The following is a 144,179-nucleotide window of genomic DNA, read 5'->3' as shown; positions in this document are numbered from 1 at the left end:
ATCTTTCCCAGATCAAGAAGGTTATTTGGATTAAGAAACATCACTGAATTGAAACCATATAAACATGATTAAGCACATTTCCCTGTTTGAATACAGTTACTTACCCATTTTCTGTAAAGCATTTTATCAGCAAAGATTTTTACTGGGTGTGTCAAATAGCAACTACCACTCATCCTACAGACCCTGGAAAAGTTCCAGATCTCTGAGACAATGTTTTTATATTTTTATTGTCACTATTGAATATTAAATTTGGAGACATCTTCTTTACTTGCAAGGGGCAAGTTTAAACATGCACCCAAAGAGGTGACAAACATTTATTACTTTCTGTTTGTATTGTTGAATATGGGACATACTTGCACCAAATATAAAAGACAATGTAAAAATTGTTGTGCAAGACCCATCATTTTGTTACTATTTTCTTAAGCATAAGATTTGTGTACAATTTTCTACAGCTAATCAGATGTTCACCAAGTTTGATGTTTGTGTTATGTTGTGACCAATTTAAGTGTCCAATTTTAGTATTAATATGTTCTTGTACTATCTTGACTGTCTCAATGGGAGACAAGTTTTTTAAATATTTTCTTTTTTTTAAAATGCATATTATATTCATACATGTGACTTCTCTAGTGTTTGTATTTATATATCATGTCCATACTTCTAATTATGTTTTTTGTTTTCATTTCCTTTATGTGGCTCAAAAAGAGCAGACAGTTGCAATATTTTCCTATGGACATCTGACCTGTCCATCTATGTAATATATTTATGTTCCTTCTATTATCTTGATTATTCTGTGACTCAATGAGAGCTGGCTTTGAAATAATTTACATATATTTTTTTATATATCTTAAGATCGCATGTGATATATTTGTGTCTGTTTTTGATCATTTTCCATGTGGCTCACTGGGAGCAAAGATTAAGTTTTTTTTTACTTTCATATATTACTAAATATTTTTATTATGCTGTCGTACTGAGAGCCATAACACAAAGTGCATTTGAAAGAACATAACTAAAATATTTGCAGGAAAAAGTCATTTTGAAACGGTGTAACGGTCATGGTATACATACACATTATGCATAGTAAAACAAAAAAAAAATTATTAAAGTAGTACTTTTCCAAATTTTAAGCATTTGACACATTTGTCCTAGTCGGCTAATATCATTAACATTCTGTAAATGATATTACCCGAGGGGGGTATTGTAATAGAACATATTAAAGGCTTTACTTTACCGAAGTATGTGATACCCTCCAAATTCAACCAGTTTAACGAGTATTTATGATTATAGAAAAGTTATTGTGTATGTTAACAATGATTGCACAACATGTCTCCATAAACAGTCAACCCATTAAATCATACTGAATAACTGACCCACACAAAAGTTAATATCACTTGATCACTGATACAGCAAATGTCATCATGTAAAAACACTAAGTTTATCTTAAATAATTAATATGAAGTACGAAAAATAGTAGCCAACTTAGGTATTTTGGATCTCCTTAAATAAAAATCACCCAGTGAAACCTATTTGTTCACTAGGAGTGTTTTCACTCAGTATTCACGTAATCAATCCTATTTTAGACGAAAACCAATGTAATTCTTAATAATTCATGTTAATTACTTATTTATGCAAATTAGAGAAGTCAATTGACAAACTTCTAAAAAACGGCCTTTTTGTAACAAAGAATTATTCTGTCAAGTCTACAAATCTGTCTGTCATTTTAATAACATGTTAAATTATGTCACTCGATGCAAATTAATAACTTTTCTGCACAAATTATGATAACAGATGTACATGTGACTTGTAAACTATATCTCTTTTTAGTAGTTCTTTGACAATGTTATAAATACAAGCAGCAAGAACGGTCGGGAGGCAGTCGGAATGTCACTCTGGTAAAGTGTGTTTGTGTGTTATTGTTTGAGGTGGATAAACAATGCAAAGATCATGTAATGGAAGTACTACTTTGTGTTGTGTCATGGTCTTTGGTAGACAGTGGAATTAAGATGGCCACCATAATAAATATTTGAAGGTTACATATTTGTTGGTTTCGCTCGTTCTTTATCATCAAAAGCACATAAAAAACACGGGACCTCATGTTTTTAACCCTAGACAACCAGATTTAGAGCCAACATCAGCATCGAGACACAGCAGCGATCCAGCAAGCAGCAGCGATTACTACAACGCATTTTAATGGTGCCAACCTAACATCAAGTGCTAACAAGCTCCGTAAATGGGAGTGAAATAGTGCGATTACAGCAATTAGCTATATCAACGACTAGGCGACCATTACAACGGGAAACTTTTATGTCAATGGCATGAGCGTCGTACTGTATGTCTAGTCATAAGGAATCAAACGCATCCAGGCCGAAGATATTTGGACTCTTGCGTGAGCGAACTACAGTGAAAGTTACTTCCTTAGTTGTGTTTTTGTATTTGGCAGTTAAATGGCACATTCCAAGCACTGAAATGCTGTCGCTGCTGTAGGTGGTTGCAAAAAAATGGTTCAAATGGTTCTGAGCAGTATGCGACTTAACTTCTGAGGTCATCAGTCGCCTAGAACTTAGAACTAATTAAACCTAACTAACCTAAGGACATCACATACATCCATGCCCGAGGCAAGATTCGAACCTGCGACCGTAGCGGTCGCTCGGTTCCAGACTGTAGCACCTAGAACCGCACGGCCACTCCGGCCAGCAAGGTGGTTGCAGACTTGATATTTGCAAAGGCGGTTCGCCAATTTTTCATGTGTATCTTAGATGAGCAATGTGACAGAAACTCCATTATCTTGTTCCAAAGGCACTGACTAATTATAAATTTGCACTGTAACCCAGAGTTCTCTGAATACAATAGTATATTCTATGTTGTAAAAAACTGTTCTGTTTCCACCTGCGCACTAGGGCGCCTTTATAATTTTCGAGATAGGGAGAGCCTCTTTGATGTGTGTGATATCTGCATTAAGCGCGTGTGTGTGGGTTTTCTGTAACTTCATATTGTGTCTGCCCACTCGTCTAATATAGGGTGCCTAGGAAGCTGTCTTCTCGGATCGCTAGACAACAATTCAAGCAAATCGTTTTAATGTAGTTTATTACAGTAAGTTAAATCGGCAATACTTAACTTTGTGTAGTCACAAAGGTGTGTCGCAAGCAAATGGCAACACGCAAATAACCGATGTCCTCCGGTATATACAATTTTATTGCAAGCAAAACAATACAGTTCACAAGTCACTGATATAGCGTTTGTATGGCGACTCATCTTCCACTCCCGTCTTGGTGTCGTCCTACAAAAGGGGTTCGTCAGCGACGTCACCTCACAGCCCCCTCTGCTTTTCAGTTCTTGATCGTCATGCCGGCGTCACGCCGGAGCATTCCTGCCCCCCACCCCAAAGCGACGGACCGACGTCGTGTAGGAAGCGCGACAACGGCGGGGGAGGCAGGAGTATGGACGCTTCACTGGACCGGGAAGCTGTGGCTTCAGGGAAAGTCAAGCTTCTGGACGTACCTGCCATCCGGCCTTCGCTCTGGCGGAAAACGACCAGAAGGGTACGCGTAAACCTCCTGAGACCAATAACCAGATGTAGAAAGCGTCGGCCCACAGAGAATAAAAACGAGTAACAGAATAGATCACAGACGCTTTTAAGTCCTTGTGCAGATCATTTTTGTTCCTGGTATTGTATGTATGAACTGAGTTGTTTGTTGGAAAAAGAGATATATTATTTACGACAAATTTCATTACGAAGTAAATATACTGAGAGGCAGTAGTTAGTATACCCAGTTCTTTGAAGAGGTTTCTGCAGGAGGTCCGTGAATTTACTCCACAAATAATACATATTACACGCTTTTGGACCTTGAAAACTTGTTTGACTTCAAGATTTACCCCAAAATATTATCCCATATGACATTATGGAATGAAAGTATGCAAGCTTTTTCATTTTTATGTTTCCTATGTCTGCTAACACTCGAATTGCAAATATAGATTTGTTAAGGCCTTTCTGCAGTTCTGTGGTGTGCTCCTCCCAACTTAATTTATTATCGAGTTGTAATCCCAGGACTTTTAAGACTGTCAACCTCGTATGTAAGGTTCCATTTTTTCCCCCACTTCTTTTCCGCATGTGCACACAATGCAGTTGGAGTATGTAGAACTGCTGCGGTTGTAACAAGTTGTTGTCAGCCATCTTGAACTTTGACGAAAAATTTGATGACAGTGTAATACCCCCTCTAGCGCTACGTCAAAGATCTTTGTCAAATATATTGGACGGAATATTGGATCACATCATGGAACCAAATCTTTGACAAAGAAATTTGATAGTGTAATACCGGCCTAAGCCACATGCAGACAGCGGCCAATAGCCGCTCCCTCCGGTTTGGTATATAGGGACCCGCTCTGCCCTAGTCGAGCAGCCGACCCGAGTGGAATGCTGCTCTCTGCACCTGGCGTAGCTGCCCGCTGATAGCTCCTCGGAGTGGTCTCTAATAAGCTGCAACTGGCGTAGCTGCCAGTGACGCTCTACTGAGCGGCACGAACCCGCGCAAGCCGCTTAACGCTTTCGGGCGCTAAGTGGCAAGAGCTTCGGCTCAACTTCCTGCAACTTCGGTTGCAAATCTCCCCAGCGGGGCTCTCCCGTTCTTTGGTAGGGTAATCTCAGTGTCAGGGGCCCGTTCACGTTGGATAACCCCGCGCGCTGTAGGCCGCTCTCTTCAACCCGCGCTCTCTTGCGCCGCACATTGCACTCCGCGCAGATAGGTCGTAGGGACACCCCTCTTCTGTAGGAACACGATACACAGCGCTTTCGCTAAAAAGCAAATATTGTCGCTTCATGAAAAGAGCAAAATTGTCGTGCACCCATCCTTCCCTATCCAAATAAATACTCCCGAAACAGCAAAGATGTCCGATCTTTCCTGTGCTTCCCCACCACTCACCCGCAGCAAAGCTGCAGCACAAGAGCCGGTAATGCCGGCTACTCCTGCCATCATTTCCGTCGCACTGTCCACCTTCCAAGAGCAGGTTGCCTTGAAGGACAAACAGATCGCGGATCAGCTGGAGCTGATCGCAGAGCTGATGGGCAGTGAAAACACACAGACAGAAACACCCACACCATACACACAGGCACCTGCTGAACAACAGAAGGACATGCCCCCTATTTCACCTCTGGCGGCCCAGGCACCGACGGAACCGGATCCAGAGCCGACAGAGGACACAACAAACACAGATGAAGACGGGCCGTGGCAGCAGGTCGGCCCAAGGCGCAAACAGCAGCCAAATACGCAAACAAGTGAGTCCACAAACTCACGAGGCAACGGCCGAGCGCTGTTGCCAACACCATCTACATCGTGAACAAACAACAAAAACAACACAGGGACCAACACAAACAACCCTGCGTCTGCAGCAAACACAAATATACAAGCAGCTACGCAGAACACAAACAACACCGCGACTGGCTTCCCACCGGTCATCATTCACAACTACGGAGTCCTAAGTCTCCTAAACAAGGAATTTAACAATCAGCACAGCCCCACAACATACTACTCTAAGCTCACCGGGGAACACGCCGCACTGTACGTGGCGAACAAGGCAGACTACACAAATCTACTGGACTTTCTCAAAGAAAGGAAGGTAGAACACTTCACGTACAGGACAGTCCTGGAAAAAACACAGCAGTACGTGATAAAGGGGATAGACTCACGAACCCCGACCGACACAGTACACAATGAACTCTCTGTTCTCGGGTGGGAGTGCATTTGGGTAAACCGAATGTCAGAGTTCGGCACAGCAAGACCGTCTCATAACTACATGGCGGAATTGGCCGACACGGCCAAGTCCCGCGACCTGCTGAAGTTAAAGCTATTTCTTCACATGGTCGTCAATGTAGAGGTTTACAACATGCCGCGCACCCCCCAACAATGCCACAACTGCCAGCGCTTTGTGCACGCGGGTATCAGATGCGGTCTCGCACCCCGCTGCCGCATTTGCGCTGGCGGTCACACGACCCAACGCTGCAAACTCCCCCATACAGCACCTCGCAAGTGCGCCAACTGTGGTGCTGCCCATCCAGCAAACTACAGAGGGTGCATTGCTTACAAAGCAGCTCTGAGGCGCAAAATCGCGAATTATGCGAAACCTACCGCCATCACAGTTCCAAAACCGCCCCGGCGCCCAGTAAGAAGTGGAATATCCTTCGCTGGAGTGGTCGCTGGCAGCCCCAGCAGCGCGGGACGGTCAGAGGAGCCCCAGAGCTCAGAACACGCTCGGCAAACACCGCCAGCAACAGACACACAACAGACAAACACAACACCTGACACCAAACCCGCACCGGGCACACCACACGAAACCAGCAACAACACCACCCTTCCCCCTGAGATCGCGAACTGCAGCCCACCACAGGCTACAGAAAACGCACCTACACAGGGACGACCGCAGCGCCAGAGGAGGAGGAGAAGGAGAAACAGCCGCAGCACGAGGAACTCGACAAACACCACAACAAGTACACAGACAACAGGACACCAACACTCACGGATACAACCTGGACACCAACTCAACAACCCACATAACACACCCACTCACCACAGAGAATACACAGGCGCCCACAACTGCCACACGAACAGCCGACTCTCAGGCCAGCCCTCACCAAACGCCAACACTGGAACAAGCGGCCGCTAACACGACCAATAACTCGCAGGCCGACATGACCAACATTGCGACAACATTCCAGAGAATAATGGAAACATTATTCCCTGGACGCACGACCACCGAAATAGTCACGAAGATTATGGGGTGTGTCTCACAACATTTCATGCAGTTCATGTCGGGTACGCTCAACTGGACTAGCTTCCAAGCCACTATCACACCGCTTTTTACACTACTACATGGATAATACACCACACCAGTCCCGAAACGCAGACTTAAACACAATATCACAGATCCTGTTTTGGAATGCCAACGGGATCGCAAGCAAAAAAGCCGAGATGGCCGCGTTCATGGAGCGAAAGGGTATCCGAATCGCTCTTGTGAACGAAACACTGCTTACGCCTCGCAAACAACTAAACTTCCCAGGGTATTGTGTCTATCGTACCGACCGAGCGGATGGCAGGAGGGGGGGGGGCGGCACGGCAATTATCATACACAGAGACATAGAACACACGAACATAGAGCTCCCAGCACTTGAAAGACTAGAGGCTACGGCCGTCAGGGTCAAATTCAACGGGGCCAACACCACACTGGTATCACTATACAACCCTCCTAAAAACATAGTAACACGTGATATCAGCACAGTACTCAACATAGCACTGCGGGTAATAGCCGCTGGAGACCTCAACGCAAAACACCCTGATTGGAACTCACGAATACGAACCTCCAACGGCAAGAAACTGTACGAACACGCACTAGGCCGAAACTACATTATACTTGGGCCGGACGTTCCCACATTCGTGCCTACACAGGCTCGACATAGGCCAGACGTGTTAGACATAGCCCTCATAAAGGGCATCACATGCACACTTAACCTAACGGTTGAAAACGATCTGGACTCGGACCACATGCCTGTAATACTGCACATGGAAGAGACACTGCAGGACATCGAACCACGCAGGATGCTTAACTACAAGCGTGCGAATTGGACACTGTTCAAGGAAACGCTTGATAGTCGCATTCCTGACACTCGCGAAATTAACAACATACAGCAAATCGATGAGGCTGTGGAGGCTCTCACAACTGCCGTCCAAGACGCAATGAATGACGCCATTCCATTTACAACACCAAGACAACACTCGACGGCCCTGCCCCAGGAAATCCTGGGCCTTATCTCAATGAGGAACCGCCTCAGGAGATATTGGCAGCGTACCAGGCGCCCGTTCTATAAACTGCACGTCAACAGACTCCAGGGCATAATACGGAATAAAATACAAACATTCAGAAACGAGCAATTGGGACAGAAACTCGCTGGGCTGGATACCACACGTCCTGGCGTGTGGCAGCTGGCCAGACACTTCACCAGGGAGAAACATTACATTCCCACGTTACAAGGACCAGACGGCCCGGCCTACTCCGCGACGGAAAAGGCAGAGCTTATGGCCACAACACTTGCAGCGTCCTTCATGCCGAATCTGGTTCCTTCAGACCCAGCATTCACACTTGAAACGGACCAGGAGGTTACACGACTTGTAGACCAGCCCTCGCGCAATGAAATAAGACGTACTAGCACAAATGAAATCACATGGGCTATCAAGCACACCAACGCTAGAAAAGCCCCTGGGCCTGATGGCATTCAAAACCGTGTCCTCCAGGAGTTCACGGATAAAGCCGTAGAATACCTCACACACTTAACGAATGCTATCCTGACACACCAACACTTCCCTGACTTTTGGAAGGCGGCCAAGGTCCTGATGTTCAGGAAGCCAGGGAAAGACCACTCCCTCCCACAAAATTACCGACCCATCAGTCTGCTGTGTTCGCTCAGCAAGATTGATGAGAAGGTAATACTGAAACGTATCACTAGGCATTGCATCACCAACGACACCCTAAGACCAGAGCAATTCGGCTTTAGGAATCACCACTCGACAACACAACAACTCCTCCGCGTAGTCGAACATATAACACACGGCTACAACATGAACAAAGCCACAGGGGCCGTGTTCCTAGACATCGAAAAGGCTTTCGATCGTCTCTGGCACAACGGACTCATACGCAAACTAAGCGAAGCTGGTTTCCCAGACGGACTCGTACGTCTCATACACTCATATCTCACGAACAGATGTTTCAACACTAACGTGCAGGATAAACAATCAACACAACACAGTATCCAAGCTGGAGTACCCCAAGGGAGCATCCTAGGGCCCATCTTGTTTAACCTGTACATTAATGACTTCCCAGCGACACAAAACACGACGTTAGCCGTCTACGCGGATGACACAGCCATCCTCGCGCAAGACTGGAAACCGTCGAACATCAATTCACGAATACAGACAGCACTCAGAACAGCTGAGCCTTGGTTGGAGCGATGGCGTATTAAAGTAAACGTCGACAAGTGCGAAGCAGTTCTGTTCACACGCAGACCGAAACTACTGCGCAAACACCATCACTGTAGACCAATAACACTACATACACGCCCAATACGTTTCCGAGAGAAAGTCAGGTACCTTGGTGTCTGGCTGGACCGGAAACTTACATGGGGGATCCACATCGAATACGTTGCCAACCGAGCGCACGCGAGGCTCAAACAGCTCTACCCAATGCTCAACAGGGAAAGCACACTGAATAGGAGGGTGTCGAGGTCCTTATACATGACACTGATTAGACCTCTGATGACGTACGCAGCTCCCGTCTGGGGATATGCAGCTCCCACACGACTGCGCCGCCTGCAGATCATACAGAACAAGGTGCTACGAATCATCAGCAATGCTCCACGCTACACACGCACCGTGGATCTTCACCATGAATACCGCCTTGATACCCTCAAGGAAGTATTCAAAAAACACGCCACACGACTATACAAGAACTCGAGACACTCGAACAATCCTTTCATCCTCACTCTGGGAAACTACGATCACAACCACAGGTGGAAACACAAGCGGCCAAAGACACTGCTAGCTAGGGCATAGTCACCTATGGTTAACTAAGATACGCAAACAGCGACAAACGTCGGCAAGCCCCTGCATATCAGCAACACTGACTGGCAACTACCAGCTGCTATTAGTGCCGACCAACAGGCCACAGCAGGGACACCGACGAGCTCGCACACAGATGCACGAACAATCTGCCAACACTCCCTCACACTGTGCCTCCGGTATATGACCTATCGGACACAAGACCGATAACAAACCTAACTGTTGCAGGTTGCAGGACGCTGAACGAGGACTCTGTACCAGCACCCAGCGCCAGCCGCCGAGCAGCACAAACGCACAACGTCAAGGTATCGACATGCATGATACCCACTACTAACAAAGCCTATCCTTACATAACCTGTGGCTGGCAGCAAGACAACCGCTACTGCTCTTGCCGCCCGACCTAACTTTCGCAGAGGTTTTTTTCCCTTGGCTCTTGCCTTGGCACTTTTTTTTCCTCTGCCCTTCAAACCGCTACCCTTCGTCAGATTTCGACCAATCTATCTCCAGATGAGCGTGTATTAATGGTTAATCCTAACCAGACGTACGCAAACATCGCAGTACCCACATCCTGCGACACCTCACTTTAGTGAATACTAATCCTTATGCAGAGATGGCAGTAGACTTTTTGTGTTGGCCATCATGCCGGTGTGGGCGTGGAGGGGCTCCACCTCTTAGAAAAAAAAAAAAAAATAGTCCAACCAGTCTGGTACTCGCTCTGGATTTCGTTTCTATCTCGGCGGTACTGCGTGTTGGTCGTTGTTGACGTTTGCCTGGCTCTGGTTCCGAGTGGATTTACGTTTGGTGTTGTGGTTTCCACAAGCCTCCGTTGTTTATGTCTTCCTTGTTGTGTCGCTCATAGTCGGTCGGCGTCGGTTGTTGTCAGTTGTCGTTGGTCTGTCGTCCGACTCGTCCTGTGTTTACCCGGTGGTGCGTGCTCCACCGCCGGCGGTTTCCCCGCCTGGCAGCTCCGATCCGCAGCCCAAGGCGTTCCCGCTGTTGGTTGTGGTTACTACAGCCATGAAGCATTTCCGCCGGCGATGGTCCATCTCGTGGATGCGAACGATAGGAGGCAGTTGCAATGCTTGATGCATGGCGTGTGCAGAGTGAAGTTTAGCCATCTGCTGCTTGAAGGTTCTGACAAAACGTTCCTCTTCGCTGTTTGGCTGTGGGTGGAACGGCGCACTAGTTAGACGCTGTATGCCATTGCATCCACAGAATGTTTCAAATTAATTTGAGGTGAACACTATGACTTCATGTAAATCTTTGAGGTAAAAAATAGAGAACAACACCTGCATTGTGCTACGTGACGTCGAGTTCATTGGCACAGCAAATGGAAACTTGCTGTACGAGTCAACCGCAATCAACAAACGAGTGTTCTGAAAAGGTCCTGCAGAGTCTATGTGCACACATTGATATAGTGATTGCGATTTAGGCCACGCAGAGAATTTCTGTGGAGGGGCGGACTGAATTTCCGCACGTGCATGACACTGTGACTTCATCTGTTCTATTTGGGTGTTCATACCCTGCCAAATACAGTGTCGACGCGCTAACTGTTTCGTACGAACAATCCCTCAGTGTCCTTGGAGAAGTAACGGCAACGTAACGGCAACACTTCTTTTTGCAAAGCTTTAGGGACCAACACACGTGACTGCGTACTGTTATTTTGAACAAAAATCACATCTTTCTGTATAGCGAGGTTACGTCGATGTGCAAAATATCGACGCACTACAGAGTTCTTTATGCTATGCAAGGAACAAAGCAAAGATGTGCGAATGTATTTTAGCAAAATGTTCATCTGAATAATTTTCCGTGGCCTGTGCAATTTTCCTATAGTGCAGCGAAAAAGATTGAAGCAATTCTGAATCCTGAGGATCGATGTGACAACAAGATGCAACAGAAGCGTCAGAGTCTGTATCAGGGCCAATGCGAAGACATGAAAGTGTGTGCACATTACCATGTTGAGCTGTCAGATGATACACAATCTCGTACTGGTATTGAGACAACAAGAAAGCCCATCTTTGCAATTTTTAGGCACTTCGTACAGGAATCGGCTTCATCAGATGAAACAAGCACTGCAAAGGCTTGTGATCTTTTACTAAGCAGAATTTTCTGCCACACAGATAGTGGTGGAATTTGGTGACACCATACACAACAGCCAAAGCTTCTGTCTCAATTTGTGAATAGTTACACTGGGCTTTGGATAACACTTTCGATCGAAAGCGATAGGCCTGTCTTTATCACCAATTCTGCCCGAAAGCACTGCACCAATTCCGTAAGACGAAGTGTCAACTTACAATACAACTGGTTTGTCAGGGTCAAAGTGAACTAAGCATCGATCACTGATCAATGCATCTTTAAGTTTTTGAAAGACTACTTGGCACTCATCTGTCCAAACAAAGGGGACATTTTTGCAATGCAAGCGATGCAATGGAACTACGATTTGTGCAGCATTTGGTATGAACTGAATATAATAGTTCATTTTCCCTAGGATGGACTGCAATTCTGTGACATTGCGAAGTACTGGCAGGTCTTGTATGACTAACAAATGCTACTGAAGACGCTGTACACCTTGACTGTTTATGACATGACCAACATACTGCACTCAGGTTTACAAAGATCGCACAAGTCCAGTGTACACTTTAGTCCTGCATCAGATAGCACACGAAACACAGCACACAAATTTGCAAAGTGTTCTTCAGCTGTACAACCTGCTATGACAATATCGTACAAATAGTTTGGACAGTTTGGTACTTGAGCAGTCAGCTGTTCCAAAAACCGTTGGAAAATGGCGGGTGTGGAGGCACTGCCAAAAGGCAGATGCAAATATTTCAACAAGCCCAAATGAGTGTTCACAGCACACACAGTTTGAGATCGTGTCATTGAGTGGTTTCTGAGGACAATCATCGCGCAAATCAATTTTTGAAAAGGAGCAACCATCTGTCCATGAGATCCTTTGGGTGTGGCAATGGATAAGTGTCAACGGGTTGACTGTAGACTTAAGAGTCAACACAGAGGTGAATGCGGCCTGAACGTTTGGGGAGCGGAACCAGTGGACTTGCCAATTAACTAGCTTGTATGCGTGCAATAGCTCCGCTATCTTGCAATTCTTTAAGTTTTTGCAACCATTTTGCACCATAATGCAATGGGAACAGTTCTGGCCCGGCAAAATTTTGGCTGAGCATTGTCTTCATAGTAATATGTGCAACCAAATTGTTAACCTTGCTTAAACCTTCAAAAAAGAGTTCACAGAATTCTTTCAGCAACTGAGCTAGCTACACTGTTGTTGGCATTGAATGCAGTCATTGACAACACATTATCCTGAATTTGAAAGCCAAACAGATCACACGAATCAAGGTCAAATACGTTCTCACAATCATGTGATTGTAGCACAGTGAAAGTGACAGTTTGTGTATGCAATCGATACATGGCAGGCAAAGTGCGTTTTCCGAGAACGGGAATGTCTTGTCGATTATAAGCTGTCGGGTGCGTTCAAGTTTTAGACAGGCACGGTGAGCCTAACATTTTATATGTGTGACGATTCAGCAATGTAGCAGAGGCACCCGTGTCCAACTGAAATTTCACACGTTCTCACAAAACGGCAAATGAACAAAAATTTTGTTGGACTGGCGTAGCACTGAAGAAACTGCTTGCTAGTTTTGCTAATGCCTGTAGCAGATTTTGAATATACAGCATTAATGACATGGGCCTTGCGACTAGATGTTTATGACTGGGCCGAATTATTATGTTTGTTCCGTTGCAAACATACGGATTGTACATGTGCTTTCTTGCCACAAGCTTAACACTGTGCTTGTTGGGAGGGGCATTGTTGGTGTTTGTGCCGTGAATAACACCGAGGACAAGACTTAATTCTGTTCGCCTGTTTAGTGAGCTGCTTATATGACATGGAGAGTTGTTTATACACTGTTGCGAACGCGAGCTGCCGCTGCCTAATGGACCAGTCGCAAACAACGGACTCACCCAACAAATTGCTGGCTGCTCAGATTTATCAGCCGACAGCCCACCTGAATTGTACTGAGCTAGTATTTGCACTACTTGCTGAAATAATGGATTGGACTGTTTCAGAATCTGTTCTCTGAGTTCGACATCTGTGACATTGTATAGGATTGCATCATGCAACATAACATCTGAATATAAAGCACCAAAAGCACATTTGAATTTGCATTTCCTCGTCATACCTTGCAAATTTGTTACCCACTCGCGATAAGTTTGTTCTGGCCGTTTTTTATGGTGAAAGAATTGATACCTAGCAGCTACTACATTCACTTGTTGGTCATAATAGTTAGTTAGCGAATCTACAGCCTAGTCATAGGAAAGCTCACTCAGAGTGGCGTTAGGAAATAACTTCTGAGCGAGTCTGAACAACGCACTTCCTTCTGTGGACAATAAAGAGGAGAGTTTCACAGTTTCTGGCAGCCTACATTGTGAGCAATTACGTGGGCTTCAAACTGTTGTAACTACTCGAGCCATTCCTCATTTTATTCATGAAACTGGCGAAAATGCTGTGTAGCTCTTGGAGCTGCTGTAGGTGTTGCTTCCACTGCATTAGCAGTTTGATTCACAGGAACTACAGTACCGTGTTTAGCAGAGAGGATATTTGCTAGATCTGAAACTGAAACATCTGCATTAGCTGCATTGCATCTAACGCTGGCAGCTGTGGCGTCTGAGTAGAGGGTAGGATGGGTGGGGTGGGCATGTTGGAAGAGAAAAATACAAGAAACAGATGAGGCAAGCAAGAGAAATAAGTAGAAAAGCAAATGAACACCCATCTGAAAATACTTATTAGCAAATACATAAGAGACTGTTAAAGCAAATAAACGCCCCTGCAAAGAAAAGACAAGAGAGAATTAAGGCGCCAGCAAAACACAAAAGAAAATTCCGTGGCAGCGAAGTGCGGGGTTTCTTTTTTTGAATCGTCAATATTGCGTCTGCCTGTCCACTCGTCTAATATAGGGTGCCTAGGAAGCTGTCTTCTCAGATCGCTAGACAATAATTCAAGCAAATCGTGTTAATAGAGTTTATTAGCGTAAGTTAAATTGACAATAAGTTGCGTATTCACAAAGATATGTCACAAGCAAATGGCGACATGCAAGTAATCAATGTCCTTCAGTATATACAATTTCAATGCAAGCAAAACAATACAGTTCACAAGTCACTGATATAGCGTTTGTATGACGGCTCGCCTTCCACTACCATCTTGGTGTCGTTTTAGAGAGTGATCTGTCAGCATACTATTGGCTGACGTCTTCTCACAGCCTTCTCTGCTCTTCTGTTCTTGATCGTCATGCCGGCGCTTGTCGTTACGCCGGAATACTTCACTTATCTGACTTTTGAGCAGGAGGAGGGGAAGAATCTGAACATGAAATCACATTGATTTCCATTCGTTCTTGTTTTGTATTATTTCCGCATGAAACAGAGAAGGGCTTCCTAGTCTTCCACAGGCAGACCGTTTTGTATGTCCAGTGTGATGACAAAAAATTACATTAAGCTTGTCTGATGAAGCAGTTCTTCCGATAATGGGTAACAGCATATCACACTTGGCCTTGCTTTGCACAGAGCTGTAGCATTGAGCCGATGCGGCAAATGCTGTGTGTCCAGCCTTATTTACATGGTGTTGACTTCTGAGTGCCACAGCCAGGGCTGTGGTCGGGGCACGTGTTGCTCGCCTCAAGTGAAGCGATTACTGATAGACAGAAATCTGGCTTGAACTTCGCATGCACCGATTACTTTAAGCACTTGGGTGAGGCTAGGATTGCGATGCTTTAGAATTTCGCCCTCAGTCTCCGACCTGATAGATCCTGGATAATAGCATCATCAAGCATTCCATCCTGACACAGGGTGACGATTATTGAACTACATGAAAATGACGTAAATTAGGTACAAACTATGGTGTTCGCACACTTTATTCAACATGTACATGTCACTACAGATACAATGTGGTGCAGACGAATAGCGAAATTCTGCACGATCTGCTGAAGTATCAGAACACTGATGCTGTCGGGGACCACCTGAGTGGCTGTTTTTAGCTCAGAAGTGGTTTTGGGGTTATTGCTCTACACCTTGTCTTTAATGTAGCCCAACAAAAAGGAATAGCATGTGTTCATATCCGGAGGATTTGGCGGCCAGTCGACGCCCGTGCCAGTGGCCTCTGGTTACCCCAGAGCCAGAATGCGCTTCCCAAAGTGCTCCTCCAGGGCATCAAACACTCAAGAAAACCATCGATACCGCAGCGTTACGAAGAAAGGTAGATCACTTCCAAGACAGTGACCAGTAAGCACTGGAAGCTTTGTTACTACAGTTTGTGGATTTATTTAACATGAAGATTCCTTTACCAGCAAATCAGTTACCTAGCACCATATACATATAGGTATTGGAAGCCGTGCTGCTTAATGAGGGGTCTTCTACATATAATGGAGGAATTCATTGATAAGCAGTTAGTGGAAGGTGTTATAGGGTACACTGATAACACATGGGGCACACATTTTGTCATTTTGCCAAAAACGTCAACAGATAGTGCCAGGAGGCACAGATTCAGTTGTGATTAGAACTACCTAAATGCAAAGGCAATGATGGATACATATCTGATCTCCAGTATTATGGAAACATTAGACAACTAAGGACAGTGCCAGTATTTTACAACGGATCTGAGAAGCCGGTACCACCTGCTGGAGGTTGTCCTGGAGAATAAACCAAAGACCGCTTTCATGGCCTCAGGGGTACATATTATTGGATGCCTTTTCGTCTGAAAAACACGCCAGCGACGTACAAAATGTTACTGGACGGAGTTCTGTGTGGATTAAAGCCGAAAACTTGACTGGTATATTTGGACGATATCATTGAACTTTTGAAGGATATGCCAGAGCTTGTGGAACGCTTCGAAGGCGTATTTAGCAGGCTGCAATCTGCACATCTGATGCTTAGCATAGACAAGTGCCACTTTACACAAGCACAGGTAAATTACCTTGGGCTTGTGATTGGAGGGAAATGTGTTTAAACTGATCCTCATTTAACAGAGACAATCTGGAACTTTGCAGCGCCACAAATAACAAAACAACTAAAGTCGTTCCTGGGTTTATGCAGTTATTATTGCATATTTGTAAAGCATTTTGTGTACATCGATTGTTGAGGGAGGTCATTAAATTTCACTGGCCATTAGAATGTCAAGCAGTGTTTGAGGCACTGAATGCAGCATTAGCGTCTGCTCTGGTATTAGTCTTTCCCTATTTTGAGAAGGAATTTATCCTCTTCTATGATGCCAGGAATGGGCAGTTGGTTGTATCTTGAGCCAGAGAATCGATGACTAGGAACATCCAGTACATATGTGTCAATGCAACTGAACAAAGTGGAGTGTAACTACGCCACTACAGAAAAGGAGTTATTGGCAGTGATATACAGTACAGTGTACTTTCGTTGCTATGTATACAGGCGGAAGTTTCAGGTTGTCATAGGCCACACTTCATTAAAATGGTTGTTTGGTCAAAAGACCCATCACATAGGTTAACAACACGAGCACTCAAATTCAGTGAGTTTGATTATGAGGTGGTCCACTAACTGGGGAAGAAGCACGCAAATGTAGATACACTAAGAAGCAAAGTTTCAGTGCTACATGCACTAGGCAAAATTTAATGGGGTGGCAGAGTGTACAAGCAGCCATCAAAGACTGTCACACATTCAAGTCACAACCGCAGTTTGTGACACATGAGGGCTTACTTGTAGACTGACGAAATGCAGACCGAGCATAGCGATTCTGGTGACTTTCAAGACTGAGGTGCGACATATAGTGCATGATCATGCGTTGTCACATCATGTAGGACGCTGTGCAATAGAGATGTAGTGGAGAGATCCTGGTGGCAAGATGGCAAAGAAGGAAATGTGGTGCTGAATAATACATAAAGGACTGCATGCCTTGTACACAAAGGGCTAATCTTAGCCATCAGAAAATCCCTTTGCAAAGACTACTAGAGGCTTTTAAAACCTTTTAAATTATAGGACTCGATATTTTAGGACCTTTACTGGGATGTCCATAGGGAATAAATGTATACTGACAATCATCACTTTTGAGGTTCTTAGCAATGGTGGCGATTCCTGATTAACAGTCTAGAACAGCAACACAGGCTATGGTTTACAACTGAATACCTTAGTTATGGATCATGGCACAAATTTTGTGTCAGACTTGATGAAACAATTATATCATATACTTCACACCCAGAAATTATGAACAAGCCCATTCCATCCACAGACTAATGGCAGAACTGAACAAGTGCATAAGACAAGCTATAAAGTAAGGGCAGAAGCTGAAGCAAAATTTGTGCCCCTCCCCTGCTGGGACTTGAATCCAGGTCTCCTGTTGCTAAGCACTACAATACCATAGCACTGTGGATACCATAGCTACATGGACTACCCTAATTCAATGCTCTCCCTAAGGAGGGGAAAATTGGCTTTCCAAATTTTATTATTAAACTGTGGAGGGTCTTTCCCATCCTTAATCCTCTTACTTGGCACATATTTGTTCAGAGCGCGGTTTACAATCTGTTTAAGCTTTGCCAATAAGTCCTCTATGTCTACTAAATTGAACTAAATGACGTTGATTCTTTGTCTATGGGTGCTGCTAACGACTGCTTGTCTGCTCTTCCTAGCAAAAATACTCTCCTAACCTTCTTGATTGGTTTGTTAGCTTTAGTAACCATAGTCACTATGATGACATCATGATCACTAATCCCTTTCTCCGCACTGTCGCTGCCGATAAAGTCAGACTGTCTGTGGGCTGTCAAACTAACTGCTTAAGATTACGTTCGGAAAACGTGAACAAAAGTGCTCCATAAGAGTTGGTTCTTTGGTGGAAAATTCTTATGGGACAAAACTGCTGATGTCATCGGTCCCTAGGCTTACACACTACTTAATCTAACTTAAGCTAACTTACACTAAGGACAACACACACACCCATGTCCGAGGGAGGACTCGAGCCTCCAACGGGAAGAGCCACGCGAACCGTGGCAAGGCGCCCAAGGCCTCGTGGCTCCTCCTCTTGGCTCGACAAGACTGCCTCTCCTTACCATCTGTAATGACACCATAGATGTCTTAGTCTATAAGTGGTAGATTAAAGTCATCTTCAACTAATATTACATGACCTGTGTGTTTTTATGTGTGTTATCATTCTTTGAATGATTTTAAACTGTCAAGGCAGAATCAGGTGACTAGTAAAAACACCTGATAACCTAGATCTGTTACATGTGTCCAGATAACTTCACAGGCAGTCTGAATTTTGGCCTCGAGAGACACAAGATTTTTTTCGTCTTAAACAAATACTCCCCTTTCTATGTCATCTAATCTGTGCTTTCGATATACATTCCATGCCTCGCTAAATATTTCATAGCTTTTCTGTTTAGGATTTCAGCCAGTTCTTGCTTTCTAGACCAATTTGAGCGCAGTAACTTTCCTGGAAGGCAATAAGCTCGGGTATTTGGATACGAACACTTTGACAATTTGACTGTTAAAATTTCGACAGTTGAAGTGTATTTACTTTGTACGCAGTCTGTTTTCACCCTCTGATATCAGCCTGAAAGTATTCATCAGATGATCTCAAAACTACCACATAGCCTAAAAAACTTGTGCATAAAAAGTATTCTGCTGCCTGAGTAGTTGTCCCGACTGTCCAGTGGACCCCAGACATATCAAGGAGGGCGTTGGAAACCTATATGGCAAACACGCTTAATCAAACGGAGCACAGTGCAAGGGCCTACACGGCCAGCATAGACATGTCGCCTCGCAACCTGGCCAGATGGCAACAGCTCAGTCTGAACCTGGCACGCCGGCCGGAATGGCCAGGCGGTTCTAGGCACTACAGTCTGAAACTGCGTGACCGCTACAGTCGCAGGTTCGAATCCTGCCTCGGACATGGATGTGTGTAATGTCCTTAGGTTGGTTAGGTTTAAGTAGTTCTATGTTCTAGGGGACTGATGACCCATGAAGTTAAGTCCCATAGTGCTCAGAGCCATTTGAACCATTTTTTTTTTAACCTGGCGTGCCAGGTCCTCACTTATGTTTTCTTGCTTATTTCCGCTCGCCTATGAGGTTGTTTTTGGATATGTTCTATAGTTATGAGACTTTGTACTGTTCTATACTTCATTCAGTGTCAGATGATCTCTTCATGTGGAAGCAGAATGAAACTCTGTGGTGTCACTTCTGATATTGTGTCTGTACAACATTACAACATCCTTGGTGATGAGTGCACTATTCTCCACCATATGTTCCTTTTTCGGTTCGATATACAGCCAACACATCAGTGTTGAACAACAGTGAGCTCTCATCGACCAGCAGCAGGCTCTCTCCATGGCACTAAGCAATTTGGCAGCACCAGGTTCCAATGCTGTTGAAGTAAGCTTGACCACTTCCTCTGTGTGATGATTCTATGGAAGATTGGAACACACATGAAAAACCCCTACAGCAACATTTTCAAGCTTTTGGAGTCGCAGATCCCAGTCTGCCTAGGCTTCATTTTTGTTAAAGATTTCTACTCGTGTTTATCAACTTTTGTGTCAGCTAGCTTCTCTTCAGTAACCAGCCAGTCTTTCCTTTGATGACATGTGTCATGTGCTCTCTAAATATCATCACAAATATACTCATGTTATGGCTGCTCATGCTGAGTTCTACCACTGTCAAAAGTGGCCGCCAGAGTAGCACAGAGCTCGGGCAGAGGAACTTCAGGGGCTTAGCTCTGATTGCCAGATTGTTACTGAGTCCCACCAGGGCTCATATTATGAGAATTCGATGCCTGGCCCCAAAAATAGAAGTTCATGAACGTGCTTTACAATGTGAAAATCCCTCTCTCACAGATGTTCTGAACATTTCTCAGACTTCTGAAGTATCTAGGGCAGCAGGAAATCAGAAGCATGGAGTGAAGCAGCTGCTGTTGCTTCCTCTTCTCCTCAGCCACCATCAGTTAGCTCTTGGGCAGGAAATGACATTGTAGCCTTGCAACTGTGGCCTCCACACTGCATGGGGCAGTGCCATGCTAAGCAGCAGCACCATTATCCGTAGGGCAAAAAGAGAATCAGGACAATTTGTTAGTGCAGGTTGCCTACATTCAAGAGCAAGTATATATTCAGGTGCAAACCTATTGGTCTCGTTTGATTGACAGGTCTTTTGCCTATTGTTCTGCTAAGAGCATTATGACCCCTGGGAATAATTCATCCTTTCGATTGCCAGGTGGTTAACCTATTGTTCCCCACCCATCCCCTTCCCCCCCCTCCTCCTCCTCCACCATCATTCTGGGAACTCCACTCATCGAAAGAAGTATACTTCTGACATCAATTTGATTGGCTAATTAAATTGAGCAATCAATTAAATCCCCTCTCTGGGAAACCCCCAGCCCTCCCCCACCCTTCCCCACCCGAAAAGTGGCAAGAAAGAGTTGATCGGCTATTTGGAGGGAAATTGATTGCAGTGCATGGAATATTGTTTAAACAGACAATCTAGTTTTTTATGTATTTAAAGAGTTTGGTGGGAAGTCGATTGCAGTGTTTGAAATATTGTTTCAACAATTTAGACAACGTCGCTAATATTGTTTATTTAAACAATTTATGGAATATGAGGCCATGTATGGAACATTGCGTATTTAAAGAATTTGCCAGGACATCGATTGCAGTGTGCGGGATATTTAAACAATTGCGGCGTTTTTTCACCCCGATCCCATAAGGTAACTTATAATAACACTGTTACAGATCGCTTAAACATACCTAAGAAACTTCTCGCATTACGCTGCCCATACAGGCGCCTCGGCCGCACACCCCAGGGCCCGAGTTGGCTGCCGGGCTGTGTCACAATGGCGAGAGCCTGAGAAAAAGAGGCACGCTCAGGCTTATGCGCCAGAGCCTTGGAACCACCAGTGTCCATGCTGGCTGCTACAAGTAACAGCGAGCTAAGCCCTCCACGAGCAAAAACACACTTCCTGTCGGCGTCCACCGCCATCTCAAGTTTGTCTGTATGCATGAACCAACCTGCTGAATACTGGCACATGTGAGAGACACTTTCCTTCCAAAGCAAATGCCTGACTGGGAATCAATTCAGAAATACTGCTGAAGTTAACAAACAATTAATTCTCAGTCACATGGTTGTGATGTAGGCGATATAAGGCAGACGCAGTAGCTATTTCACACACACAAAGTGACTATGTTACAAAGCTGGTAGCAGGCTGACTCGAAATACAATTTTAAAAAAGATTATTGCATGCAAAGAGAGAAAGAGATGTAGTTTGCTTTGTAGATGTCATAGGAACTAGTATGGGATGTTTCATTCCGCTACAGGCTCTAAGCTGGCCCAGCCTACCTATTGCACTTTCTTGTGCTGTATTTCACGAAATTCTTCAGGCGTTATTAAATCTGGTGCAGAGTATCAAATCTTGAAGATGTCGGAAATGTTGCTCAGGAGACTTGTCACGAGAAATATTAATTAAATCGTTAATGCAGCATTAAAACTATTTGCTTCACAACGTTTAAAACTACTTGAAATAAGAAAAGATCGACACTGCGGAATATTTTGCATGCATAAACAATAGTGTTATGTTTTTGATGAGAAATTTCATTAAATAATCCAAACCTGTTTTATTGGACATCACGATTGGAAGTGGTGATGTATGAAATGATAGTTGGAATTTCAAATTTCGATGTGAATTTATACCATCACGGTTATAGGGTTCCTGACTACTACAGGTCTACTAAGTGTATTTTCTTCTTGAAAGAGCTATAGAATTCCTAAGCACTAAACATTCAGAAGCACAAAACATGAGACACACTTAAACCACAACCCTGTCTGAAGTGGTACTTGCCACAGTTATATGTCAGAGATCACCGAAACACTCACACATCCCGTGCACTTACCTACAAGATGTCCAAAAACAGCATGCCCATACCCTCATACATCGCCAGCCCTGACGTTCAGAGGTCGGTGAAAACTACCACCAAGGCCATAGCCGCAGTTTTGGACACTCGTGTATGCCAGAGTGCACCACACCTGGCCATGGAGGGCATCCGAGGATGATTGGAGTGGTAGGAATCTGGATGTTATCAAATTGTTCGGTTCAAACGTCCATCATTTTGAATCTTCTCTGATGCAGCCCTCACTGCCATTGGTAAGATCAGACAGGTCAGCTCATTCTTTGTACTCAGCCCATGCTGAGCTAATTCTGCTATTTCCAGTTATTGACTCCTCGTGACCACAGCTACAACCAGACGTGGTATACTGCAAAACAACCAGCTGCAGCTTGGATGCATACAGTAGTTCTAAACAATTCCACACCAACATAGACCCACCACTTTAAAAATACAGTTTACCAAATCAGAGGTGGTGATTTTGTTGACCATACACTTCGAATTTCTCATGTGAGATGTAGATTCCTCTCGTTCATACGAGTTATTTTCGAAGGTAGAAGAAATCAGACAATGCATGCACTTTCACATTGCTTAACTATCATTAATTGTTGTGCATATCCTGTACAGGACTATGGCATAGGCTGTATTCCCTCTGAGTATTCATTCATCAGGTAGAAAAATTCTTTGCTGATGTGTCAAGTCTTGCATCACAGGACCAGAATATTAAAACCATTTTTGGCTCATGATGGAGTGCTAAGACCTGCCGCTGTCACAGGATGCCTCCACACTTTTGGACTCTCTCTTAAGGTAACAGCAAAGAGAAGTTGTAAATATAAGGTTTATACTATGTATCACTTTATAGATTTGGTAATATACCTGGTTTTATTACGATGGTCGTCTCTCCCTGTGTAGATGAGAGATGCTAATATCGTTAAAAGACATCGCCGCAACGAAGAAAACGCCAAGCCACGTAAATATCCATAGTGCCCTAGCCATCACCTCCACCCCTCTTACTGATATCAAATTGGTAGGCTAAGTAATTAAATTGATGATGAGAGACACTTTGCATGGTGAATGATTTCCCTTTTCCAGTAGTTAGATTTTACTCACCAGATCGTTCCAATTTGAATCCCTTGAGTGGAGAAGATGCTCTTTTCAAGGAACAGTATTGAGAACCGACATTTGGAGGTGACCACTGAAGGACTCTACCACTAGCAACATGCATTTGCATAAGGACCGCACTATTTAAACACAATCATAGTGACTCTGTTACCATCACCCTGCATAAAATAGGGTCTTGGTTCTACAGGCACACACAAGAGTCACTGACAGTGTTACGCTTTTTGGTAGAAATGGTGTCTGTGATTTGGAATCAAGTCTATCCAGTGAATCACATACTCGCGTTGGATCCTATGGAGACGTCTTTGAACGATTACAGCCACTGATGAATCATATTCATACGACTCTCATATCTCGAATAGAGTCACCCTTTTCGAACCTACCTGTTATAGCAAAGCTCCAACGTGGCTTTAGACAATCCCTCTGCATCTTATAACTATCCTCAGTCTCTGCCCCACCTCCCTACAGCTTTGTTCATGTGATCATACCAATTTAAGTCGTAACTGAACAGAAGTCAGAGAGCGCTATATCTACCAGTTTCTGCACCCCATGGAGAAACAGGTTGAGCTGAGTTAATGCGACAGGACCGTCTTTTTTGAATATTTAGTGGAAATACGGACATTTTGTCATAGCTCCACCATTGGTGTAGATGTGTAAGGCCAGCACCAAAATGAAGCTTTCTCCGGCAACACAACGTAGTATAAAAGACAGTAAAGGCACTGAAAGAAGGACGAGGATTTCTACTGCATTGCTGTGCATCCCCAAACTATATATGGGTGCTACAGTCTGAAGGAGATATGGCTCCCCTAGGATGCATTCACGTCTGTCACCCAAACATTCTCTCTCTTATCGTTATTTTGTGCCATCCAACAGAAAAAAGCTACAAACTATAAAAGCTCAGCTAAGTTCATCCAACAGAGAACTCGATAATATTTTACCACATCTCTCTCTTCCAACATATCGAAAACAAATATCGTGTGAGTGTTGGCCTCGAGTAAATTTGGCGATCCTATTAAATACACAGGTATTGATCCACTGGAGCAGGTGACCACTGATCGCAGTTGCTTCCACAGACGAGTGTAAAGTTTCATCATCTGTACTGTAGGAGGGCCATATCCCATAGACTATCAGACGCAAGAGGAGGTCCCTGTTTTGTTGCCTGATAAATTGTGTTTTCTGCTGTAATGCATCCGAGCAGTGTAATATTGCAGCTTTGTACACTATCATAAATTTTGTTTTTTCCACCACGACTTCGAGAACTGTGTCAGATTCTAATCTGACATTAACATGTTTCAGTCCGTTGGCTCTCACAGAAAACTGGGCATCGCACAGTGTAAATCATGTTGCTGCTGCTCCCACAACAGACATACACTGGATGATTGAAATAAAAGACAGTCACAAGATAAGGAAACTGGAAGAGTTTTGCACCATTGTGGAGCATTTCCAAACAGGTGTTCGAATTTGGTTGATGACCTTTACATTTAAACTCATTTTTCACAAAACGCGGGAGCAGATGGCTTGGTGTTCCATTTCGATTGATTCCTCATATTGCAATCTCGTACACAATCACTTTTTGGTATTGGCCATCCTTGGAGGGTGTTGTTACCACCAAGATTATCTCTCCATCTCAAACAAGTGATGTCAATCAGTCAGTATGTGGTAACCAACAGCATACCTGTGGACGGATGGGATGGAAAATACATCATCGATATACTGTAATAAGCACCACAATTGATAGTGCGATCAATTTTAGGAGTTTTACCAACTTTTTTCTATAATTTCAACGCCGACCAGTGACACAGGAACGTGCTACCCAGTTTCTGTATCATCGCTAAACTGCCCCTCCACTACTTTGCAAGTACCACTGCTAATGTAGATAGATGACTGTGCATTATGTCCATTCATTGTTAATTCTCGAACATATACACCAATGTATACCAGACAGCGACCAACATATTTCTAGCACTTAAAACATAGGGCATAATTTACAATTACGATTGCCCATCTTTCCCTACATGGATGGCAGTCAAGGAGCATTCTCGCATTCTTAGAGTAGAGTTAGAGATTGAAAGATCTGCTCGCATTGTCTTTGGCCAACGCTCCCTGCAGCACTGTCGCCAATTTACTTTGCAGCTGACCAGAAGCAGACAGCTACATTCTCTATCTTGTAAAGGAACAGAGTGAACCAAGTACATAACTGCTGTTCAGTGAACACTGTTCCACACTAATCATACTCACAGCACCCATCCAACTGCACAAGTGCTCTTCAGATACGCGCATGTCGAGGAGGTTAGCACCCCCTATCGGTGTGTAGTAGCTGTCAGAGTGCTGTGGTGATATAACAGACGGTGGAGGCTTTCCCAGCGTATGTGTTGTTTCCAGCGCTCTTGGGTGTCCAGCCGGATGCGATCGTTGAAGTCCCACGATATTTCGGCGAATAATCTTTCCACCATCATCAGGTGGTTCTGATGGAACTCTGTAGCTATTCTGGACGTGGAAGGTGTCGCGTTGTCCTGCTGGAATTGTCCAAGTCCGTCGGAACGCACAATGGACATGAATGGAAGCAGGTGATCAGACAGGATGCTTACCTATGTGTCACCTATCAGAGTCATATATAGTCGTATAAGATTTGCCATATCACTCCAACTGCACACGGCCCACACCATTTTGAACAGTCCCCTGCTTACATGCAGGGTCCATGGATTCGTGAGGATGTCTCCATATCTGTACACGTTCCTCCGCTCGATAGATTATGAAATGAGACTTGTCTGAGAAGGCAACATGTTTCCAGTCATCAACAGTACAATGTCAGTGTTGATGGGCCCAGGCGAGGCGTAAAGCTGTGTGTTGTGCAGTCATCAAGGTTACACGAGCGGGCCTTTGGCTCTGAAAGCCCATATCGCTGATGATTCATTGAATGGTTTGCACGCTGACACTTGCTGATGGCCCAACATTGATATTTGCAGAAATTTGCAGGAGGGTTGCACTTCTGTCACGTTGGACGATTCTCTTCAGTCGTCGTTGGTCCTTTCTTGCAGGATCTTTTTCCGGCCACAGCGATGTCGGAGATTTGATGTTTTACCGGATTCCTGATATTCTCGGTACACTAGTGAAATGGTCATATGGAAAAATCCCCACTTTACTTCTACCTCGGAGATACTGTGTCCCATCGCTCTTGCGCCGACTATAACACCACATTCGAACTCACTTAAAAAACTTCATAACCTGCCATTGTCGCAGCAATAACCGATCTAACAACTGTAGCAGACACTTGTTGTCTTATATAGGCGTTGCCGATGCAGCGCCGTATTCTGCCTATTTACATATCTCTATATTTGAATACGAATATCTACACCAGTTCCTTTAGTGCTTCAGTGTATAAATTTGTTTCTCTACATTTGATAGTCATCCACGTTAAGCCTTCTATTCTAACCGCCTTATCGTTGTCAACGAAAAATGACTGTTTCCCTGGTTGTCAGTGCGTCGATGTCAATGTTTACTCGTATTGCTCTTCCTTTCGCATACTTGTTCCCATGTTCAAGAGTAGTCCTGCACCAATCAGAAAATACTCAAGTTCTCCCTCAATATCCCGCATTTCGACATATTATCCCCCAATTTATACGTATTTTCCGTCATGTTTTGTCATTTTATCGATTTTGTGTTAGTTTTAGCTATGCGACCATGACATCATTTCTTGTTCTGTATTCTAAAATTTCTCGTAAGTGTAGTATTGTTGCGCTACGGTCGCAGGTTCGAATCCTGCCTCGGGCATGAATGTGTGTGATGTCCTTAGGTTAGTTAGGCTTAAGTAGTTCTAAGTTCTAGGGGACTGATGACCTCAGAAGTTAAGTCCCATAGTGCTCAGAGCCATTTGAACCATTTTGTAGTATAATTGCCAACACCTTGCGCAAATGCACTACTTTTCTGGTCCGACTGCACTCTGTACTCGAATGCATCCAGTCACCTCCAACCACGTATTATACAGCTGCAGTGTGTTTGCTCTGTTTTCTGTATATCTGTGTCTGTACATGTGTCGTGGACGGCTCCCATGACCTGGTCTTCCCACCGGTGGATATGACTTCGAATATAGAACACATCTTCGGATGTAACGCGCTGTTGGTCCACCTTTGAGCCCTATCCCAGATGTGATGTGTTGTGGATTCGTCTCTGAACATTACTTTAGATATAACACACAGCAGATCTATCTTCAAACCCTATCCCAAATGTGGTATATCTCAACACTGTTCCAGATATTATGCATGGGGAATCCACCTTCAAATCCTATCCTGGACAATGGATATTGTGGATCTCCACCCCAACATTGCTCCAGGTATAACATGTGACGGATCCACACTCAAACACTAACTCAGGTCTACTCTGTGGTCTCAGACAATCACAATCTTGTCATGTCAGCTAAAAAACAATTTCTGTATGACAACATTCTGCTGTATTTCATTGAGGTAATAGTGACACACACAAGATGACTGCTGTCTTTGATGCTTTCCTGGAAAAAAGAGCCATCTGCCTCTATGTTCACAGGCATCTGCATTAAAGGAGGATAGGAAGTCAGTGGAGTGATCAGATGAGAGAGAGGGAGAGGTTGCTGCAGGTGATTTATCATGCGTCTAACGATATTTTTTTTTTGGTTCTAACATCAAACCGTGACTTCCGTGTGCAAGAAGGAGGTTATCAGGAGTGGTGGTAAACTGCCGTAAGACTGTTACATCTCCTCTGGCTGCTGATCGCAGTGTTTATTTCCTCGTAAGATGTCATTTTTTCTTGGTATGCATTTTCGGCTGTCGACGATCATTTTATAGGGTTGTTGTGAACATATCATAATTTCCGAACCGTAAACAGAAGGTGTCATACACCTTTGGAAACCTATTAGTGTTTATGTTACAAAAATATTAATGTTTTCTTCGGTGTGCAAGATAGTAGTTTTATCACTTTACAGTTTGTCACCATAGTTTACCGTAGAGAAACGTGCATGGAGAATGTATGCTATGCACTGGGAATGTGTTTGCTTACATTGGAATATTAAGAGCGTTGCATTCTGAATGACTAATAGGTCGGATACCACATCGCTCTGGTGTTATATATTGTTTTAAGTGCAGAACCGTATAGCCTTAAGAAATGCATGTGTTTATGTTATACAATCATTTGTCTCTTACCATTGCCTTCTTGGTACTGACTTCAGAGACTAGAACAATACTTCTGAATTGATAGCACGGTTGATTTACGTAAGATGCTTGAAAGTACGTCTGTCTGGAGCTCCACTTTGAATAAACCATACGATTCTTCTTCATAACCGTCTGTTATATCACCACAACACTCTCATATCTGCTATACACCGATAAGGGGTGTTAATCTCCTCGACATGGGCGCATCTGAAGAGTTCTTGTGCAGCTGGATGGGTGCTGTGAGTAAGACTGGTGTGGAACACTGTTTGCTGAACAGCAGTTATGGACTGACTCACTCTGTTCCTTCACGAGATGTGGAATATAGCAGTCTACCTCTGGTCAACTGCAAATTAAATCGGCGACAGTGTTGCAGGGAGCGTTGGCCAAATGCAATGCGAGCAGCTATTTCAATCTCTAACTCAATTCTAAGAATGCGAGAATGCTCTGTGACTGCCATCCATGTAGGGAAAGATGGCCAATCGTAAATTACGCCTTATGATCGAAGTGTTAGAAATATGTAGATCGCTGTCTGGTATACTTTGGTGTATAAGTTCCAGAGTTAACAATGAATGGACGTACTGCATAGTCATCTATCTACATTCACATTGGTACTCGAAAATTAGTGGAGGGGCGATTTAGCGATGATACAGGAAGTGGGAAGAATGTTGCCATGTCATTGGTCGGCAATGAAATTACAGGAAACACTGGAAAAAGCCCTAAAATTGATCGCACTCTCAACTGTGGTGTATATTACAGCACAATGTCGGTGTCATTTCCATCCCATCTGTCGACTGGTATGCTATTGATTACCACATAATGACTGATTGACGTCACTTGTTTGAGATGGAGAGAGAGTCTTAGTGGAAACAACACCTTCCGGGCATGGCCAGCACCAAAACAGTGATCGCATACATGACTGCAATATGAGGAATCAACGAAACAGAACACTGAGGCATCTATTACCCTGTCTCTGTGAAAGATGAGTTTAAATGTAAATGTCATCAACCCCCTTCTCACAGCTGTTTGGAAACTCTCCACATTGCCGCAAAGCTCTTCCAGATTACAAAGAATGCACTGACCTGTCTGATCTGGTCCACAGCAGCAAGGGCTTCCAAAGTGACCAGTGTGCTGGGTAAGCTTGACAGAGGTGAATGTGTGTGTGTGTGTGTGTGTGTGTGTGTGTGTGTGTGTGTGTGTGTGTTGTGTCAGAGAAGATACAAAATGATGGCTGTTTGCACCAGACATATTGATAAAATCCGAATTCCTATCACTCCAAGCATCCCTGGATGCTCTTCATGGTCAGGGCTGGTGCAGTCTGGCATACACACATGTCCATGACTGTGACTGCAGCCACGTCGGTAGTTTTCACGGACCTTTGAACGGTGGCACTCACAGTGGACGAAGGGATGTGTACGCTGTTTGTGGACGTCTGGTAGATGAGTGCGCGGGATTTGGGAGTGTTTCAGCGATCTCTGACATCTACCCATGGCAACTACTGCTACGGACTGGACTGTGGTTTAAGTTTGTCATGTTTAGTGCTTCTAAATACATCCAGTGGATTCTGTCTTGCAATGGTATTTGCTGTTGTCTCTATCCTATCACACAGAAGAGCTTTCCTTCTTCCGAATGTAGCAGAGAGAACCAATTTAGGAATTGTACAGTGCTTTAAAACCTTGTTCACGACGTCGTACTCAAGACTGATAGCAATTTCTGACATCTAGCCATGACAGCTTATTACTGCGCATTAGATTGCAGTTTGAGTGTGTCTCGTGTTTGGTGCTTCTGAATACGTCACAGTGGACTTGTCTTGGATAGGTATTTGTTGTTGTTGCTACTATCCCTCGCGTGGTAGACCCTTGCCTCCCTCCTTTTTGTCCTGGTGTAGCGGTGAGAACAAGTCAACTTAGGAATTCTATAGCTCTTTAAAAAAGAAAATATCCTTAGCAGATCTGTAGTGGTCGGGAACTCATAACCTAGACAGCATAAATCCATGTCGGTAACATAGTCAATTTGTGTGTGTGAAATAGCTACTGCGTCTGCCTTATATCACCTACATCACAACCATGTGACTGAGAATTAATTGTTTGTTAACTACAGCAGTATTTCTGAATTGATTCCCAGTCAGGCATTTGCTTTGGATGGAAAGTGTCTCTCACATGTGCCAGTATTCAGCAGGTTGGTTCATGCATACAGACAAACTTGAGATGGCGGTGGACGCCGACAGAAAGTGTGTTTTTGCTCGTGGAGGGCTTAGCTCGCTGTTACTTGTAGCAGCCAGCATGGACACTAGTGGTTACAAGGCTCTGGCGCATAAGCCTGAGCGCGCCGCTTTTTCTCAGGCTCTGGCCATTGTGGCACAGCTCGACAGCCAACTTGGGCCCTGGGGTGCACAGCCGAGGCGCCTGCATGAGCGGCGTAATTCGAGAAGTTTTTTTAGGTATATTTAAGCGATCTGTAACAGTATAATTATATGTTTCCTTACGGGATTGGAATGAAAAAAACGCCGCAATTGTTTAAATATCCCGCAGACTGCAATCGATGTCCTGACAAATTCTTTAAGTACATAATGTTCCATACATGGCCTCATATCCCATAACTTGTTTAAATAAGCAATATTACACACATTGTCTAAATTGTTTTCAACATTATTCCATTATGTGCATTCCATTTCCTCCCAAATGGCCGATCGTCTAGTACTTTTCCGCCAAAGGAAGGATGAGGGCTGCGCGTTTCCCAGATGGGGGATTTAATTAACTGATCGACTTAGTTCCCAGAAAAATAGGGGCGGGGGAGAGGTAGGAGGAGAGGGAGGATGGGAGTCAGGAGGAGGGGGAGGAGGATGGGTGGGGTAACAATGGGTTGAGGACCTGTCAATCAAAAGGATAGATTATGCCCAGGGGTTCATAATCCTCTTAGTAGAGCAGTAGGCTTAGTACCTGTCAATCAAAAGAGGGCAACAGATTTTCCCATGAATGTAGGCAACCTGCAGTAACGAATTGTCCTGATTCTCTCTTTGCCTTAGTACCAGCATTAGCCATCACAACAGCAGTCACATGCTCCTCACCCATAATGCCCTTATTGTTCAACATGAGCAGGCTGTAAGTCCAAAGCACTGTGCAACATGGCAACCATCATAAAAGAAAGGGATGTATTGCTTCTTTGTGGAACTCTCAATCTCCTGTACAAAACATGAACATGATGGATGTGAACAGCGCTTTGCAAGTGATGGTATCCACAAAAAAACTTTACACTGAAATACATGTGATGGAGCAGATGTTAAAACTGCAAATGGACACTGATGCAGCAGTGACTTTGTTAAGTTCTGAAACCTATGTGGATTTTGGATGACTGGCGTTCTCCCCTGTATCTCGTTGGTTGGTAAGTTATGACAAACAACGAACACCCATATTGAGACAGTTTTCTTCTTCTGCAGTGTACAAGGCAGCTGTTTGACCTTTGACCTTTCTAGTAGTGGATGATGCCAATTCCGAAAACTTATTTGGGTAGACGCCTTCAGAATTTTTCGCTTCTCTATTTCTGATGAAGTGCATCTGGCATCTGTAACTTTACACATATCCAGTTAAGCTAATCAGCCGCCTAAATTTGCTATGAGGAAAGGTGAATTTGAAGGTAGTGGGCCCAGGGCTTAGAGAGCGCTGTGGCTATCCCAGGTAGTTGAAAGTTTCTGCCCAGTGAGGTGTAGAGATAATGAGCGCATTGGCAGAAATGGGCAAATCCCAGCACTGGGAATTTCGACAGCATTGTCTTTGTACAGAAAATGCTTCAGGAAATAGTGGAGTCTCAAACACTCTTAAAGATGGCAAAGTTACAGCTCTTTGAGATTCGAAATAACTCACATCAAATATTAATGGAAATCTAAATACATTTGCGATTTCATGGAAATGAGATGCATCCAATGACACAAAAATACCTCAATATTTTTAGAGCTGCAGAAGTTAGTTCTCACAGCGAATAAACATTTCCAAAATAACCCTCTGAATTAACAGCTTTTATTGGCCTCATGCAGTTTTCAAGGAACGTTATTTCAATTGGTAGCAGTGCATTATAGTTATCATTCCTGGAAGCTATGTATCTGCATCTATTCTATTTATGGATTTACGATGTCTTATAAATCTTTTTCATTATGCAAATGTTTGTCAGAACATTGTATTCTCCACATTTACACAACAGATGAATGCAGCATGAATACCTCATATTTTGTCATACTTGTGTCTTTATTTAATGACTAGTTTGATATTTTGCCATTAGCTTCATTTAAATGTTGATTGCAAATGCTATTAAAAAACTGTACTCATTTAAAAGTGATCAGGCACCATCTTTGTAAAAGAATGCCAAAAGACGCTTCTGACAAGTAGTCCTAGAAAATTGTTTAAATTATATTTAAAGACAATTCGTTGCCATTCAACATGGATGCAATTGCAAAAAAAATGTTGGCTTATTTATATGTGAAAAAAACAATTATTTATATTTATTGTAAATGCTCTGAATGTAACCGAATTTTTATAACATTTCTTTTATTAAAATATTGTTATAACATATTAGTTTAGGGCAGGAAAGCGGCCAAGTGAGTCACGTCATGTCTGTAGATCTTGAGAACAACGTATGTTTGGTGGGGATGACCTTTAGCCTATGAGAGTTGGACAGAGGTAGAATGCTGCTGGAGCAAGTGGAGACTCTGGTTTTCTGAATGAAGTGCTCAAGCAAGCGATTCTAGACTATGTTGAGTTCTTGAAGAAGGCAGACCTGCTTCATCAAATCATCAGGCTGATAGATTCTGGGTGGTGAATGGCTGCTACCACACTTTAGTTTCTCAAAGGGCTTTATATTTCTACAGGTCTGAAAATGCTCCAGAGTAGGACTCTATTTCTGCTTGATTTAAAGAACTGAGAATAGACAGAGTGTGAGCTACTATTCTTTGTATCACGTGTGTGATATGGCGCGAGCCGCTATCCTGTGGTCTTGTTTAGAGCATGCGCTATAATCGATTATAGTTCGCTGTTCTGGTGTGGGTGGCGCTCCGGTGGTGATTTGTTATTACGTCGCTGGCGTGTGTTTGCAGTGGCCGGCGGAAAGCAAGATGGTAGTCGGTTTCCGGGTATTGCACGGACTGTGAAGTTCGCTCTGCCTGACCTGCTGGTGACTAGCGCTAAGGTTGTTGTGCCTCGCAATAAGAGCAGAGTGCTGTGGCGGAGGCGACTCGCTGCTGTGCTGGCCATGCGGTGGTGATTAATTGGAGTCGGTGTACTTGTTCTGCCTGCCTGTCTGATGTGGAGGTCCGGTGGGGTCCTCTGATACACTGGCCCAGAGACAACTAGTTGCTGAATTTTGGAGTCGTCTGCCAGGTTAAGGTGTGGGCTCGGTTGGCTTGTCAGATTTTCCGCTGGAAGCTCCAGCAGCGGTTTCTGAACTTCATTCTAAGGTGGGATGGTGTTGTTGGAAGTTTTTGCTGTGTGTGTGTGTGTGTGTGTGTGTGTGTGTGTGTGTGTGTGTGTGCGTTTGTGTGGCACATTACGATATTTGTTGGTACTAATTTATTTGCTCAACTGGAGTATCTTTTGGTAATCCCACTGAATGGGTCGTTGCCCACCCAGTCTGCTCAGCATTACCTTTGGTGGTTCTGTTTGTTTCTTTTTGAAGGAATTCACATAGGTGGTTCCTGTTACCTGCCCGGAGTTGCGTTCATGTATGGTATATTTGGCATTTGATGTGTTAGGTAAAGTCTGCCTAAGAAAGGTGGTTTTGGACAGTATATGCATAGTGAATTACTGCTGCATGGTATATGTGGTCTTCTGGGACCTGAACAATACGATCTCGTCAATTTGGTTTGTGTAACAGCATTTAGTGGTATGTTCTGTATTTTTATCTCACTGTGTTATTATTAACTTGGTGGAATAGTCGCATTTGGAGTCTTTAAGGCACTTCTAAGAGTGTGGTTTGACTATTCATGTACGCTTGACTTTTATTGTTTTGTTTTAAGAAGCGAGAATTGTTTATTAAGATTTGGATGTGTTGGCTTCCGGCACTTGTTAAGAGCGCCCGAGTTAACGGCGCCGTGGTTATCATGTGCTGTCAGGATGTTATATTATTATTTGATTTTTGAATTTTATCCTGTGTTGATATTATCTGTTGCGTGTTACAGAACATACCCAAGGTGCGTAAGTGATGGGCAGTTGAGGGAGGCATGTCAAGGAGCTCTCAGTGGTTTATTTTGGGGACCGTTTCTAGTGGGAAGGCTCCGAAGTGTTGAGAGCTCGCTCGTCTGCTATTGTGTTGGGAGTTGCCCTTGCCCTTTGGTTATATCAAATTATTATGTTGTCATCACATTTATTGGTTGTGTATTGCACTTCTTTGATTTTATGGTGCCAAGTGCCACTATCTTTCTCAAGGTTTTTTAGATAAATGATTTTAAATTGTAATGCCAAGTTAACTTATTATTGGATCTTGGTCTGTGGAGTAAAATCTTTTAAAGCACCATTGTAATTTGTTCTTGCAGAAGAAATTTCTCTTATTTTATGGTGCCAAGTTGCCATTATTATTATTATTTTAAGTTTATTACTGCTATTAATGTTTTCCGATTTTATGGCGCCAAGTGTCATTATCATTCTTAAAGGTTTTTGTAAATGATCTTAAGTTGTATTGCCAAGTTAACTTATTATTGGATTTTGTCTCTTGGGTAAACTCTAAAAGCACTATTGTAAAAGTTTCTTTGATTTTATGGTGGCAAGCTGCTGTTATTGTTTTTAAAGCTCATTCTTTTAACCATTTGTTAAGTTTTGTAAGTTATATGAATTTGTTGTTACTTAAAAGAGTTTGGTATTGGCAATTTAATGAATTGTGTTCAATTCCAGTGTGGTAATTTGTAAATCATCATGTTGAACTCTGAACTATTTTGAGCCGGTGAATCTCTTGTATATTATGAACATAAAAAGAACATAGTTCTCATGTATCTTTTATTACTACTTCATTTCAGAATTTTGCTGTCATTCTCGTAACGCTCTCAATACAGCTTTACTGCATTTGATAAAGGTAGTTCCTTTCTGCACTTAACCCTGTATTTGGCAAATGGTGAAAATAAAAACAAAAAAAATTTTTAGTGCTAATATTTATTTATTATGCTTAAAGAAATACAAGTCAGTCAGTTTTAGAAATTTTTGACAAAAATTGTGAAAATTATGAAATGTTGCTTATAAGCAACATTGACAGCAGTAGACCACATTTATACATATTATAGAAAAAAAGTGTTTGCCAATAACCTCGAGCAAAAGGTTTCCTGTATGTGAATAATTTAATTTATAAACACATTTTATGCATTCCTGCTGTGTAATAGAACTGTTTCATTTTCCCTTCTAGTTCTTCTTGCAATGGAATTTTTGGAAACTCCAGACACACCAGCACGAACAAAAATCTTAAAACCCAATTTGTGTGGCTTGTTTTGAATATTTTGGGGCAAATTACCTGCTCTTGTACCTTTATATGGAACCATTATCTCATCTATAGAAAATTCCGACTCTTGTTTCTGCCCATGGCAGTTCTTTACAACTGACTCAAGAACAGGTCTTATTTAGAAAAGTCAGAAGAGTTCACAGCATTCTCATTGTTCGTAAAATGCAGGTAATGGCGGAGTTTCTGAAAGCGGTTCAAACTGAAAATGCTGGTGATTTTTTCACAATTCATTGACTGAGACCAATAGTCAGTGTACGAAGGCATAGAAACAAGACCCATGTATATTAGAACACCGAAAAATTGTTCCATTTCATTTATATTGGTGTTTACTGATGTGGTAGTTCGTTGCACAGAGTATGAGTTCGTTTCCTGCACAATTTTGTCAATTGGTTGTGAATCAAAGAATCTTCTGAAATAACCCAGTGGTGTATTGCCTTCATCAGAAAACACAGGAGAGAGACTTTCTGACCTAGCAGTTATATCTTCCTTTACCCACATCTTAGTCACTGCTTTTGTAATTTTATTTTTCATTTGACTGACACTTGCACTAGAAGGATTCACTGCAGAAGGTCCTTGTACATGTTCAGCTTCTGAGATTTCACTTCCTGAATAATAATCAGTTTCTGGTATAACTAGGTTATGGAACTGAGATTGACGATCTGGAATATAGTCTGGATCATCACTACAGTCTGCCAAAACTTCGAGTTCAGAGTCTTCAGATTCGCTTAGATCAGACAAAGCTGGGTTTTGTGTTGGAACTACTATTCCTCTCGCTTTTTTAATTCCATAAAATATTCTGGAATCCATAGCTAAAAAGCCCCTGAAAATAAAAATGTCTACTCTGTCACGCTGTAAGAATATGTAATATACTAAGGGCACATGTCCCAACTATGGGCAATGTTGCTAACAGGCAACCTAAAAGTTTTATACTGTTTACATAATTCAAAATATTATTAGATTGAAATATTTCTGCTGTAAACTCACCTCTGGGTATTTCTTGAAGAAAATCTGCTAAGATTACTGCCAATTTATTGAAATACACTCTTTCAGAACCAAAATAAGACACCCCTGTTGCTCACACGAGGAGATCTCTGTAACACCACTGCACAAACTGACATCTCGTGTAGAAAACCTTGAACTATTACAACAACTGACATTCGCAATGTGTAAAGGAATGTTGCCTGGAGGCAACAATGCCAGTAAAAGGCACTGGGAAGTGTTTGTTGTCCCATGAGGCCAACTTAAATTTGATGTTGCTTGAGAGAAACACTGCCAAATAAAGGGTTAAAATGAATATCACAGGACCATTTACCATTAATTTGCGATGTTCTTTCTTGAATAAACATTATTCGTCAAAATTCTCTGTCAACAAAATCGATTACAGACGTTAGAACATAACCCTTTTTATTAAATTAATAATTTATCTCTCATTTTACATTTCTGTGTAAGTTTTTAATTTGTAATTGTGGCCTGTGCATAGATTATTTGACTGCAGGATCACAGTTACAGGTTATTATTTGCAGTAAACCAGGGCATGAAAGCAGATGTGCATGTCTCGACCTTGTGACTTTATTGAAGCGTTATTTTTAAACAGAGCTGTGCATAGCCCAAGTGCCTAAAGTATGAGCAATATCAGACATGGTCACAACTGTTTTGCTCATATGAACTGCTGTTTAGAGGAGTAACTACTTAGCAGTTGAAACGTCCCCTTTGAACAATTATACATGACTGTGCTTAACCTGACACACAATATTTTGTTAGCGCAACGCAATCTGACTTTCAAAATTCCCTACAAAAGAATGGCCCTGACTAACATTAAACTATACCTTTCACAAATCACTTACCTCACAAAAATCTTCGCTGCTCAAGCTACTGCAATACAGCAAGCGCCACTACTGCCAGCTAAATAAAAGATTCAAACTACTAAAGGCACTAACTACTGATAGGGATAGTTAGCAAATGAAAGATATTAATAGAGAACAAACAATGTATTTACCTTAATATCATCACAAGTCATAATATATATATCAGTTCATGACAAATTACAAACCTCCGCCATCTCTCTCCCCACATCCACCACTGCTGGCGGCTCACCTCCAACTGCGCAACGCTACGCGCTGTTCACAGCCAGCTGCCGCTGCCCAACACTACAATGGCAGACAACAATGCAAACTAGCCACAGACTGCACACAGCACAGCCAGTGATTTTCATATTGAGCGCTACGTAACGTTGCCAATAAGAAAACATAAACAGCCTACTTACATAGCCCCCATGCTCCTCACAAAAAATTTTACAAAATATTTTTTGGGCAGTGGCCATTAATGATTTGATAAAATTTTTCATAATTACAATAACAAACATGTCAAATGCACACACTTATTGATACAATGTTGGTCAAAAGCAAAAATTTTCTCACAGTCCATAAAGATAGTCCACATTGTTCATCACAGTAAAAAATGCAGAGTTTTTCTCAAAGTCTGAGCAGTAAAAGAAAATGCACACAGAAGTAGTGGATTTCCATGCAGTCTTGAAGAAGTAGTGTTGTCCTTCCAACGGAAAGACAGTGCTGACTCTTGACATGCTGACAGGTAATGGGCCACCATGGAGCAAACCCACTGCAGAGTCAGTCGAAGTTTTGAAGAATATTGGTAGGTAGGTCATCACAGAGCAGACCCACTGTAGTCCTGGTAGAGATTACGGTATTGGTGGGCCACCAGAGGTGCAGACCCACTGTAGTCCTTGTAGAGATGGCCAGCAGCCATCTGTTGCGATTGTGCAGGTGCACATTCACCATCAAAGAGTCTTGCAGAGAATATAGCAAGTCCATAAACCACCACTTGTGCACTCACAAAGTTTTTGGAATTGTCCTTAGAACCAGCAATGCTGTTATCCAGTCCCTTGCAGAATTATTAACACACGTGCAAACACTAACAGTCCCTACTTCTCACATATTGTCCATATACTATGACCAACAGAAACGTGTGCAGTGAAATGTAACTAACAAGTTAATAATATCATGAACTGGTGACAAGTACAATTTTATAACAGAAGAATACAATAACAAAGGTACAAAATACATCATTAAAGAACATAATAATACAGATAACATTTGTAGTACAGGCTTTACAAAAGAATAGAAATAAACATATACATCAGTGTTACAAAAATAGTGACATAAGTACATACATAAAATAATGAGAATAGTTTTCGAAACATTAATTTCACACATGAACATTGAAACAGAACAGAATTGTAAACAACTTTACAAAGAAAATAACATATTATTAATGCAACTTATATTTGAGGATAACAGTATTCCTCCTCATAGTGAATGTAGCTTAATATTAAAAGAAAAAAATTCTATGAAACAGTACACAGAGACAGGAAGAAAACAAATACTCAAGGGTACACAAACACATAGTGGGATAACACCAATAGGAAAGGACAGGGTTCGTTTTCAGTGTAACATTTGGTACTGCAGTCCAACCCAAAACTTCATATATCTTTCCTCTTATTTCATCCTTTGTTTCCACCAAAAAATTCTATCTAAGCATGCTTTCTGTATTTATATGTTCATACATTTCTTACCTCAACATTTATTTCCAAGAAAATCCTACCTAAACCTGTTTTCTCAATGCATTTCTTCCAATTCATCGCAACTCATTCTCTTAGAGGCTACCCCCTCTTAAGCTAACTTAAATATACTGAGCTCAGATGCTAAACTAAGGGACGAGGCAATGCAGCATCACATAACAAATCAACACAAACAGCAATGCAAAAAAATGCAAATTGGCAAAGCTAGCAGCATAAATGAGCAAAAGTCAAATTCAATAACACTATGCCTGGCAAACAGCAGCAACTTATACCTAAACATGACATAGCGCAAGCAGAAAAAATATTACACTAAAAATGGCCATGTCTAATACCTATGTCACATCTTAACACTAGAGTGATGCATCACAATTTATTCTACAAAAGAAATTACCAAGTACTTGAAAAGAAAATTATGTGTTACTATTATTAGTTCCTTCTTATTGTTCTTTCCTTTCCAAGTGCTCCTTTTTTTAAAGAATGTGGATCAAAAAATAATTATTTAATAGATCTGTTGACAGAAAGTGTTCACATTAGCAAATGCATTTCATTTTATAAAAGCAATGCTGCAACACAGCTGGAAAACAGATGTCAAATGAAATAAGCAACTATGAAAAGCAAAGCATAAAAATATCATTCAATAGTCATGTGGCATTTCGTAAGTTAGTAGAAATTCTCTCAACTCTCGTAGAAAGACACTTGTCATAATCAGGTGTGCAGATGTAAGAATATTTCCCATCAATTCATAAGCATTTCAATAATTAGCACAAAGTACGAGTAATCATATGTTTTCAGGTAATGAGTGTGTAATATTTGCGATACTTTCTACAAAGGAATGAGAATGGCCAGGATAATGGCCTTCCCTTTTTTTTTTCTGTGCTCTGAAAGGCACGCGCTAATGGCTTTTTCTCCAGGTGTTTGACACGTCCCACGTCCCCTTTTTTTTCTACCTGTGCCGCTGAAAAGGGCTCGCAATAATGGCTTTTTCTCCAGGCGTCTGACACAACTGGGTGCCCGCGATGCATTACGTGCAGGTGGTCACTTAACTTTCGTACGGAAATATTTACGACAGCAATTTTCGCTAAAGTGACAGTCTCACATAAAAATACTTCACAGGTGAAGAATTAGCGTTGCAAATCTATAGAAACAAAATCCTATGAATATAACAGTGTCCAAAAAATGTTCAGTGGCATTGTGATACATTCACACATGATTCACACATGTCATAACTCTTAAAGTACGATTCTTGGTTTCCAACATCCTTTTTCACAAGTCAAGAGTCCCTACCCACTATTCATTACTCCTTACCTTATTACACATATACGTATCCATCGACACTCGTCAATATTTCGTCATTATAAATATGAAGCATAATCAAATAACTCATATAGTAGCCTCAGCCTATTAATCGTAAACATACCTCAGCAGCATAATACACATCGTCGTCGTAAAAATAACATCATAACACCTCAGTCAAATCTCAAAATCGTCGTAGCTTCCTCCAATAATTAAAAAAAATTCTCTGCTCATGTCAAAAGTGTCATCTGCCTCAAACGTACTTTAAAAATCATAATCCCTTTACCAAATACATCATTCAAAGCTCTCATAGTATCACAATGATTCCGAAAAAATATGAACAGTTTACAAAGTACAGACAAAATACAGTTTCATAAGTATAAAGTTACCCAACTGTGTATTGCGTAAACATGTGTCACTGATGTAGTAAAAAACATGTTTATCTCTCAGTTAAATGATCAGATAGCTGTGTAATTTGTGTGTTAGAGAAATATGGTACCGATGTGTAAAGTTGTATAAGCAAATACCATATTAGCTAGGGTTCCTTGTGGTTGCCACACACATGGTACACAAAGTAAGCGTGTACCCCCCTGAGGATTAATGTAATTATACCCTCAGGTGTTACAAATTACAGCAATGGAATGAAATGTATCACGGAAAATTTTCTTTGTAATTAAAAAATCTTTGAAAATAAGTGTTTTAAGTATAAGATTAATCACTCAAATGCGTGTCCTGTAGCGCTAAATGTGCATCTTGTTGTAAGATAATCTCTGTGGAAGTGTCGTAGTTATTTTCGTCTGAAAGCTAAGTTCTGCAGAAGCCAATGTACTTACCTCATGATAAACAAAAGTGAAATGCTTTGCGTATAGATATCGTAGTTATAATGCTTATTGCCGTGATGAGGAAAGTACTGTACAGTAACGTATTGTTATGCCACGAAAAAGGCTGTCTCATTGTTGCTATACCACAAAAGTTACTACTAAAACATGTTTTTCTTTCCAGAAGAATTTAGAAAACTGTGCAGATATAAAACAGATACACCGCAAGAGCAACATTGTAAATTGTCACTCATTAGTAGCGTCGTGATAAAAATCGTGTAGCTGTCACATAAACTAACCTCTGTGTCATCTGGTATCTCACAGAAAGCACTTTAAATTCAGAATGTATTTTCAAATAAACCAAAATGTTGCATTAAAATCTCATTAGCAGTACCAGTATGTGTCCTAAGTATGTAAGCCTGATATTCGTTACGTAATCGTGCAACTAACAAGCAAGAATGTACAACTAACAACACTGTGTCGTCTGTTCATTATAACAATGCATTCGTAATTTCTGTTTAAATAAGTTCTCTTGGTTCTTGACTGGATATTTCACTTCAAACATTGTTACATGTTAACAGATTCCAAATCTGACAAAGCATACTAGAAATGTGAAGCGAAAAATTTTATGACAAAGACTAAGTTAAAAAGCAGATTATCTTTCAATGAATGGTTTTACATGTGAAATGTGGTGTAAACCTTTACTCTTCCTAATACGCAGAGTTTCAACTTCAACGCAATTATCATGTGGTATACGTCGGATTCTGTATGGTCCATTGTAAACTAGAAAGAATTTGTGACTCAAGTGTTTCTTCTTATGTGACAATGAATGAGCTTTAATGAGAACTTTCTGACCAATATACAATTTCTTTGCATTTGCTTTACCGTGTAGTTTTCTCCTTTTGTCTGCTGCAGATTTTATATTTTTAAGAGCCAAATCAATTATGTCTTTGTGTCGAAGTTTACGTGTATTCGGGAAAGGTACAAGCTCTCTGATTCTGTTCGGTGGTTCTTCATTCTTCAGTACAAGAGTAGGTGGTAAAGCAGTGGAATCATGAGGCATTTCATTCAGCACGTTTTGAAATAAGTGTAAATATCTGTCCCAATGCTGATGCTTTGTGTGACAATAAAGCCTGCAAAGCTTATTGATTTCTTTCATAATCCGTTCGGAGGGGTTACAATGTGGTGAGTACAATGAAATAAAAACAGGTTTGATTTTATGGTTGCGAAGCATGCGTGACCAAACAGCAGATCTAAATTGCGGTCCGTTATCTGAAATGACTTTAGCAACGTGGCCAACTTCACGTAAGAAATTTTTAACAAATGCGTTGGATACAGACCGTCCGGTGGCTTTACGTAACGGTGTGAAAGAAACAAATTTTGAAGTAAGTTCAACAGCGACTAGAACGTACGAAAATCCATTGGATGTTCTGACAAGCGGTCCCAAGAGATCAACAGCAGCAAATTCTTTTAATTTAGAAGGAATAATAGGAAACAACGGAGCACGATGTGAGACAGTAGATGGTTTCGCCTTTTGACAAAGTTTACAAATAGATAAGACTCTTCGAATTCTTTTTTCCATATTGTTAAAATAACAAGTCGTTCGAAGAATATGATAACATTTTCGTGGACCAAAATGTGCGTAGCTGAAATGAATGTACCAAATGAGCTTATTAACAAAATCGTCTGGAATGCAAAGTACCCATAGCTTGTCATCAACAGTGCAGCGTTTGAAGAGTATGTTGTTTCTAACCAGGTAATAATGCCGAATCTGTGTGTGTGTCTTTTCATGCCATTTGCTCTTGATGTCTTTCCAAATCGGATCTTTATCTTGTTCATGAGCAATGTCCTTTAAAGATGTGGTGATGAAGTTTTCAAAGGCGACTTTCTGAATGTAAAGAATACTGAAATTTTTCTCGAGGTTGCCTTCTGTGGTACTTTTCTCAAGCCCAGCCGGTGCGCGTGACAGTGCGTCCGCAACAATGTTCTCCTTGCCGGGAATGTAGACTATTGTGAAGCGGAATTCTTGCAGAAACAATGCCCAACGTTTTAACCTGTCATGATTTAATTTTGAAGACATAAGAAATTGTAATGCACGATGATCACTGTATACTTTTACGTGCTTACCAGAAAGAAAGAAACGGAATTTGTTAAATGCCCAAACGATAGCTAAAGCTTCTAATTCAGTAACGGAATAATTTTTTTCAGATTTTGTTAGCACTCGGCTAGCAAAAGCAATGGTTTTCTGAACAGTAGTGTCATTTTCTGTGGCTTCTTGAAATAAATGGGCACCAAGACCGACTTTAGAAGAATCCGTGCTAAGGCAGAAATCTTGTGACAGATCTGGATGAGCTAAGATTGGCGCGTGAAGTAACGCTTCTTTCAAAGAATTGAATTCCAACTGTGCTTGTTCGTCCCAGTTCCAAATAGTATTTTTTCCAGTGAGAGAACAAAGTTTTGGTGTAACAAGAATTTGCATATTCAGAAAACGACGGTAAAAATTTACGAGACCTAGAAAACTGCGGACTTGTCTTTTTGTAGATGGAACTGGAATGGCTCTGATTGCTACTAACTTTTCAGGATCCGGCTGAATGCCTTCAGAAGAAATAATATGTCCCAAAAACTTCACCTTTGTCCTACCGAATTCAGACTTTTCCAAGTTCACTGTAATTCCAGATTCTGCAAAAATATGTAACAAACTGTTGAGAATGCGATTATGTTGTTCCCATGAAGCTTCTGCTATCAGAATATCGTCCACATATAAGGTGATGTGACGTTTTAAGAACTCAGGTAATATCGAATTTAGCCCGCGAATGAATGCTGCTGAAGAAATGTTCAAACCAAAGGGAAGTTTCCGAAACTGATAACAAACGCCGAAACAAAGGAAAGCTGTGTATTTTCTACATTCTGGATGAAGTTCGATCTGATAAAAGCTGGATCTGAGATCAATGGAAGACAACACTTTTACACCATTAAAATTTTGAAGAAGTTCTTCCATCGTCTGCGGCCTGTCTGTTTCAGGAATAATGATAGTATTGATTTGTCTCGAATCTAAGACAAGTCTGATCGATCCATTTTTCTTCTCAACAACATGTAACGGATTGTTGTATGAGCTTACTGCAGGCTCAATAATGCCCTCGTCAAGCATAGATTGTATTTCTGTTCTAACACGGTCCCTATAATGCGCCGGAATTACGTATGGTCTAACACAAAATTTAGTATGCTCACGAACACGAAATTGGTATTGAAATCCCTTGATTGTTCCTGTTTTGTGAGTAAAAACTGTGGAATGTTCTTGTAAAATCTCAAAAAGGTCCTGCCTATCAGTGTCATTACAATTCTCAATTGTTTGAATTTTATTCTGAATTAACTTATTAGTGTCAAATGCGCCGTCGATATCATCCCTGTCAGTACTTGCAGAGTGATTGTTAGTGTTTAGTTCCGTAGAAAAGTCCGAACTGTTGTCTAACAGAAGGTAAAGCCGATTAATTTCCTCGTCATGGTTTGAGAGCCAATCTTCAAATTTCAAAGCTACTGACTTACCTTCTTTTTCTAAACTTATTTCAGCATCGTGAAAGTTTAAGATTGCTTTGTATTCATTCAAAAAGTCTACTCCCAGTATAATTTCCGTCGACAATAATGGAACGATAAGAAAGTTCATAGAGAAGCTGTGGCTTTGACAAAAGAATTCTAAGTTGGTTTGTTGGCGTACATCTACACTTTTTCCAAAGATTGCACCTTGTAATTTAATCTTACGTAACGGAAGTGTGGGGCAATCGTTCGATTTGTTGCATTTGCTAAAGGCTGTTTCACTGATTACTGAAATGGGACTGCCAGAGTCAAGTACTGCCGTAAATTTTATGTCATTTACTGTAATGTGAATCACAGGATATGCAATGTTGTTATGTTTTATGTCGTGTTCCTGGAGTAAGATGTCCCTAATGTCTTCCATTTTTACGTAATTACTAGCTACGGCAGCTGCGTCGTCAGTTTCATAAGTATGTTTTGTGGCTGCCAGCGGTGTGAGTCATTGCCTATTGTCTCTTTGTTGGCGCGCGTCGTTATTGGGATTTGGAGACCTAACTTCTACAAATTCACCTCCTCGAGAGGGCCCTGCCCTGTATAAATCCCGCCAGTTCTGATGCAATTCAGGTCTGTCGTTACGATCACATCGTCTGTCGTCATGTCGATAGCTCCTGTAGTTTCTTTCTTGTCGGTTAAGTGGTGGATAATTTCTCCCTGAATCGTAACTGCGCGCTGGACCGTTGCGTCTAAAGTTATTCTGTCTCCCTTGATAATAATTGTTTTGGTTCCCATACTGTCTGTTTCTCTGATTGTCTCTGTGATAGTCATTACCACGGAGAGGTGATCTTTCCCTGTAATTATTACTACTCTGCCAACGGTTGTCATACGGGTGGTGTCTGTTTTGGTCACGATATGTGTTGTGAGAATAGCCTTGTCGTGTCCAGTTATTATTTCTTTCATCGTGGAATTGTGACTGATGTGATCTGTAATTGTTGTGCTCCTGTGTTCCGCGATTGTCAGTGTCACTTTCCAGTTCTTGTAACAGTCCCTGAAAAGCTTCAATGTCGTCTTTGCAACGTCCTGCCAAAATAATATGTCGTAAATGTTCAGGTAATTTGATTAAGCAAATGCGGATGAGTTCTGAGGGGCTGTATGGGTTTGACAGGTACTGATTCTTGTGCAACATGTCTTCAAAATATTTCACAAGACTGGAGAATTCAGATTGTTCGAAATGTTTCATCATCATGATGCTATGTTTTACATGGTCTTGTGTAGCTTGAGACCAATATGCTGAGAGGAAGGCATGGTAAAACTCTCCTTCACTGTGGCAATCGTGAATTACCGATCGCATTCTTACAGCTGGTTCATTCTCTAAGTAGCCACACATAAATTCTAATCTGTGTTCCAACGACCAGTTGGGAGGAAAACAATGAGAGAATTGATGGAGCCATGCTTGTGGATGAATGTCGTTGGCAGAATTCTTAAACGTTTTGAATTTACGTGTAGTAATGAACAGCTTATAGTCAAAATCATCATGTCGGCGAGTCGCATATCGGTCATTGTTAGGTCGTGTCGGCCGTTCCATCTCAAAATTCGGTGTACCTTGCCAATTTCTTTCATAATTACCGAAATGCCCTGTGTTATTATTTTGTGGCTTTTGCGTATTTCTAAGTTCCTCTTCCCGTGTTGGAGCGCGAGTGTCTTCTGAAATACGTAATTCTTGTATTACCTGTGTCAGCTGATCTTGTACTTCCCGGATTTCTCTTTGGTGTTGCGTATCAATTTGATTCAGATTTTGTTTCAGTTTCCTAATTTGTTCGCTCTGTTCTGTGTCATTAAAGACTACCGGTTTTGCGTCATTCAGATTATCATCTACCTTCGTAGATAAATTATTTAGCTGATCCGAAAGTTCAACTACTTTCTCTGATAATGAACACATTTCCTCAGTGTGTTTTTCTGAACCAAGTTTCAGAGTGTCCATTTGTGTTGAAATCGAATCTACTGTGTCCTTTAAGTTTTCTTGACTTTTTGCAAGTTGCGCAACCGAATCGGTAGATGCAACTGCGTCAATTTTAGCTTGCAAGGTGTTGTGATTTTCATGAACAATAGTTTGCAGTTCTTTTATGGCTGCTTCGTGATTCTGTAATGCATTTTCATGACGCGAAAAAATAGGTTGAAAATGCTCACAAATTTGAGTTTTTACGTCATTACAGACTTTTTGACATTTCGATTCAATGTTATGTAACTCAGCAGTTAAATCCTCACGTGTTTGTTCGAGAGTTTGTTCCAATGAGTCTAACTTTTTGAGATTTTGTTCCACTGTGTCTAACTGTTGCTGTGTTTGTCTCTGGTGTTGTTCCATTGTGTCTAACTTTTGAAGCTTTTGCTGTGTCTGTCCCATTTGTTGTATTAATTGTAATAACAATGCATTGGTGTCTGAAACATGTTCCTCAGTGCTTTTCGGCAGTGAATTTACACCGGAAACATTCACATTTTGACAAGCAGAAAATGTGTCTTGACTTATTTGAGAAAACGGTGAGGATCCAAAACCTGAATCTACAGTATTTGCGAGATCGTGTCGTGTCATTTCGGCTTCCTGAGGCGAGCTATTGCCGACCGGTCGATCGATAATGCTTCCCTCTTCACTAATTGTTTCACTGTCCACGCCATTGTTTGACGCCCGCTCCATTTCCCTGTGCACAGTTACCAAATTACTACTTTGAACATTAGTAAATTCATTACTCGGCGGCGCTGATAAGCTACGCTCGTCATCACTATTATTTCTCAGTTTAGTTTGGAGCCTAGTGTTACGTTTTTCACACGCCATTATTGTCACAGTATTTCACACGACAACACAGAAAAACACAATTTGAAGATCAAAAATAAGAGAACACATTAACATAGCACTGAAAATAATATCTAGTTAATTGCAAGCGCAGCTGCGAAATACTTGGTGCAAATCTACATGCATGCCACAACTGTTTTACTATACAACAATGAAAGACTGCAACTACAAAGGAAATTCTCTCTACAATTACGCGCTAGCAATAAACAAAAGCTACACTAAATACACAAACTACAAGAAAAAATCAGAAGATTCCAGTGAGGTATCCTAGGCTAAGGGTCGACATATGAAACGTCCCCTTTGAACAATTATACATGACTGTGCTTAACCTGACACACAATATTTTGTTAGCGCAACGCAATCTGACTTTCAAAATTCCCTACAAAAGAATGGCCCTGACTAACATTAAACTATACCTTTCACAAATCACTTACCTCACAAAAATCTTCGCTGCTCAAGCTACTGCAATACAGCAAGCGCCACTACTGCCAGCTAAATAAAAGATTCAAACTACTAAAGGCACTAACTACTGATAGGGATAGTTAGCAAATGAAAGATATTAATAGAGAACAAACAATGTATTTACCTTAATATCATCATAAGTCATAATATATATATCAGTTCATGACAAATTACAAACCTCCGCCATCTCTCTCCCCACATCCACCACTGCTGGCGGCTCACCTCCAACTGCGCAACGCTACGCGCTGTTCACAGCCAGCTGCCGCTGCCCAACACTACAATGGCAGACAACAATGCAAACTGGCCACAGACTGCACACAGCACAGCCAGTGATTTTCATATTGAGCGCTACGTAACGTTGCCAATAAGAAAACATAAACAGCCTACTTACACAGTAACCAGAAGGTTCTGTCGCATATCAGATCAAGTTTCACACTAATAGTGGGAATCGCTCTGCGTGGAAAGTCCCTCCCTGTTTCAAGATGGTTTAAGGTGTGCTACTGACTTCAAGACTGATATCAAAATAAAACCCCATTTTTTCGTGCAGGTCCATTCTGAGTAGGGTTACAGTAATGCTGAATACCCTATTGTGTATGCTTCCCAAACACTGAGTCACGTGCAATAGTACTACTTGGAGATAGAAAAAGAAGTCCTTACTATTCTGTATGTGTTCCAACAATTTCATGTTTTCCTATATGGTTCCAAGTTTCATCTGATTCTTAATTATACATCTCTGGTTTCTCTTTTCAGTCCTTCAGCATCTTTGCTAGAGAAGGCGGCCAGTCGCTTGCAGTACTGGACTCTGTCTTTGTCACACTACATTTATGAGATTTATTTCCGACACACAATCCAGCAAAGTAATACAGATGCTCTTTCTCGATTTCCGATTGGCCCCAGTTCAGTCAAGATGATCAAAATGAACTGTTGTGTTTCCATTTGGATGTTGAAGCCCAAAACACCATGAATGGTTTTACCAACACCAGTTTCAGAGTCTGGTGGCTGTCACGATCGTCCTATCCTATGTCAAGTTGTTCAGTTTGTCCCCTACAGCTGGCCAGATAAACCAGCAGGCTGAGCACCGGATGCTTTATATGATTGTAATGCTCTTGTCCACTGCCTCTCAGCTCTTGATTGTGTGTCACTGTTGGCTACTGAAGAGTCGGTGCCCACCTCTCTTTTCCCATATGTTCTGCTGCCTGCATCGCCAGTGCCTGCCCCAATGTGGACATGGATACAGCACCATCATTGCTAGTGCTCCCTTATGCTCTCGTGGGAGAGTGGACACCATGCTTGTCTGCGCTTGTGCCATTTCACACCATATTTTCGTGTGACAGAACGACACCTACTCCAGCAGTCGTTCCTACCAACAGAGACATGGATATCTCCACAGGAACACTTTTCCCTGAGGGGAAGTGTGTAATCAAACAGCACATGATGCAAGTGCCTTCACACCTGGCCTACAGGGGTTGCCTCATAATATGAACAGACATTGCAGCAAGTGCTGTGTCATGCACACAGGAGCCCAACATAAACCCAGTGCACAGTGTCTTCAGCATCACTTACGTTTACTTGCTTATTGTGTGTTCATCTACATGACTGTATATACATGTGCTCTACATGTAGTTATGAAACTTTTTACTGTTCTATATTTCAATCAGTGTTTTTGTGAATCTCTTCATGTGGAAGCAGCATAAAACTTGGTTGGTTTTACTTCTAATATTGTGTCTGTACATTACGGCTGGGAGTCCTACAATTCTCTCCCCAATAACACAGGTCCAGAAATCTGCAGTCTAAGCCATCACAGAATCAATGGATCATTTGGTTTAGATTCTGAACTTGGTTCCAAACCCATCAATTCTGGGAACTATGCTGCAAATTGTGAAGTCTGCTGGCATCCCCATGTGAGGCCAGCAGTTTTCACCACTTCTGCCAGCTGCCCGTATGAACTAAGCATGGCATCAGAACCCAAGTGACAGACTTAATTGATGCCAATGTGATCTACAATTTATAGATGACTGCACCCTGTACTCACGATAGCCACAGACAGCACCTGCTCCACATCTCAGGGTGAGGCCCCATGATAGACACACTTACTACATATGGGATTTATCCTGACCATAGATGCTATTTTCTTAAAGGACTCCATAATGAGCCTAATATTAAAGCTCCAGAGATAACTAACAAACACCTCCTCCTGGGTGCTGGTTCAGACCCTGCTGAAGAACATGCCACCAGCCCACTCACAGGGTTAATGGGCGAGGGCAGCCATTCAGCATCCGCATTGTCTCTCTGCCTCAAGTGATACAATGTCTTACCAGCCACCATGCAGTCTGCTGTGGGAGCAGGTACTTGCATCGGGTACTCTGAAAATTACATCAGCAGTAGAGCCTATTGGCAAAACAAGCGACACCTTAGGTGTTCCATGGGCTGCACCAGATTTTCTCCCCACAGCCCAAGACACCTGACTGAAAATGGCTGACAATGACCAAAAGTTAATTCAGTTGTTTGCATGCACACATCCTATCCACTCTAGTATTACCAACTTAAGAATTAACTATAAAAGCACAGAGAGAAGACTAAATATCTAATTGCTATTCTAGTTAAGTGTTATGAATTGGAGGCTGACGCCTTACTGAGCTGTGTAGATGACCATTCAAAAGATATGGCAGTTGCCCTATAATCTGCACGAATCTCCTTTTACAGTTATAAATACATGAAGTTATACTCCTTAAATGCAAAAACACCCAAGGTATTCTTTCCTTGTTCTGACTCTATCTTGCAATAGTCATTTCATTGTGTACTTTTATTTGTGCCACTATTTTTCTGCGTCCTCTTTTTCTTTTGCTTATGATATACTGAAGTTTCTTCAGCTCTTGTTCTGTAGAGCTTAGTGCTAACCTTATTTCATGGGCATCTATTTGTTTCTTTTTCAAGGCTGAACTTTTATTTTTTTTCATAGCCTTGTATTACAGGTTGTGTAACTCTGATAACAATGGAAACAAAAATCACGTTTCCCTGATAGCAAATACTTTTGTCTCTTGAGTAGTTGTCAACATTTTCCATATCTTTGCTTGGTGCATTGTAACCACCACATTATCAAATTCTTGTATCACGGAGGTTTTGCATTCTTAAACATTTCGCAATATTCTTCATCATTGAAAAGTATGACTTTGAGTCTCCATAAGCCTCTTGCATGCTAAATTTGTTATTTAATCCCATTAATCGCGCATATCTAAGTGTATGATGTGAAACGCCAGTCGATTAAACTTTGGATGGTAGTAATTGTGTCTTAAGTTGGAGTGATACATAAACCCCATCCAGACATCTCGCCAAGTGATTTGTCATGGATGTGCATGCCATGCTTGGGCTTTCATGTAGGTATCTATCAAGCTCAACCATTCGACGATATGTCACAGTTTCACTGATTTATTGAAATTTAGTGTTTAGTCTTTTGGGTTACGTATGTAGTTGAAGTCTGTTGCTAGAATTATTTGCTGATACTGCAATGCTATCTCATATTTTAAAAAATACTGCTCTTTTGTGCTCTTGACTGATCCTTGATTGTGTGTTGTCACTGATCATTCTGCTGTTATGAACTACTTCCAGTCTGTTGCGTGCTTTGAAATTATCTTATGGAACAATTCACCCTCATGAAATAAAATTTGTTTCTGCAGAAAACTGAAGTATGTGCAGAGATGCTCCTGCCACAATCTCTTCACTTATCACCAATTCCCTATATGTTTATCCGATTATGAATTTTATGATTCACAGTCCTGTGTATTATAAAACCAATGAAATGTGCCATGGGTACAATACAAGAGGGAACGCCAACCTCTCTTGTGACATCAGAAAAAGTGTAAAGTATTTCAATGTTAATGTACTTAATTCACTGTCAAATAACATGAAAGATCTGTGCAGTAACGGTACATCATTTGAAAATGAAATAAGGATGTACTCACTTGACACAACATTTTGTTCATTAGATGAATTACTTAATGGACATAATAAACTATTTTTGCATACCGTAAAATGGGATAATTTGAAACGATTTCTGAGCTCAGACTTTCGTAGTTCCTATATTGCTTTTATTAGATGGAAAATTCTTGCACTTCACTTTCATGTGACAATTGTATTGTATTGAACAGGGGACCTAGAAACGATGGAGAGGGTTCATCCCACTGTGGCCCTCGGTGGTTCACAACCCCACAACAGGCCATAGCAGTCCACTCACCCAACCACTGCCTCACACTGAACCCAGGGTTATTGTGCAGTTCGGCCCACAGTGGATCCTGGGAATGTCTCATACTAGATGATTGTAGCCCAATATGTTTGCAGGTAGAGTAATTATAGTGTACACATATGTGGAGACTGTTTGCACAGCAATCGCTGACATAGTGTAATTGAGTCGGAATAAGAGGAACCAGCCCACATTCTCGAAGGCAGATGGAAAACTGTAGTAAAAAACATCCACAGGCTCGCTAGCACATCAGATCTTGACACTAACCCACCTGACAGGTTCATGCCAGGAACCGGCACACCTTCCCGCTCAGGGACAAGCACAATAGACCTTGTGGCTAGACAGGTGGGCCGGGTGACATTTAGTTGATAAGGTTGAAATTCCTCCAAAAATTTATTGGAACCACTTCACATCAAAAAAGTTCATTTTTGTGCCTGTTTCAAGTATCATCATGATAGGGTGTCACTTGAAACAGAAAGTATTTTACTAACAAATGTCATGTTAAAAGTATTGTGGGATACATACAACACAAGGGTTGTTTTTAAAATGTCAGTGAAATATTGTTGTAGGTTTTGCTATCACATAATACTAAAATAATAATAAACAAAATGTAGTGGAAATATTTTATGTGAATTAAAATGAAATCACATTGAGTGCTTATACAATAAGTTTATTTCAAATGACAAAATAATAATATGTGTGATGTACCTGTAAAAGAATTAACAAACTAAGGTAGTTCCATTACATAAAATGTTAAAATTAACTGAGACAACAGAGATAAATGAAAATTGATGGTACAGCGAAATCAAATAATATTTTTCAGTACATAGGTATTGTCATCTTGAAAACTAAATTATTTAGTTACATTAAGAAGATCACTTTTTCCTGAAAGTTCACTGCAGTTCAACTGGGAAGCAGTGTCGTCCCCTTCTTACAAACAATATCGTCAACATTCGCACACTTATATTCAGATCGAAATAAAAGTATGTAAGATGCATTTGTTGACTTCCTCATAAATTTAAGTGTTATGCATTCCCATGAATGTTTAAAACTTATGCGATGAAGTTTTTAATTCCTTGTTTCTTTGTTCCTTCACCATTTCTCAAATAGCCCCACATTGGACATGTTCTTAAAAATATATTGTATAAAATGAAGATGCATTGATAATAAAATATTATTGGAATTATCTATTCCACCATGAATGGAAGCATATTTTACCTTTGTTTCATTCACTTGCATATCAAACTATAGCCATATGAATTAGCCTTTTGAAAGAAGTTCCAACAGCGTTATTTTTCTTAGATGCACATTCATTGTACTTCATAATTTTTTAAACCAACTTACCTATGACAAATTAACGATCTACCACGCACAATCTCCACATAAACAAAATACCAGTCTTGCCGATCTCGAAAAAACTAAAATCCTGACCAATCGTTTCAACTTCCCCCACTATTTTGAATTACCACATTTTACAGTATATTTTAACTGCTTGTTACTGTAAATATTGTTGAGTAACATCTGCTTATCCTTTTACTATGACTATTTCTACGTATTTATTGTATCTGTTATGTTTTAGTTTCGTGTTTTTACTTTCTCTGCAATTGTTTTTTTATGAATTAGCTGTACTTTCTCTGACAGTCCTTGTTACGAGTATGTAATGTATGTTTATGTATTTTTGATTCACTCTATATCCTAGCGTGTCATAAGCATGTAATTATTAATGGAATATGAGTATAAAGGAAAATGTAAACGTCATCATTCGATGGTGACGGCGCCTTCAGGCCCCGTTGATAGCATCTGTGAATCGATGCTTTTCATTAGCCCATATATGACATCTAGGAGTAGCTCATTTTTGCATTCACCCTTTGGGGGCATCCGATTTCTCATCGTTACCATTTCAGTATGCTCGTAAGCTAAAATCTGCACTATTACAGTAACGCCCTCACCATTTGCTTTAGTTGGTGCTACCTTGAAAACTATGCGAGTAAAAATTCCGATGACGAGTGTGAATACACTATATAGCAGTAATGCCGTAATGAATGAGCAGGTTTTCAATGCCTGTGAAACTTCTACTTTAATCATCAACATGTTTGTTTTGTGTAATGTCTGCTGTAGTTGTTTGCAATCGAAAGACTCTGTAGTTGAAGTTTTGTAGACATCGAATGTGATACAATCGCAAGAATAAAGAATCGATATTCCTCGATTCGTCGAGTCAACATGTTTACTTGTTTTAATGTTTAGTGTTTGTTGCTGTCCCCACGTGTGATGGTTGGTGTGTTCACTGTTTACAGTTCGGTGTAGGCTAGCCGAGTGTTGTCATGGATGCGGAGGACTTGTTCCGTAAACTTTCAAATGGAGCGAAGTTTGATCTAAAGAAATTTCAATACGATGCACAGAAACTTCAGGTGAGGAACTACCCAGTTGTCAAATTTGTAATATGAAGCATGCCACTGATTTTTAATTTAGGCTAATTGTATTTTTCCAAAGACTGGTTTTCGGAATAGTCCCATTAGATCTATGATGTGGTCTAAATCCAAAGTAGTGATCAAATATTTCGTTTTAGTGTTCGTCAAGTAATGCATTTCTATTGGTAAGATGTATAGGGGCAATTATGGCTGTATATTATGTTTTTCGAAATAATTATTCAATTTCCAACAGTCAAAATCTCATTAGTAAAAAAAAAAAAAAAAAAAAAATCATTGCACTATGAATAAAATACCATACCATCATTCTAAAAAAAAATAAGCCTTTCTTTCATTCTACCATCTACGGATATGTACTGCTTTACTTGATGAAAATCTCTACTCTGTGATTAATTATATTAAAAATGTCGGCCATTAATAGGTACAAACCAACCATTTTCGAAAATAGAACCAATAATAGACTTGTCACTCTTGGCTTTTCTAGTAGTAACGAACGTAAGAAGGGAAAAACAAAACATTACCATTTTAGGGCCTCTATCTTGGAGGTCTCCTCCGGAAGAAGTACGATTGCAAATTACATTTTCTACTAATAACAAGTTGAAAAATAATCTTATTTGTAATTTGAGACCAGTAAATTCACCCTTAAAAATCTCAAATGTCTATAAAATCAGCTGTGACGCATTTCCAGCCTGTTATATAGCATATACAGGACACATGCAATATTGTTACATTTGAAGAACATCTTGTAGCAAAAGAAGGTAAAAATGTATATAACTCGTTCTTTGCTGAGCACTTATTAATTACAGTTCATAAGCCTAAAGAAGTTCCCAATATCCTGCACCCCCCCCCCCCCCCCCCCCCACCACACACACACACACAAAGACAGGCTTCAGACTTGATGCCCTTGAAGAATTAGAAATTTTCAAACACCTTTCCCTTAATCATGGTTTCATTCTGAATGAAGAGTTGCGGCAATGTAATAAAAAATTCTGTAATAGTATAAAGCCCTTACTTATAAGTGTGTATATCTGACTCCTCATCTTCTTCGCAGTACATCCTAAACTAACATCTTCCTCTCTCCTTGTCTATTATTACACTGAGATACGATATTCGCTATTGCATTGTCTTGTACTTTTTATTTTGCGTAATACTGGCTGTTGATTTTTGAGATGATGACTTATATGGTACTGAAGTTATTTTTGTCAATGTAAGCAGCTGATTTCTTAGATTGTTAGTAGATGGAATGACTTGTTTCATGTCCATGTTGAGGTAACTTTGGCTTGTGAGCAGCACAGTCTGATGCCACCTCCAGTGACTCTTTGGTCTTACAGCCCCTAGTGGTATAAGTGTGCGACATTATGTACCTATAATTTTTGCTGATAAGTATTGTTCTTACATCAATTCCAATACCTTTAATTTTTGTATGGTTTTAAATATGAGTTTAAGAATTATTTTATATGGCAGGAGCTTTTTGCTCATAAATCCTTTTTCTGCTTTGCCTACATGTGAATACAGTCACCTCATAAATATGTTCAATATAACAACAGTATATTCTTGTTTTTCCCTCTATATTAATGGGTTTGGATCTTTTATAGGTAGGGCCTCCCCCTGATGAAGACACCCACAGTTGGTGTCAAAACTCGTCAAATCAAATCTTCTGGGACTAGTCGGCTGTATTACACAAATCACAGCTATAAACAGTAAACTAATTTGAGGTTAACAAAAGAAAATGTTGCGGGTAGTCCTTGCAACAATCAGCTGATATGTTCCAGTTAATGTCATTGATTTACATTAATTAATTTGAATGTTTATGTTGACATATGACGGGAAAGTAATGTCTGATATTTGTGCCTTGTGCAGTGCGAAGTCTGACACTAATTTTTGCACTTGACATTCTCATATTGTTGAACCCTTTTATTTTCAAGTGTTACCGGTAGCTGTTTGTATTGCTTGTTCTAATTATGCCACATCATATTGCTCATGTGATTATTGGAACCATCAAAATGTACTGATATTGGTTATGAAGTGATTGAACTTTTCATTAGAGCTGCTTTGTGTAGTGTTATAAATGAGCAAAAACAAAAAAAGAATTAGATTGAGCAAGCAATACAGAGAAATTGTTACAAAGAGTGGGTGTTACAAGATGTTAGAAAGTCAAACTGTTCAGCCCAGATTGGATAAACCTACATTTAAGCCAACACAGGAGATAAGCGAGACTAAGACAAAAGTTCCAAGAGATGCAGGCATGATAAGGACTCTTCAGTTTCAAATTGGGGAGCTCTTGATAGTGATTCCAGTGATGATATGGACCTCATTGACTCTCAGTGATAAATATTATAGTGTTAAAATAAATGCCACTCAGGGAAGATTTTGCAGAATATGTACTACAGAGTGTATTATGAAGAACAGCGGAAGCGTTTTAACTGCAAACCTTCAAATTCATGTGCTGCCTGAAACATACGATTGATCAAAGGAAAATAATTTCGTAGAAGTTAATGTGAAATACGTATTACATGGCCCCCATGAAACTGATAAATGGTTTATTTGGCAGTGAAAGTCATCAAAAAGAAATAGGCGGAATGAAAAAAGACATAAATTACTATAACATTTCGCTATGTATAAATGATGACTTTTCTGAAATTGTAAATCTTTTCATTTGTTTTCAAATGAATATCATGGTTTGCCCATCTTACTTTTGTTGATGACCTTTCACTGCCACAATGAAATCTACTCCCATACACAGGCTACCAGTAATAAGTCATATCCCCCTGCCAGATCTCAGACATAAAGATGTTCTCTTAAGAGAGTTCATCAAAATAATGGACAATCCAGAACTACCGATACATTCTGACATCAGCAATGCAAATACCAGTCGCCTACATTCGAGAAAACCAACAAGGGATGGCATAAACTTGAGGAACAGCAATTATCAAATACCATTGAGTGGCAGAAGAGACTTAACGACAAATGCTGCTCAACAGTGCCTCCTGTGAAGAAGAAACCGCCACCTGGTTTCAACCTTCCTCCCAGACAATGGTCCACACTAAACAGAATCTGAACCAACCATGGGAATTGTGCAGCCTCCCACTTCAAGTGGAACATAACTTCAATGCATGATTGTGACTGTGATGCTACACAACAGGCGATCCAGCACATCATCACTGAATGTAGAACAAGGAAGTATAATGGCAGTGCTAGTGACTTTGCTCTCTCAACTCCGGAAACTATAGACCAAATTTGTAATCTAGATATACAAGTGTAAATTTCAATCATGATAGACGTTGAATCTCTAGCCATATGCTAAATAAATAAATAAATGATGACCTTTGTATAAAGTGTTCTTGTGTGTTACATATCAGTTGTAGTATGTTATGTGTATATGTATAAAAAATGTAACATTCTTTATCTTTAAGAAATAATGAAGTTTTTGTATGGAAAAAGCTAAATTCGTTTTTGTATTGATGGTCTGACAGCCAAGATTGGGTGTTCTGGATTTGGTGAAAATTTCGGGCAGACAGATGTTACTATTATCTCTGCAAGACATGTAGTACAAATTTAAAGGGGAGGGTTACTCTGTTTAAGGATGCCAGGTGGGGTAATTAGAACATAAGGTTGCTAACATAAAGTGTTTCTTTTTTGTATAAATGATGGACCCGTTTTAACTGCAACAGGCTGTCAATTTTATTCATTTAATGCACCATGCATATAAATTACGTCACTGGTCAGTTTCGGCCTTAGGCCATTAGCAAATGTTTGATAATGATGATGTGCGTGTCACATTTAAAAATGTTTGTTTTGTGTGGGCAGACATTGTCCCACTCACACACACTTATAGTGTCACGGATATGGTCTTACAATAATATCATAATTTGATAATGGTCTAAGGCTGAAACTGGCCAGTAATGTAATATAGGTGCAGCCGGCAGGGGTGGCTGAGCGGTTCTAGGCACTACAGTCTGGAACTACACGACCACTACGGTCGCAGGTTCGAATCCTGTTTTGGGCATGGATGTATGTGATGTCCTTAGGTTAGTTAGGTTTAAGTAGTTCTAAGTTCCAGGGGACTGATGACCACAGCAGTTAAGTCCCATAATGCTCAGAGCCATTTGAATATATGTGCATTATGTGTTAAAGGAATAAAATTGACAGCATATGGTGGTTAAAATGGTCCCATCACTTAGATGTTACATTGAGGCCGTGGACACGTACATGAAGAAAAAATTTCTTTTTAACTGTTAGTGGTTTGCTTATCAGATATGGTAAGAACATTACTGAATTGGAACAGCTTAAGTATTAACAATATGTTTTATTCAAATGTTTAGGTTGCTTTGTTTATAAGTTTTACAAGAATCCAAAATATGTTACATTTCTGTTGTAATTATTCTGGTTTTCCCACAGGTTAAACTTGTGAACTACTTACTGATAGTGACTAACCCATGTTTCACTATATATGATGGATTACTTACATTGACTTTTCAGGTTATAAAACTGAAGCATGTTGTTGGCCCCTTCCCTATACAGATTAACTCACAAAATGATGTTCAGCACAAGAAACTAGACTATGAAGAGCTCACGCAACCACAAGAGAGTTTATCAACTGAGCTGAAATTGATTGGTTCTATAACAGCTGATGGCAACAAGAAAAAGCATCTGAGTAATAAGGACATAAGAAATAAAGAAGCTGCTCTTAATCAGGAGAAGGTATGTATGGTTTTCATTATTTTAAAAAAAAGTAAGCTTTTAGAATAAGCAGTGAATAGACAGAGCACTAAGGTCTTATTGTAGAGATAATCTAAGGCATCCTAAATCTAGGTGCTGTGAAGTTACTGTAAGATTTTCATCTTTATTTGTTGTCCAAATGGCTATTTGTTTAACAGTGTACTTGTTACACATAGAACAAATGTAAATAAACAATAAATAAATCAACACACACTAAAATTATACTGCAACAAACCACTCTTAAGTCAAAACATTAAAATACTAATTTCAGCTCAAATGTAGATTGGGGCTAGCTGCAGTCACAGCAGTCTTCTCTAATAATCATAGGTTGCCACCACATCAGTTTCACGTAGCCAGTTGGATGACACTTTGACGTAAACAGTGAGAGACAAGAAAAGAATCTTACGTATTTCTTTTGCCATAATCGAAACCATTCTCTTCTTTGCAGTTTTTTGCTATTTATTTGTGGTTTTGATCATGTATTTTTTCTGATTATGGCTAAAAATTTTATGAAATGGTGACACGTTGGAGTGCTGTACCTCTGTGATGAGAAACTGTTGTGTTGGAAATTATTAAAGAGAACATTTTACCAGGCACAACAATGATATCAGATTTTTTTCGTATATAGAAGTGCCTGAACGACAAGGGCTTTAGCCATCTCACTGTAGGCCACAAATTAAGAAAATAAACTAGTGATGTCAGATTGCTTTTTAGCTTAGCATGATGTCTAGGTTAGGTTCATATGTGATGGTTTGACATACAGTAAATTCATCATATTCATTCTCACAAATATTTTGTTTGCTATTTTCTGAAATATATTATGAATTGTGAGTTTGTGGTGACATTGGGACCTAGTAACACAGCTTACATTGCTGCAAGAAAAATGAGCAGCACATACATTAATAATATTTGTATCCACAAATACACTACTGCCCATTACAATTGCTACACCACGAAAATGACGTGCTACGGACACGAAATTTAACCGACAAGAAGAAGATGCTGTGATATGCAAATGATTAGCTTTTCAGAGCATTCCCACAAGGTTGGCGCCAGTGGCGACACCTACAATTTGCTGACATGAGGAAAGTTTCCAACCGATTTCTCATACACAAACAGCAGTTCACTGACTTTGCCTGGTGAAACATTGTTGTGATCCCTCGTGTAAGGAGGAGAAATGCGTACCATCACGTTTCCGACTTTGATAAAGGTCGGATTGTAGCCTATCATGATTGTGGTTTATTGGATCGCGACATTGCTGCTCGTGTTTGTCAAGATCCAATGACTGTTCGCAGAATATGGAATCGGTGGGTTCAGGAGGGTAATATGGAACGCCGTGCTGGATCCCAATGGACTCGTATCACTAACAGTCGAGATGACAGGCATCTTATCCGCATGGCTGTAATGGATCGTGCAGCCACGTCTCAATCCCTGAGTCAGCAGATGGGGACGTTTGCAAGACAACAACCGTCTGCACGAACAGTTCGACGATGTTGGCAGCAGGATGGACTATCAGCTCGGAGACAATGGCTGCGGCTACCCTTGAAGCTGCATCAGAGACAGGAGCGCCTGCGATGGTGTACTCAATGACAAACCTGAGTGCACGAATGACAAAACAACATTTTTTCAGATGAATCCAGGTTCTGTTTACAGCATCATGATGGTCGCATCCGTGATTGGCGACATCGTGGTGAACGCACATTGGAAGCGTGTATTCGTCATCGCCATACTGGCGTATCACCTGGCGTGATGCTATGGGGTGCCATTGGTTACACGACTGTGTCACCTCTTGTTTGCATTGATGGCACTTTGAACAGTGGGCGTTACATTTCAGATGTGTTATGACCCGTGGCTCTATCCTTCATTCGATCCCTGCGAAACCCTACATTTCAGTAGGATAATGCACGACCGCATGTTGCAAGTCCTGTTCGACTGCTGCCCTGGCCAGCACATTCTCCAGATCTCTCACCATTAATAAATCTAAATTATCAAGATTCAAATTTATTTTTTATTGGTTGATGTCGTACTGAATGATCCTTTAATGAAAGGAGTCTGCTTAGTCATTTTAATTGTAGAAACCTTGTAAAATGTATACATATTACAAATTTAATTTCACCACTGTGCCTTGAGGTCTATGTGATAGCTAACCTCAGAAACTACTGCAGGCATTTTGGTATAATTTTTACTACTAGGTGGACTTATGCATGAGGCACATTTGTATATATAAATTGCTACAGCTATACTAGACAAGTCATCTGGTTATAGATACCCATGCAAAGCTGGGGTGTATCACAAGTTTATTTATTTATTATTGATTGAGATTTTCCTGTATACAAAGGTTTTATCTTCAACATAAAAAATACCTGGAAATTATACCCTAATATGTTAATTTATCTTCTCAGTATGTCCCTGCAGGTGCTTCGATCTTGTTTATCTTCTTCCTCTGTGCCAAGTCCATTGTTAATCGTACATTTTGGATCCAGGTGGTCATAGGGTGTCCTCTTCTTTTCCTCTGATTCCCATTCCAGGATCGTTTTCAGAATTCTGGCTTCCTTCTTCTTACATGCCCGTACCATTGTAACTTCCTTCTATCCATCACGTCGTGTATTCTCTCTCTTACTTCCATTCTCTTTATTATTTCATCGTTTCTTACTGTCTCTCTTCTAGAAATTCTTGCTGATCTTTTCCAGAATTCCATTTCTACTGCTTGCAGTTTTTTTTTAGGTGTCTCTGATTTCAAGTCCAAGTCTCCACACCATACCTAACTACACTCACCAGTAACAATTTATATATGGTTTTTTTTTTTTTAGATTTCTGCTCCAGAAGATTGAGTTGAGCATCCCAATGACCTTTCTTCCTTTTATTAATTTCTGTCTCCGCTTTTTCCATGCAACTCTAAACTAGATTCCAAATAACAGGGAGTATTGACCTTCTTAATTTTCTTTCTCTCTATGTATAAATCATCTGGATCATTAAAGGTATTCTGTTTTCTGGTCATTAATATTCAATTGGGTACACTTATAATTTGCACCCTCCTTGTCTTGTGCTATAACACTTGATTGTCGGCAAATTGTAGATGATGTAAATAAACTCCACCTTTAATTTCTAGCCCCATCCCATTGCATTTATGAGACCATGTCGTAAGTCTGATATCTATATACTTTTTGAATAATGTTGGTGACATGGGGCAATCTTTTAACAGACCCTCGCTTGTTCTTAATTTCTGTGAAAGTGTACTACCAGATTTCGCTTGGCATATGTTATCTGTATACATTTCTTGTATTATTTTAACTAAAGGACCCTTTATGTTTGCTAAATGCAAAGCTCTCCAAAGTAGTTTTCTCATAACAGTATCATATGCTTTTTCTACATCCATGAAAATTAATCCTATGTTTTTCTGATTTTTCCCTATGTTTCTCTAAGATCTGTTGTAATGTGAAAATATGGTCTATGCATGATCTACCAGCTGTAAAGTCACATTGTTCTCCCTGGGTGTTATGGGTTTTAAAATTTATTTCCGGCTTATTTTTAATTATTTTCCCAAAAGTTGTCATTAATGTGTTTATAGCACAAATTCCTCAGTAGTTCGAGCAGCTTTTGAGATCCCCTTTTGTAAATATAATATTAATATAGTCCAGCTTCATGTCCTTGGTTATTGAATCACCGTGTAACATTTTATTGAATAACCGTGTTATTAGTTTCACAGTTCGTTACCCCATATTTTAAAAGCTCCAGATTTATATTGCCTGGTCCAGGTGATTTACCATTCTTCCTTGTCCTTAATACCGTACTCACCTTGCTTTCTAAAATTTGGATCTCCTCCCCTTCTTGCTTCTTTTCTTCCCCTGTTCCTTCCTCCAGATACTTTTCTCTATCCTCATTTAATAATTTATGGACATATTCTTCCCATTCTTTTGGTGTTATCAGTTGAAGATTGCTTTTGGTTTCTGTCTCTTGTCAAAGTTCTTTTAATACTGACCACGCTTGTGTCGTTCTCTCAAATCCTAGTTTTGGCACATGACCTTCCCCATGCTTCATTCTTTGCTATTCTAATTTTTTTAATCACTTCATTCTTCTTTTCCTTGTAGATTTTTCTACTTCTGATTTATCATTCAGCCACTGGTTGAACGTGTTCCTCTTTTCTTTAACTACCACTTCTATTTCCTCCGACCACCATTCGGGTGTACAGTTGTGATTGTTTCTTCTTATGCTCAGCACCTCTGTAGCTATACTTATAACACTGGATTTTATGTAATCCTACATTTCCTCTGTACTTCCTTCAAATTATTCTTCCAATGCCTTCCCCTCCCCCCCCCCTCCCCCCTCCATTCGTTCTGGCAGCAAAGAATGTTCGTATACTTTCATCTTGTAGGCTGTCAATATTGAAGGATAGAGTTTGAGCTTTCTCTGCACAATTCATTTTAATGTTGCTAGAATCATTCTTTGCATTCTTCCATGGCAAAGAACTCTTCATTTTTACTAAATAATGGTCTGATCCACACTGGGCTCCTCTATAAGATCTAACATCTGCTGTCTTGAAACTATTTGTCTGTTTAGTGATAATATAATCTATTATAAAACCAAGTTCTCTATTATTCTGTTGCCAAGTATATTTATGAATATCCTTGTGTTTAGAAAATGTTGGTAATTTTCAGATCAAGCTGTTCACAAATTTTAATCAGTTGTTCTCCAGTGTCACTATACTCTCTCTCTCCTTGTTTTCCCACTTCGAACATGATTCTCTAATCCTACTCTTCCATTCATATCCCCCATGATAACTAGTTCCTTCTTCCTTGGGATTTTTTCTGTAGTCTCTCTAACGATTGTCCAGAAAGTATGTTTCTCCTGGTATCTTGCATCATTCCTGGCTGCATATACAACTTCTCTGGCAAATAGAGACATTTCTACCATAATAGCACGTTCGTTAATGAATTTCCAATTTGTGATTCTCTTTTTTCGTGCTTTGTTTATCATAATGGAGACTCATGATTTGGCTCTTACCGCTTTGAACACCCCACTCCAAATATGTACACAATTACCAAGTTCTTCTTCTTTGCCTTTCCTTGTGGTCTGAGAGTACGACAACATCCATTTTGAAACTACTGAGTTCTGTTGGTAATATATTCAGTTTTGTGGAGATACCTTGCACATACCAACATCCTAGTGGCACTTTCCTTTTTTCTTTGCCAGTTTGTCATCCAATATTCCTGTTTTTTCGTATCATATTATTAGGCTTTTAGCATTTTAATTTTTTATGTGAGTGAGGAGTTGGCCCACTCCACAACCCCCAACCTTGGGGACCAGGTAATTTATTCTCGGGGTTTTCTTCCTTTAGCCTTTGATAAGCCAGTATCACACTACAAGGCGGCAGCTGCTAGTTTTGGTCCACCCTGGGTATTTTATTTCCACGATACCCACCATATCTGGTGACCATTCCCCTGTCAGCCACCTGGGGAGTTGACTGATGGGAGACTATCACCTCCACATGGGAAGTTTATTTTTATGTACCATAATATTTTTAATCTACCAACTGTCGTAAACACAATGTCAGATTTGGACCGTACTTTTGGCATGAGTAGAGCACTGCATGTGGAATATAATTTCAGCATCTTATTTGGTCCACATTTTTTATATAATTAGATAATAATCAGATCACAATAGAGGTCAAATTGTAACTCTGTGTACGCTCCAGTCAGGGCATTTCCTATTAAAGTGTCGCTTATCCGAAGGCTGTTGTTTTCTTTCTAAAAGGAAATGTACCATGTAGATGTAAAGTTTGTTTTGCTGCCAAATCACATAAATATTTTAATTGTCTTTAAGCACAATCACACAACACTGAACCATGTTTGCATGGTTCAGAAATTGTAGTTGTTAACAATGTGCAAATATATGTTATTTTCTTTTTTGTTTATCTTTTTGCCCCTGAAAAAATAATGCCATCACCCTAAAATCTTGTCTCCATGGACTCAATAACTCACTGAATGAAAGCCCAATATTTGCTGAAAATGAACTAGTTTATTTTGAAACTGGGGATCCTGTTCATGTTATTCTATGGAGCCTTGTGCAGATTTGCAAGTTTGATCTTGTAGCACTTTAATAGCACACACATCTCCATTTTTTTCATTATTAAGACAGAATTAAGGCATGAGAGGGATTTTTTATGGCTGTAGATGTGTTACATAATTCCCAATCATCAGTTCCACACAATATTACTTTAAAGAATGTCATGTCTGTGGGTAACAATAGCCACTGAAGTAAACGTTATTGGCATATAATAAGAGCACTTGCGCTGTAGTATAAAATACGGATGCCGCATGAGTTCTGTCTGATTTAAGCAGAATTACATTCTTTTTTTAAAATTTATGTGCTACGTAGACATCAGTGTGGTGTGGTGTTTTATGTATTCATTTTGCAAGATCACTTTCTTTCTCAGTCGAATGGTGTGAACTGCAGATATTGCATTGGAATTGTCCAAATAGTCAGTGAATTATCAAGTGTGTTTGACATTTGAGAGAAATATGAAGCTATTATGTTGTTTTGTATAAAGAAAAAGTTGTTGTAAGTATATTAATAAAGCACTAAAGTGCTTTGTGTTAGAAAATTTTTAATGTACTGCATGCAACGTTATGTGATCTTTAAATTCTTTTGCAGATAAATAGGTTCCGAAATCAACAGAAAATATCAGTAAAAGGACATGATGTACCTCCACCAATTGAAAATTTTGAACAGTTGGTAACAGAATATGGAGTTGGACAAGATATTGTTGATAATATTAAAAATCTGGGCTACTCTGTCCCCACACCAATCCAGATGCAAGCAATACCTGTAATGCTGAAGGTCAGTGAATTTCTTGTCTTTACAAAATCTATTTTCCTTGTACTTATTTTGTCGTTTTATGTTATAATTCTTCAGTTGACATTTATAACATTTTTAGAACCAGCAGATTTTGGCTTGTGCACCAACAGGATCTGGAAAAACTGCTGCTTTCCTTGTACCTCTCATCCATCACCTTAAAGGGCCAAGGCGGAAAGGTTTCCGTGCAGTTGTAGTCAGTCCAACGAGGGAACTGGCTAAACAGACTTACAGGTGTGTGTGTGTCTCTTTCTCTTTAGGTTTGCAGATCATAGTTGTGTTGGTGTGTTGTTGAAGAAGGGAAGGAGAGGTGAACCTTGGCATTGACTGACATCATCTTTGTCTTTTGACCTTAACAGCCATTGCATAAAATCCTCCCTCCCTCTCCCCCCCCCCCCCCCCCCTCCGACCCTGCGTGACCATGAGCTATCTATCACCAAATGTGCACCATGCTATTCTTCAGTTATATTCCTCGCTCACATCACTGAATGTTTTAAAATGAAAATCAACAAATACTTAAACACTGTTGTGTATAACATGTCCAGCTGTATGCTGATGAATCAAAATATTCAAGTCGCTGTGATACCCTTACTCTACAAGACACTGCAGAGATGTTTGAAATTTAACTCGGGCGTTGGGCAAAGTGTGATAAGAAAATCTATGTCACAGCCTCTCCTCTCACTGTGCAAATAACAGTGATGAATATTTCTTCCACCACCGGGGTTTGAACTGACTAAATGGGTTGAGGACTGCTGCATAGATACATGTTAGCGATCTTGTGTATGGATGTAAGTCCCTCAGAATGTGGAATAGGTTAATTGGTTTTTATAAACAACACATTTTTCAGTTTTTAAGTGAGTACTTACTGACTTCTTTCTTACAAAAGGTCTTGCATTTTTATGAGTGTTTTATTAGAGGTTAAATTTGTTAAATTTTATGGGTTGGTGTGGATGTTACTTATGTCCCAGTTAGGGATTTAATCCATAGGAGGTGAAAAATAGTACTTTGTGAAATTAGTAGCACGGCTAGTTAATTGCCTCACTGTTAGGAATGCCTTGTAGCATTCTTATGTTGGCAATCTGCTAGTAGTAGTAGTACGGTATTCTGCCCTACGGCAGGTCTTGTCATGTGTTAAGCCTCTTCCACTTTTGTCTGTCCATAGCCTGTCTTTTCATTTCTGAATATTTGCCTCCTTTGATATTGTCCAGCATTTGATATCTTCTTTTTCCTCTTCCCCTTTTTCCCTCCACCATTCCTTATATTCCTTCCTTCAATAAACAGACCCTCCTCAAACAATGTCCAGTCCAGTTCCGTTTTCTCTTTCTGATGACTTCCAGCCTGTTTCTTTCTTCACCAACTCTTCTGAATACTTCGTCATTCCTTACTCGGTCTTCCCATTTCACTTTTTCCATTCTTCTCCATATCCACATCTCTAATGCCTCCAATCTTCTTTCATCTTCCTTCCTCAATGTCCAGGTCTCCACACCATATAGCGCAACACTCCAGATGTAACATTTGGCAAGTGGTCCACAAAGTAATTTCTGTTTCCTCTTGAATCCTTCTTTTGCCATTGCAATTCTTTTCCTAATTTCTGTTGAGCAATACATATCATCCATTATTACATTTCCCAAGCAATTGAAGTTATTCGCTTGCTCTATTTCCTCTCCCCCTATTTTCATACGGCATTTTCTCCCCTTTCCTCCAATTACCATGCTTTTCATTTTCTTTGTGTTAATCTTCATTCCATATTCTTCTAATTTTGTGTTTAGATCATCTAATATGTGTTCCATATTTCTTGCACTCTCTGCCATCACAAGCATATTGTCTGCAAATCTTATACACTTCACTCTCCGACCCCCTATACAAACTCCTCTCTTTCCATCAAAACTTTCACTAATAATTTCCTCCATATTGAACAGTGTTGGTGATAAACAACAACCTTATCTTACACCTCTTCACAGTTCAATTTCTTCACTCATCACACCTCCTATTCTTACTCTTGCTCTTTGTTTCAAATATAGAGCAATCTGCTATATTAACTGATAATTTATTGCACACTTTCATTGACAACAGGAGAGGTAATCTCATCTTATTTGAATAACGTTGAAGATAATCTTCACTGATATATGCATATAAAATACACAGCCAGAAAAAAATGCAGCTCCCTGAAGGATAAGGTCATTGTATTGACAATTGATGTGACAGGTAGTTCATCATTGTAGGAGTATACGATAACAGATTCAGATCAAATGAAACACAAGTATCACAGTAAAGGATGCTGAAACCATCATTTCAGTACACAACGTACCCCTCTCTGTTGGCAAAATAGATCTGTATCTCGAATACATATGATCGTGAATGTGTTGAATGGCATCCTGTGATAGATTGTCCAAAGCATCTTGCGCCTTTTGTTGTAATTTGACATTGGTCCGTACAGGCTTTGAAGAACAAGTAAGTTTCCCCTTCATCATGTCCCACAAGTGTTCAGTTGGTAAAAGACCTGCTGGCGAGGGCAGTTGTAAACCACAAAGAGCATGTCGTGTTGCAACAGCCATGTGCGGATATGCCTGGTGCTGCTGAAAAGGAAAGTCACATTCCTGTTGAGGAAATGGCAGCAGTACCCTGTGAATTGTAGTGGACTCTGGTTACTTTGACCTCCAGAAAGATCAAATGTGACTGTGGGTTGTAACTGATGGCCCCAACACCATAATGCCTTAGATGAGACCTGTGTGTTGTGAACGAATACACTATGGAATAGGCAACTCACAAGGCCTACGTATGTATGTCCATCACTCCCATACAGTCAGAACCTGCTCTCATCACTGAAGACAACAGAGTGCAATTCTACCCTCCAGTCAGCTATTTCATGACACCAGAGTAGCCATGCTTGTTGGTGTCACAATGTGAGTGGTAGCCTGGCCAGAGGTTCCCATTTGTCTCCGATGACACAGCAGATGCAACATGTGCCCTGATATCATCTATGGATGATGTTTGGTCAGCTACCTCTGCTTACATAATGCATCATTCTTGTCATGTGTCTGCACCAGGTGGACATTCAGAACCTTATCTACAGGTGTGTGAATGTTCTAGAGACCACTGTTGAAAGTAGTGACAGACCAATACATTCTGTCCAATATGTGCAGAGTGTATTGATACGTCCACACGGCTTTCTGCAGGCCCACACTGCTACCCCAAGCTGAAGCTGTTCAACAGGAGTAGTTACTTAGCAGTTAGACTCAGCATAGTTACTGCCTGTAGAGTCATAACAGAGAGTGCACAGAGAGGTGTCCGGAGCACCACCTGCTTGCTGTTCACCATGACAAATAAATCGCTATCGCTACAGCCCCTCAATATGTAGTGTTGTACCCTGGTACCACTGAACACAATCCTCAAGGTGTAAGCTTTTTGTTTTCTGGTATGTATTGACTTGTAAATTGTATAACTTATGAAAATATTAGAATTATGCTTCATGTACAAATGGTTGATTTTTGAAGTCAATTAACAGGCTGCAGTGTCGTGTGTGTGTGTGTGTGTGTGTGTGTGTGTGTGTGTGTGTGTGTAAACTTAATGTCAATTGCAGTGTTTCTTACACATACCTTTACACTACTGTTATCTCTAAAATATTTAACAACTTACAAATACCCATGGCATACTTGCAGCTATTTATAAGAAATCAGGATTGCTTCTGGATTTCGAACAGTTGGTAACAGAATATGGAGTTGGACAAGATATTGTTGATAATATTAAAAATCTGGGCTACTCTGTCCCCACACCAATCCAGATGCAAGCAATACCTGTAATGCTGAAGGTCAGTGAATTTCTTGTCTTTACAAAATCTTTACCTATCCTATACAAGAAAAAATCTTGGCAATAATCGACTTCACGCCATACATTCTGAGCCATACGTGTAGTCAGCAATACAAGTTCATTAGAAATGGCCATTTTGAGCTCTGTAATTGTTTTTAGCAAAGGAGGCACATACACAACTACTTTCACACACATCTAGAAATTCAGTTTGGATTTATTAAAAGATTATAATTGGAAAAAGTGAGTTGGAAACACTATTTGGGAGCTGAAGCCTGACTACGGTCGTAAGGGTCGAAGGACCCTGAAGGGAGGCAGTCATTGTGTTCCCTATGTTATTTATTGTGTACAGGGCAATTCAGTATGAACACAGTGATTACAAACAGCTATAACTATTTAACACTTGCAAGACATCATAAGTAGTGCAGAAAATGTAAAAGACAGTTTTATTTTACTGCCCTCGGTCATGTATGCATATATGTGTGCATGTTTTTTGTTGTCATTGAAATGAGAATGAAAGAGCATCTCAAACAGTTTTCCTTACCAGTGTTCAGTGTGAGCATGATATGTCACTCATTGAGTCAATAGGCAAGTTCTTCCCAAACCTTGATCAGTGTGTCTGGAGTAATTGCTGCAACAATGCTGTTTCTAAAGCCAGGTAGACCAGCTGGCAGTGGAGGCACATTAACTTGGCCCTTTTTGAGCTGTCAAAGGTAAGAACTGCATGATGTTAGATCGTGTGAATGTAGAGGTCATGCAAAACAAGTTCTGTCATCCAGCCCTTTGCGCTCACTTCAGCAGTTAGATACAGCGCTGTTTGAACTAGTCACGTATTGAGCTATACCAGTGACCATCTTACTACTAAATAAAGTTCCGTGGTTCAGCTTCTGCCAGTTGAGGAAAGACCTGTAGTTCTAGGGTAGCAAGGTAAGAAACACCAGTTACAGTTCCTCACTGAAAAAGAAAGGCCCACAAATTTTCTGCTGTCATATGGATGCCACAAATAAACTTTCAATTTAGGGGAGTCTCATTACAGCTGTGCCATCTTGTGGGAATTTGCTGACCCCCCCCAAATGTACACATTACGTGTGTTCACATTTCCACTAGTTGAAATGTCATACTGAAGATGACACGATCCAGAAAATCTGCATCGTCATGCAACAACATTTTGTTTGCAAAGTTCACACACAAACCGTAGTTTGTTGGCTGTAGAGCTTGTAACAACTGCAAACAATAAGGACGTTGTTGTAAGCATCTCCTTAAAAGTCTCCACACGGATGTCACTGGAATTGGTAATTCATGACTAGCCCTCTGAACTGATTTCTTGGGAGTACACATGAGACACTACCACTCATTCAAAATGTTCTTCAGACACTCTTGGTTGTTCCACACTCTTCCTTCTGCACACAGGTGTACTAGCGAAACTTAATTGCTCTTTCTTTAGATGTATTATTTATGGTTGTAAGTTGTATGTAATAATTGCTACAAAGCCCTAAAACCTATGTATTCGTTTTGAAACACCCTGCACATACATTTTTTACACTTACGATGACTGTCAGGATTTGAGCAACTTACCTATGTATTAAAACTGATAAAGTAAATCATTGACGCAGTATGAGGAGTGTACAGTATATCTTGCATTGACAATTTGCTTTATCTTACACAGAGAATGTTTGAAACTGTCTGAAGGGAGAAACCTAAGGATCCACATTATCAGCAAAGCCAGTCTAGCTGTGAAGAAGTTCGGTCCAGAATCTTCTAAGCGGTTTGGTAAGTTTTTAATCAATTATTGTCTGATGGCACCAGTGTTCTCTCATAATAATATCAGGAGTCTTATTTATGGTTATCACCACTTCTCGTTTCTCATTTTCCACCTCTTTCTATTCAGCCAGTCTACTTCCTTGAGGCCTTTCACTGCCCCTCTATTGTAGAAAACTTCCATTTTCTAGGTGAATGCTTTCTTTTTCATGCAATCCATTTCAAAATTCATTTTGGCCATCTCTCATCATTCATCCTTTCTAGGTGAAGGGGCCACAATAGCTGTTTTGTTTCCATTGGATTGATTATCATTTTGCTGATGCCCATGGTCTCTGTTAGTGTATTATCCTGTTCACAATCCTTTCTCGAAATGCCACAACTTGCTGTCCAAATTCCATTTCCAGCACTAGTAACCTGTCTCTCTCTTTTTGTCTGCCTCATACTCAGGGCAGGGTGGCAGACGAGAATAGGGAAGAGGTGATAGGCCATAGGCCAGAGCGAACGGAAACTGTTAGGCAGAGGGTGTGGGGACAGAATGTTGCCATTAAGTTGAGGCCAGCATAATTACAGGAGTGGAGAATGTGTTGTGAGGATAACTCCCATCTGCACACAGGAAAGCTGGTTGTGGAGGGAAGGATCCAGATGGCTCAGGTAGTGAAGCAGTCATTGAAGTCAAGTATGTTATGTTTTGCTGCATGTTGTGCAACAGGATGGTCTACTTTGCTCTTACTCATAATTTTGTGGTGGCCATTCATCCATTTGGACAGCTGGTTGGTAGTCATACCAATACAAAAAGTTGTGCAATGATTGCAGCAGATCTGGTAATTGACATGTGGACTAGGATATTGTGGATGTTGGGTGAGCGACAGAACACTGCTTTAAGAGGGGTGGGAAGTATCTTGGGTAGAATGTCCCTTGTGTCCGGGCATGATGATAGGTAATCAAAGCACTGGCGAAGGATGTGGTTCAGTTTTTCCAGTCCGAGGCGGTACTCTGTGATGAAGATTTTTAATAAAGTTGGTGACACAGTCACAGTCCTTTGAAGAGTGGGAATGACTTGGAAATGAAGTTTCCTGCTTTAACCTTACTAGTACAGCTTGTATAGAATTTCTGTATAGCTTTAACATCTCTTGCTGATCTGCAACGTGTTTTGTTGAATAATGTTATAGGCTCTTTTCAGATCCATAAGGACTAAAAGAGGCACTGTGACCTTAACTGTCTGTTTCTCTGTGTGTTCCTATAAAGTAAATATCTGATCTAAATGTGAACATCCCAGAAAGTGACAGTGAATGACACTGAGAGTTATCTGAATGTGAAATGCTTTGTGGTGACAACTTGTAGGTGGACTTCACTATCTCCACTTGTTCTTTCTCATGAAGATGCTGCTTAGTTGCATGTGGCAACTCAAATACTTGCACCATTTGTCAGATATGTTAAAAGGATGGATTAACAGATTTCAGTGCTTCTTACCAAACTCTCTGATTACCTGATCTAGGCCACTTGAACTGTGGCAACTCTGATGAGGAGCTGTACATAAAACATTGTTAATTTCAATTCATGGTCTATACCCTGTAGAATAGTGAGCCAAGAGCAATGCAACTGGTCAGGCTGCTTATGCTGCTGATGAAATTCTAATGTATATAGTATATAGTGGCCCTTCTGACGATGGTGTTATGAAAGCAGCTCACAAATTTCTTGGAAGAAGTAATTACTGAATAAGACAACCAAAGTAGTTTTCCCTAAACAAAGAAATGTTTTTGTTGCTACCCAAGAGTGGAACAGAGAGCATTACAAGCTGTCATCAAATATATTTGTTGCAAGTGGTACAGACATCTTTATCGCTCCTCTTTTGCAAATCTAATGGTAGGAGTGGCAGGATCCACAGTAAGTTCATTGCCATGTCCTGAGTTTATGACAGGCGAACCAGTTGCTGTTGTTGAATGTTATTCTTGTTGGTGTCGGCACTATGAAGTGCAAGTTGTTGTGCAAGCTATTGTAATATCACTGACCCTGTGGTCAGCTTGAAGAATTCTGGATCCAGGTTTGCTGTTACTTTTCTGCTTATTATTTTTGATTCTTTGCTTATCATGGTCACAGTCGCAAGGATTTGCAACTGCACTTGTAATGATTGAATGCAAGTAGTTAACAGTCATAAAACTCCACCATAGAGTTGAGATCTGTTCAGAGTGCATAAGAAGTGTTTTGTATCTGCAAGATACAAACATATACTATCCATTACAGCCACCAGATGAAGGTCTCATAAAACAGTGCTTGGTTTCTGGCCTGCAACCTTGACAGATTAGATGGAGAAAATAAGGTTCCATTCATAGTTTGCGCTTTCATGGAGATGGAGACAAGTGACTTTACAGAAGGAGTTGTGAACCCTCCGTTCCATTAACACAGGAAAATCCGTCGATAGTAGCTTACGAACTCTCTAAAGAAATTAATAGCCAACCCCAAAATCCAAACACACCGTGAGGCTGTCAACAATGGGCTAGTATGGTATATTTCGGACAGTTTCATGTCGTGGAGTGGTCTGGTTATTGCATATTGCACCAAACTTTATAGCCCGTTTGGCACCAGAGAGTTTAAGCAGTGCATTCAGCATCTGCTGCAGCTTATATGGTTGCATGGGGCCTCATTGAGCTCTGCTTCCCAGCAATGTGCCATATCCTAATTGTATTGGTATCCTCACTGACAGTAAATCAAACTTTTTTGTGTTGTTGCTGTCAGGTGAGGATACAATAAAGAGAGCATTCATTACATGTGTGATGTAAAAAAAAGAGTTCCAACTATAGTGCGAAAGTGAGGTCACTGTTGAGGGAAACAGACACAGTGAAGAGTATTACCTATTAATTCTTAATTTCCTTTTTGTAGTCCACATGCCATGGTACCTGTGCCTGATCAGTGGAGGCTCATCCCCAGATGTCGTCATGTCAATGGGTGACACAGTGGCTGAATTTTTGGTAGAACTGGGGATGGGGAGCAAGTTTCTGGTGGATTGTTCAGAGTCCTTTCAGGACAAAAGTCAAAAGTCAAGAGTTTTTAATGATACTGTAGTAGAATGAATAATTTGATTTTACTCTTCACACAATATAACTCGAAATTTCACATAGGGGAGGCAGGTGGAGGTGCTGATGCTGTCAGCTATTCTCGCCTCCCAAAAATGCATCAGTGTTTCTACAAAAGCAGATGCGACACACACAGGTAATGATCATTTAAACTATTTAATGTAGCTGATAGTGAAATTTAGTTGCTGCAAACTAAAAAATACTGTTGTACAATGCTACTGCAAGGAGTATTGCATACTGACTAAGATGGAGGGCAGTACTGCGTCCAGAGCCCCCTACCGGGACCCAAGCAGTGGCAGTCTGCATGTGTATCAGCTCACTGGTGGTGGTGGTGGTGGTGCTGGTGCTGGTGCTGCTGCTGCTGCTGCTGCTGCTGCCAGGTGGATCTTCCACTATGTATTTTATAAAAAAGGCACTGTACTTAGCTGGAATTGAGAGTTCATATTTACACACATCAGAAAACGTTTTGCATCACCTTGGTTCCGAGAGTTCCAGAACGTACAGAAAATTGGAATAGAGATCAACATAAACATCATTTCTGCCCTTTTTATTGCTCATGAAAACCACACATTGTGTGCTGTACCACCATTCAGCGAGACCTTCTGAGGTGGTGGTCCAGATTGCTGTACACACCGGTACCTCTGATACCCAGTAGCACGTCCTCATGCATTGATGCATGCCTGTATTCCTCATGGCATACTATCCACAAGTTCATCAAGGGACTGTTGGCCCAGATTGTCCCACTGCTCAATGGTGATTCACCATAGATCCCTCAGAGTGGCTGGTGGGTCACATCATCCATAAACAGCCCTCTTCAATCTATCCCAGGCATGTTCAATAGGGTTCATGTCTGGAGAACATGCTGGCCACTCTAGTCGAGTGATGACGTTATCCTAAAGGAAGTCATTCACAAGAAGTGCACGAAGGGGGTGTGAATTGTCGTCCGTGAAGACGAATTCCTTGCTAATATGCTGCCGATATGGTTGCACTATTGGTCGGAGGATGGCATTCACCTATCATACAGTCATTATGACACCTTCCATGATCATCAGCAGCGTACATCAACCCCACATAATGCCACCCCAAAACAGCAAGGAACCTCCACCTTGCTGCGCTCACTGGACAGTGTGTCTAAGGCATTCAGCCTGACCAGGTTGCCTCCAAACACATCTCCGACAATTGTCTGGTTGAAGGCGTATGCGACACTCATCGGTGAAGAGAATATGTTGCCAATCCTGAGCGGTCCATTTGTCATATTGTTGGGCCCATCTGTACTGCGCTGCATGGTATCTTGGTTGCAAAGATGGACCTCGCCATGAACATCGGGAGTGAAGTTGTGTATCATGGAGCCTATTGCACACAATTTGAGTTGTTACACAACGCCCTGTGGCTGCACAAAAAGCATTATTCAACATGGTGGTGTTGCTGTCAGCGTTCCTCCGAGCCATATTCCATAGGTAACGATCATCCACTGCAGTAGCAGTCCTTGGGCGGCCTGAGCAAGGCATGTCATCTACAGTTCCTGTCTCTCTGTATCTCCTCCACGTCCGAACAACATCACTTTGGTTCACTCCAAGCCACCGGGACACTTCCCATGCTGAGAGCCCTTCCTGGCACAAAGTAACAATGTGGACGCGATCGAACCACGGTATTGACCGTCTAAGCATGGTTGAACTACAGACAACATGAGCCGTGAACCTTTTTCCTTGTGTAATGAGTGGAACTGATCAGCTGTTGGACCCCTCCGTCTAATAGTCGCTGCTCATGCACGGTTGTTTACATCTTTGGATGGGTTTAGTGACATCTGTGAACAGTCAAAGGGACTGTGTCTGTGATACAATATCCAGAGTCAACTTCTATCTTCGGGAGTTCTGGGAACCGGGTTGATGCAAAACTTTTTTTGGTGTGTGTGTAAGATTACTTGCCCCGTGGTTATGTACTTCATCCTTTAACACACAATACAAGAAGGATGAAACTGAGGATATCATCTTGTCTTCTGATACATCATCCGATGAGGAAATGCTTTGCTATTTTAGATTTGTCTGCTTGGCCTGGTAATTTGTGTGTGACATCACAACAGTCTTAGATCACACAGTATGTCCGGCCAATGTATGACATGCCACATTCACACAGAGCCACATAAGTGCCTTATTTCCTGAGGCCAAGGCTGTCTTTGACAGAATCCAACAATTCCCTTAGGCTCACAGGTGAACAGAAGAAAAATGTTATGTTGTATCTGTTGAGGTCTCTTCTGACAATGCCCATGTTGTTGTTTCACATACTGATTGTAATTGCAAGCTGTTTAAATTATTTAACAGTCCTGCGTACTGTACGTTAAATAATTACCTGAATGGAAAGATCCAGAGGGAAACCCAGACCCTTCTAAAGAAGATTTCACTTCCATTCAATATCATTAAGAATTTGCATGAACAGGTTGCTGTTTCTCCAAGACTCTTTGGTGTGCCAAAAATTCACAATGATGGGATGCCCCTTTGCCCCATGGTAAGTAATACGGGACGTGCACCTCTATCAGGCCTTGCCAAATAGCACTTCACGAGCTGCTTCCCTAGTGCTCTGAGCGCAGTGATGAATGTGGCTAAGGGATGAGAAGGAAGAGGAAAATGAAAGCTGTAGCCAATTGCCACCAGTGCAAAGTAGTAGCAAGGCAGTTTTCTGACAATAATAGTTTTCTTAAATCAGATTTGTGTTCTGTTTTGGGAATACTGTGGTGATTGCATACCTGTATAAGAAGGAAAAGAGTAGAAAAGCCACATCTTTCAATGTCAAATGGAAATAGTCTTACCTTTTGTATCGTTTAAATGTCATACAGTGTGCTTAATATGCCATCACACTATTATAAGCTGAAAAAAAAGCATTTACTAGATCATCATCACAATGCCCACTGGGTCATTCCATGTCAAGTCACCCAGGCCTTGACACCAACCATGTCAGATTTTGATGAAACTTGGTACAATTACTTTTTTATCATCCTGAAAGCACTTATAAAAATTTTTTGCTCTATCTCTTATAGTTTTTTTTAAATAAATTTTTAAAGTTTTTAGATTTGGCGTTGTTCCAGAGGTCGGAAATCGTAACTTAAACGTGTCCTCACAACTAAAAAAATTTGTGTATTAAAGAATACTCAATATATCAGTATGAAATTTTGGAATAAGTTTGTGTATTATATCTAAATGTTAAAAAAAAATACCATAAAGATATATTAAAATCTTCCAAATGAAAAAAAATTTACAAGTTTTTTATTTATTTTTTTAGCTAACGGATGTTTAGTTTTACAAAAACTGCAATATCTAGAGTCTCAGACCTGATAGAAAGCTCAAATTTGTTTTAAAACACTCTTAATTGTATAGGCTATTAGATAAAAGAAAAATTATGTTGGCTTTTTAACCTGTTTAATAGTTATCTAATTTTTAAAATAATATTAATTATATTTTAAAAATAAAAAGTACCAAGTCACTTAGACACTGAAAATAAGTTTCTGTCTTCTTGGAATAACAATGTACGCTTGGATTTTGTTTTGTTACTCCTGTGTTTTGAAGTAAAAAATTTTTACAATGTTAAATAGTGCTTGGATAGTATTTTATTAAGTTTATTCGAACTTTCAGTAAGTTCTGTCACTTAATTTACAGAGATTCTTTTCCAATATCCTATAAAAGTAACCAGAACAGTAATCAAAATGTGAAATCAATATGTCAGATATTCAAACCTGTAGCGTAGGGTTATTTAAAAAATCTAACTATTTCCAAACAACCTACACACCTTCAAAAAAGTTACATCCGGTATCTGAATTGAGTGAGGAAGAAAAAGATTTGATCCACTTACTATCTGGAATTAATCTGTGTGAATTTAAGAATATATGTTCATACCACAGCTACTACTTTTTAAATGTTTTTGAAAAGTATCAAACAATATGTGTAGACCCACTAAAAAAATACAAAAAGCCCATCAAAAAATCGTTGAGAAGTGTAGGCTTGGATCTTTCTAAACAATTACTGACAAAAAATCTTAGCATAAAACCTGGGCAAAAGCTTTGCTCAACATGCCGTAACTTTTGTGAGGAAAAATTAAGAGTTGAAGTCAATGAAAGTGAAACAGATGATGAAGTCATGGTTGAATTAGAACCATTGGAATCCAGAAATGAATCCCTCGTACAAACAAACATTGCTCTTGATAATTTAGGTTTAACAGCGATAAAGCCTCATGGCTTGTCAGCACAAAGTAAAGGGTCTTATTTTAAAAGGAAGGTTAGCAGTATTGAAAAGACTGCAAAAAAGGCATTAAAATATGATGCACCAAGTTCTGATGATGACGAAGAGGATACAAGTGTGGTTGAGAAAGCAAAGGATTTTGATGTAATTTCTCTTATGAAAGAGAAGATTTCATCTGTTGGGAGGTCTAGAAAAATCCAGATTCTGACCTTGGCTCCAGATTCATGGAGTCAAAATAAAGTGATGAAAGAATTTAATGTAAGTGAGTACATGGTGCGACAAGCTAGAAAGCTAAAATCTGAAAAGGGTATTCTGGAAACTCCTGGTCCAAAATAAGATAAAACTCTTTCTGAAAATACAGTAAGACTTGTAACAGATTTTTATGTAAAGGATGAAAGTTCCAGGGTGCTACCTGGAACAAAAGACAAAGTAAGTGTTCAAAAAAATGTGTACATGCAAAAAAGACTCATTTTGTGTAACTTGAGAGAACTCTATTATTCTTTCAAATGGGAGAATCCTGAGGTGGAAGTAGGCTTTTCAAAATTTTGTTTCTTGAGACCTAAATGGTGTATCCTTGCTGGTGCTGCAGGCACACACACTGTATGTGTATGCAGTATCCACCAGAATGTTAAACTATTACTGGATGCTGTGAAAATTGAAGAATCTTATAAAGACCTAATTAAGATGCTTGTGTGCAACACGGAAAACCAAAACTGCATGCTACATCATTGCGACAGCTGTCCTGCAAATACTGCACTAACTGAGTACTTAACTGAAAAACTAAGTGAGTATTATGATTTAGAAGAAGAAATTGTAATCAGTCAGTGGGTTAACACAGACAGGGCAGAAATGATCAAACAGTCTATCAGTGTTGAAGACTACATTTCTTTATTGGTTAGGTCATTGGAAAAGCTCACCCCGCACTCGTTTATAGCAAAATCCCAATCAGCAGCCTTTAAAAGATTGAAAGAAGACCCACCACCCAAAACAGCAATTATTGTGATGGATTTCAGTGAAAATTATTCCTTTGTTATACAAAATGAGATCCAAAGTTACCACTGGAATAGAGGTGGTTGTACTCTACATCCAGTTGGAGTTTTTCTAAGAAATGAGGAAAACAATGTTTTTGTTTCCAACCACTGTTTTATTAATGATGACCAAGAACATGACACTGGTTTTGTTAACTTTGTACAAAAAGAAATTACAAAGTGGCTGTCATTACGTCATACTGACATTGACTCAGTTCACTACTTTACAGATGGTTGTGCTGGGCAGTACAAAAATAGAAACAGTTTTAAAAATTTCACTGAACACTTGAGAAACTTTAATTTGAAGGCCCAACACTCATGGGAAGTCAATTTGTGATGGCCTAGGAGGAACTATTAAAAGAATTTTAAGGAAAGCCAGTCTACAGATTTCAGTTGAAGAACAAATAATGACAGCAATCGATGTGTACAAGTTTTGTGAAAAAAATATTGAAAACATTCATTTTAACTTTATTGACAAAAAATAAGCTAATTTGCTACGGTTAAAACTAGAAAAACGTTTTTCAGCAACCCGAACCATTACTGGAACAAGAAGTTTTTATAACTTCAAACCACTTCCAACAAACAACCTGGAAATTAGAAGGACTACAGATAGTGTAAAACCCTCCTTAGTCTTTTCTTTCCATTCTTCTTCTGATTGGGTTCATGTTGAACCATCCATAAATAGCTATGTGGCTGCAAATTATGATGGTAACTGGTACTTTGGACTGGTAAAAACAATATTCAATGATGAAGAAGATGCAGAAATTCTATTTCTACATCCTTCAGGACCAGCTGCATCATTTTATTGGCCTGAAAGAGAAGATTCTTGCATAGTGCCTTTGGAGCACAGTCTGTGTAGTAGACGCACCTCAATCAAGCGGCACTGGAAGAATGTATTACTTCAAAAAAGACTGTATCAGAAGAACTGAAAGCTCTTGGATGAAGTGGAAAAACAGTTTGAATCAGCATTAATGTTTATTAAAAAGACAAAATTACTCAAAAAATTCAATGTTTCAAGCAATCAGTTGGGTTATACATAAGTGTCGTAAGTACACTATCTTTGTACATAATTCTAATGTAATCTACTATAATTAATAAACATGTTAAAAAGCCATCATTATTTTTGTTTTATCAAGTAGCCTATATGTTTAAGAGTAGATTAAAACAAATTTGAGCATTCTATCAGGTCTGAGACTCTAGATATTGCAATTCTTATAAAACAAAACATCTGTTAAAAAAAAGAAAAAATACATATATATATTTTTATAGAAAATATTAATATATTTTAGTAGTATCATTTTTATCTTCAAATATGTATAATAAATAAACTTGCTGCAAAAATTCATGATGTTATCTAAAAGAGTTTTTAAGATAAGCAATTTTAAAGTTTTGAATACAAATTAAATTTACCATTTCCGAAGGTTCGGAAAATGCAAAATATAAAAACTTTAAAAATTTATAAAAAAAACTATAAGAGATACAGCAAAAAAAATTTGCAGGTGTTGTCAGGATGGTATTAGAACCATTTGAGCCAAATTTCATGAAAATCTAAGGAGGTGGGTGTAAAATTTATTTTTTATTGGGTGATTTGATATGGAATGACCCCACTACAAAGACAATATGTTGCACTTCTTTCCTGATAAACAACAGTGAGTGCTGTGTCTACTGAAGTGGTAGTTAGGGAAGAAACTCAGTTTGTATTATCAAAATTTTTATAGTTGACTTCACCAATTATTTGAATACATTTAAGTGTCTTAATGTAAGGGGAAAATAATTTGGTAACAAATATGTCAGACAGGATTGATGCAATAAAACACAAAGTAAGTCTATGGAAAAATCAGCCTCAAATTCATGACATGAGACATTTCCTGTTAACTCAAGGCAGTAATTTACAGACCAGACATGACTGACTATATTTCAATAAATGAAGCATTTCATCCTGTGTTACCAAAGAGATTCCAAGACATTGCACAACTGAAGACAAATTTTGATTTATTTGTTGGACCATTGTTGCTTTTGGATGCTAATGTTATTCCAACTTGAGGTGAAAGATGTACAGATAGCACTCAGCTCATTAACTTTTTTGTCCAGACCAGGAATTCAGAAGACTGTTATAAAATATCACTCCAAGAGCAATATACTCAACTGCACAGACAAGCCACTGAAGTTATATCAATGTTTACTTCAACACATTTGCCCAAACGTTTTTTTTTACTACTGTGAATCTGCCAAAGTTCTGCCACCATCCGGGTTTAACAGACTTTACTCTGCATAACTCAAGTGTTTGGCTATATGGCGAACAATAGCTCCAGAAGTATTACAGATTCTAAAATATAAACATCACAGTGTAATGTTAAATGCTTGTATGTAAAGCTTTTTGTAGTTCTGCTTACCTTATTAGCACTATCTAATGTACTTATTTAATCAAGTAATAAAATTTACTCCTTCACAGAAAAATAAAAACTTGAAAATAAACACTTGATAAACTCTTGATTATAAAATTATGCTGCAATATTCAACTCTTAGAAGTAACTGCACTGTGTCACAACCACATCTTCCTAAGTTCCCCATATGTGAGCCTTCAGCATATGGCCATCTCACTCGCACACTTTCTCAAAATAGCACAGTGATGGGAGTAGCCGGAGCTCTGAGCGGACTCAGTCACACTTGCGCAACATGAGCATGTTCCGGGACTGCAAATCTTGGTCAGGCCTGACCTACATTGTAGCTAAATGTCTTGCATCACTTACTGGACCATTCAGAACCAAATCCAATGACCACATCGGGAACTCGTAAGACTCTATAGGCCACCTAAAGCAGTTAATACTGCAACCATTGGATCTCTTTGTTTTGACATTGTATCTTTATTTACAAAATTCCTTTACAGGACTCTTTATTACTCATTGGCAGCAAGTTTGAGGAGGACATTATGATGCTTTTTAAACACGCTCACTTCAACCTGCCTTTATTTGATGACGTGTACTTTGAGCAAGTAGACAGCGTCAACATGGAAGTCCTCTGTCTCCCGTGATGGCTAAATATTTTATTATATACTTTGAAGAGAAAGCACTACAGTTGGCGGACTTAAAACCTTTCTACTTTTGGCAGCACATGAAGGATACATTTTTGGTGTGGCGTCATAGAACAGAAAGATTACCCATGTTTCTTCAATATCTGCAGTCAGTCCAAATGGCTAGTTTGTGATGGATGTCGGGAAAAATGATACATTACCATTCCCAGAAGTGTCGGTAGAAAGGAAAGTTAAAGGAATTCTGGGGCATAGCATGTGTTGCAAGTCGACTCGCACCAATTTGCATTTGGAGGCTATAAGTTGGTTACAACTCTACGCAATGTGGAGATTTATTGTGGACATTGCTTCACAGAGCACATTCATGACCAATCCTGACAGCCTTCTCAATGTGATTCAACATCTGAGAACATGAGACAATGACTAATTCGACAAAAAATTAGTCCAGCCAGTCGAACAAAATGGAAGAAAGGACTCCCCCATTGTCATATATTTCTCACCTTGTGTTGGTGGTATTTCTGCAATAATTGGAAGAGTCTTCAACAGAATAATATTAAATGTATCTTTCATCACCCTGTGACACCAAGGAATTTTTTGGGTCTTCCTTAGACGATGTCAACCTCCCTCAGGAAACAGATACATAGAGGGTGTGTGTGTGTGTGTGTGTGTGTGTGTGTGTGTGTGTGTGTGTGTGTGGGTGGGTGGGTGGGTGGGTGGGTGGGTGGGTGGGTGGGTGGGTGGGTGGGTGGGCGCGCGCGCGCGCGCGCACGTGTGCGTGCATGTCTGTGTTTTTGTGTGAAATGTCTTACATTGACTTGACTTGCTGTATGCCTCAATATCGATGTGATGGACACTGTCATCATATATGCCTGGGCCACCCAGACAAAGCTGTGGAATATTGCCTTACCACAGGACACTGCTTGTCACAGGACACTGCTTCGTATACAAGAAGATAATATCCTGTTTAATCCTTATAGGACTGTGTGATAGGACATGATGCAGTCGTCCATCTAGAAGCGACACAGTCATGAAAAAAGCCTCCATAAAAAGACAGTGCAGGTGTTGGCAGCAGTAACCAGGCAGTAACTGCCTAACGATGTGAAGCAGTAGCCTCAAAGATATTTTATGGTATTATGTCTTCTTCATAGAGGTTGCCCAAGCCATAAACTTGTTAAAGGAATGTGCAGTTTTTTCACCCGGGCTGCAATTTATTTAAACTTTTCCTTTATTTCACAACTAGTGTAAGCTTTCTAAAGGCATCATCCTGTGATCAGCAGTAATGTAGTGTACTTATCTACACAGTTGATCACTGTGTAATGGCTTCAAGAAGCAGCAACTATTTGTGAAATGAAGGAAAAGTTTAAATAAATAAAAGCTCGAGTGAAAAAATGCTGCATTCTTTGATTCTGCGAATTTTATGTAACTTGGTTACAGACCCTTGAGCTGTGTATTCAACAGATCTGCTGGGAAATCATGAAGAGTTTTCTACAAACTGCTTCAACTGGGGAAGGAAGGAGATAGGAATTAGAAAAGAGAGGAACTTTGACTTAAGAGAATCAATTGCTGTAGGGAGATGGTTCGTTGCTCAGTTCTGTAACTCCAGCCTTGCCTCCCCCACATTTCTCACATGTGTTTGAATTATTGCCATTTGTGGATTATTTCAGAACTGTCAGTTTCTCCAATAGTCTGTAACAACTTTATTTTTGTATGTGTATATTATGTGCTAAGACATGGTAATTTTCCTTAACGTTGTCAATTTATGCTTCTTTTCACTTTTTCCTTTTGGACTAAATTTTATGTAAATCATCTTTCACACACCATTCTGTGTTCCAGATATACTTATCACTACACCAAATCGGCTAGTGTATTTGCTGCAGCAAGATCCTCCTGTTATCTCACTTGCTAAGTAAGTTGCAGTTTCTTGTGTTAGGTTGTAAATTTTTTATTGTCAAATGAGTTTTATTTTGCTTAGGTAATAGCCACTTACGAGAAACATTCTTTTGCAACAGAGGGCGTCATGTTCTTAGTTTTAAAACAACATTCATTCTGTATCATATAAGTTATGAGAGCATAACAGCAATGGAAATTCCTGGATGGAATAACAGGTAAAATAAAGGAAGGCCAGCTTCTCACCTATAGCTGACTGACGTGTGGTACATACGAATACACAACGGGAAACAGTATTTACACTAGTTTTTTGCCCTTTCTCTTCTAGAAGTACACACATTCACACAACCAACCACACAGAGACCCAAACACACAAACCTGTGGCTGTGACGAGACAGGCTGTACATTATCGACAGCAGGTGTCTGCGCAGATAGAGGTGGGAAGGGGGTAGGGCAGGATGTGACAGGCAAGAAGGGGGCATCGAGTTAGTGTGAGGTAGGAATTTTGACAGATGACTAAGTGGCTGCACAATAAGATGAAAGGAATTCAGAGATTAGAGAATATAAGAGGTAGAGAGAGAGGAAGAGAGGAGGGAAGGTGGAGATGAGAAGGGAGACAGGGAGGGAAGAGAGAAAGGGAGAGTGATGGAAAAAAGGGAAGAAAGAGAAATGGAGAGATAGAGCTGAGAGAGAATGCTTGCATGGGAGGGGTGGGGGGACTGTGATGAGAGAAGGCTGTACTTGATGTGGATGGGGAAGAAGTGGTATGGACAGAAGACAGAAGGGAGTAGTAAGATGACACAGTGGGAAACAGCTTAACATAGGTATAGGCCGGTGGGGTTGCGAAAGTGTGTAATGTGCTAGAGAGAGAATTCTCACCTGCATAGTTCAAAATCTCACCTGCGTAGTTCAGAGAAACTAGCGCTAGAAAGGAATATATAAATGGCCCATGTAGTGCAGCAGCTGTTGAATTTATTTGTAGTGCAGTGTGCAGCATTTCGGGCAACTGGATGATAAAGTTTGCAGTTTGCCACAGTTTGGCAGTGGCAGTTCGTGGTAGTAGTAAGTCAGTTACTTGTGACGCCTACATAAAATGCTGCACAGTAATTGTAGCTTTGCTGATATACAATATGACTGCTTTCACATATGGTCCTCTCTTCTATAGGGTAGGAAATGACTGGAGGTAGTGGGTGAGTTTATGGGAAGGTCTTTCACTTGCGTTGACCAGAAGGGAATGCCCCATGGGTGCACAATTGGGAGCAGGATTGGAATACGATTGGAAAAGGATATCCTGTAGGTTGGGTGGGTGATGGAATACAGCTTTGGGTGCTGTGGGTAGGATTTTAGGTAGGATTCCCACCCGTCTCAAGACACGACGAGAGGTAGTCGAAGCCCTAGTGAAGAATGTGGCCCGGGGTGATACTGGGTGATGAGAAGAGTGGGAATGAAAGATTGGGTAAGTCAGCAAGGCACCCTGATCTAACCCCCCCCCCCCCCCCCTACCAACATCTCATAGCTCCCCAACTGTGCCTTCTGACTTATTCTGCCTTCCACATCCCCAAAAACTTCCTCCATCTTCCATGAAACACACTGTTCCTAAACATCCACCCTGTAACATCATTGTCAACCTTTGTTTCAAAACTCTGGCCTCCTAAGTGGTCTCACCTTTAGCCATAAGAAGTAGGTTCACCCATGCCAGACTGCTATAGGATCTTCTTTCTTTTACTCATTCTCTACAGGGGAAACATTTTGCTACACACTCCACTGACAACTATCAACCAAAACACAACATAGAACCGTGTTTAAAACAGTCCCAATTTCTTTCCAGACTTGATCCTCCTCCTATTTCACCCAGTTGTCCTTGTTAGGAATTCCTCAATTGTAACCTGGCTTCACATTCCTGTCCTAAATCCCTCCCCAATGAGTCTAACATCACTCTAAGAAACACACAACTATCTGTAACCTGACAATCAATCCGAACCTTATTGTCCTTCCGGCAGGCCACACACACCACGACAGTGGTCATGAATCGTAGTGAGTAAGTCGCTGAAGGTACCTGCCAGCTTTCTGACCCCTGTGCATACAAACCTCGCAACCATGATCCCATCTCAGAAGTACAACATGATCACCAGCCACTCCTTGAGGCCTTAGGTCCAATGCAAAGCCTAACATCTGAATCCATCTCCCTCTTGTCACCAGCAACCCCCTGCACTCCTACTGTTTACCCACTCTCTAAACTCCACAAACCCAATGCAATTGTGGTATTTTGTCTTCCAAACCTCCAAACTATTGTCCATAACCTCCTAGCCTGTATTCGAGACACCACTCACTTCCTTCACCATTTACCACCTTTCTTCAGTTACTTTCCCATTATCACTAGACTCCTTGTTGGTCATTGTGGATGCAACATCCATATAAATCATTCCCCATGTGCATGTCATTTCCCAATGTCCTCCAACATCTGATTCCTAATTCTCCTATCTATCCACATCCTAACCCACAATTATTTCACTTTCAAAGACCATATCTGTAAATTTATCTGTGGTACTGCCAGTGTTAGTTGCATGGCACCATACTGTGCTAACTTAGTTTTAGTTCTTCTGAACTATACAGATGGGAATTCTCTCTCCATCATATCCTGCACTGTCACAGTCTCCCTAGCCTAAATCTCTGCCAACGAATTTCCCACTACCTCACCTTACCTGTTGCCCCCCTCTCTCTTTTAATCACATCACCCTTCCCCGTCAAGCTTACGAACTGCCTTCTCTTACCACTGGTCCCCCCCCCCCCCCCCCCAATGCAGGCATTCTCTCTCCCTCTCACCCTCATGCCCTCCTCTCTCTCTCTCTCTCTCTCTCTCTCTCTCTCTCTCTCTCTCTCTCTCTCCCTCCCTCCCTCTCCCCCTCTCCCCCCCCTCCCTCCCTCCCCCCCTCTCACTCTCATGCCCTCCTCTCTCCCTCATGCCCTTCTCTCTCCCTCTCCCCCTACCTCCTCTCCCCCTACCTCCTCTCTCCCTCCCTTTCCCACACCTATCCCTTTCTCTCTTCCCTCACTATCTCCCTCCTCATCTCCATCTTCCTCACCATTCCTCCCCTCCCTTCCTCCCCTCCCTTCTCCCCTCTCCTTGTCTCTACCTCTTATATGCTCTACACTCTGAATTCCTTTCACTTTGTTGTGCAGCACTAGTTCGCCCCCTCCCCACCTTCAACCTTCATCTGTATAGGCGACTGCTACCGATAATCAACAGTGTCTCTCCACGGTCATGGGTCTCTGCGTTTGGGTGTCTTTGTGGTTGTGTGTACTTCTACTATAGAAAGAGCAAGAACTCAAAAGCTAGTGTAAATACTATTTTCTGTTGTGTGTTTCTATGCTCCCCAAACCAGTCAGCTATAGATAAGTTATGGGAACAATTTTTATTGCAATACTACATTGGTTTCCTCCACATTTTACAAGTATTGTACTGAATCTAACAAAACATTTCTTTTATGAATTCAGTAGATATATTTAATGTAACATATTTGAAGGTTAACTGGAGTAGCTTGTAACTTTGTCATGATTCATTGAACTGAAACGTGTTTTACACTTAACATATATTTGTTATCAGTGTTAAATGGTTGGTCATTGATGAATCAGACAAGCTGTTTGAGGCCAGTGAAGATGGCTTCCGCGACCAGCTAGCTGTTGTCTACCGAGCCTGTGATTCAGAAAATGTTCGGCGTGCACTTTTCTCTGCAACACACACCCCAGATGTTGCTCGTTGGGCCCACAAGAATCTGAAAGGACTTGTTTCTGTCACCATTGGGCACAGGTAAAGCTGCATTTGAAGATGCCTCACACTTTTTTTTTTTTTTTAAATACAAATAATCCATTTCTTAACAATGACTGTCTTCCATTGAAATGTAAACTACAGAGTTAATATAGGTTATGTTATTTTCTCTCTCTTTCTCTCCAGAAACACGGCTGCAGATATTGTCGAGCAGCAGTTGTTGTTTGTGGGCACTGAGGCAGGGAAACTTGTTGCCTTCAGAGATATAGTAAGAAAGGTATGAAATAAACAAATACAGATTTACTACTATGCAAAGTTGTTCTTCTTTATGTAATTGAGGTGCATGTTTTTTTAAGTTTTATTGTTTATAGAATTGTTTTATCCAGGTCAGTATCAGTGATGTGTAATGCGTAGTTCGGATATACATGGCTCATTCTTATTTTAGGAGCTCAGGATGTGTTCTTTGCCTTCATTATGCTTATTTTGCTCAAATGTTGATTCTTGCTATAAATTCTATATATCCTGCTTGTGGACAAGAATTGGTTGTTGTTGTTGTTGTTGTCGATGGGTTTAGTGCAGCTCTCCATGCTACTCTATCCTGTGCAAGACTCTTCATCTTTGACTAACTGCTGCAACCTACATCCTTCTGAATCTGCTGACTATTCTCATCTCCTGGTCTCCCTCTACAATTTTTACACCCCATGCATCCCTCCAACCCTAAATTGGTTATCCCTTTATACCTCAAAATGTGTCCTACCAACTGATCCCTTCTTCTAGTCAGGTTATGCCACGAATTTCTCACAGTTCTATTCAGTACCTCCTCATTAATTACCTGATCTACCCATCTAATCTTCATCATTATTCTGTAGCACCACATTTCAAATGCTTCTATTCTCACCTTGTCTCAACTGTTTATCATCTGTGTTTCACTTCCATACATGGCTACACTCTGTACAAATACTTGCAGAAAAGACTTCCTGACCCTTAAGTGTATACTCAATGTTAACAAATTTCTCTTCTTCAGGAAGGCCTTCCTTGCCAATGCCAGTCTACATTTTATATCCTCTTTGCTTTGACCATCAGTTATTTTGCTGCCCAAATAGCAAAACTCAACTACTTTAAGTGTCTCCTTTCCTAATTTAATCCCTTCAGCGTTACCTTATTTAATTCTACTGTTGTGTCGTAGGTTAACAGCCACGCCACTCGGAAGTAGCTGAAAGGCACGCGTTAACTCACGCAGGCTAGAGATAGGTCTGAAACAGGATACGTAATGAATGCTATAAAGAAAAGTACGTAGCTGCTGGAATACTTAACTTTAATCCATCCTTGTTGTACATCGCTATTGACAATACAAGTGAGACTGTAGATTCAGGCAATGAACTACTAATGGCGCCTTGCTAGGTCGTAGCCATTGACTTAGCTGAGGGCTATTCTAACTATCTGCTCTGCAAATGATCGAGGCATCGTCAGTGTGCATCGCTAGCTACGTCGTCCGTACAACTGGGGGGAGTGCTAGTCCGTCTCTCCAGACCTGCCGTGTGGTGGCACTCGGTCTGCGATCACTAACAGTGGCGACACGCGGGTCCGACATGTACTAATGGACCGCGGCCGATTTAAAGCTACCACCTAGCAAGTGTGGTGTCTGGCGGTGACACCACATTCCTCCCCCGCAAATCGGCGAACGGTTGTGTTATAAGGCTTCCGCCCGCCATGGGGAGGACCCCATGTTGACGTATGCGATGAGGTGGGGAGCCTAACAACAGGCGAGGCTGTGCCACCCGCACCCGGCCATTCGGTCCGAGGGGAGCTAGGAAACGCCTGAAAACCTAGTCCAGGGTGCACGTCAACAGGCGGTGTATGCGCCCGTAGAGAGACAGGAGGGGCCGAAGGGTCGACCTCCATTGCGTCGGGGTACCCGACGCCCGAAGATGCCATGTGGTCTGGAGCGGGCAAGAGTTCCATGGCGGAGGACAGCTGGTCACAGGAAGTGATCGGCGGCGCGTGACCCAGGGAGGCGCCCGGCGGCTGCAGCGACGCGTCCACTGCGGGCGGCGTCGGCGGGAGAACAGGCGGTGGCGGCGGCGGCGCGTCGCCATGGGGCAAAATGGAAGGCAGCGTCGGTAACACCTGGGGATGAGGCGAGCCAGTAGATGGGTCCCCAGGGCGCTGACCGGACGGCACCGTCGCTGAAAGCAGACGGGGAGTGGCAGAACCCAAGCGATGACAGAGGCGCAGCTGATTGAGATGCCAACGCACCTCACCGGAGGCCCCCAAAACCAAATACAATTCGCGGCCGAGGCAGCGAAGAATGCGCCCTGCGAGCCAACGCCGTGAACCGCGATAGCTGCGATAGAATACAACGTCGCCTGGAGCAAAAGCAGGAGTCTGCCGCTGCACAGGAACCTGATGCGGCGGATGCAGCAAAGACATCAAGGTTCGATGAGGACGACCGTGGAGCAACTCAGCCGGTGAGCGACCATCTCGGGGCCGAGAGCGATACGAAGACAAAAAGAGCAACAACGCGTCCTCCCGAAAATGCGACTCTTTCAACTTCAACATCTGTGACTTGAAAGTCCGGACCAATCGTTCAGCGGCACCGTTTGAGGCAAAAATGGCGCAGATGTCAGATGTTGAATACCATTGGCCTTGCAGAAAGACTGAAATTCTGCAGACATGAATTGTGGGCCATTGTCGGAAACAATAGTCTGTGGAAGACCTTCAATGCATAAGATAGCAGACAACGCTTGGATGGTGGCAGTTGACGTCGTGGAAGACATCCGGACAACAAAAGGAAAATTACTGAAAGTATCCACCACAACCAACCATCGAGCATTCCAGAATGGACCAGCAAAATCGATGTGCAAGCGTTGCGAAGGGGAAGTGGCTTTGGGCCATGCAAAGAATTTCCGCGGTGGTGCGGATTGTTGTTCGGCACACGCCATGCAAGAAGAGCACATATTCGTAATCGCAGCATCGATTCCGAACCAAGTACAGTGCTGACGAGCAAGTTGTTTCGTGCGCACTACACCCCAATGTCCTTGGTGGAGAAGCCGTAAGACAGAGGACTGTAACGAACGTGGGACCACGACTCTGGACTGATCATTATCAGAACGCAACAACAAAACACCATGTCGTACAAAAAGTCTCTCCTTGTGAGCAAAAAATCAGCGAACCAGCGGATCCTCAATCCGAGACTTTGACAAAGGCCATTGCGTAGCAACAAAACGCAAAACGGTAGCAAGGACAGGGTCAGCAGCTGTGGCTGTAGCTACACGACGAAAATCAATCGGAAACAATTCGAGCACGTCATCGGATTCCGCATCAATGAACATGCAAGCAAGTTCGGAAGAATCGAATGCTCTATCCTCAGCAACAGGCAAACGGGACAACGCATCGGCGTTTCCGTGCTTAGCCGTGGACCAATACACGATATCGTAGCGGTACTGCGAGAGGAAAATAGACCAGCGAATGAATTTCTGCGCTGTATGCGGAGGTACAGGCTTGTTTGGATGAAAAAGCGACGTCAAAGGTTTGTGGTCTGTGATGATCGTAAAGTGACAACCATACAAGAAATCATGGAACTTGGTAACACCAAACATGAGAGCCAAAGCTTCTTTCTGTATCTGTGAATAATTTAGTTGCGCAGATGAGAGCAATTCTGACGCAAAGACAATAGGGCGATCATGCGATCCTTCTTTGTGCGCAAGCACAGCACCGATCCCGAAATCCGATGCATCTACCATCAACAAAAGGGGTTTCTGGGGATCGAATGGCGTAATGCAAGTATTTGAAAGCAACGCCGATTTCAACTGGCGAAAGGCGCGTTCGCATTCCGTCGTCCAGACGACCGGAACACCTGTACGGCGTAAGCGATGAAGCGGAGCTGAAATGGAAGACGCATTGCGCACATTCACTCACACCTTGTGATTCCAAATCATGTAAGGTTCTCGCGACCTCATCACGCAATGCGTGTGGAACATTGCGCGCTCTGAAAAATTTCGGTTGCGCATTTACTTTCAGTTCCAAATGTGCTTCATAGTTCTTAGCGCAACCAAGGCCCGGTGCAAAAATGTCTGCAAATTCTTCACATAGACGAGAAACACTGGCGGAAGGCACAGTCTGGTTCACTGATAGGACCTGATTGACTATTGACAAGTTAAACAACTGAAATAAATCTAAACCAAACAAGTTCACTGCATTAGAAGAACGAAGAACGTAAAAAGACACAAGTTTTGTTTGTCCCTTGTATGTTGCAAGAAGGCTGCACTGTCCTAACACTGGAATATGCTGTCCTGAATATGTAGTTAGCTTAACATTTGCGGCACGCAACGGAGGAGTGCCCAGTTGGTTGTACGTGTCTTTAGTGATCAGAGAAACCGCAGCTCCGGTATCGAGCTGGAACGGGATCACGTTACCATTAATGTCCAAGTCTACAAAAAGTTTATTGTCCTGCCGACGACAAGAGCGACTTTCTCATGCAATTTGAACTGATACAGGTACATAAGCACTTGCGATCTGACGAGATTTCCGGCGACGTCGACGCACACTTTTTGTGGGACGCACAGTTTTTGTGGGACGCACACAGTCACTGTTAGAGAAAGTGGCACTGGACGGAGTGGAATTAACTACATGAATGTCCATGGGCGAAGGTTCACGAGCCTGAGTATTCGTGGTTCGATTCCGGCGCGAAGCAAAGGGCCTGGAATCATTGTTTTTAGTGTCCGATCTGAGCTTTTTCTGGCAAACACTCTGAACATGTCCTTTTTTATGACAGAAAAAGCAAATAGCTTGGCGTGACTGGCAATTCTCACGCGAATGTCTAGTAGCACACCGCGGGCATGATTTCACTGCATTTGCGTGCTTGCGCGTCACACGTGGCTGCGCGGACGTGCGCGAGGGCAGTTTACAGTTCCGTGCAGCTCGCCCGGCGGGCCGGTTAATGTGACACACAGCTGGCGAAGTTGCAAATGCTTCCTGAGCAAAGTCAAGTGTGTCTTGCCTATCCAATATGTCTATCACTTGTTGAAGGGAGGGATTGTCGAGTTTCAAAATTTGCTCCCGTATACGAACATCAGAAACGTTCTGTGCAATTCCATCACGGACCATAGTATCTGAATAAGGGAGTCCACATTCACACTCAAAAGCACAATCCCTTGTAAGGCCTTGCAAAGTTGCAACCCACTCCCGATTAGTTTGACCGGCCGTACGTTTTGTACGAAAGAACGTATACCTTTTTGCAACTACATTAACTGTTTCCTTGAAATAGGCATCTAAAGCAGACAAAATTTCTTCATAGGACAGAGTTGCTACGTCGCGTCGGGGAAATAATTTCACTATCACATGGTACGTTTGCACGCCGACACAAGACAGTAAGTGAGGCTGCCGCTCGTTACCTTGAATTCTGCAGGCGGCGAGATGAAATCCAAATTGGCGTGACCACTCCGTCCAGCGTTCCATAGCTGGGTTAAATGGCTGGAACAGGGGTGCAACAGCATGTTGTGGCTGCGGTAGCGGTGAAGCGGCAGCTGCCGCATCGTTTTGCATTGCACGTTGACCCTGGACGAGCTGTCCAAGGGCATCCAATAACGTCTGCGTCTGCTGATTCTGCAAGCGATAAAATTCGGACAGTACATCTGGAGATTGTGGCGAAGCCATGACACAAGCAAAGTAGAGCAATACGAACGCTAATACCTCTTTTAAGCCTCGTCGCCAACTGTTGTGGTGTATGTTAACAGCCACGCCACTCGGAAGTAGCCGAAAGGCACGCGTTAACTCACGCAGGCTAGAGATAGGTCTGAAACAGGATACGTAATGAATGCTATAAAGAAAAGTACGTAGCTGCTGGAATACTGAACTTTAATCCATCCTTGTTGTACATCGCTATTGATGATACAAGTGAGACTCTGTAGATTCAGGCAATAAACTACTAATGGCGCCTTGCTAGGTCGTAGCCATTGACTTAGCTGAAGGCTATTCTAACTATCTGCTCTGCAAATGAGCGAGGCTTCGTCAGTGTGCATCGCTAGCTACGTCGTCCATACAACTGGGGGGAGTGCTAGTCCGTCTCTCCAGACCTGCCGTGTGGTGGCACTCGGTCTGCGATCACTAACAGTGGCGACACGCGGGTCCGACATGTACTAATGGACTGCGGCCGATTTAAAGCTACCACCTAGCAAGTGTGGTGTCTGGCGGTGACACCACATCTACCACCTTCCATTATCCTTGTTTTGCTGCTTCTGTTTATGTTCACCTTCTACCCCCTTTTCAAGACACTATCCACCCTATTTAACTGCTCTTCCAAGTCCTTTGGTGTGTCTGACAGAATTACAATGTCATCATAAAACCTCGAAGTCCTTTATTTATTCTCCCTGGACCTTAATTCCTACTCCAAATTTTTCTTTCTTTTCCTTTATTGGTTGTCCAATGTACAGATTTAATAATGTGTGCAATAGACTATCACTCCCATCTGGTTTCTGTACAAATTGTAAATAGCCTTTCACTCCCTGTATTTTACCCCTGCCACCTTTAGAATTTGAAAGAGGATTCCAGTCAACATGATGATTATGTTAATAAACAATTGCAATGAAGAAAAGTGCTGGTTGAAAATAAACCATGACTGAAAGGACATGCCACTACTTCCCTTCAAAATAAGGTAATACGTGGCAGACAGGAACATTTAGGTACTGTTGACTGGTTATGCAGGCTTTTGGACTGTCACTCTTCTTCTCCAGAGCCAGAACATTGCTCTCTCTCTCTCTCCATATCATTTTCTTTGACTTCTGGTATTCTGGCAAGCTAAGGGAGCAGTAATCTCTACTTTTTATGTAGCTATACAATGAACTGTTATTGTAGTCTATTTTTGGCTTCTCCAGGAGGAAAGACATGAGAGGGGGATGACACCCCTACCTGCACAACATAGATATTTTGAAGAAATGGAATGGAATCGTAACTGTAGGTGAACTTTAGAAATAGTACTTGAGAACTTCCAGATGCATGATGAATCAAATTCAATAGTGTGCATATCACCTGCACAATTTTGAAGTAAATAGGATGCTTTAAAAAAATCATGACATATTACACAACTTCGAAATGTCTTGCAACGGCCTCTGTCATTTGTTGTTGTTGTTGTGGTCTTCAGTCCTGAGACTGGTTTGATGCAGCTCTCCATGCTACTCTATCCTGTGCAAGCTTTTTCATCTCCCAGTACCTATTGCAACCTACATCCTTCTGAATCTGCTTAGTGTATTCATCTCTTGGTCTCCCTCTACGATTTTTACCCTCCACGCTGCCCTCCAATACTAAATTGGTGATCCCTTGATGCCTCAGAACATGTCCTACCAACTGATCCCTTCTTCTGGTCAAGTTGTGCCACAAACTTCTCTTCTCCCCAATCCTATTCAGTACTTCCTCATTAGTTATGTGATCTACCCATCTAATCTTCAGCATTCTTCTGTAGCACCACATTTCGAAAGCTTCTATTCTCTTCTTGTCCAAACTATTTATCGTCCATGTTTCACTTCCATACATGGCTACACTCCATACGAATACTTTCAGAAATGACTTCCTGACACTTAAATCAATACTGGATGTTAACAAATTTCTCTTCTTCAGAAACACTTTCCTTGCCATTGCCAGCCTACATTTTATATCCTCTCTACTTCGACCATCATCAGTTATTTTGCTCCCCAAATAGCAAAACTCCTTTACTACTTTAAGTGCCTCATTTCCTAATCTAATTCCCTCAGCATCACCCAACTTAATTAGACTACATTCCATTATCCTTGTTTTGCTTTTGTTGATGTTCATCTTATATCCTCCTTTCAAGACACTGTCCATTCCATTCAACTGCTCTTCCAAGTCCTTTGCTGTCTCTGACAGAATTACAATGTCATCGGCGAACCTCAAAGTTTTTATTTCTTCTCCATGAATTTTAATACCTACTCCGAATTTTTCTTTTGTTTCCTTTACTGCTTGCTCAATATACAGATTGAACAACATCGGGGAGAGGCTACAACCCTGTCTTACTCCCTTCCCAACCACTGCTTCCCTTTCATGTCCCTCGACTCTTATAACTGCCATCTGGTTTCTGTACAAATTGTAAATAGCCTTTTGCTCCCTGTATTTTACCCCTGCCACTTTTAGAATTTGAAAGAGAGTATTCCAGCCAACATTGTCAAAAGCTTTCTCTAAGTCTACAAATGCTAGAAACGTAGGTTTGCCTTTCCTTAATCTTTCTTCTAAGATAAGTCGTAAGGTCAGTATTGCCTCACGTGTTCCAGTGTTTCTACGGAATCCAAACTGATCTTCCCCGATGTTGGCTTCTACTAGCTGTTACATTGAGGCAACACTGCTGAGAGACAAGAAACAAGTAGGGTAACATAAATTACCCTGTGAAAAAGTGTACTGTCAAACTGCTTGGGACATCAGCCTTGACACACTAGAGAAGCAGAGTACCAAGAGTGCTGTTCCTGCGTGGTATCATCCTACGTGGACGACATCGATGTATATATTGAAATAATCAGCAACCAGTTGCCTAACAGAAGTTTTATTTCCTTAACTGGGTTGAGACACTTAGTGCCCTTCTTCAATAAGTTATAAGTATCACATTATTTGTGACTGTCAACAATAATATGCATGCAGCATATTGCTATGGTCATGTGGTTCGTAGTGTGTGTACAAAAATGGTATAAAGAAGCCATACAACAAGTGCAGACATCATGCCAAAACGGGAGCTTCCATCTACACATTTCCAGTTCTGGCATGATGTCTGCAGTTGTTGTATGGCTTCTCTATATCATTTTTGTACAGGCCCTATGAACCACTTGACCACAGCAATATGCTGCATGCATATTATTTTTGACCCTCGCAAATAATGCAGTAGTTATAACCTTCTGAAGAAGGGAAGTAAGTGCCTCAACCCAGTTAAGGAAATAAATTGTATTTGATCACTTCGTTACTAATTATTTCGATATATACATTAATGTGACCATGAATTGAACTGTCTCATTACCAGATGCCTCAAGCCAGTCCAGTACCACTTACACTGTCTCCTCTGCGTCACACCACTTATTCAGGTTATATACACCCCAGCACAGCCAGGACACATGGGACAAATTTGTAAATTTTTTTCATCTGTAAAAAACTGGGATTGTTTTAATTTTCAGTTAAATTTTTGTAATTTTACTGATAAGAACTTAACGCAACATTTACAACAGAACACAGTGCACACGTAAGCATCTACCAACAGCAAAATGTGTCGAAGGCCTTAGGACAAAGACTATGCTGTTGTAACCGTGACCATTCCAGTCGTAGGGTTGCCGAGAATGAAAGCGCGGCGGGACCAAACGGGAGCAGCCCGCAAACAAACGAAACGAACGGGGAAGGACCGACACGACCAACAACATGCAAATAGCAACGGGGTCACAAGCAAAACCTCACAAATCCCCAATGTCCACTCATTCATGGAAACCAAGTAAACATGCCAGCTGTAGGCAAGAAGTCAATAGACTAATGCGAATATCAGACTGTCTGCTGAGCGAAGGGCAGCGGCTTAAATACCTGATAGAATACATTGCTATTGGCCGCTGGGGCTACGTGCTCCACCGTGGTGCCCTCTCATTATATGCGGGCCAGGAGTGCGCGCGCAGCCACGGCTTATGGTGCGATGGCTGGAGAGACCTCTATTAGTAATCGAGGTCCACGCTGTCTGGCGCAGATTTGAAACCCGCGGCGCTCGGTACCAGACATATATTACTTCATAATGACAAACTGCTTTTGACCAATGTGACATCACAACTGCTTACTTTTCCAACAGGTTGTGGCAAAGTATTGCAAATGGTGGTTAGGGAAGTTTTATTTTCAAACTAAATGTGCTTTTACTCAAGAATGAGCTATGTTACATTACTGCTTAATCACAGCCTTGGAAGAAAAGAAAGACATTAAAAAATTTTTGACCATCAGTGTTATAAGTGAAAGCTTAGCTTTTCGTATAGCTATACCCTGTGTGTGTGTGTGTGTGTGTGTGTGTGTGTGTGTGTGTGTGTAACTTTTTCTATGTGTGTGTTTGGCAGGTATTACACTATCAGATTTTCTTTGACAAAGAAATTTGATGAAATATTTATCTTATTTCTTTTATGTAGATCTTTGACGTAATGCAGAAGGGGTTATTACACTGTCATCAAATATTTCATTGTAGTTCCTTCACTGTGCATGCACCAGCATTTCATGTACTCGTGAATTTTGCGGACATGTTTATATTTATAAATGCTACATTAAATGGCCATCAGCTCCAACGGTTATATTTTTCCTTGCAGGTAACAGTAGACAAATGCTTTTTTTATTCATATCTGAGACGAGGTGCTAGATTTGATGAAATAAAATTTGACCAAGGCCTAACTTTGACAAAGTTCCATATTACACCTTCACGTTTTTTAATGATGATTGTTCTGCAGTCTACCAGAAATGCTGGTTCTCTGAATTTTCTTGATGGTTTTTTGCGAAAAGAATGTCTTCTTCCCTTCAGGAATCCCAAACACTCAAGCATTACTCAAGAACAGGTCAAACAAGTGTTTTGTATGTGGTCTCCTTTGTAGATGAGTTATGCTTTCCTAAAATTCTCCCAATGACCTGTAGTCGAGAATTCACTTTCCCTACAATCAAGATCACATGCTCGTTCAATTTCCTGTCGCTTTGCAACATTATATGTAGGTACTTGACATGACTTTGCAAAGCATAATGCAACCAATACTTTATTTTAACATTAGAGAATTGTTTTTCATACTCATCTGCATTAATTTAAACTTTTACACACTTAGAGCAAATTTCCATTCATCACTCCAAATAAAAATTCTGTCCAAGTCATCCTGTGCTTCTTCAGTCACTTAAAGATAAACATTGTCTTGACCACAGCACCATCAGCAAACAGTCACAGATTGCTATTCAGCCTTTCTGTCAGACTGTTTATTTATGTAGAGAGCAAGAGTGGCCCTATCTGAAGTCACAGGAGTAGTCCTGGCAATACCTTTGTGTCTCCTGTGTTGAGCACTCAAAGCAATCATCATTAATTTGCCACTCAGTCTGTTTGCATATTCAGAAGTAAGATAGAACATTTTACAGTGTGGCTTATGTGTCACAATGTATGTATCAGAATATCACATCCTCTTCTGCTGACTCCCCCACAAGATACACAGCTATAATTATTGGTGGTTTTAAGGACGTGACTAAATTAATTTCTGGTTTTACTGACCACTATGTGCAGCTTAATGATTCTTCTTTTCTGATGCTCCCATGTAAAAAATTCAGCTGCCAATGAGACATTAAAGTAACAGCTTTTCCTGTATTAAATGATGTAAAATATTGTCTATAATCAGGGTGTATACAACCCGGGAGATCCGGGGAAAACCCGGGACATTTTTTCATCCGGGAGAAAACTGGGAAAAACGCGGGAATTTTTTAGAATTCTGGGTATTTTTCATTGTTTTAGCTAAATTTTTGTTATTTTGACTGGTAAGAACCGATACTCTTAACAATGAATATTATTGTATCCCGCTACTGCGGAATAATACTGCAGCAATAAAACATGAATGAAAGATAAAACAAAAATAAAACTTAAATTGCAAATGAAATGCGCTATATATAAAAAAAGTGCTCATACAAGCGTCAGCCAACAGCAAAATGCATCAAAAGACTTTAGGAAGACTATGCAATGCTTCATAACAAGAAATTGACTCCGATGAGTGTGATGTCACAACTGTTTATATCGGATTCATTTGAGCAGTTACAAGCGGCCTCATGCGCTTGCGCAGTTGAGTCACGTGTGAGTAGTACCTTCTCCTGCTTCTGGCTACAGAAACGTAGCTGTCGGTTGTGTAAGCAGCAGCAGCAAGCAGCCACATGCTACCCGGAGAAATGGTGACATCACACAAATTATGGAAGGATATGACGATTCCTAATGTATACAAAAATTTCGTACTACTACTTTTCGATCTCATGCTTGAGAAACTGGAGCATATGAATGAAATGTGAAACTATTTCCTAACGTAAAGCTTTTTGCTTATAATAGACCAAATAAGCATTTCATATTGGTACTTTGTGAACTATATTCTGTCGTGTTATAAAAATGACCATTATTGCCAAAACAGTCTCACTTATTTGGTGTGTGTTACAGTAGCTGAAATATTAGAAAGGCCTATTTTGTTTTATCTAGCAGACTGTGACGAAATAGATGTAGCCAAATCGAGAAACCACACCAGTCTTGCCTACTATTTTTATTAACAGCTTTTCCGGTCTTAGACAATGACATTTTGGTTTTTCATGTAGCAAAATGTTTGACAAACTTTGATGAGGTAATAGATTCTGTGGTGTCACCGCCAGACACCACACTTGCTAGGTGGTAGCTTTCAATCGGCCGCGGTCCATTAGTACATGTCGGACCCGCGTGTCGCCACTGTGTGATCGCAGACCGAGCGCCACCACAAGGCAGGTCTCGAGATACGGACTAGCACTCACCCCAGGTGTACGGACGACGTAGCTAGCGACTATACTGACGAAGCCTCGCTCCTTTTCCGAGCAGATAGTTAGAATAGCCTTCAGCTAAGTCAATGGCTACGACCTAGCAAGGCGCCATTAGTAACATTGCATGTATTTAAAGAGTCTCACTTGTATCGCCACAATCTCCAGATGTACCAAAAGGATGGATTAAAGTTAAGTATTCCAGAAGCTATGTACTTTTCTTTATAGCACTCATTACGTATCCTGTTTCAGACCTGCTTTAGCTTAGCACGTGCCTTTCGGCTCCTCTCATTGTGTCTAGGCTGTCTTGTCTAGACACAACAGATTCTTTCGCAGAAAGGAAAGCACACCATGTAAAGCTGTAGCCAGATTAGAGAGAAGAAAACACCAGGACCTAAGGATTGAAGAAATGTTAACGTCTTGCTTGTCTCTTGTCTTTACTGATTTTATGTATCCTATATTTAATTTTATGTCACACACAACAGCAAGTTATTAGTTAATGGGCAATAAAGAGTACAAATTTTCTGAAGCGTTCTTGTTCTCCTGGTTACAAATAATCCTATCCAGTATTAACTGCGAGATTTTCTTTAAGAGGGGCAGGATATCAAGCCGGCTGACTGAGAGCAGGAGAGGCACCACAGGACATTTCAATTTCTACTGTCCTGAATATAGTTTTATGGCATCTGTTACAAAATACACGTGTTTGAATTCCACAGAGTGAAATATAGTGATGTGCGGTAGAAGAATGGTGTGTGAAGAGTGTGGCACTGCACTTTGGCAAGCTTAAGACCAAATAACATGTCTTACATTTCCTCGAAGATATGTTTTATGTATCAGACTCTTCAGAAAGTTGTGTACTACAAATACAAAATGAACATATTTTTGTAAAGTAGTTTCCTTTTAAATTTTTGACATCCTATCTCAAACGGTCGAGTGAGGAGGGGCGGTAGGGGGGGGGGGGATTTCCACTATTTAGTATTGCCCCAGTTCAGAAAGATCGTAGATCAGGGGCTGATGCGCAGAGAAGTCTGCGTTATAGTGGGGGGGGGGGGGGGGGGTTGTAGTCTCCACGTGACCCGTGTTTAAATTTAGTGATTTTGCTGTTTCCTCTTCATTTACTGCTCTCATGTCAAATGAAAACAAAACAGATTTCTTTGGCTGGGAGCTATCAAACGAATTAAAACACATTCACATAATTACAGGAGGCTAAAATATGTTATTAGTTTCAGATTTTGCTTTATTTCCAACTATCTGACTGTCAAGCGTTAATTGCATTGCAGAACAATGAAGATATATTTGTCAGTTTGCTACAGAAATTTGCTTTTTATTCATCTTTCCTTCCAAGGCAGTCAATTTATTTGAAATGTAGCATTCAATTCCACACTATTGGCTAGTTTCAACAGTGCACTGCATTTCAAGCCCATGTTTACGTTTCAACAGTGCACTGCATTTCAAGCCTATGTTTTCATATTTTGGCACGTATGGCATTGCCATAATAAAGAACCAAACATGAGGTAATACAGTACTGGTACATCAAGAAAATTAACATCCCAGAAACCACACTGAAAAGTTTAATATCAGGTCGAGACCTACTTCATTGGGAATCTGGACATACGAATGTGCACTTTAAGGCGAATTATGCATTTTAATATGGTTCACGAAATTCCGACACTCGTGGTTCAAATGGCTCTAAGCACTATGGGACTTAACATCTGAGGTCATCAGTCCCCTAGACTTAGAACTACTTAAACCTAACGATCCTAAGGACATCACACACAGCCATGCTTGAGGCAGGATTCGAACCTGCGACCGTAGCAACAGAGCAGTTCCGGACTGAAGTGCCCAGAACCACTCGGCCACAGCAGCCGGCTCCGACACTCTTGGAGTATTCTCTGATGTCTTGTTTCTTTTATGGCATAATGTAAGATCTTTTAATGTGTTACACGTACAATCATACGGGCTTCCTACGTCATCGTAGCTGCACAAACGCGGTGACGCCTCTTATCTGGTGCTCTCTGGCAACTGCTGGAACGAATCTATTTCTAACAGGTCGCGGGAAAATATTGTGAATTTTGGTTTGAAAAGCATTATTTTCGAAATAAGTGTCCTTTTCCACAAGATGAACTATGTGCAAGAATTTACGATGAATTTCTTAAACCATAGAGTGTTTGACTCTCATTTAAAAATCAACTCTTTGATGGCGAGCTATTTAAAAGAATTTTGAGCCCAGAACATCAGAGATTTATCTCAGTATTAAGCAAATTTTACTGGCACATTTGTGTGATGTATCGTAAAGTGTAACACGCGCAGAAAAGATGAACATTATATGTGAAAGCTTTGGACATTTTGGATTTTTGCACAAACTTTTAATTTGCTGGGAATACTGGCATTTTCATGCAATTAGTACCTAATTAAAAATTAAAAAATTATGAGTCAGTATTTGTTTATTAACATTTCTATTTCTAAATAAATATAAATTTAAATAAAAGTAAAAGAAAGGTGATCCTACTAATGAGATTTGAACCATTGACTTTCTGATCGCAAGACTGCTCTGTTAGGCACTTAGTAGTTGACAACTACAGCAATGAGTACAAATGTTTTATATTTAACAGTACCCAGAACTCTTTTAATCTTCAAAGGTGATACTGTTTTTAGAATTGTGTGACACTAGTTTGGGAAATTCATGTCTGAGCAATGACTGACAAATTTTGTTAGTATGAAGAAAGTCGAAAGGGCCAGTCTGTAAAGTCCTCTCATCAGTTCCATTTGCAGAAGTGAAATGTGGATGATAAGCAATACAGATGAGAACAGAATTTAAATTTTTGACATTTGGTGGTACAAAAGAATCCTGGCTAATATCGACTAACTAATGAAAAGGTGCTGAATTGAATTGGGAAGAAAAAGATGTATGGCACAACTCCACTAAAAGGAAAGATCACTTCATAGCAGACATCGTGATATATGGATAAGTAGTCAATTTGGTAATGAAGGGAAGTGTGGGAGATGGAAATTGTAGAGGGGACTAAAGTGTGACTACAAGAAGCAGATCACATGGGTGTAGGTTGCAGTAGATGCGCAGAGATGACGAGGTCCGCACAGGATAAACTGACCTGGAGATCTGCATCAAACCCGTCTTTTGGATCGAAGACCACAGCAACAAAAGATTCATAATGATTTTGTCTGCCATGAACTTTCTATTAGAGTTTTGTAAGCTCATCTTTGTTTCATGGCACTGAAATAATTATTTGTGAGATATTTGTTATCACGTAAGTAGAAAATGAATAACATCCTCTGTTTATGGAAAATAACTTACTCGATTTAAAATGTTTTTTGTTTAAGGGACTTACTCCACCTGTGCTGGTTTTTGTCCAAACAAAAGAAAGAGCCAAGGAATTGTTCAACGAATTACTTTATGATGGGATCAATGTTGATGTCATACATGCAGACAGAACGCAGCTGCAGGTGAGTAGACGAAGATGTTTTAGATAGAGAGAATACCATTTATTGTATGTTACTAAATATAGATTAGAAACCAATTTCTTGATATGATTACTTTAGAATGAAATTCACCATATTGTAGAAAAGGGTGATGGAATTCAAATGATAATGTCCGAGTTACTCTTCAGTTCTGTGCATCGTTGAAAAGTAATGAAACAAAAAACAATGTTGGCCTATTCTGTAGTGTAAGATGTTGCAGAGCTTAAGGTGCTAGAAGCTTGTTGGGAAGGGATGGCCAGTTTACTTTTGCCTTGTTTTTCTAAAATAATTTCAGGTGAATCCCAGTAGGTTTCCTTCAACAAGGTCAGTATCAGTTTCTTCCCAGGCTCTCATCAAATCCAAATGATTGTTGTAGAAGTTGATTAGCTAGATTTTTTCATGTTCCACGGATCATTTGTGTGATTTGTCATAATGACGTGATAAGAGTCGTTTTATATTCATGTTACACAAACAGAAATCCTTATGTGAAATAAAAGGAGTTGTCAAGGGAAAGTTCAAGAGTATTGTGTTTCCTGTTTAAATTCTTTTCAGTATAGGCACTTAAAAATTTTCAGTGTTTCACCTTAGGTATTATTTCCTCACCTTTGAAGTCTGACTTTTCTTCTGTGTACATGATTTTGGGATTTGCTCACAAAAGGCATGTTTTGGCTTTCTTAACTCCATCTGTACTTTCTGCTTCAAGCCTGTGTATTCATTTTCCACTTCCCAGACAGCTAATTGTGACAAAACATAGTGTTCTTCTCATGTAGAGTAATCTTGGAATTGACAACCATTGCTTTTTTTATTGTACATGTTTAGTTGTGTAGGATCAAATTGAGCAAGTCTCCAAGCTCATGGAATGTGTCAGTACATGAAATTACTACATAAAAGTGATAACAGATAAAATAAAATGTTTATGAACCCAAAAAACGACAAGCCACAAGTTTATGTAAATCAACAATATAACACAGAAATCAGCTTACTTTTTCAAGAAACTCCTCGACAGAATAGTAGGAGTGACCCATGAGGAAACTCTTCAGTTTGAATTTGAAAGTGCCTGGATTACTGCTAACATTTTTGAATTCTTGTGTAGCTTATTGAAAATAGATGCAGCAGTATACTGCACACCTTGCCGTAGCCTGTATTCCCATTTCATATCTGTCTTAGGACTTAAAGGAAGTATCACCACTGTATTGCAAAATATCTCAGTAAATTATTGACCTCAATTGTTTTCTCATTGCATGGCCTATTGGCAAGCAGTACATTGTTCGACAGTTGAAGGAATTTTTGTGCTATACGTTCAAGATAACCAGACAGAAATACATGTTGGTGGTAGATATGAGATAAGTGTCTAGTCTATACAGTGTGCAGTTCCTGAACTGCAATTACTGTTGGTGTCAAGATGTTCTGTAATGGAACAAAACTGGTTATCGTTATAGAAAAAGTGTGACGATAAACTTTGATAAGAGACTTTATGATGTTTCATGTTCCGGAGAAGTAACTAAATCTTTCAGGTTCACTGTACAATAATTCCATGTATATAAGATGACATACTTTTCATGGAAGAATAGAAAATAATATAAGTCAGTCAGTTGAATCATCATATTTTTTGTAATTGTTCCTGTGGAAGAGATACAAATCAGATTGCTAATTCAAATTGTGGGCATCTGATTACACTCATAATAATAAATAAAACAGACTGTTAGACTGTGACAATAATAATTAAGCAGAGAAACCAAGAGAGATCTAACTAAGCAGTAGTTACTGGAAGAGTTGTTAGAATACTCACTGTTATTTATGTTTCTTTTACAATAAAAATTTAAGCATAGCATGTGAGAAGTTCAGCGTTACTGATTAGTAGTCAAAAAGTTCAGTACTTTGTTATACTGCTACTGCCAATTGTCTCTTGGCCACAGAATTAAACAATTTACACTGTAAACACGGGTTGTCAGTGTTTAGTGTAAAGTTGTTTATAAATACTTGAGTAGGAATGTATTTAGAAAAGAGCACTGTTGGATGTTATCTCTTACATCACTGGGTACCAAAGACAAGGTTATGTAGATGGCCTGTCCACCCAAGAAATGTTAACGGACAGAAAAATTGAAAATTTCATCATTTGTACTCACGGTCATACATATGTTCAGATGAGTATCGACATTATTTCCAGAAGTCGATTCCAACATTTGACATTATCGTACAACACATGTAACAAAAGCAATGTCTGCTTAGACTTTCTTCATCTAAGCTAAAATCTGAGTGTGTATTTCAGAAGCTTCTTATGCCTACTCTCCCACACTTCCTGATTGGCTACTGTTGTGTCCAAGTGTAGGCTCTGTAGTCTCATTAGATGTTGGTCATGCAATTCAACACTCATATAATGGCATGTGTACCTGGATAGAATAACTGGATTCAGAAAATAAAATTTTAATGAGAAATGAGAAGATGATAAAAGTTATTAATGTGTGGGGATTCAGGTTGAGACTGACAACTGGGGTTGGGCATGTGCAGTGAAGTGCATTAGTCTTCTGTCAGGGGTCATGGACATAAAATAACATGAAGACTGTTGGAAAATAGTTCCATGCACAGCTGCCCTGCTGTTGTCACACTTGTTTCCACATAAAAGTAGTGTATCAGTTTTTTCTGTATTTATGTACTAATATATGTCATACTGCTGGATGTGTGTATGTGTTGCTGCATGCAACTACCCAGTGGTGATGAGAATTGTGGCTTACAGAAAAAATGTAGAACATATGCAGTCTATGTGTCCTCTTTTCACTGTAGGATGGTACATTGCATATATTATTTGGACACCAAATACAGTCTGGAGAAATCTTGTTGCCACTGTTCTCAGACTTCAGTTCTTCACAATGCACAGACTGTACACAGCTGGGCAGGGATTTACAATTGGAAAAGCTCAGTTTCCTGTCCCTCAAAACACACCACAGGTTCTCATTTTTTAATTAATAAATAAAAGCATTTATCCCAATAAGTGAACAATGTTTGACATTCACTGCTGTGAGTCTACTGTTGCTATATTGAGTGCTCCCTTTTGAGACCTTTTTTCACGTCTGTATTTAGGTAGATAATATTTTTTTACAGAGGGACAATGTTGTACAAAGCTTCCGAAGAGGGGATATTTGGGTCCTTATCTGCACAGAACTAATGGGACGAGGTATTGATTTCAAAGGAGTAAACTTAGTCATCAATTACGACTTTCCTCCTAGTGTCATCTCCTACATACATCGGATAGGTAAGTTTTTATTTGCTTTTTTTAAAATGAAGTTATGCTTTTTTTATTGCTTCTATGAACACTATTGTCTACTTTTTGGTTTCAGGCAGAACTGGGAGAGCTGGAAATCCAGGGAAAGCAATCACATTTTTCACAGAAAGCGATACAGTGAATCTCCGAAGGTAACTTTCAACATGCCTTTCTTTAACTAGTTTACACATTCATTAGCATCAGCCAAATAGGACAACATTCATTGCTGAATCAACTCTTCAATTTTCTTCCACTTCTGCTCCATCAAGTACCATGATGTTCCACCAGTCCTCTTAATATCATCAAGTCATCTTATTTAGGCTCTTCCAATGCTTCCTTTGTGCCTGTGAGGTCTGCAATAAATCATGTTATTGCTCCAAATGTTGGCTTCTTTCCTGGCGCTGTTGGAAGACCATTGCCATTTCAACAAAGTAATTCTATTGAGTAATCAGCTATTTCTGCTTGTGAAGGACTCATTCCTGATGTTTTTTCCTGAGGCTGATGCCTGATTCTGTTTCTCTATTGTTCTTTGTGTGCACTTCATAAATTATGAACATTCTCTATTGTCAGAACCAATGTTTGTAGGTTCTAAGATGCAGGGAGTTGGTTTGTCTGGAAAACCTGGAATTCTCAGAGAATTACATTTCATCTGGAAAAGTTGGGCAAATTTCAGGGAATTCTGTTTTTAACCTATCAATGTAATTTAATTTTATTGAGCTTTATAAATCACAAATGTTAAAGTGCATAGTATTTCAAAGTGTGTCAATTCTATGAATATTATTATGCCCATTGGCTAGTATGTCTCAGTCATGAGGAAAGAAAAGTTGTTATTGTGAGACATTGCCTCGCCCTCCCCCATTAATTTATCAGCAGCTTTTTGTGACATAATCCTCCTCCCCATATTTGGAACTCTCAGTATTTTTTTCTAAGTTTGAGTAGTTGCCATGAATATGTTGCTTGTAGAATACTGGTATTGTACACTTTCGATTTTTTGTTCTTCGGAACTTACTTTTTGACCAGAATGCACAGAAGATTTCTGAATGATGCATAACTCAATTCATGGAATTTCTGCTGTTTGGTTGGTTTTTCATGGCAGAATTTTATGGTCAAAGCAGATATATTTGGAGGTGACTACAGTAAGTTTGTCGTCACTTTTAACCAGTCGAAAGTTTGTATTCATAACTTTTTTTATCATGTTCCTCTTCAAATAAACTTCTAAAGATGCAATTTTCTGGCAATTTTGAGTCATACTTCACTCATAAGCACAGTGTTGTCAACGAATTGTAGGTGTTTCTAGGACTGCTCATTGATTGGGTCTCTCTGTGATCCCATCCTCACCTTTGAATACATCTTCTGCAGCTAGGATAAACAACGTAGAAGACACTGTATCACCATAGTGGACTTCTTTGACTATTGGGATCATGTGCTATATGAGATATTCATCTAGTCTAACCTATTGTTGCTTGTTCATAAATATGATTCAAGAGGCTTACGGGTTACTGATAAACAATGGCATTCTTTATTTCTGTGATCATTACTTTACATATTCCTGCAGTATTTCTGTCTGTGGTGGTGATCTTTCTTCAGGTGGGATATCAATAGTCAAAGAATACAGCGAGTGGTAGAAATTATGGCACAAGCAGTATCTTGCTTATATGGATAATCTGCCCTTTCTTGTTCTCAGTCTTAGCTACTTTAGATCTCCTAGTTACTACACAGGATTTCATAATTTTTATGTTATGTTTTTCTTTCAATGACTGCACCAATTTAATAAATATTCTCCCATCATCATCATCATCATCATCATCATCATCATCATTTAACAGTTCCAGTTTCCCGGGTACTGGTAATGAGCCTCCTCCACTTCGTCCTGTCCAAATACATGTGTTCACAGAGAACATCATCCACTGCCCATCCTCTGGTCACCAGACCAGTCTTAATCAAGTCCTTCCATCGGGTTTGAGGTCTTCCTTGAGGTCTTTTCCCATCCACCTCTCTTTCCTAATTTATTTTGGCTGTTCTGGTTGGTTCCATTCTCATCACATGCCCATATCATCAAAGTCTAGATGTGCCAGTTCGATCTAATAGGGATGTCTTTATTTCAGCTTCTATCCTCACCTCCTCATTCCTTAACTTGTCCATCTTGGTCTTCTGGATGGTGGATCTAAGAAATTTCATCTCTGGTGCTTGCAGCCTTGATATTCTCTTTTTGTGAGGGTACATGTTTCAATACCATAGGTCAGTATTGGTATGAAATAGCTATTAAACATATCAGTTTGGCCGGTTTTGGAATCAAGTCATCCCATAAAAGTGATATTACTTGTTGGGTGAATTCAGATCCTTCTTGCACTCTGTTGGTGATTTCATTTCTGACCAAATTATCACTGGAGATTACACTTCCAAGGTAAGGAAAACTGTCCACACACTCTAGTTGGTGGTCTCCTAGTTTTACACTTGCTGATTGTCCATCTCTGTTGACTGCCCTCACCACTGTCTTGGTCTTGCTCATGTTGAGATTATGTTTCTGGAACTGAGATTTCCATTCATCGAGTCTGATCTGTACTTTGTCTTCAATTTTACCCCATATCATGATGTCATCAGCAAAGGCAAACATTCTCACATCCTTTCTTGTGCTGTTGGCTCGTAGTCTGATCTCAGCAGCCAGAGACTGTAGTCATGTGTGTGAGAGCTGTGTGTGTGTGTGTGTGTGTGTGTGTGTGTGTGTGTGTGTGTGTGTGTGTGTGTGTTTTGTAATTCTGATTCTGATGAAGGCCGCTTTGGCTGAAGGCTTACTTGTTTGACAGTCTTTTTGTGGTTTGCTTTGCTTATCTGTTACTGAGCATCTGTTTATGGAATGATTTGTAATGCATCTTGTGGAATGATTTGTGATGCATCTAAAGTTCACTTTGGCTCAGGAGTGAAATCTCACTCTTTGCTAATCTTGAGCACTGTCACTTGAAGTTGAAAATTGTCTAAAGTTGTCTACACTCATGACCTCTGTCAAACCTGCTTGGTAAAGACACATCTTCACATACTACTCCCTTTAAAAAGTTAGGATCAAGTGTAATTCTTGGTTTGCCCATCTGGACTCACCGAACCTACTTCCATAAAATTTGTTTCTTGCACAGAGTATTAATACAAAACAGATTCTATGCTGTAGGGTAATCTACCAATTGTTTGCCGTGTTCATTTATGTTGCCTAATTCATATTGGCAACATCCTTAGATTATCCTGCGTATTTTCCGTTCAGCCGTGTTATGTCCCATGAGTACCAGCAGTTGTGTTTTCTTCTGATGTTTTTGTTTTGTTAATGTTTTCACACAACTGTCTGATTTCATCTTCTGAGTTACTGCTGGCATCATATACAGGGATGACTGATAGAAAACTTGCTGTTCAGTGTGGGTATAATATATATGACTTAAAAATATACAGATCTTCTTTTGCACCAGATCTTTTATGTCCTTATTTAGCAAGAGAGCAACATCATGTCTGAATACATCTTCATTGTTTTCTAGGAGGAGACTATCTGATGAAAGGGTTTCAGCATGTTTTCCACTTACAAGGGACCTCACAGGTTGCTCTGCCCTCTCTGATTTTATGCATTTGTGTAGGATTTGAAGCTCAGTGTCATCACATCCATTTCCTAAAGCAGTGCAGTGTACTTATCAAAAACACTAAAAAATTGATTTTGAATATTTCTGAGCAGTGTCAAGTATAAAACGTTTCTAGCATTTAAACACAGCCACTTGTAGCTGAGTGTGAAGCATTCGTGTCCCGTAATCATGAAGTCCCTAGTTCTAATCATGCTTGTACTAGTTACTCTTTTAGATACATTTATTTTGCTTCTTTTTTGTATTACAAATTGAAATTTAAGAAACAGATATTGGATCATAAATCTTAATACAAATAACTGCTTCTTATTTTAACAACAAAAAAGATAATCAATCATATCTAAAGGCTGTAAACTCAACAAAATACTTAGAAATTACAATTACGAACAACTTAAATTGGAAATAACACATACAAAATGTTGTGGGAATGGTGAACCAGACTGTGTTTTATTGGCAGAACACTTGGAGGATACAGCAGATCTACTAAGGAAATTGCCTACGCTATTCTTGTTCATCCTCTTTTGGCGTACTGCTGTGTGGCATGGGATCCTTGTCAGATGGGATTAATGGAGTACATTGAGAAAGTTCAAAGACGGGCAGCGCATTTTGTATTATGGAGAAATAGGGGAGACAGTGTCGTGGACATGATACAGGTTTAAAACAAAGGCTTTTCTCGTTGTGGCGAAATCTTCTCACAAAGTTTCAGTCACCAACTTTCTCATCCAGCTGCAAAAATATTTTGTTGATGCTGACCTATGTACGGAGAAATGATCATTATAATAAAATAAGGGAAATCAGAGCTCGCATGGAAAGATACAGGTGGTCATTTTTCATACATGCCATTCAGGAGCAGAATAATAGAGAATTATTGTGAAGATGGTTCTGTGAACCTTCTGTTAGGTACTTAAGTGTGATTTGCAGAGTATCCATGTAGATGTAGATAATTCTGGGCCAACTGACTGCCATGTCACCCTCTGCCAGTAGCATCATTGGATGTGGTTTTGGAGGAGCATGTGATCAGCACACCACTGTCCCAGTCATTGTCAAGTTTCTAGACCTGAAACCTCTACTACTCATTCAAGAAGCTCTTTAGTTTGCCTCACGAGGCTGAGTGCACCCCGTTCCAGTCCTCCCACCAAGGAAAAATCCCATGCGGAACCAGGAATCATACTCAGGTCTCCCACTTGGCAGTCAATTGCACTGACCACTCAGCTGCAGGGGCAGACATTTTTAACTATTAATTGCATGACAGTGCAAGTATTCACAACAAATTAAAATTTGTTACAAACATGGGAAATTTGAAATAGGAAAATTAATACTTTTTACTGCTAAAAACTGAACAGTATTATAAGTAAAAATATTTTTTCATTTTGCAATAAGTCATTTCATTTTTTGTACCAATTTTAAATTTATTACAAATACTTGCATTTTTATGCAAAAAATAAAAAAAAGATGTTTTTATTAAAATGTTATTAAAAGTAATTGGTTCAGTATTTTAAATTAACATTTCAATTTCATAATTAATATAATTCAAATTAGAGTTAAAAACAGTTGTTGCTAGTGTGAATCAAACTTGTGACTTTGGAACGACTAGACTAGAAAGCTACACACTGAGTTACAGGCAGCTCTGTTTAACTGCTCACAAAGTTTTGCACCTTTATGCGCAGCAGCACTTCGGGATCTTCAGAGCTCATTTTTCAAGTGTTTCTGATAAGAGATTTATACTGCTCTCGGACACAGTTATTGTGTTGTTAATCACTATCCATTGGTTTCTGTTCTTTCCTCTCAAACTTTTGCCTCCTCCAGAACCCTTGTGGCAGACTGATGTATGAGAGTGTGAGCGTGCCACTGTACTCACCTGGGATGATTTTGTTTGAAAACTTGAGCTCGTGTCATATGCATGGGGGGGAAGTTGGTGGCTTTTTACAGCACTGCACTTGCTGAACCTGTAGCTACCCAAGAAGGAATTAAGAACTGAAGGGAGCGCCACTAAAAACATGAGTGGCCAGGTTGTGGAAAGTAAGCACTGTACGAAAATGGAGGACATCTTAGGTCTTACAGCATATAACTGTCAGTGTTGGAAACAGATGAGAGGTGGCCAAAGATATCTATAGAAGAAAGTGAGGATTTGGCACAAATAAGAGAAAGTAATGCCGAAACCTCGGCTGGTTGTCAGTCCAGACACCATGAAACATGAGCCCACAGGCGAGTTGTTGGGTATGCTGCCAGAACAATTCTCCCATAAAAAATGTGTTTCTTGTGTCTTGGTGTATCTTTATACCTCCACAAAATGCCTGGCTGTAACACACTAACCACTTGTGCACAATATTTGATCTAACATTTGTGATCTCTTTTCAAAAGCAGTCAGATACTTCATAGAAAACATGGCATTTTACCATATGTTCTTGAGACACAGACTCTGAATGAATGCTTATCTGTCAAAAACACAAATATTTTAATTTTATATTGACATGGCAAAATTGAAATGCACCATTTGTGATTTTAGCGCATGATTTCTGTGTTGTATTTGAAACGACGTGTTTTATAACCAGTGAAGACTCATTCTATAAAAACAGTGATGTTCCAGATTTTTTTAAAATATGTCTAAAAATAAATCCAGGTGTTCTTTTGTCCTGGGAAATGTGTTTTAGAACCACTTTATGTGCATGCTCTCCTCATCCACAATTCTATTATCAGAACCTGACGAACAGTGTGTGACTCAATTTCTGTTGTTTCCGTGTCATTCTTGCTGTTCACTGGCAATTTAAACATGTCAAATCTCTTCACTTGTGAAATTTTTTTCAGCTCTGGGTACTGATAAATCTTCCGATAATAGGTTTGAGATTCTCAGTTACCTAAAAATTTCTTAATCATCTCAAGACATTAACACTTCATTAAACACCTCTCTCTCTCTCTCTCTCTCTCTCTCTCTCTCTCTCTCTCACTCACTCACTCACTCACTCACTTCATCTCTTCATATGCTTCTCGAATTTCTGCATTTTCTCACTTGCGGTATGCCCAAGTTGTCAGTAAAACTTAGAAGTGCTCAATTGCATGACATTAATGTCACTTGTTTTCTGAGCATGAGTGAAAAAACTGCTTCAAGAACAAATTTGTATGGATGACTTCATTGCAGTAGCAAGCTGAAATTCACACTTAAAGCATTTGCATTGTTGACCTATCATTGCGGCCGAAGACATGCCACAGTATATAGAATGCTATACTAACGGTTTCTTTGCCAACAGCCTTGCCGCAGCAGTAACACCAGTTCCCATCAGATCACTGAAGTTAAGCGCTGTCGGGCTGGGCTAGGGCTTGAGTTTTATGAGTGCTGTTGGCAAGTAGGGTGCACTTGGCCCTTGTGAGGCAAACTGAGGAGCCACTTGACTGAGTAGTGGCAGCTCCGGTCTCATGAACTGACATACGACTCGGAGAGTAGTGTGCTGACCACACGCTCCTCCGTATCCCCATCCAGTGATGCCTGTGGGTTGAGTATGACATGGTGGCCGGTTGGTACTGTTGGGTAAACATGGCCTGTTTTGGGCAGAATTTACTAACAGTTTCTTTATTCGAAGACATTGTACACATTACATTTCTTGAACATATATAACTATCCTTTTATCCTGGTAAATTACATTTTAGTCAGTTTAGATAAACTGACCAATCTTGTGACAGCATTTGCAACAGAGACTGATATACCTTGACAGCTTCATGACATGTCGCAACAGGGACTGATATACTTTAACAGCTTCATGACGTGTTAAATTTGTTGGGTAAACTTGGCATAAATACCTCCGGAATATCAGTATCGACAATAAAGGAAACCTAAAAACAGATTGAAAATACTGCCAAAATTTAATGTACTTTGTAGAGTCCGACTTAATTAAAGACAAGGATTAGTGATTCCAGAATACTGACTCTATTTCTGTGTTTGATGTTTCCTTCCTTCATTTGCAGCATTGCTCAAATGGTCAAAGATTCAGGGTGCGAGGTACCAGAATACCTACTTAAACTTAAGAAATCCAGTAAAAGGGATCGGCGTAAACTTGAAAAGAAGGCCCCTCAACGAGAACGGATATCTACTGTTCCACTTTGTGATATTGAGAAACAGAAAAAGTTGCAGTAAGTGTAGAGTTAAACATTTTATATATTGAACAGTGACTATAATTTAGTTGTATTTGAATGTTAAAGATGATTCTTTACCTTCAGCTTTTACACTAACACTTTCTTAATGTTTCAGACAGAAGATTCGGGCCATAAAAAGAAAGAAAAAGGAAGGCAACGAAGATAGACCACAAGCATCTAAGCAGAAAAAGCAAAAACTTTAATGTTTATAAAGTTGTAAATAGACAGCACGAAGTTATTTGTTACAATGTTGGTAATATCTACTGTTAACAAATACAATTTTGTGTTTGCTGTAAAAGCTTTTCTTTGCACCTTTGATACTGGAAGGCAGATGCTATTTTAAATAATAAATATCTGTACACAGCAGACAAGCTCAGCTATCATTTCAGCGAATGTGCGAATTGAAGCGCAGTTTCATCATCTGGGCTTCAGTTTTATGTTCAGATAACTGTATTGTGGATGAAACACTGAGATTTAGGAATATACACTGTATTTGTTGATCACATGATGAATTGTATACTACATTTCACTATAACTGTGTTCCACATTTTATTTCAAATAATTTCAAATAACAAGGTAGTACAATGGAACTAACGTGAAAATAGTTTGCGGTTAAGAAATTTCTGAATACCCAGTGCTTTGACAATGTAATAAGATTTGGAAGGTCCATTAATGGAACTGTGATCAGAAACGTGTATTTACTGAAAGAAAAGCAGAGTTTTAACACAGTTGGTAGTTTTTTTTATTTAAAATTTCATTTAATGACCACTTTGTATTAATATATACTTATGATTAACTAAAATAGTTTTGTGTGTGTGTGTGTGTGTGTGTGTGTGTGTGTGTGTGTGTGTGTGTGTGTGTGTGTGCGAGAGAGAGAGAGGAGTTGAGGAGGGGGGGGGGGGGGGGGTGAGGTTTGTCAGACAGGTAACTCCAGTCTTTTCAGAGAAGTCATTTCATGTTGGGTTCTCTATTTATTGAATTCTTTTTAGTGCATAATATTGACCCAACATGTTAGCTTCACAAATTTAGGTGGCAAGTGACTATTAGACATAGCTAACACCTCACTTTCATTGTAAATATTTCATTGATATGTCACAGAAACAAATCAAGAAGCCTAATGTTGGTAATTATTTTTAAATTATTTTTTAAATTCTAATCTTTAATATGAGGGTAGTTTGAAAAGTTCACAGATCCCATTGCAAATCTCCCTGAGAGGATGGCACAGAGATCACAGCATTGGGCTCCACTCCTCAGATGCTACAGTTACAATTTTTATCTGCCTGTAGGCTAGGACTCCATCTCTGATACTATTGCTTGCCTCCCAATGGCTCACACTGTACATGGGGGTGCCAAATTAATACACTCACAATGTAGTTCAGGAATTCTTTAAGCTTGGTTTGGAAGTACTGTACACCAAAAATGATTCATGAGTTGTATCGTTTCTACAGCACTGTAGAATAGTAAATAGCTTACATTGTTTGTTTAACAACAACAGACTGTTACTTCTGTATTTTCTGAGATATCGAATAGTTGTGGTCATCAGAATTACCTTTATGAAGTGAAGTACAGCAAATTATATCCAAAAGACCCATGAGTTTTTCACGTATTAGCAAACTTTATGTATTTAATGACATTTTTATGCAATGTATTCCATGTTTCAATCCGTAATGAGTTCCTTAACTCTAAATATGGTTTCCTTGTGACTATGCAGATACGGGTAAAGGAAAGAACTAGATTATCGGCTCTCTTGTCACATTTTCAATATAGTCAGCAAGGTATTGCTCATATGGAATGAATTTCACTGTCCAAGGTTCAAAATATGAGCAACAAATTGAAAAATGAGTCTTGAAATGCAATAGCAAGGTAAACATGGTCAAAAATGCATTACATTCCCTAGAGCAGACACAGAAATAAGATGAATGGTAGTGGAAAACCACAGAAAACCGATGCAGGTGATTAAGAATGTGTTGGAGGATGATGAAGTGCCTGTATCTACCATAACTCTGCAGCAAAGGTTCAATAAAATGGTGCTCCGATGACATCGTCCTACCAAGAAACAGAAACTTACCCCAGTGATGAAACAATGACTAGAATGGACCAAAAAGTACAAAACTGGACTGTAGATGACTAGAAAGAGGTAAATGAGCTATATCATCATTGTACTTCTTCTTTTATGATAATGACTTGCAAATGAGACATATGATTGCCTCTCAGTTCTGACGAAACCAGGATCCAAATTGTACAACAGAAAACAGAATTTGTTAGACACAGGAGCGATAAAAAATTCCAAGGAGATTGCATAGTTCAATGAGTCAAGCATCCTATGTCAGTAATGGCTTTGTTTGTAATGAGTAGCAAAGGAAATGTACACCATTATGTTGTGAAAGGGACAATACACCAATATCAGTACTAGGAACTTGACTTCTTTTTCAGGTGAAAGAATGGTTTCCTGACAACAATTACATCTCTATGCTCGATTCAGCACTCCACCACAAGGCAAAATATGTGACTAAATATTTCAGTGAGACTGTAATTCCTACTGTGGTCTGGTTAGGGAACTCCAAAATGTCTGGCAAGGACTGAAGAGGGAAATTGCAATGGGAGACATATCCACAAATCACATCAGGCTGCTGGAGAAACTTGTGGCAGAATAAAGCTGCATAAAAAAACTGCTATGTCCATTCAGTAAATATGATAATTCGGCACCCCACTATATCTTACAACCAAAAGGTGCCGTGTTTTCAGCTAGATAAGGAACTCTCACACACACAATACTTCCCTGCAACATCACAGCTTGTCACACTAGTAACAGCACATGATCATCTCTTGAAATGAGTAGCTTAATGCATAATGAATGGCCCCAACACTTTTCTGCAAAGGTAGATCCATAGTTCCGCATCTAGTTTTTACTGGAACATGGGCTGGCTCACGTTCCAGTAGCCCTAGTTCCATCAACTGGACATTCATAGCAATGGATAGGCATCCTGGCAGCACTCTAGTCCTGTATAATGCTATCACTGCATAACAGGCACTGAGGGATGACAAATGTGAAAATCATAGTTCCATGGCTATCATAGATTACACACACATCGATCATATAGTTTGATCCTGTACTTAGTGAAAGCAGGCCTGCCACCATCCGCATCTATATGCATACTCCAAAAGCCACCTGATAGTGCATGGCAGAGGGTACATCCTGTACTACCTTCTTCCCCCCTCCCCCGCCACCTTTCCTCTGTTTCATTCATGAATGGTGCGTGGAAAGGATGATTGTCAGTAATCGTCTATATGAGTTCTAATTTCTCTGATTTTCTTGTTGTGGACATTTTGTGAGATATATAAGTAGTATATTACTCGAATCTTCTTGGAATTTCAACACTAAACCTCTTTGTGATGCTTAACAGCTTCTACCACCGGGATTTATTGAGCAACTGTGTAATGTGCTAATGGCGGGTAAATGTTGATAAAACACGCCACTCTGTTGGACCTCCTCTGTGTCTTTTATGAATGAAACATTGTAAGGAGTGCAGACATGAATTACATTCGATAGCTGGTCACATACATTTATTAAGCCACTTCGTTTGATGATGAATTGCATTTCCTTAACATTCTGCCAATGAATCTCAGCCTGACATCTGCTTTTCCCACTGTTTACATTAGTTACAGCTTCCAATGATTTGTCACCAACACTGTGGTAGACCATGTGGATCTCTTCACCAATTGATGCACAGTAATTCACATTTATTTAGTTCCAGCGTCAACTACTAGTCCCTGCACAAATTGTCTACAGGTCTTCCTGCATTTCACTTCAGCTTTCTGGCATTGCAAACTCCCTATTGACAAGAGCATTGTCTATGATTAGCCTCAAGGGGCCTTCAATGTTATCCACTAGGTCATTAAACCAACTTTAAACAGTAATATCTCTGTTACATTCCCTTGTGGTTGTCGCAAAATTCTTTTATATTTGTCGATTTTGCTGTGTTAAGAAAGACATTTTAAATTGTATATTGAAAGGAAGTTCTGAATAGGTTCACAGATCTGCCCCACTACTCGTAAAGGTCACATTTTGTTTGTTAAACATAAATGAAGAATTGAATTGAAAGTGTGTCAGAAGTCAACAGGCGTGGCGTCAACTGGGCGCCTTTGCCTACAGCTCTCTGAATCTCGTGGCAAAAAGGCTGAGTGAGTGTTGCAAGACCTCTGTTTGCAGAATTCATATTTATTTTCACAGAGATTTTTGCTCTCCAGAGAGGTCATAATGCGTGAGCAGAAAACACTTTACATAAGGAGGAAGAATTTGGGAACCACCTATACAGAGGGGGTATTGCTAACTAGGGGCAAAGTGCAGGAAACAATCCCTCAGATGATGAAAATCAGAACACGCCATTATTAAATAGGACTGGAAATGTGTTCCAAGCAAGTATGCACAGTAAGAAGATGGACATAAATGATCTTTGACATTGTAGGTTTCAATGCTTGAAAGCAGACAGAATACACACCAGACCAGTGGTAATGTTCTGTTTGTACTAGTGGTCTGACTCTACAATGAAGAGGGCAGCATGTTGCCCATCACCAGAATAAGTTAGCAAAAGCAGTGAAATGGATGCTCCTTAGTACCATTTTGTGAGCCTGCCATCATCACAGACAACATTACTGTCCTCTGGAGTGTGGAACTAAAATACTAGTACAGACAGAACATAATCATTGGTCTGGTGTGTTATCCCATGTGCTTTCACTCATTGCATTCACACCTACACTGTCAAAGATCTTATCTCCACCCTGCAAGTGGACGTATCTCCCTTGGGATGCATTTCTGACCATATGTCCATGTGACCTTTTTTGCTCCTTATCCTCTCAGGGATCGTTTCCTGCTATTTGTCCCCATTTAGAAAACTCGTCCTTTTTCCAGGTGCATTTTTATACTTCCTGTGACTAATAGCCTTCAACGGTAAGACAAAATTCTATATATAGGGTGTTAAAAAATGTACAATATTTTGAGAGATGGTAATACTCACCAAAACAAGAAAGTAGTAAACGTGATCTCTAAAATGCATACCTTAAGAGCTATGGGCACTTGTTCATCTTTCATACTATGAAAGAGATCCCTTCTACTGCAAACTCTTTGCTTTCCATATTTTGAGAGGAGCTAGTGTGGGCCAAACCAAGTAAAAAATGTCCTGTAAACATGAACACTTGTTCCTCTTCGATACTGTGAAACACCTCTATTCTATCAAACAAGTGTTCATAGCTCTTAAGGTATGCATTTTGGAGCCCATGAACATTTTTTACTTCTTTTGATCCACACTACCTCCTCTCAATGACTGAACGCAGAGTGCCCAGTAGAAGAAATCTCTCATAGTATCAAAGATTAACAACTGCCCATAGCTCTTAATATATCCATTGTAGAGACCATGTTTACTAGACTTTCGTTCTTGCTTTGATGAGTGCTACCCATCTCTCAAAATATTGGACTCTTTCTTTTAGAACCCTGTATGTGGCAGAAGCAGCAGCAGAAATGGTAGCACAAAAATTTTCCGCAGAAGAACTACAGTGCATTGCAGTCTCAGCCATTGGTCTCAAGTTTGTATGAGCTCCTTTCCCAGAATTCCATGATTTCAGTGCCAGCGATGATCAGCCACCGGTCCACAGTGGCAATCCTGATGACTGAATGGAGTCAATTGACTTGCAATTGCCAGAAACAGACAAGGGAAATCCACAGGGGATGACCATGAAGTGAAGATGCCATCAGTGGGATAGCTTAAGAGGTGCTAGTGGTATTGGGAGTCAGACCTTGACCAATGCAGCCACTGGTTCAATGGGGTCATGAAACCATTGGTGCAGTTGTCACCGGAAGAAAGGTGTGAAAGTCACAGAAAAGGGAAGTTGGAGATGGGTTCAAGTGACTGGAACACCATGGACACTAACAGGACGGGCCAGAACACCCTAAACTCCACAGAAAATTGTGTGTGTGTGGCTGAATATGCATTGTGCCCAGTGTGTGGACAATGGGACCGTGTGGCAGAAAAAACGTGTGAGGAGTACAAGAAGAAAACTGCTAGGGTTTCCAGGATACAGGAACAATGGCCTGGAAAACATGCCGATAGTGGACAGTGGGTGATGCAGTGGAAATGCTGCAGGCTCCAAAGATGTGCGTAAGGAACAGTAGGAAGGATTTCTAAAACGCACCAGAGGACGGGAATGACAACCTGGAATGTGCAGCACGTGAAGAAATACACGGCGTACTTGAGATGCTTAGCGCATGAGTCTTAACAGAAGTGCCTGTACTACTGGAGCAGACTACCCGCTGGTCACAGGTGCTGTGCCAGAGGTAGAAGTGACTGGTAAATGCGGGTCGTAAGACTGTTTGCTGCTGTTGTAAAATTGCCTACCGTTGGTGACAATGCTTTTGGTGTTTGTGATTTTAAGTGTTTACTAACCTCACAAACTTAGCTGTGCATGATACGACTTGTTCAAGAATAAAGTAGCTCTCTCTAAAATAAACAATACGGTAACTAGAATATCGGTGGCCATTACATAATCCGTGAATCAGATACTAAAGAGAAATAATATTCTGTGAAGCAAGTACCAATGTGAAATAAATAAAGAAACGAAATCACGTGCATATTTTGCGAAGATACCAGTGTGGTGGCTTAACAAAGGAACAATATTCTCTCAACAGTACTTCACAATGATTATGACAGTGAAGGCCAATTCACACTGTCCGTCACATCACTGCACCGACATGGTGTATTCACACTAAATCCACGTCACGGCAGTTCACGTCGAGTGATCTCAACTTGCGTTGCTGTCGTTAACTCTTCGTTTCGCGGGAATTGCGACCTTCGCAAGATGATTTTCAACTGTGTTTATGAGCGGTAACCCATATCGTGTATGCGGGAGCCTACATTTGTACGAAAATGACATTTATTGGACTCAAATGTTTTGCAGCTTGCAAGGATAGCATGTATATTAGAGAAGAGAAACAGAAGTGGAAAACAACACAAAGAGAGTGTGTGGGTTCGGGTAATTCTCATTACATGGTACAAGGAGCTTTAGGAAGTGGAATCTGATTTTATATTTTGGAAAGTGAAAGCATTAGTTTTTTATTTGTTATGTCAAATTGCATCCAGAATTATTAGTTACGAGCTGCTATTACATACCATTAAAATTTGGTTTAAAGTTAACATTAGTTGTTACTCCAGTGCAAATGTTTATGTATTAGTCATATCCCCAATACCGTTCCCTTCAAGATGTATAGGTTTTCTTTACATGTTGTATTTGACGTTTAATAGTTGAAGTGCCTAAATCCTGCCGGGGTTTGCAAATGAAACCGCGTAAATAATGACTGCTGACGCTTACAAAACAGTTTCACACACAGTTCAGAGAGCTGCTTAACAATAAGTAGGTCTGCCACAAATATATATTGAAACAACCAACTTGCAGTGTCTGAAGGTTTCAGTGTATTTCTTTCCGGCCCAGATCTAGGTGGGTGCAACTAGAGTATCTGCCCCCGATGGCAATTTCATGGGGAGCCAAATTCATATTATTGAAGAAAAGAGCCTTGTTTCACAAAGCACCTACCATTGAGCGCACGTTAGTCTATCGATTAGTCATTTGATTTTGAAACACATCGCAGATTGTTTTTAACCATGTTAGGTACCATAAGTTGATTTTTGAATGCATACATATTGTTCGTGATGTCTCTGCCAGTGGAGTCCCGTCGCACCTAGAAATAAAAAACTTTCCCGCAGAGAAAAGGGAACAGGGCTATACGAGCTGAGCCGAATAAACCCGAACAGGTGAATGCCAATTGCTGTTTGTTTATGAGTTTGATTGCGTGTACAATTAACCAGCGTTGCTATAATTACGGCGAAATCCATAGATTCAAACTACCAGAGTGGAAATAAATGACTAACAGGTAAGAAAGATTACATATTATCTTCTTGGTGTAGTGAAATTTGACAGAAAAACTTTTTCGAGAATGCTACACTACTAAGGGCCACTCGTACAGTCCCCAGTTAGCAGCCTCATAACTTCTGTTCTCGGAATAGCGCAGAGAACGCCTAACCAGTGAATAAACGGGGGAGAACTGAACCGGTGATTCTAGCGGGTCAGTGAAGTAAATCAGGCAACAACTTTTTTCATAAGTAAAATAAGAACACCCTGGAATCGATTGGAGTACAGCTGCAATTACGATAACTGCGACAGAATGCTTTTGGTTCGAAATACTGCCACTAGGGATTGGAGAAAAGTGTACTGCCTTGCTTGTCTCTTGTCTTTACTGGTTTTTTGTTTCATACATTTAACTTGACGTCACACAAAAGACAAAGTTGTTAGCTAGCAGGTAATAAAGACAGTAAATTTTCTGAACATTTCTTATTCTCCCAGTCAAAAATAATCCCACCCAGCATTAATTGTTAGCTTTTTTAAGGTGGTTAGGACGTCAAACTGGCCGACTGGGACCAGGAGAGACACCACAGCACATTTTAATTTTCACTTTCCTGAATATAAGTTTGGTAACTTCATTTACAAAATATACATATTTGAATACCACAGAGCGAAGTACAGTGGGAAGAGACATGACAATGCACTTTGGCACTGTTAAGACCAAATAACATGTCCTACATTTCCTTAAACATCTATGTTTTATATACCAAACTCTTCAGAAAAAAACGAGAGTTGAAAAATCGATTCTTTTTTTTTTAATTTTGATGCCTTCTAAATCGCGTGAGGCGGGGGGTACCACTATAAAGTTTTTGCCCCAGTTTGAAAATATCATAGATCTGTTGCTGATTTATTTATGTAACACTAAAAATGCTTGACAACACACACATAAATTTCACCTATTAATCAATCTGCTTCTATCCATATACTTTCTTCACTTCAAGTTGCAGCCATGTTGCAATCATTTCATTGCAAAACATTAAATAAGGTACCGGTATATATAAAAATCCACTTTATATGTATTGTAGAGGGCACGTCATTTAGTGTGCTCATGTCATACAATTTAGACTGCCATCTCACTGCTTCAATTAATTTGTGTCATCTATTATAAGTTTTAATGAAAGAAATAACAAAACGAAACAATTAATGACAAATAACAAACAACTGATATAAACGACAAAAACCACGATGAAACGAAATGAGGAGATCTGACCATGGTCATGTATTGAGAGAAAATGAGTTTCTGGGTCTTGTGATCAGCAATGGACAGATGTCAGCTGTCAAAATTTCTTCCAGGGAAACCTTGATAGTGCTGTGACGTGATGTGACAGGACATGGGACATCAAGTGTGGATGCCACCGTTTGAAATGCAATTCAGGATGCTTTGGAAGGTCAGGACATGATGTGACGTGATGGCTAGTGTGAATTGGCCTTCACTTCACTCTTCCCCAATGGTGTTTCCTATATTCTAACCTCATTGCTCTAAATAGCCACCTAGACCAGTCATGGGCATGGTGACCTGTGGGCCTTATTCGTGTACTGTATATACTTCAGGCAGTTTGCAAGCAAAAATCTGAAGTTTTAGTATTTTCAAAAACAAGTCCTGTAATATTGTTCACTTTGTCCTGCATAAAACACTGTATAAAATTTATCTCTGTATGAGCCTTATAATAATTTTGTTCTCAATTTTATTACATTACTTGACTATCTGTGAAGATAGCAAATTTTGGACACACATCTTTTTATATAACGATATCTCTGAAACTATGCCACAAAGGATTCTGGGATTTTCGCCTGTAGATAGAAGGCACACGCCACTCAATGTTGGCTACCTTACTGTTAATATGCTGAAATTACAGAAGCTACAACCTGTCTTGTGTTGGGTCATATGGCATCCTTTCCTCGCTTCTTTGGAGACTCCATATTAAATTACATACTTTTTTTTGTTTCTGTATTATAATTTGCATGTTATGACAAGACAATGGCGCTTTGAAGATTTACCATGAATGTCACTCTTGATACGATTTGTTACAATTAAATGTCAGTTAATGACACATCGGTGGTAAAAAGCCTTTAGGAGATTATAAAATAAATGATACTATTACCATGTGATTGAACTGGTCTTGGTAAAAGATGTGTGGTTATCGAGTCGAAGAAAAATGTTTGTGTCTTGCTACATTCTAATTATTTTTTTCATCTTGGCATTTGCAAGAGATTCTGGTTCTTTGTTATACACGTAATGAAGTATGTTCTGCAATTTTCGATGTTGAATAGAAGAACGTGCTCTCTCAGGAACAAGTTTCTTCGATTTCGTGACTTCAACCGGATTAAAAAACGAAAGATGAGACTCCTGCAAGTGAAATTATTAGCAATGATACCTATATTCTTGATTGCCACAAATCTTTGACCATTTTTCCGATTATATAGATATTTCCAAAGGTATAGTTAGGCAGGAACCTAAGAAGAAAGCTTAAATTACAGTGAGTGAAACAAGCAGCAATCATATTTTTAGTCTTGGTTGTCAGGAATACTCTGCTGTTTATTCGAAATACGTCGTGATTTCTGAGGATGTGATCAGACAGGAACAAAAGAAGGCAGATTAAATTGCTGCGAGTGAAACGATCAGCGATGACATTTAGGTTCTTGTTTGTCACAAATATTAAGCTGCAATCTTGGACCGCTAACAAAGCTTTCGTAAGTTTGGCGGTGAAAACGATCGCACCACACAGCGAGGGACATCACATGATCCAGCCGCCGACCAAAAGCGGAACGCCGATAGTATCTTCTGAATTTTAGTCACTCGTAACAATATATCGGCCGGTGGCTTTGTGTCCTGTGAAAATATATGAATTTCGTGTGGAATCGTGCCTTTGGAAGTACTTTGGTGCAATTTGAAAAAAAATGAAGAAACCTTAAAGTGCCAGTCTCCTTAATAAAAATAAATTTGGCGGTAACCAGTGTTCTAGAAACTTAAAATCATGTGGTTCTTGTGATGAAGAATTCGCCAGCAGCACAGAAGCAGATGACAGAATGTGACATCAGATAAAAAGAGAAATACACCTCTGACCAGTATAAATGAATCTATTAAGTGTGTATCTGAATCACACCTATATGAGAACAGACAGATAAGGCAATTGGAATGCACTGGACATGTCCAAAAGAGGGTGGCACACATCTCAGAAAATTGGGGTGAAGTCTGCACTCCACGAAACTGTTAGACGGCACGCCACTGAGGGATCGACTGCCTAATAAAACAATAAGTGACCTTCAGCAGTGTTATGGAATGGGTATCAGGAATAATACACACATCCAAAAAAGTTTTGCATCAGCCCGGTTCCCAGAACTCCCAAAGATAGATATTGACTGGGGATATTGTATCCTAGACACAGTCCCTTTGACTGTTCAGAGATGTCATTAAACCCAATCAAAGGTGTAAACAATCATGCATGAGCAGCGTCTATTAGGCAGAGAGGGTCCGACAGCCGATCAGTTCCAGTCATTCCACCAGGGAAGAGGTACACGGCTCGTATTGTTTGTAGTTCAACCATGCCTAAACGGTCTATACAGCAGTTCGATCGCATCCGCGTTGTTACTTTGTGCCAGGAACGGCTCTCAACAAGGGAAGTGTCCAGACGTCTCGGAGTGAACCAAAGCAATGTTGTTCGGCCATGCAGGAGATACAGAGAGACAGGAACTGTCGATGACATGCCTCGCTCAGGCCATTCAAGGGCTACTACTGCAGTGGATGACCGCTACCTGCAGATTATGCCTCGGAGGAACCCTGACAGCAACGCCACCATGTTGAATAATGCTTTTCTTGCAGCCACAGGACGTCGTGTTACAACTCGAACTGTGCGCAATAGCCTGCATGATGTGCAACTTCACTCCCAACGTCGACGGCGATGTCCATCTCTGCAACCACAACACCATGTAGCACAGTACAGATGGGTCCAACAAAATGTCGAATGGACATCTCGGGATTGGCATCACGTTCTCTTTACCAATGAGTGTCGCATTTGCCTTCAACCAGGCAATCGTCAGAGACGTGTTTGGAGACTCCCCAGTCCGGCTTAATGCCTTAGACACACTGTCCAGCGAGTGCAGCAAGGCGGTGGGTTCCTGCTGTTTTGGGGAGGCAATATGTGGAGCCAACGTACGCCGCTGGCAGTCATGGAAGGCGCCATAATGGCTGTACAATACGTGAATGCCATCCTCTGACCGTAAGTGCGGCCATATCGGCAGCATATTGGTGAGGCATTCGTCTTCATTGACGACAATTCGCGCCCCATCGTCCACATATTGTGAATGATTTCATTTAGGATAACGACATCGCTCGACTAGAGTGGCCAGCATATTCTCCAGACATGAATCTTATCGAACATGCCTGGGATTGATTGAAAAGGGCTGTTTATGGACGACGTGACCCACCAACCACTATGCGGGATCTACACCGAATCACCGTTGAGGAGTGCGACAATTTGGGCCAACAGTGCCTTGATGAACTTGTTGATGGTATGCAACGACGAGAACAATGCAAGAGGACGTGCTACTGGGTATTACAGGTTCCAGTGTGTACAGCAATCTGGCCCACCACCTCTGAAGGTCTTGGTGTATGGTGGTACAACATGCAATGTGTGGTTTTCATGAGCAATAAAAAGGGAGGAAATGATGTTTATGTTGATCTCTATTCCAATTTTCTGTACAAGTTCCGGAACCGAGGTGGTGCAAAGCTTTTTTTTTTATGTGTGTGTAAATGATTTAGAACGTATGAATACAATGGTTTGAGCCAGGTACTGTGAATCTTCTTTGGAAAAAACGGCAGGGAACATACACGAATACACAGCACATCACAAATGAAAGAATACATTCATTTTAATGCATTTCAGATCGCTTCTTACACTGCAACAATGGGTGCTTAGAATTACCCAGAAAAGATAGTCGACATCAATGACAGCCCTCCTGATTCTTGACCTCCGTTAACTTCTGAAGAGCCTTCAACCTCACATTGTTCGTTGCCTTTCTCAGACAGCCAGCGACAGTCTTCTCATTTGCGATATATTCCGATCTTCCATCTTCTGATTTACGAAGAAATCTTTAGATCTATGGTTTTTTCGAAGATTGACGATTTTCAGCAAGTTTCTTCGCACCTTGATTATTGATGGCAATCGTCATAGGATGGACAGAAAACAATCTTGATTAATCTCACTGAGAAAGCTATTCATCCACTTCACTCCTCTTATAGAATCACTCAGTATAACAAACTTTGCCTCATTTGTACTTGGTGCAACAGTTCATTGTTTTCTGCATCATTATACTACATCTCGATTTTCCTACTTGTCTTGCGGTAAACGAGCGCATCATTTATTGTACCTTGTAAATAATGTTATGTGTGCTTGACGACACACCCACCAATGCTCGTGACTCATATTGTTGCTGAACTGATTTATATAAGTTGTTGGATATGCTACATGTGGCCTTCTATCCATTGCCAAGTATAGAAGGGTCCTAATTACAGTTCTGTATTTTGATGTGTCCCGTTTGCTGAACCTGTTTTCATCTGTCACATTTTTTAACTTTTCATTCATGACGAGAGGTGTTTCGTAGGTTTGCAGTTTTCTATTCGGAATTCTTTTAAGATTTCTTTTGCACGTGGTGTTTGGTTTAAAATCAGTGTTCCACTTTTCTTCGTAGCTCGAATTGACTGTACATGTCGTGCTGCTCCAAAATCTCTTACTTCAGAATCAATGCTCAAGATATCTCTCACTTTCGTTATTTCACTTTTATCACCATACAATATTATGCCAGCACATATGCAGTTACTATGAGTTCATGCTCTAGATCATATCAAATATATTGGTCAGCTAGTGACTGGATCATCCATCTTTTGCGTAGGAACTTGTCTAATGTTACATTCCATCTTCTGCCATACTTATGCAACCTGCAGGTACACATTTCAAGTCTACAGATCCATTCGTCATTGTTCAGTTCCTCTTGATGTGGTATGCCACTGAAATTTCTATGTAGTGTTTCTGTGAAACTAATGGGTAGTTCCACATAGACATCATTATTTTGTCAGACATCAAATAGGCCACAACGACATTTATATAATGAATTTCCGAATCTCGTTAGATTGTTATTCCTGTAAGTAGTTGCATAGTTTTCGTTTTTACATCTATACTGTAACATTTGTGAAAACAAATTCTTGGTCTTTGCTCATTATCTAAAGCTACCATTCATGTTCTGTGTCTGACAATTCTGCCATTATCGTAATATATTCCCTTGAAAACCCACTTTATTCATATTGTCTTTATGTTGTTTCTATATGGTACAAATATACAGGTTCAGTTACGCATTACGTTTTCGAGTTCTTCTGACATTGTTTCTTGCCATTTGCTTTTATTGTCAGATGACAAGGCCACTTATGCACCTTGTGGATAATTTTCTATTGGTGTATTCTCCTTTCCAACAGCACATGCCTTGTTCTTTTCATTATTGTAGTCTGTCGGCCATTTCAGTGGTTTGACTTGTCGCCTAGGATGTGTTTTGTAGTTCCCGTTTATTTTTGATTCTCGTAGTCCACAGTTTTCAGCACTCCCATACTTCCCTTCAGTGACGTTTCATACATTATTGTGCTCGGAAGCTACACACACGTCCAAATCTTCACTCTGTTCAGCGTCAGATGCTTCTGTTATTTCCTTCATCGTCTGCAACTGTTGTGGTTTTCAGGTCAATCACTTTTGTAACACCTTTGTTCTGTTTTGCAAGAAATATATTTTCATCACGTGGAGGATCTGTGGCAATCGCTATACTTCCTGCTTCTATATGCCACCGACTGTAGGCTTTCATTGTGTCTGATTTCCAACCACTATATAAAGTGGTCCTTCTGGTTCAAGTTTGCCATGTCAGTTTTTGATTTTTGCCCATGTGGCATGCGAATAATTGCAGACGATCAGCGTTTGGTTCTTGTCCATGCCATTGTTTGTAGGGATTTTCTGCATCATCTGCTGTTATCAGACATCTACTTCACAAGTAATTTGCGATTGCTATTGCTCCACCCCAGTTATTTTGCAACTTGCTACTCTCCAAAAACATGCATCGTACAGTATTTGTAAGGGTATATTTTTAAACGTTTTACATGGAACGCGAAAATAGCGCTAGCAAGAACTGATTGTAGCAGTTGTTTGGATTAGTCTGAGAAATGGACAACGGAGGATAAATAAATTTACTTTGCGAAAAAATAGCTCACTTTCTAGGAAACCATTGCTAGCAGTGAAGATATCACCATATGCCCACAGTACTACGAGGTATAGGACGTTGACGTTGTACGGAGAGATATAAACGACATGCAGGTGACACAAACGTAAGGGCTGTGATGCTTTTGAGTGCAAACTAACGTTAGCGTCTGAAGCACGATGAAACTGCAAAAGTTTAAACAATAAGGATCTTAGTTGGACAGTATGAAGATAAAAAACATTTCTTCTAATAAAGTAAAATGTGTGTGGTCACGTTAACTAGAAAATATATTTTTGAACGTGACGTGTGTGAACAGTGATTGCGAATGTAAATGCATGTAAACAGCAAGGAAATCACCATAATATTCTGTTTCTGATCGGTGTAGTGTAGTTTTGTGATTGCGATTTGGTTCCCATGTGAGAGGACTGTCAAGCCGTTTTACAAATATGCTAAAGTGTACTTCCAGCTTACTTATTAGATTCGAACCAGCCATTTATGGGCTTCGTCTTGCAGAATTCGACGGTCTGAGCTACCAAATAATTTACGTGGGCTCCCGTAAAACGACGGTATTCGCTAGGACTTCAATTTCGTTGAATGACACTATTCTTCATTGTAACAGTGGGAGAGCGTATCTCGGAGGTCAGTTAATGTTAACTTCACAGTGCAACACATTTTTAATAAGGTTAGTGAACTTGTGCTTCGACGTGGTGACAATTTGCAGGTACAATGCAACCACATTTTAGGCATCTTCTCGTTCTCTGGAACACTCAAAAACATCTTTTCACGAGTTTTTATGTATGTTTTTTGTAAAGTATGGTAGTGCACACCATTTGTAACCCATTTTCCGAAACGTAAGTTCCAAAAGAGGATTACTGTGAGTTAGCATTATGACGGTAGGAGCAGCGAGTTGCGAAGTGACGTCACAAGCATTACACGACTCGAATGGAGCGTTTTAGCGGGCTATCAAATTGTTTTAATTGCATTTCTGTTTTTATAAAATAATACTGAAATTCAAGAGGGAAAAAAGCCTGTTAGGAGCATAAAATGACATAATTAATCACTTAACATAGTTTCCAGAAAACAGTCAAATACCCTATTTTGATCCAATGACGGCACATGCCGCCTGTCAGATAGTTAATATATTGCTACTGGTGGCAATGTCATACACCAAAAGATAGCATATTGGCAAAGCTACCAGAGAGTCATCTGTGTCCTTCCTTTAACAGGGAATGCTCACAGCCAGAAAAGGCTCAGTGTGGTGCAAATGTGTGAAGCAAGGAGACAACCGTGCCATGGAGATGGACTTGTGCTTGCTACAGGCAACTGAGCGCGTTTGAAAGGGGTCAAAATGTGGCCTTCCGAGTGGTGGGATGGTATTTTAAGAGAATTGCCAGTCAAGCTGGACGTGGTGCATCAGTTGTGCAACGATGCTGTTATCAGAGGTCATGTGAACATACTCAGACCCGTAGACGAAGTTCTGTATGCCCACGCAGCACACAAGTCCACCAGGATTGTTGTACTGTAAGGGCAGCAGTGGCACGTCGTACAGTTACCACAGCAATATAACAGGGGTTGTGAGCCCAGACGTGTATATACCAACTATTACGAACCAGTAGCAGTGGGAGTATGGGCACGCACTCCTCTAGCCTGTCTTCCACATACGTCACAGCATCGACATGCACTGTTCGACTGGTGATGAGTATCGCTTGGAAGAGGGAATGGCGTGCTATGATCGTCAGTGACGAAAGCAGATTCTGCTTGCATGCAGGAAAAGTCATTTACACTTACGATGTAGACCTAGTGAGTGCTATCTCATAGAGTGCATTCGTCCAAGACTCAGTGCCCCACCCCAGACCATATGATCTGAGGTGCATAAGTTACAACTCTCATTCACCATTATTGGTTCTGGAGGGGTTGCTAACCAGTGTTTGACATGTGCAGAATGTCGTTAGACCCATTATTTTGCCATTCTTGCAACCAACAGAATAATGACCACACACACATACAGCCCATCAAATTCAACGCACTCTACAAGACGTGCAGCAACTTCCTTGGCCAGCACAATTTCAATGATATATCTCCAATCCGAGATAATTCTGGTTATATGTAAAGTCGCTAAGCCGATCTAAGGCTTCCATTCAATCCGTTGTTGACCAGTCTGGCGTGGCAGTTGAAGATAGCAAAACGACAGCCGACGTTTTAAATTTCACGCTCAAGAAATCGTTCACGCAGGAGAAATGTACAAACATACCGTCATTTGGCCATTGGATAGACTCCCTTATGGACGACATAGAAATAAGCGTACCTGGCGTAGAGAAAAGCAGCTTAAAGATTTGAAAACAAATAAATCACCAGGTCCGGATGGAATCCCAGTTCGATTTTACAAAGAGTACTCTACAGCGTTCGCCCCTTACCTAACCTGCATTTATCGTGAATCTCTCGCCCAGCACAAAGTCCCTAGCGACTGGAAAAAAGCACAGGTGACTCCAGTATATAACAAAGGTAAAAGAACGGACTTGCAAATTTACAGAATAATATTCCTAAGCATATTGTGATGCTCCCATCAGTTTGTGGAAAATATGTGCAGAATTTACTGTATACATGAAACTGTTATTTGGGAAACACTGTGAAAAATAAACCAGTGGATCATTTTGTTGATGCAACACATCGTATGTACTTTTGCTGATATATATATATATATATATATATATATATATATATATATATATATATATATATAAAATTGCAAATCGTGTGTTATTTCTTACTTCATAATCCTCTCATTGTGATGTGGCCACCTGAGCTCAGTCTGTAAGGTAATTGTGCTATAGTACCTACATTATTATTATTATTATTGCTATTATAAGGGATTTTTCTGACAGCCCACTGTACGCCAGTATATGATGTAGTCAGTATCATGGCAGGGTATGTGAAGCAGGGACTTTGTTGTAAGCAGCTAGTATTGTGATGGTGCAGAAAACTGGAAGAAGAAGAGGAAAAGGATACTTCTTCCCAATAATATACAAGCAATAACAGCTTGTCCATTGAGCTGCAGGAAGACAAATTTTCTCATATCACTGCTAACACACCTGGATGGAATCCGCTTTGAGCATGTACATGTGTTCTCAGAAACACTGTTTCAACCCAAATACTACCTATTACAGGAGATGCTGTAGGGTGCCGATGGTGTGACATGCACAACATTCACTGAAAGCACTGATATCCTACCACCAAAAAATGTAAAGCCAAGCACTTTGTTCATATTTGACACTGTGTAATGGTACTTTGACTACCGCGCCTCCACCAATACAAAGATATAATTTACGATCGCGCACGCAGAAGAGCGCTGCGCCAGCGACCGATTTTTATAAATAATTTTGTTCGTTTTTTTTACTTTTGCGTAGGTTTTTGTTTTTAACAACTAATTGATTACACTCTCTCTCTTGTCTTCATACGAAAGACGTGTATTTTTCGGCGATGTGTTGAATGTGCCTTTGGGTGGAGATTAAAATTACATTACAAAGCGAGGTTGTTTCAATAGTGATTCGAGGTGGTTATCATCAAATTTGTAAACTGATCATGACAGTGGCAACTTGAAGAAGTTCTCAACAGACGGAGAAAAGTGAAAGACGGGTCGTCCTACAAGAGAAATTACGAGGACAGCCATGAAGACTACATTGTAATTAATAATGCGTATCTAACAAGATTATAAGGTAAATTTCAATTAGTTTCTGATGCTATTTCCGTACAGTCGCTTTTTGTAGTGTTGCCGACCCAGTCTGCCATGCACGGTCAAATTACAGCACGATCTCAATCAATAATACGAAGTCCGCTTTATCCGTAACTGAAATCACCAAGATTCCAAACCTAATCAGATTCTCTATTTTATATTTTTCACGGCAGAACCCCGAGGAGAAGCGTACATTACAACTGTTGCTGTGGAAAACCAGGATCAAATTCGAAGATATTTCTATTTTTGTCGTCATATGGATGCTGACGTATTTTATTTGTGTGAGACATATTCCAGAATCCCAAAACAGTTAGTGAGGGATAATGCAAACCTCATTACAACCTTCAAACAAGACAATTTGAGTTTAAATGACATTTACTAAACACATCTAGAAACTTATATGTAATTCAATGAATTTTAAAGAAATGTAGAGAGTGTTGGAATCACACATCGTATGGGTTTCTTGTTATTGATAAATTAAGAAAACTGAGTGATGGTAACTATAGACAAAACTTCCATACATACAGTTATGACTTGATGTAACTTTATCACTTTACATCAGGAGAACTCGGCTTAGTATACAATGAGAGGTCGACTAAGCATAAAGTCATTGAGGCATGGAAGGCTTGTAGTGCTTCGAGAATTTCGGAGGAAACTTTAGAATTACTCGGCCTTCCAACGTTTCGAACAACCGATATTTTAGATATGAGTAGGAGAAACGAATTAGCCGACTGCACATAGTTTATTTGTATGTGCAGGTCAAAAAGAACAGCCACGAGGAAAAAGATGGACACGGTAGCTGAACAGCTGCAGACAAGTACTTGCTATACGATCCACAGAATTTCGTGTATTGGCAAAGAAGAACAAGAAAAGTTTATGTAGGATTCTGTGCTCTTTAATGTCTGTGATGATTGTACAAAAATTAGTGGACAGTTGAAAGTAGTTTCCTAAGGACACTCATGAATTAGACTCGTTTTGAGACTAGAGATTCTCGAATTACTGTATGTCTTGGTTATGATCGAAGCGAGACACATGTAAGCTATTTTGAAGAAATGTAAATGATTCTAATGTTCAAAGAATGAGTTAGCTTGACGAAGTTATTGTTTATGAACGTTGTAAATATATTGTGATTGAATTGAAAAATATTCTACGAGTACACAAATTATTTCAAGAATAGAAAAGTAGTTAGTAAATTGCTTTAACCAGCACCATATCTTTGGAGAAGAAGCTTTCGGTAGATCGATGTAGTGGATTAAGCAGAGAAGCGGATTGGCTACACACAGCGGGCAAGTTAACTGAATTGAGAGGCATGTGAGTCTTGCACCCCAGCACCACACTGTCTCTTGATGCCGTCCAGAGAACGTCGGAGGCTGTTTCAGATAAATGACAGCCACTTGGAGCCATTTAGAGTAGGAGCAGACACTAAGAAAAACGTTTAAGCCTGTTACTGAATTGCTTGGGCAGATCTTGACAAAATTACATGATGTCGACGCGACCACTCCTGAATTCATTAACCATCACAATGATGTTTGGATAGACAGAATATATGGCATCAGCTTGGTAAAACCGTACATACAGGGCACACAGCCTATAAGTTTTACAGCTGTCACAATACAGATCAGTGATAGAGAATTTCAAAGACTAACAGACCTGCTCGACCTTATTTCCCTAAAACCCTCAAAAACCGTAAATTATTCACCAAAAGATCTAAAAATATTATGATGAAATATTACAGTTGACAAATATACATAAGAAAGAAAATAACCAAAGAGCCAAAGCAATGTGATATATAAAACCTACAAGTATATTAGATTCTGAAACTAGCAATGGTGAGGGGAATGATATTCAGCATAAAAAAGTTAATAATAGACCCCTCCACAGTGTATATACTATAACGAATCTTATGAGTTAATGAAACAAAATGAAATGTCATGTGGCTAGGGCCTACCGTCTGGTATACCTGTCGCTTGTGGCAAGTCTTCTGAATTGACGCCACATCAGCGACTTGCGTGTCGATGGGGATGAGATGATGATGATTAGGGCAACACGACACCCAGTCCCTGAGTGGAGAAAATCTCCGACCCAGCTGGGAATCGAACCCGGGCCTCTTGGCATGACAGTCCATCATGCTGACCATTAAGCTATCAGTGTAGACTATGAATTAATAATCAGCTATGACTGCTCAGTATCAGCCACTACTGGTAATACAGCTCATTCAAATTGAGTTGTTTCAATAATCTCCAAGCTTAGTGAGAGAAGTATCATCTAATAAGAAAGTAGCTTTGAGAACTACGCAGACCAGCACTCAAAACATACCCTCATAGACATATTATGATTAAAGTTTTGGACGACTTGGGGCTTGCAGATCTTGTAGATATGAGGGAACATTCATATATGAATAACGGTTTCAAATATACTTTAATTTGCGTCAGCGTTACCTCTGAAAACAAAAGCGGGGGGAGAAGCTGCACAAATGTTTCAGTGATTGCTGCAGATGGGGACAAATCAATGTCTGGACAGCTTTCAAACATATCACAGTCGAGAGTTTTACAATAGATATTTCAAGACTGTGATGGAGCCATATGGAATACACCACAACTCAACATTCCTCCAACTGAAGGCAAGTATCATGGAATGTCTAAACAGAACAGTAAAAGCTTAAATGTGGATGCACTTTAATCTTTGCAGCTCATACTGATGGACAGATATCCTCCCACAAATGACTGTACAGTGTAACTGAACCAAACATAACACAGTAAAAACGAGATAAATAGATGTTCATGACAGTGGATTGCTAAATACAGATTAAAATGGTGAATCCCACAGAAATTTAATCTAAGTGATTTAGTATGTATCTCAAAACCCAAGAGAGCATTCGAAAGTCATACCTACGAAACTGGTCAAGAGGGATATATACAGTTTCCAAAGCGTAAAGAACGAATCCTAGAATTTACATCTCAAAGGATTGCAGTGGTACTGAAGTAGTAGGATACTTTTACACAGAAGAAATGCAGAAGAGCTCTGAACCACATGTATTCCTCATAAAATGTGTTATAAGATGTCAAGAGAATAGAGCTCTAGTTAAATGGTTTGGTTTTCCTGCAACACAAAACAGTTGGATTGACACTAACGATTTGCTCCATAATGGGGTGCACAGAGCACAGCTATCACAGCAACTTTGTCCAGATACTACATCTGTGATTCTCCTTAAGCACAGCTGATATAATTGTAAATACATCTGCTGTATGACTCTGGAAGCAGACATACTTACATGCCACCTGTTCCTGTAACAGCACGAGAGACAAAATCCCATGCAACCAATGTATATATTTTGTTATTCTCCATTTTAAACTCCACTTCCTTAATAGCATGCATGTTGAGAACTAGAGTCTTACGTGTTTCTTGCACACCCTAAATATATACAGTGCAATGAGGAATAGGTTTTCTGTAAATAACAACAACAAAGATATGGTAATTAAATTTATTTATTCACTTCTCACAGATATACAGATACAATTTGATTCTTCTAATACTGTTCAACTCTTTTTTGACAATAGCAATATAATTTGGTTCTTGAGATACAATTGGTTCTTCCGATACAATTTAGTTCTTTTTCACAACACTGGTACAATTTGGATCTTTTTGACATAATATTTTTTCTTGCAGTACAGAGATACATTTTTTATTTACACACTGTTAATAATATTAATACCCTATGACTCGAAAAAAAGCACACAGTCCACTGAAAAATAGCTCTGGTTGTGCATTTATAATTTTTGGGACACACATGCACTGGCTGAAAACATTCACAAGTTTTTCGATGGGTTGAAAATACATTTTTTAGAAGGCCTAGGGGTTAAATATATCTATGCTAAACTAATCAGACTTGGATGTCTAGCAGCAGGTGAAACTTAAAAACTTTTCTATTTACGTGATGTGCAGGGACTATTTCATCTACAAGCCATTTAAAAGCATGCATTCGGTCAGCTCATAGAGTGTGTGTACCTTTACAAATGCACAACTATGTCAGCACACATGGCATCCATTTATATTTACACTAAAAATAATTACACTATGACAATCAGGTTATACCATTCCACTACAACTATTATTCACATGCATTGTCACTCTCTCTCATTCACGCTACTCTCATTAGTGAACAGTGTGAGTACGGGCGAGCATCAGTTCCATCCACATAAATGACCTTCTTATTGTCATTAGGCAAAGGACTAATTTAAGACTGAAGCACAGTGTATGAAGCATAGCGCACACCATGTGCCCTCATGATTGCATACTAATTTGTTGTACCATATGCTGTGGCTATAGTGGAGCACCACAAAACCTTCTGTACAGTCACTACAAGTAATCCTTAACCATGAGTACCCTTAATGCCACATAACACACACCTTTTGCCCATCTCTGGGTGCCACCTCTCAATGTGTGATACACATATAGTTTGTATCTAAGACCCACAAACTCCACAATCAGCAACCCATATACCTTGTCTTTCATAAGGCTCTGTGGAAGAATACCATAACGATTATTGACAGTGTAGGAAAACGTGTCAAAGGCACAGGCGTAGCACCTCATTAATTCATGTTGGATGGTGGACATATATAGGACTGGACGTTTATTTGCGGTTACTTTAAGAACGAGTGGAAATTTCATGTTACAAGAGTGAAGCAGTCGCATGTGACATCTGTGGAATAGTCGACTTACAGCAGTAACAGTAGTACTTCTGAACTTGTGCATCTGTGGCTCAGTTGTAGAGTGGGAAGTATAGGTCCCACAGGCTACCGTGGCCAACGTGTAATGACCAGTTTTCGTCCAAAGCACTGGGCGAGTTCCTTCGTTTGTTCAGAAGGGGAGGCCGACAATTGTTTGCCACCTTTCGCCGGTCGGCGATACAGAATCGACGCTCACGCCCTGCAATCTTTCTCAAACGATTTTACAGAAACTGATTGTTAAAAAAATTCATTTTTGCTTTATTTGTTACTTGTATGTCAGGTTCATTATGACGTGCCCATCACTTTGTTAATGGTCACAGTTATTGAAATATTTACATGGACATAAGATGCTGCGCGAACAGATAATATGTTGCTGCATATGAAATTTAGCTAACATATTGAAGTTTTCTTTAGACTTTGGTCACCAAATTTGAGAAAACTAATCTGACGTAGCGCACCATGCCAGCGATAAAGCCAGAGTGAAATGTCCACAACATTCATCGTATTTCATAAACGATTTGAGATATCGAAATGTGATCTTGTCAAATGATAGCACACAAAGAAGAGAGTATTTTATCAAATCAAATTCATTATCTACTGTGTTATTCCATAAAACCAGGTTTTCCAAAGGAGGAATAAAACTTTTAATAGCCTTCGGCAGATAGTGAAACGAGATATGCTATGGGTTTTGGTACAACATGTGTGAAGTCATTACACTTTTATTCGCTTTTACTCAATTCATCCCTTAATAAACTTAATAACATTGTTTCAGAATTCCCTTGCAATTGCATCTGCACAACATGTTAATGAGGTGAGACTGTGCAAACTCCACTGAGTTTTGGCAAAAGAAGCAAATTTTAACATAAAAACAAGAGAAATATGTAGAATTTCCTCAAAATTTCCCGCTCGTGACACTTCTATGGAATGGATAACAAACCAGTGACAATAAATTGCTGCATTCTTTTTAGATACTAACCAAAGAAGAGGTGACAGATCTTTTTATGTGGTCGCCATGAAGTGTAGGCGTGCAGGTGCTCGCTTAATATTTACGAAAATATGAGTGTAGGCTCCAGTTTAGAACGGCACTTTGCCTCCAACACCGTATTTCCACTAGATCACCTGCCTGCAGCCTTCACCACTACCGCTCTCCCCACGCAGGACTGTCATCTGCGCATCTACTGGTGATGGTACTCCTTGTGCACTATAGCCGAATGTGGGACATGACGTAAACTGGCAGAACTTTTAATGTAGTGCGGACTGGAGGAGGATTTTGCTGAAGAAAATTGTTAGGCATTATTAATCTGATGAAAGGACTTACAGGTGCAATATGTATGGGCCAGAGAGAATGGATTTGCGCTATGGATATATTTGGAGATAATAATTTTTGCAGGCATGTACTGATAATGTGAGTGATTCTTGCAACAAAACAATCCACCTCCCCACCACAGTTTTGGTAATTACAATTTAATTTATTTCAATTTGCATAATCGTAAAAGCATTGTAAAGGAAGTAAAGTTTTTGGTTTGTTGTGAGTTTTATGTTCTTGTGATACAAGATTTTAAAATAGTAATTTCATTTCAACCTTTCTGTAACAGAGGACAGTACATTCAGTTTTGAGTAAAAATCAGGCAAACATTTTAATGCTCATGAATGAACAAACAATAGAATAAGAGCAAATAACTTGTCTATTTCTGCTTCGGATTGTCCACTGGCATTTTTGAGAAGCATATTTCTTTTGCTGCAGCACATAGCACAGCACATGTTTAATGTATTCCATGTTCCTTTCCTTATAGCTGTTTTTTGTGTAATTGTTACATGTGAAATTTTCTGTTTTCATGTAGTTGGCATGTGATGAATATTCATTACATGTGATAAATGAGGGGCTCAGGCGTAAAAGATGGTAAATGACATTTTAGTGGTTTGGAGATGTAGACTATGAAGTTTCATAAAAGTATAGTTTTAACTAAGTATTTGAACATTAAGGAATACACATTAAGGAATGCACTAATAAGGTTACAAAATGGAAATAATCTTTTTTATTGGAAAATAGAAGCAATACGTAACACATTGACACAAATTGTAGGGTAGATACCACGTTATTCATGAATGTAAAATGTAGATACCATGTTACTCATGGCGTTAAAAAGTTCATTTCCCACAGGAAGATTTGACATTGTGAAGTTGGTGAATAATAATTTAAGCCAACATATTAATCACACAATACACTGTAATTAAATTTAATAGTTGTAATAACTGAAAACACTAATAGTAGTTTTCAAATTTCACTGTCACTACTCTCATCATTTGCCTTGAGTTGCTCAACTGTTTTTAATGTCTTGTAACAAGCATGATGTACTTCTGGTATGTATGGCAAACAAGATAGAACATCGTTCAATCTGTTTGCATCAATGGGTTTTGGACTGCTGTGTAGAATTGGTAGAGGACATTTGAAGCCTTCAAGGAACTGTAGTTGACAACTTCTTCGCCTTAGTGATACAGTATCCATTTCACCATAGTATGAATTACATACTTTTCGAGTTCCTAACTTAACAACTCCATCTTCACAACTTTTCTAATTCCAGACTTTTCGCCAGAACACTGTTTCACAAGACTGATGGAAGTTGTCCCACAAGTTTTAAATCTTTACAAAATCACTTGTGGTCATACGATAGAAAATCGTAGGTTTCTTCTTCTGACACTTCTTCAAGACCTCTATCCACTCCTTAGGCAAGAATAAATACTGACAATGATTCTGTACATATTTCACAACAGTGCCAAAATCATGATCAGAAGGCAACATTGTATGCCGTGCTTGGAGAAATGTGTGTGTGACAATTTTGAATCTACCTTCTGCTGTAAGTTTCAACCAAACTGCAAAAGTGGTCCAGTTTTTATATAGCCTCTACAGTTTTCAGGTATGGCTATCAACGTCTCACCCCAAATCTCAACTGCCAGTCTTATCTGCTCCTATGCCAACAGTTCCTTCATCCCACACATAGAAATATCCTTGTTTTTCTGAACCAGAATGGAGACTGAGATTGTAATAGATGAGTTTCTTTTTGTAGAAAGCAGAACCAGTCGAAAGTTTGAGAGTTGGTAGGGCCTGCTGCAAATAAAACATAATGATATAAATATCTTTATCTTTCTCTGCCTCTTTTGTAGCTAGTGTAACAACATCCTGTTGTGCTTCGTTTTGCACTGATGTAACTCAAGTTCAGTAGATAAGGATTTTGTTAAGTTTTCTCTTTTTTTTGCATGTTCTATTTTAATATGTAGGCAATTGCATGTGCTGGAAGTGTCTGATTTAGGGGTTTCAAAGGGTATCTTCTGCTCTCCTACAAAAATCCAGCGAAATTTATTACTGGATACAGCAATTTCTGTAATTGTTCACATTCTTCTTTATATTTTATGACCAGCTTTCTATTGTGAACTCCATGCTCATGAATTTCTTATTTGGACTATCAACTCTTGTGTAATGACTGGTGTATGTTGGTTGTCTATTTATGAAAGTATTGCACATTTCAATATCTGCACTCGAATACTTTTTAGGATGATGCTGGTGTTTTCCCAATCCATCTCCTGAGAGGGTTTTACAATCTTCCTTTGTTTTGGATGTTAAGTGTTCTAAACAATTTGTACTTCTTTGTAGTCCATGGATATTCAAGAGAGCAGTCTTACAAACTTCAATACACTTTCCACTAGATGACATCACAGAATATCATATACTTTTACTTGGCTTGATGGACTGTCAGTGTTCTTTGTTTTTGTCTTTGTTTCAGTAGCTTGTATGCAACCATGAAGGTAGGCATTCTGCAAGTCATAATTTCCTATATTCCCAAACTTCTGTTGAATAATTGAAAACACCTTTTCCTGCCATTACAGTTAGCTCCAAGTTCATGGCTGTGACTGTCATTGCCTTTCTGTCGTTTCTGAATATAAGCTAAACCTCTATTGCGAGCTTCTTGGCATTTCTGTTGTTGGTT

General features: G+C 40.3%; 1 protein-coding gene across 1 annotated transcript; it reads left to right on the top strand.

The window, feature by feature from the left end:
• Positions 1 to 55,217: 55,217 nt before the first annotated feature.
• LOC126418542 (probable ATP-dependent RNA helicase DDX52) lies at positions 55,218 to 117,290 on the top strand. The gene is made up of 13 exons (XM_050085356.1): positions 55,218 to 55,423; positions 59,921 to 60,142; positions 66,812 to 66,997; positions 67,095 to 67,246; positions 72,483 to 72,586; positions 85,761 to 85,833; positions 89,419 to 89,622; positions 89,767 to 89,857; positions 105,430 to 105,552; positions 108,667 to 108,817; positions 108,903 to 108,978; positions 116,395 to 116,559; positions 116,678 to 117,290. The coding sequence occupies exons 1-13, from the start codon at positions 55,337 to 55,339 to the stop codon at positions 116,763 to 116,765; spliced, it is 1,722 nt and encodes a 573-aa protein (XP_049941313.1). The 5' UTR covers positions 55,218 to 55,336; the 3' UTR covers positions 116,766 to 117,290.
• The last annotated feature ends 26,889 nt before the right edge of the window (positions 117,291 to 144,179 follow it).

Source organism: Schistocerca serialis, chromosome 9 (assembly GCF_023864345.2).
Source record: "Schistocerca serialis cubense isolate TAMUIC-IGC-003099 chromosome 9, iqSchSeri2.2, whole genome shotgun sequence".
Taxonomy (NCBI): domain Eukaryota; kingdom Metazoa; phylum Arthropoda; class Insecta; order Orthoptera; family Acrididae; genus Schistocerca; species Schistocerca serialis.
This window is presented reverse-complemented; position numbering and strand designations above follow the sequence as displayed.

Coding starts and splice junctions, on each gene's coding strand:
- LOC126418542 (XM_050085356.1), top strand. CDS start 55,337: ATGGATGCGGAGGACTTGTTCCGTAAACTTTCAAATGGAGCGAAGTTT. Junction 85,834..89,418: donor CCTGTTATCTCACTTGCTAA/GTAAGTTGCAGT, acceptor ATTTGTTATCAG/TGTTAAATGGTTGGTCATTG. Junction 108,979..116,394: donor GATACAGTGAATCTCCGAAG/GTAACTTTCAAC, acceptor CTTCATTTGCAG/CATTGCTCAAATGGTCAAAG.